Genomic DNA, 144,179 nt, shown 5'->3' on the forward strand with positions numbered 1-144,179 from the left:
GATGCAATGGAAGCAAAGTGATATACTGTACTGCTCTCAGGGCTCACACCAGAATCATTAACCCCCGTATTAAAAATTAAACACAGCAGCTAGCAGACGAATCTCTTACTGCAACAGGACCCTTGAAAATCTTTACTAAGCCACTCACCATTGAATTAGCTGCTGTCAACAAATTATTTTTATCTGTTTAACTCACGTCACATTTAAGTATTTAGCCTAAGGTTATCTTTGCACTACAGTAACATTTCAATTATTGGCTCATATTAAAGTTTTTGTCTGCCTGTCCAAGTTAATTTTTGTAAGCAACCCAAGCCTGAAATGAGCATGTAAAGACAGTTATCTTGAATGTGTGCAGAAAATGAATAAACACAAATGCGTCAGGCAGATGCAACCTAATAGATCACCATGAAGGCCAACAACATGGCTGGTGCACTAATTACTAAAATTGTTTTCAGCAGATATTATCTACGAATGATAGGAGACAGATCAAAAATGAAAGTTCAAAGCTGTTGCGGTGAATATAGTTATTACTGCCACCTCTGTTCACAGAAAAAAGTAAACATGAGAGAAAACAGGACTGGTAGGAGCAAGACTGGCAGGGTTCTGATGAAAACCAGGGGCTTGGCATTTTCGGAATGGAGGACGTTCAAGAGCTTATGTCTTTGTCTGTCTGAAAGACTTGCTTGGAATATGTGCTCAAGGTGCACCACCTCCATCGAAAAGTGACCAAATTCTCAGTCAATACAGAATCAAGCATTCAAACACAAATTCTACCCAAATATCGTCCGTGTACAATCTTTAGCAGCACATATAAAAGTGGTCTAAATCCAATCTGAAACGCTGCGACTCATTTGTTTTTTTGATGATCACATTTCTCTAAATGAAGACAGTAGAACTAAATCAATTTTAGCTGCAGTGTGAAGGTTGCCTAAGAACGTACAAAAGTAACAGGATACTAGGAATACAAACCTGAAAAAGTGACCATTGTCTGGAATTGAATAAAGGTGGAATGCATCAGGTTTACAACCATAGGCCATCAGGGTTTAGATACATTCAGAAACAGAAAAATAAATACAAGAGTAAAATATTCAATGAGATCAGCACAACTGAATTTACTTTTTCACCATACTCTACTCACATGCAGTAAATATCACTATAACAAAAGCCTCCTTGCAGATAACATGCAGAGGATGAGATGTTGTAGGTGTATGTCAGAGTGTAAGCCAGTTTTAAGATAACATGAACACAGACAGGATGGGATGTATCCTTGTACTTCCTTTTTGGTGTTCCCTGGATGACAGAGACCATTTTCTTTAAATACTTTGTAGAAAAAGTGCATGTTTAGTTGCTGACCTGTGTTTTCATCTGGGTGGGTGCCCTTCAATGTGTGCTGAGAAAACGCATGTCTCCATTCTGATTTTTATGGCAGACATTTATGCTAACTAGAATGTGGAGTGACTTTTTTTGTGAGTCATATGAATGCAAAGGACCTTTTGCACAAGACATACATGTTATCACATAAAATGAATAACGGTATTCAAATCTATGTGCATGTCTTGCCAGTAAGAATAATCAGCATTTTTTTGGAGTTCTAACTATAAATATCGATCTTATTATACTGGAAAAACAACCACAACAGGCTTCAATCAGGTAACAGTACATATAGCACATCCACTTTGTTCTACTCCATTACGATGATGACAAGTTTTGTTTGTTTATCTAAGTCAGTTACAGTCACTCTTGCTATTGATAAGACTCAGGCAGGGAACATGGGGTTCTGGTTTCATCACCGCTGAGCTGTTATAGTACACTTCCTTCACCGATCATGACAACATGTGTACCTCCCAGAGTGGAGATTGCCTGGCACATGGCACTGATCCGCGATGTCTCTCTCTCTTTCTCTCTCTAAAAGGGTATGTCTCTTCAATTTTATTATTCTTTTAATTCCTAGTAGAAGGGATTAGAGGGGAGTCAAAAACATCAAATCCATTAGTTTGAAATGTTTAAAAGGACGAGGAGCGAGATAGAGGCGACACTGAGAGCTGTTTAAGTGCAAACACGAAGCGAGTCATTTCCAGCCCGTACCAGCTTAACTCCCAGCCTGCTAATCTCCCCATTTCTGCCGAAATAAGGCACCCTGGAGTGTCGATTTCTGGGAAATTAAGCACTTTTTTGGCGCTATGTAAAGATCCAAATTCTGAGGTTTAGAGGATACTAGTGGGATGCCTGCTATGTGGACACACAACGGCTGACCTTGTCAAGCATGGATATCCAGGGCTCTCTGACAGTGATAACAGGAAGGAAAGACAATAAAACAAATTGAGCCAAGAGACAAAAACAGAACATAAACTAATATCAGTACCTTTAAAAGCCATAAATAACGCACCTTATGTTAAATAATCCATTCTTTGTTTCTTTACGGTTTGTTCACTAGCATCTGCTATCTCAGCAACAGAGGTAACTAAAGAATATGAGATGGTAGAGAAAGGATTTTGATCTATTGTCTTGGTCTATAAGGACTAATCACTTAAAGCTATAGAACTAAAATGACTGAAAATAACTAATATATGAAAATCAGTATAGAGCAATGTGTCATAGTTTAAATTGTTGAAGGTTTAACAAATGGGATCAAGTTTGAATTTTACATTCCACCAATACACAGGTTGAGGGTGCAGTCTGTAAGTCTATATAGTTAAATATACAAACATTAATAGATCCGCAAAAATAGATGTGATGGGTGTCAAGATATTTTATACCTCTTCATTCTGAGACACCCTGTCATAAAAAGATAGGCAGTAGAAAAACAATGTAGGTCTTCAAATAAGAGTAGCCAAGGGTTTCATTATGGTGGTGACCACTTCAAAGAACAGAGACATGTTTACATACATCTTGTGAACAAAAACTGCAATGACTAATAAAATGGAGCAGTTCTTCAATGGAGGTTTGTTTTGATCAATTTATGATAAAAGATGCCTGAACAAAACACTTCCCATCATTCCAATTGATGAAAAAACAATTATTAGCAATATAAACAGATGTTTTCTAGAAAAGGAACTAAACATAAGTGCCCTTTTTCTCTTAAAAGACTCTTTGGATGCAAACATTAAGGCATATCCATGAAATTAGCACCTTCATTCCTGGAAGTGAATTTAGCACCTTCAAAGTAATGGAGCAATACTGGACCAGGATGTCTGTGTTTCCACTACATTCTGAGACAGAAAATCTGATGAACTTTTATACACTTTTCCATTTTGTAAAGGTAAAAAAAAGTCACAGCAAAAACTTTATGTCATAAGCTGTTGTAGTGCAACTCCCACTTAAAATGAATCAATTCTTCAGATGACACCAGAATTAGAACCAAAGATGGTGGTGATTTTTAAAGTTTCACTAAAGCCTTAAGTCACCCTGAACAGCAGTGAGCAAACATGTTTAGCCCTGTTTGTTTTATCATAATTTTTAAAGTTTTCACCATGATAAAGATTTCCTTTGCTAAATCATTATAAACATTTGGAGCAAACATGGAACATCTATATGGATTCTCTGTCCTTCTTTAGCTCATGAAGGCGTTCTCGCTCCTTCTTCAGATGATGGATAGCCTCAATTATAGCAGACCTCTGAGGATCCTCAGGCTCCCCTTTCAGATAAAGCCTAAAGTGGTGTATGCTTTCAGAAAGCAGATTCTCTGGGTCATGTGTCTTTGAACCTGTTCGCAAAAGTCTCTCACAAGCCAATGCCAGGTTCTTGTGCCAGTTTACTGGGTGGTTCTTGAACTTGCTTACAATTTCATGGTACAGCTACAACAGACAGAGCAAAAAAAACAATCTTCAACATCACATTGACTCCATGAATACCTTGTACCTATAAGAATGAACTATATCTACAAGCTAGGAGGCATGGCTTTATTTTTCTTTGTATTAAAAATTTACAGGCAAAGAATGTAATAAATGGGAAGAAACTACAACTGAAACTTGGAGCTTATGACTCCCAGTTTGTTGTTATGTCGTTGTGGAAACACAACAGCTCTCAGTTTTGGGATGAGTGAAACTTCAGTATCATATCTCTTAAGTAAGAAATATACTATCAACCTGTTTCAGCAAAAATATTTTTTTATAGTTCTTGGTTTTTTTTTTTTACTTGTTTCAATTTTAAAAGGAGACTTTACTCACCATGTAGGATAGTTCATAAAGCTGCTCCAGACTTTTGCCTTGCTTGTTTTGTTTCTCAGCTAGGTCGAACAGGAAGAACGGCATTTTTATTCTGAAACAATTTAGCATACAGTTTGATTACTTCGAGCTATTTATCGAACAGTAAACACTTTAACAACCGAAACTTCAAGAGGGAGCTCACCTCGACTGCCACATCTCAGTGTTGACAACTTCCTCCCAGGATCCTGGTGGAAAAGTGCTATAGAGAAAAATAAGATTTTACAATAAGAATCAGATCAAAGTCAGACTCCTAGAAAAAAGAAATTATATATATATACGGGAAGCATATCGTATATCATTGAGGAGTTTCATTTAATACATAATACGTGCTCTGATTGGGTAGCTTCTCAGCCATCCGCCAATAGCGTCCCTTGTATGAAATCAACTTTGCAAACCAACTGAGGAAGTATGTACCATAAATTAATTTATTAATTAATAAAATAAGACCCATTGTCCGCAGAAATCCACAAACCACCGAATAATCTGTGATATATATTTAGATATGCTTACATTTAAAATCTGCGATGGAGTGAAGCCGCGAAAGTCGAAGCGCGATATAGTGAGGGATCACTGTATATCATCTTAGCTTAAAAGATGTTCTGACTCCAAATAGATATTTCACGATAGTGATCCAAAATGTGTACTGTAGAACATGTCTTATTCATGGTAAGCAGTCTTAATGTAAAATATTGTGACTGAATATCCTGTATAGTAATAAACAGAATACTTCATATAAAAGTTATCATTTGTACCTGTTGTGAGGTGTGGTCCAGTTGTAGAGGTGACGAGTAAGCTGGGCCCACTTCCCTGGATCAAACTGAGCTGTGGAAGGTATGATTCTGTCACACACACCCCAGGGCACCTGCATGAAGTCTTTCCGCCATGTCTGGTCCTCATCTGGCAGGCCAATGCAGATGAATATCCCTCGCCTAAAAGAAAAACATACACAAATTGCCATTATCCAATGCTTGAAATATAACAAGTCTTTAATAATATAGAAACTATTAAAAACTACAACTTACCAAAAAATCATAAAAATTGTCTATTTCTGTATAACAACAGCAGAAAAAATAGTTGGACAAATACATTTGTGAGCACTCTGATAAGACCATTGATACGTTGTTCATTACAAGGTATTCTTGAGTTTTAAGAACTTGCATTTCTCTTGAAAATAATATGCTCCAGTATTTATAGCAGTTAAAAAAGGTTAAAGACCTGCAAGACTACATTAACCCACTACTGTACCACCACACCCATGTTTTGAAAGCATTTAAATTCATCATGCACATATGATTTAGCCAATTGTAATGACAAGACACATCAGGGAAAATGGCAAGAGCTAATTACAGACATTACTAAAATCTTTAGGTCAATTAAATGGATAATGGGTAAATTAAAAATACTCACTGGATATTGGAGGAGAAGAAATTATGTAAGTTAAATGTTCTTTTTTGCTCAGTGGAAACCAAATTCCATCTGCTTCCAGGAAAATGAACATCAGAAAGGTGTGGACCAAGCTTTGGAACATACCAGTTATAAGTCATCAGCTAAAACAACACAACCACAACATTGGTAAATCAAGCAAAGAAAATGGAAATCAAGATTTAAGTGCTCAAAGAAAAATAAACTATTCTACAGTGTACACATAAAATAATACCCAAGAAATCAAAACCTTGAACTAGCAAAAGGACATAAGTAAAAAGTATATTAGTAAAAAAAACTCAGACATCTTAAGAATGAAAGGTGGAAATTCTTAGAAGTCTGATTAGGTTATAAAAACAAGCAAACTGTTTTGGGAATGCACCAATCTACTACTAAGACAAAGTCTAAAGCTAAAAGTGTTCCAATTTTTCCAGGAAATATAAAATTTTGCAGTAGGCTGCCACTGCTAAAAATTACATAAATAATGAAAAAAAACAACCATTTCCAACACGCTTTTCGTAAGTCATGCCATGAAAACTATGCATGCATGACGGTGTTCTGGTTGCTAGGCAGATTACCACTGCGCTCCTCTATACAATTAGCCTTCGCAATAAGCAATTAACAAGCAGTTAAATGATTCTTGCACTGGTGTTCTACCTTTCATGTTTTGATTTCTTTCTAGTCATTTAGTGCCTGGACAGTGGTGACTAAAAATCAAAAATGAAATTTTTAAAAATAATGGCAACACAGTATGTGTAGACATCATATATAAATAACAAAAACAAATAAATGTAATTAATTAATTTTTAGTGCTATTGTACAACCATACTTTAAAGTTAATGCTCACTGCCTACTTGAGGTGTTTTATAAGTCCACATAAACTCAATTTTATACAATAAACTACAGTATTTAAATATATCTGTTGTGTATATATTGTCTTGTGCACTGTATGATTACAACTGCCAACTTGATATCCAGATTTTCTAGTGATTCTTCTGCACTGATAAACCAATCAAGCAATTTATTTATTATTGTGCAGACCCTCAAACCAAGTGATCTACAGGTATTTAGCTAAACAGCAAGAATGTCTTTTGGACAACAAGAGAATATAAAAATTCCTGCACACAAGCTTCACACCCAACAAAACTTATACTGTATTTTCCAAACCTGCCATATCCTTTATAGGATTGTGGATGTACAAGCAGCAACAAGGTGAACCAACAGCAAAAAACTAATATCCAATTAAATATATACTTTCAGTAAGGATTGTCAACAATTTTTCTTTTACTTTATATTGACTTGTTTTAGACATTTAAATTACATTGTAACTGTGGTCAGACAGCTGCTCACAAATTCTGATTGTACGATTTTAAGTCATAGATAGCATACACAAGATTTAGAGAATGTTGCAAGTTACTTTTTTTTTTTTTTAAACAGAATCCTGTTATACATGATGTATGTTTTTAACAAGAAAGAAAAAAGACACTGTGACTTATTATTACAGTGTTTTTTTTTTTTAAACTGGCACGTTTGCTTACTTCGCCTCCACTTTTCAACAAGCAGTACAATTAGAAGTCACGTCTGCTGGGTTCACAATATGCTACCACCAAGCATTAGATTCATTCAAATAAGTTTGCAAAGCTGCTCACCTGCAAAGAATGAATGTCTTTTGAATATGCAGCTGCACTTAGCTCTGCTACTTAGTTTTGTGCATCAACATAGCTACAATTTAAAAATTCTATCCAGATAAAAGTAAGCTACTCATGCAATATGCCTCAGCAATGTCGGATTTGATTTCTAAGCTACATAAACATGAGCAACAAAATACTTTTTCAATGCAACAATTTGAAGTTGCAAGTTCACATTTCCCATTAAAAATAAAAGTGTACCAGTGTGCTATAATATGCAGAATGTGTTGTGTTATAATGCAACAGAATGGCTGTAATTTATTAGTTAATTTGTTCATCTATCTATAAGGGTCAGATTTAAATTCTTATGTCATTTTTATCTACTCAGAGATTTTTTTTTTAATTGAAAACTCCTTTTTGCATTTATTAGTATTTATTATATTTACTTGTTGTTTATTATTAATATTTTTGAGAAATAACTGCTAAAGTTTAATTTTATGTGTATCTTTAAGTACCTGGATTAGCAATCATTATAACCCTTAAGCAATTGATTTAAACATATGTCTGAATTACACACAAAAAAGTTTTGTAAGCACCAAAATATAATGTCAATGGGTCATTTGACCAAAACAGTGATCTTTTATACAAATAATATTTAAAAAATTCAAAGTATGAAAAATGAAGTTTACATATTATCAAACAGCATTGTATGTATGTGTGTGTACATATACATCAAATTTCATGTTTTTTTTTAAACTACAAACAAAATCTAGTAAATTACGTGAGACAATTGTTCATGCAGACTAGAAAACCTGGATGCTTGTGTTACACTCAACAAAATAACAAACATGACCACCAATAAAGTATAACTTAATAAGATAATTTATAAATGTTATATCATCTCAATAAGATAACCGATTAATCTCACAAATTAATTACATCATTAATCGAAAAATGTGTACTGTTTAAACACATATTGAAGACATCCCATAATTTACCAAATTACTCTTTTTGGGGTGCTTGTTCCTCATTTTAAGAGCTGAACTCCCATGGCTCTTCTGTATTTTATACCATGTGTTGACAACTACTATGTGCAGAAGAAGTAGGTGAAAATATTTCTGAAACCCTTGCTCAATACAAAATGAAAGCATTTAAAAGTTTAGAATAAAAACACAATTGAGGTCTAAGGAGGCATTTCAGCAGCACAGAAAAATGAAAGGTGTGGAACTGAGGACTAAAGACAGCTAAACATCAGCAAAGCTGAGCAAAGTACAGAGACATCAGTGAGCAACATATGCCTTTATCAAATCTATGCAAGAATTTTTTTCTCTGGTAGTAAAGTATTCCTTTAATGTATGAAAAGTATGTCCGTTTTTTTTCCTTTCTAATGGTTCTACTGATCTTATAGTTCGAGGTATAACTTTATTAATGAAAGGAAAATATATTTGGCAAAATCTTAATTTCATATAACCCTACATATTCCACAAACATAAAAAATATATGGTTATATTGTTTTCTTATTATGTCTTGCAATTACATTGCATGAACTTTTGAATTTAAATGTGTCTAATAAGAATACAGTGAAATGAATTTCATAGATGAGAACTGATTTAGTTTGTTCCTAGACCTTTTTTGTCTTAGTTTTTAATTTTCATACAACAGTTAAGTGTTAATGAAAGTCTTTCTTACAGAGCAAATGATAAAACAAATTAAATGATAATAATTCAACTTACTTTGTCAAACCTATTTTTTCTTTACATACCTTAGAAATATTTTAATGCAATACACTGGTAAACTTTCTATTCCAAAAAAACACATTTTTACATATACAGGAATGTGAGGAAGGGTTAATGTATGGACGCTACAGTAAAATGTACATGTAGTTGGGAAATACTTCAGAAGTATTTAGAGTTGTTAAAACACCTTAACACCTTAACATTTGCATCTTAAGTAGAAAGTTTACTAACAGAGTAATGTTAATTTCCTGATTTAAATGATTAGGCTTTGAAATATTTAACCATCTGTCATTAAACTGACTAATACTGGGGTTTTGAATAAAAGGGTGAGTAATTGAAACCAAACAGGACCAGTGACTTGGAGAATGCAATGGGGTCAATTAGAACTCTCGCCACTGGGTAGAGCTGGTACAATGCAGAGGGCGTCTGGCATGGTTATGGAGGGGAGTATGTCTGGGATAGAAGAGTATATTGTTAAGCCTGACTGAGGTGCTTTGGGCCTACCTCAAAAGAAAAAACACACGAGGAAAGAAGGTGCCAATTTGATAACCCCTGAGTAATACACACATTAGCACTGTGGGGATTACTTGGGGGGAAAAGTAATTCATTTGGAAATGCATTAAGGGAGACCTATGATGTCTGGTGTTTGTTCCTTGGGCAAGGGTACAAGTGATTATAGCAAAGAGAGCTTGGTTTTATGCATAACTCCCTGACCGTATACATGAAGGAATCAACACCTTGTGTAATATAAAATGCTTCCAAATCTAGTCAATCAGTAGTCAAATGTTCTATTCTTCCAATTAATTTAATGCACATATGGTAAATTGTGCCCTCACCTCCTGATCCACAAGAGCGAGGTCCGGTCTTAGGCCCTCACAGTAGTGCAGGTAACGCATCGAGTTACCCGGTAAGTCTCCACGGGTAAGGATGATGGAACCATTTGGAATGGAGGCTAGAATATTTCGTGCAAAGCTGTCCACTATGAAATTATCACTCTGGTCACAGAACCTAAAAGAGAGAAGATGAGGCAAAATAATGCTAGTCTCTCTTTCTCACTACAGCCAGGCTTTGCTTTTTAAAACAGCACATCACCATCAAACAATACTGTATAATCTGTAAAGAGGTTTAACACTTCTTCTCCATGTTCTTACCATTTTCTAGCAAGAAAGCTACTCATGCATCATCTGGCAATTGCATGCTTTATCTTCATACAAAATCACAATATGAAAGTTTTTTATTTAACAAATGGTGTATTCTATCGTCACTTGAAAATATAAACCAACAGTGCAACTAAGCTTGTCACCATGCAATGATGTGAAAAATGAATGAACAAGCATTTTTTTGATAGCACTATTTTATTATTATATTTTAAGGTATAGCAAGGTATTGAGTGTGTGTCACTGCATTCTAACTTGTACAGTGCATTGCTATTTCCATAATTTGAATATATACCATTACCAATACAAGCCATGGTTAATGTGCCTTTTAACCACCCAATAACAGAATTAAAAGTGTTTGGAGATGCAATATAGATTAGAACAGGAGAGTTGGTTGTTGCACATTTTTCCTTTTACTTGATAATAATCCATTCATTTTCTAAATCACCTTCATTAAGTACAAGTGAGCTGTAAAACTAAATTATGCAGTGACATAAAAGATAATTCATTCCTTAGTTTAAGCAAAATTGCAATGATTCTTCAGTTTTTTTATGAAGAGCCATACATGTATTTGTGTTTCCCTAAACATTTCCATAGACTTCCTATATTTCTATTCCACAAACATTAAACAGTAATTGGCTTTATAATCCTGTTGTAAAAGGAAGATGCTTCATTTGTGGCTAGTTACCTGTACAATTACATTTCTTTGCTCTTTTTGCAAAGACTGCAAAAAAACTGCAGCCACATTTTGATGACCTTGTAGGTTGTGGTCATGATTAGATTATGAATTTCATGATGGCGCCATAAGCTTTCCTATGTAACATTCTTGACACTGGCCTGTTAAAAGAGGGCATATACTTTTGTTGGTCCTACAAAAGCCCATTTTCTCACCATTGTAATAATAACTGAAACTATTACATACACACACAAGTTAAATCCTATTACAGCAAATATCGAAGTAACAAAATTTTCACAATAACAAATAATTTTTTTATGGGTCCGGACAAACGTTCATAGACCATCATGTTAAATGAATCTTGTATTAACAAAATGTAAATATCAGTATAATAAACATTTTTTCAGCCCAAAAAGGCCATAAAAGATAATAATTCGATGAAGAGACAGACAGTCTGATAGTTGCAAAATTTCCAGTCTCGGGCAGTCTAGAGCAGGCTTGAGAAACGTGTAGGCGCAACATCATACACATAGACAAATTCTAAATCAGTGTTCCACTGAGCATCCTTATCAGTAGTTATGATGTGTGCAGATATAGTACCATTTGAGTTTCACATTGCTTTTCAATGTTTTCTTTGAGATGAACAAAAACACTGAGAAACAGCACCAATTTATACTGAAAGAAAAATGAATAATCCTGGAAAATTTTGATTTCAAAATAAAGAAAAATGATATAGCGAAAGCTTTTTGTAATCGCACTTTCATCTTTGTTTCACACCTCGTTTTTTTCTATATCTTCATACCTGTACTTTCATAAAAAAAAATATAAAACGTTGCATCTAACATCTCATTTTCATTCTATATTCATACCTATATTTCTATTTAAAAAAACTATATCTAACATCTTGTTTTTATTATGCATCAATACCTACAGTGCATCCGGAAAGTATTCACAGCGCATCACTTTTTCCACATTTTGTTATGTTACAGCCTTATTCCAAAATGGATTAAATTCATTTTTTTCCTCAGAATTCTACATACAACACCCCATAATGACAACGTGAAAAAAGTTTACTTGAGGTTTTTGTAAATTTATTAAAAATAAAAAAATTGAGAAAGCACATGTACATAAGTATTCACAGCCTTTGCCAAGAAGCTCAAAATTGAGCTCAGGTGCATCCTGTATCCCCTGATCATCCTTGAGATGTTTCTGCAGCTTAACTGGAGTCCACCTGTGGTAAATTCAGGTGATTGGACATGATTTGGAAAGGTACACACCTGTCTATATAAGGTCCCACAGTTGACAGTTCATGTCAGAGCACAAACCAAGCATGAAGTCAAAGGAATTGTTTGTAGACATCCGAGATAGGATTGTCTCGAGGCACAAATCTGGGGAAGGTTACAGAAAAATTTCTGCTGCTTTGAAGGTCCCAATAAGCACAGTGGTCTCCATCATCCATAAGTGGAGGAAGTTCGAAACCACCAGGACTCTTCCTAGAGCTGGCCGGCCATCTAAACTGAGCGATCGGGGGACAAGGGCCTTAGTCAGGGAGGTGACCAAGAACCCGATGGTCACTCTGTCAGAGCTCCAGAGGTCCTCTGTGGAGAGAGGAGAACCATCTCTGCAGCAATTCACTAATCAGGCCTGTATGGCAGAGTGGCCAGCCAGAAGCCATTTCTTAGTAAAAGGCACATGGCAGCCCGTCTGGAGTTTGCCAAAAGGCACCTGAAGGACTCTCAGACCATGACAAACAAAATTCTCTGGTCTGATGAGACAAAGATTGAACTCTTTGGTGTGAATGCCAGGCATCATGTTTGGAGGAAACCAGGCACCGCTCATCACCAGGCCAATACCATCCCTACAGTGAAGCATGGTGGTGGTAGCGTTATACTGGGGGGATGTTTTTCAATGGCAGGAACAGGGAGACTAGTCAGGAAAAAGGGAAAGATGACTGCAGCAATGTACAGAGACATCCTGGATGAAAACCTGCTCCAGAGCGCTCTTGACCTCAGACTAGGGAGACGGTTCATCTTTCAGAAGGACAACGTGCCTAAGCACACAGCCAAGATATCAAAGGAGTGGCTTCAGGACAACACTGTGAACATCCTTGAATGGCCCAGCCAGAACCCAGACTTGAATCCAATTGAACACCTCTGGAGAGATCTTAAAATGGCTGTGCACCGACACTTCCCATCCAACCTGATGGAGCTTGAGAGGTGCTGCAAAGAGGAATGGGCTAAACTGCCAAAGTTAGGTGTGCCAAGCTTGTGGCATCATATTCAAAAAGACTTGAGGCTGTAATTGCTGCCAAAGGTGCATCGACAAAGTATTGAACAAAGGCTGTGTTACCTGTATTTCTAATTTTAAAAAAGTTACATCTAACATCTCATTTTCAAATGAAATATTTTTTGAAGTTTAAGAAGCGCTGTTTTTTTATATAGGTATTATCAAGCTTGGTTCATAGAGTTGCACGACATACAGAAGGCAAGTCCAGGTTTTCAAGGGTAATACAGGTACTTTTTTTACTGTATAGAGAAGACAGGTACAGTCTTAAGACTTCATTCAGAACAGGAGCTGTTAGGAGTTGTGGCATGGGCAATCATCCTGCTTTAGCTCCCATCTTCAGATTAGAAGAACACCACTGTAACTAATGTTAAAATGATTTTAGATGGAAGAAATTTAATTCTCACTTAGACGATCTGTTCAAAACTTTTTTAAAACCTGGCAGGACCTAATCAATAACATTTTAGAATAAGCATTTATATTGGGGGGAAAATTACTTCTTTCTCTCTTTACTGTTGTTGGCCTTCCTCTCTCATGGGTGGGGATTGATTTGATTTTAGTTTTGTTAGGTTTGACTTGATTGTAGAATGTTATATGCTTTTAATAAATTCAATTAAATAAAAAAAAAAAACACACACACACACTAGGGAGCTTTGCCCCCTGCTCGCTTCGCTCAGCAATCCCGGTGCCTGTGCTACGCACTAGCTCTTTGCAGTTCTGTCACTCACATATGTGGATGCGGTTGTACAATTTAAACAGATTGTTATTTTCATGGGAATTGTTAAATTTGCATAATAGGAATATTTTACATTACAGCAAGTAATTAACCATATTAAAAAGAGTAAAATGTAATAATTTGAAAGTAAATTATGTTTCATATTGTGTTAAGAGTTATTCGTTGATAATACGATTTTGTTCTGTTTGCCTTTGAAATTAACACGTAAATACATTTTAAACTTACACTTTTACTGTAAAACTTCAGTAAAACAATTATTTGAATTAAATTTTCATCAATATCACATTAAATTTTGATTCTGTGCTTGGGCTTTCATCATGACAATGCAAATTATAACAGCACATGATTGAATTTCGTTTCTTTCTCTCTATTTAATAAAATGACTTTTTCGAATGTTTGGCTCTGAGATTTGTTAATTGTCTTTGCCAAAGCTATTCTAACAGGAAACTGTTAATGTTTTTAATACAAATGGCATATCAAGATCTCCTTGTTGTGTAATGCTATCCATGGAAGATGTACTGCATTACCTTTCTTGGATACATCCTTCTTTCTACAGTAATTTATGCAGTGGAAGACCAGACAGTTTTAACGGTTGTAGTCATTCTTTGGAATATTGTAAATTGATGTTTATATCTTCCACACAATCACCACCAACTGTTTCAGCATAGTCTATTGATATGCATTTAACCAATCTGCAATGTAATCGATCAACATTTTTGGTGTTAATTAATCTGACTTCATCATTTCTCTACTGCTAGGATTGCCCGTGTACTCATTTTTTTTGTTGATAACTCTTTGTGATGAAATTCTTCAATAGGATTTGGACATAATACCTCTTCTTTAATTGGGAACTCAAAGTGAGGAAAATGTTAAAATTTATAAGAGGTATGAGAGCAGAAAATGTGTATCAAAAGCATTCACAAGAATGAGAGGTGAAATTACCGTCTGCATGGTTGAAAATGACTGAGAGGAAGGTGTGACTTGAAAAAATGTCATGGCCAAGGACTATTTTATACATACATACATACATACATACATACATACATACATACATACATATATATATATATATATATATATATATACATACATACATACATACATATTATATATATATACACACACACACACATTTTTAATGTTATTTTTAAGAAAATAACATTGACTAAAATCAAGCTGTAAAAAAAAAGAGAGTTAAAAAAGAAAACAGTAACAAAAAAGACAAAACCTAACAATTTAAGCTGAGCAGAATATGAGGGCTTATACTACTCCCTAAAAGTGAGTTATATTTTTATGACAAATTATTTTATCTCCAATTACGCAATTTCTATTATGATGTTGCAAACTACCTGCTTGTGTATTTCTTGAACTAAAATCTTATTAGCTTTCTCTCTACCTTCATAATAATGTCATGATTTCAAAATAAGTCAATGTCAATTTATTTATATAGCACATTTAATACAACATAGGAATGCTGTGGCCAAAGTGCTTTACAATAATAGAATAAAAGAAAACATACAAATAACATAAATAGAAATAAAATATTTGAACATAAATAAAATAAATAAATAGAAGTAATGTTACATAATCACAATGAGGAAACCATCAGTATTACTGAAGGTCATGGAATGCAAGAGAATAGAAATGAGTCTTTAATCTCATTTTGAACAGTTCAATTGTAGACAACTCCTTTATGTAATGAAGGAAAGAGTTCCACAGGCGAGGAGCAGCAGCTGCAAACGCTATGCCCCCCTTAGTTTTACATTTAGTACGAGGGACAACAAGAGACAACTGACCAGAAGATCTAAGCACTCTAGATGGCACGTGTAAAGCACACAATTTGGATAAATAGGCAGGTGCAAACCCACGTAAAGATTTAAAAACTAGCAACAAGATTTTAAAATTAATTCAAAAACTGACGGACAGCCAGTGTAATGAAGCTAATATTAGAGAAACAGAATCATACTTTCTTGCCCCAACCAGGAAGCAAGCGGCAGCATTCTGGACCAACTGTAACCTGCATATCAGGGATTTGCTAATCCCAGAATACAGCGAGTTGCAGTAATCAAGGTGAGAAAAGATGAAAGCATGAGTAGCTTTCTCAAGATTCCTAGAAGATAAAAAAAGGCTTGATCTTACCTAAGAGACAAAGCTGGAAAAAGCAACTCTTGACTACAGAATTAATCTGTTTCTCAAAAGAGAAGTTACTTTCAAAGATAACACCAAGATTGCGGACTTGAGGTTTGCAAACGACAGAGAAAGAGCCGAGTTGTTCACTTTCTTTTATTATCAAGAGAATAAATTCTGATGGTAGAGCCCATCATTTCCTGTAAGTGCCTGATTTGGAGATCTCACTTATTAACTTTGACACCTTTTTGGTCTCCAATTTATTTTTTATGGGAGAGATATGAAATAATAAATAACTTCAAACTTTCCCAAAATATTATGCAGAAACCTCTAAAGATGTGTTAGTCTCTAAAAGTTAATCGATTTGTTTGGAGATGTATTCTATAAAGTTCACATCTGCTAATGACTGGGGATTAAGACACCAGCTATGAAATAAGTGTGTAGGGCATATTGATTCAAGCTCCAAGATCAGAGGAGCATGATTGGAGATACCAATAGTATCATACTTTCCAGATCTGATGGTGGGGAATAAATTATTATAGAAATAATCAATTCTTGAGTAACTATGATGTACTGGTGAAAAGAAGGAATATTCTCTTGAATTTGGATTTAAGAATATCCATGGGTCTGATAAGTTATGGATTCATTACAAACTGTGTGATTGTCTTTGCTGTATTAGATATTATTGTCACTGTAGCTGATGATCTATCCAAGTCTGAATATAAAAGACAATTACAATTTCAGGCCATTATAATTTTGTTTGTGCTGACAATGGAAACTGATGTGAAAATATTTTGGATACAATTTATCATCATTCACATTAAGTGCAAAGATATTTATCAAAGTTACTTTAGATTTGAATAAATTACCCATCACAATTACACAGAAAACCTCAGGATCAGATACTATGTCTGATGCTATAAATGAGATATGACTTATGTATTAAGATTACCACACCTCTAATAATAATATAAAAAAAAAACAGGGAGTCTTTACCATGCTCAAGACACTTCTAACCTACTAACTAAGGACGACAAAAAAGACATTCAATAAGAAATAGTGTTCAGTTGTTTAATTCTACAAGGAGTCTTTACCGTGCTCAAGACACTTCTAACCTACTAACTAAGGACGACATTGTTCTTCTTGCATATGCCAAAAGATTACTTAATTTGAAAGAACCAGGGCAAACTAAATTGGGTAGAATAAAAAAATATACAGTAGTGAAGTAACAGAGAGATACATTTGAAATTACTACAGTATACTTCAGGCCTGTTCATTTATTTAATTATACAATACATAAAAAACTCTAGAGACAGATAACAATGTCCTCAATGAAGTATGCTGTACTTATCTGAAATACCCTAAAAAGAGAAAATGTGGCTCATTAGTTGTGATTTGAAAACTGGAGCTTTAGAGATGACAGACTTCCACAGAAAGCACATTTAAAACAAAAAAATAAACAAGAATTTTGGACAGAGAGGAGAAGATCAGAAGCAAAAAATATCAATTGTCATAAAGATTAAAAGCACAGAAAGGTATTCTCGGGGCATCTCTCCCAAACCTTTTCTTTGCCATGCACCTCTAGAAAGCATTTGATTTATGCTTTCAGCTCCTACAAAAGTAGTATCACATTTGAAGACAAAGACGTTTTTGAACCACAAACTGAACCATATACTGTACTGTGCATAAAGAAATTAAAAAAAAGCTTTTAAATCAGTGCCTAAAATTAAAAAATATGCATTTAAGTATTTATAAATTTAAATATATAATTTATAATCTAATTTTGTAAAAGTTTCCCCCGTGAAAGCTTTGACATTCGAATGATAATACAGGGTTAGAGTATCCTGCAAAGCACCAAGCACCGTGCAAAAATGACACAGATCAAAGAATTTGTGGGATTGGAGACCACCGTAAAGCAACATGTTCCGGCGCACCACTAAGCAATGAAACACAGTCGATGAGCTCTGTTCCCTGATAACACCTGTACTTCCGTTCAAAAACTGATGAGTCACACAGTTAAACTTGCTGCACTACTGCATTTACCCAAGGTAAAAATGTCAATCAAACCTTAAAATCAGTAATGCTTCAGATCAGGGTTAGCACAGAAATCAATACTAGACCTCACCCTTCTCTATAGATCATTGCAAGGTCCAAATTCCATTCTCCTAAAAAAACACTATAGCTGACAGAAAGGAACCCGTGAGAATGAACATGTCTGCAGCCCATTCACAGGTGACAATTGCACAGCAATGCCCAAATCTTTTCATATAAAAGAACAGGAGTACTAACTAATAAATGACACAGAAATGGCACACTGATTAAATCATGATAAAGTCAGAAAACGCACCTCACTCAGTTTTGATGAATCACGATGCAGCTTTTCTCCCCCTGAAATGCCACTTCGCACAGCAGGTTGGGAACCCCAGTCTTTAGGTATTTAGCAGAGTCTTGAGAAAGATAAAAATTCACGTAAGGGTGGAGTTACATGCTTCCTATTTTTATAAATAATGTTATTTAATTTTATTTAGAATTAAGACTGATTTTTGGGGCTTTTTATCATGAAATGTCTATTTTGTGGGGTTTTGAATCATTATTTATGTATCTGGGCAAAGTTAAACTTTTCTGTTAACATCTAATTATTTAAGCAACACACAGGGAATTGTCACATGATTACTCTCTGCGTTTCGATGACGTTAGCAGAGCTCTCACTACAAATATGTCCGCACCACCATGTAGCTTTAACCCTTGGTGGATAAAATACTTCTAAAACAATGTTCTACCATAGTTAGCTCTATTTCCATTTAGTCAGTTTCAGTTTTCGGTTAGTCCTTGTGTTTTGTCTTGCTACTTCTTATGATCAGAACAGTTTTGACCTGTGTGTGTTTCCATTTACTATTATGGATAATAAACATTAAAAAATATTAGACAGGTTCACCCTTCAAGGTTAAATTCACAGAATTCCAAACTTACAGCAGAGGAAACCACTGGTCAACAAAAGAAAATGCATTAAGCTGGCAACAAACTGTAAACTTTCTGCGCTACGCAGAAAAAAGGAAAATTTATATGTTTGGTTTTCAGTATTTCTAAGGTAAAAGTAGTATTAAACACAAGTAATGTAAAGACTCCTAAAAGTAATGTTAGATAGACACCTCCGTTTTTTCCCAAAAAAAGAGTACCAAGTGCACTCTGCCTTTACACAAAATATACAAATTTAACATTTTTCAGCAGGAATATTGTCCACAAGCAGCCAGCAATGTGCCAGTGCACTCTCCTTCTGGTCCGCTTACTGTTTTGGGCTAGTTAACGGTATGACAAGGCTCCTGGCCTACCATCAAGGGATCTCTGCAAGGGATTAAGTTGTTAGTATGATTCAATCCCCTACTGGGCAGCTCCGTTTAATCTGAATTGCAGCAGGGAGTCCACTCTCTTCACGCTATAGAGATGAAGGCTTGTCATAAACATCTTTAGAGCTGAAGACAGCTTCTTGTTATCATGGCTTGTCAGCACATAGTGATAGTTGCTGCCACCTCAAACAAACATAGTTCACAGCAGTAAGAGCTCTCAAAACATCAATGAAAACAGAGATACATTCAGCAGTTTATCACATTAAGCAGCTACCACAGGTTGTATTTGGAGATCTACTGCAGCTAAACAATGACACAATATGTCTGTTTGACCATGATGCATTACTGCAATAAACTAGAAAACATACCTCAAATCAGTCCTATTTCAGGATCTTCTGTTACTGGCCCTATCTGATAGCCAAAAATACCAATTACTTGAGTAATTTCCAAGAACTGCTTGCTACAGAGACTAGATTTAGTAGTTTCCTGATTTGCACATTTACACTAAAGTCATGGCCGAAATTATCGGCACCCCTGGAATTTTCCCAGAAAATGCACAATTTCTTCCAGAACATTGTTGCAATTACAAATGTTTTGATATACACATGTTTATTTCCCTTATGTGCATTGGAACAGCACAAAAAAAAACAGAAAAAAGCCAAATCTGACATGTCACACAGAACACCAAAAATGGGCCGGACAAAATTATTGGCACCCTTTCAAAATTGTTGGTAAATCGTTTTATTTCAAGCATAATGCTCGTTTGAACTCACCTGTGGCAAGAAACAGGTGTTGGCAATATAGCAATCACACCTGAAGCCAGTTTAAATGGAGAAAAGTTGACTCAACCTTTCTGTCGTGTGTCTGAGTGTGCCACACTAAGTATGGAGAACAGAAAGAAGAGCAGAGAATTGTCTGAGGACTTGAGAACAAAAATTGTGGAAAAATATTAACAATCTCAATGCTACAAGTCCATTTCCAGAGATCTTCATGTTACTTTGTCCACTGTGCACAACATAATCAAGAAGTTCACAACACATGGCACTGTAGCTAATCTCCCTGGATGTGGACGGATAAGAAAAATTGATAAAAGACTGCAACGAAGTATAGTCCGAATGGTGGATAAACAGCCCCAATCAACTTCAAAACATATTCAAGCTGTTCCGCAGACTCAGGGTACAACAGTGTCAGCTCAAACTATCCGTCGACATCTGAACAAAATGAAACGCTAAGGCAGGAGAGCCAGGAGGACCCCACTGCTGACACAGAAACATAAAAAAGCCAGACTGGAGTTTGCCAAAATGTACTTGAGGAAGCCAAAATCCTTCTGGGTGAATGTCTTGTGGACAGATGAGGCAAAGGTAGAGCTTTTTAGTAAAGCTCATCATTCTACTGTTTACAGAAAACGGAATGAGGCCTATGAAGAAAAGAACACAGTACCTACAGTCAAACATGGTGGAGGTTCTAAGATGTTTTGGGGATGTTTGGCTGCCTCTGGCACTAGATGCCTTGACTGTGTGCAAAACATCATGAAATCTGAAGACTACCAAAAGATATTGGGGTGCAATGTAGGGCCCAGCGTCAGAAAGCTGGGTCTATGTCAGAGGTCATGGGTGTTCCAGCAGGACAATGACCCCAAACATACTTCTAAAAGCACCCAGAAATGGTTGAAGACAAAGCGCTGGAGAGTTCTGAATTGGGCAGCAATGAGTCCAGATCTAAATCCAATTGAACACTTATGGAGAGATCTCAAAATTGCTGTTGGGAGAAGGCGCCCTTCAAATCTGCGAGACCTTGAGCAGTTTGCAAAAGAAGAGTGGTAGAAAATTCCATTTGAGAGGTGTAACAAGCTTGTTGATGGTTATAGGAAGCGCTTGATTTCAGTTATTTTTTCCAAAGAGCGTGCAACCAAATATTAAGTTGAGGGTGCCAATAATTTTGTCCAATTATGTCAGATTTGGCTTTTTTTCTGTTTTTTTGTGTTGTTCCAATGTACATAAAGGAAATAAACGTGTACATTAATACATTTGTAATTGCAACAATTTTCTGGGAGAAATGGTGCATTTTTTGGGAAAATTCCAGGGGTGCCGATAATTTCGGCCATGACTGTATACTTCGGCATTGGATAAAAAACTGGAATATGAGAGGGGCATAATAGTATAGATGTAAAACAGAAATTATTATTTTCCAAATAAATTTTTTTAGCATTTTCCACCATCATACGTATTCTATTTACTTAGTTAATTATAGTAGTTACTTAAATTTACATAGTCCATTAAGTTATGAAAGGCATGTAAGCATTACGTTTTTGCTCCTGATTCTACCTAATCTGAAAATGTCATCCAAACTGTATTTTACAGAAAAAAATCGACTGGCTAATTAAGTTTTCTCCACTAGATGACTGCAATCCAAAGAAATATCATCATATCAGTAAACTGGCTGTCAATTTAGTCCCCACTTTAAACTCCCTGTGCATCCCTAAACAAACCACTTAATTGCTCCAACTCTTACAGAAGATCACAACAAAAAGAAGAAAGATCATACCATTGTTGTGTACTTATAAAGCACATTAGGATGACTTTAAAATAAGAAGACGATATATAAAATAAAGATTTTTGTTGCAGACTACAAAATATATTTAAAGCATCATTGAACACAAGCCATTCAGAAGAAACTACATTTTATTCACGTCTAACCATACAGAAAGAAACAGAACCATCCCAATCCAAGTGGATAAAATAATATTTGTATTTATTGTGTGAGGTATTACTATTTAAAAAAGAAATGTACTTATTATGGGCGGCACGGTGGTGCAGTGGGTAGCACTGCTGCCTCACAGTTAGGAGACCCGGGTTCATTTCCTGGGTCCTCCCTGTGTGGAGTTTGCATGCTCTCCACGTGTCTGCATGGGTTACCTCCGGGTACTCCGGTTTCCTCCCACAGTCCACAAACATGCAGGTTAGGTGCATTGATGATGACCCTAGTGTGTGTGTGTGTGTGTGTGTGTGTGTGCCCTGCGGTGGGCTGGTGTCCTGCCCGGGGTTTGTTTCCTGCCTTGCGCTCTGTGTTGGCTGGGATTGGCTTCAGCAGACCCCCGTGACCCTGTAGTTAGGATACAGCGGGTTGGAAAATGGATGGATGGATGTACTTATTATAAATTATTTCTAATAACAATATAAACATTGTCAAACCCGTTTAATTAAATTCATAATCACAGGGTGTTAGGGCTTATCCCGTCAGCATCGGTCATAAATCGGAAACCAACCCTAAAGGAGGTGCCAGTCTGCCACATTGCCCTCTCATGATACATATATATATTTCTATTGGGTTTAATTTATAATCAGCAATTAATGTAATATACACATCTTTGGAATAGTGGAAAAAGTCCAACATAGATATGGTACATGAATACTGGAAACTCCACATAGATAGCCAAACAAGCAGAGAATCTGAAACCCTGAACTTCAAATTTGTGAGGTACTAGTGGTAACCACTGTACTATTACCTTTTTAATAATGAAAGAATTAAAGCAAGTTTTACTTTATTGAGTCCCTCAAAATGGCAATCATATAAAAGGAATAAACTCCTAATGTAATTTCTTTCTCAGTTTTCAGTATTTATAGCATACGCAAGTTAGATGGATAAAATCACAAACATTATGGTCATTCACAGTCCAGCTGCTAAACTACTATTGTATGTCACACAATGTGACAAAAATATTCAGTCCAAAATGCCTTTTCAAAGAATTAAATCTATCAAGGGTAATTTAAATATATTATTTAATCTCCAATGTGAACAATTAAAAATTAAATTAAGTATAAATCACTTGAAGCACATACGCAGTGTGGATGGAAGAATCCAAACAATTTACCTGAGCAGCTGTATAAAACTAACCCCCAAACCCACCCTTACTTGTTTACAAATTTGTCTTTAAAGAACTTAAATTAACACTTACAAAATACTTGCACATTTTCTCTCCTGTGGCGAGCTTCAGTGAGTATTGAGAACTAACAATAACTGTCTACATGATATATCCAGAAGTGCTGTCATAAAGCATACAGCAGAGAGAAAATCAGATTGAAGTATTCCTCTCCTGTCAGCACTGAGCTGCCGAAGAGCGTTCCCACTGTGACGATCTTATTTGACTTTCTAATAGCCGTCAGGCGGGCTGAATATGAACTGACAGGCCTGGTCAGGTTGCCTACCTGATCAAAGGATGACTCTGATGTTCTTCTAAGTACCTTGTTAGTGTAATCTGTTTGCTCTGATCACTTACCGTTAGCAATCATGCAGTAACAATTTAATTATTCCACAGCTCTGATTTTATTTAAAAGCTAATGAAAGTGTTAGGTGAATACCTAGAAAAGAATATTCTAATGTTTTTATTTAAATGCTTTTGATCCAATAATACAAGCATTTATTCTTATTCCAGTAAAGGGACGGGAATAAGAGAAGGCCAAACAGAGTCATTTGTAAGGAGAATGGCTTACTTCAAGGCACTAGTTAATTATTTTTATTAATAATGTGGTGTCCATACTATTAAAGATTATTTATGGACTTCGGTTCAAATTATAGATCTTTACCTCAGAAAAAAAAAATAAAATAAAATAAAAAATGTTTAAGTAATCTGGAATTGGAAAAACAGAAACAATACATTGTGCTTAGAACTGGACAGTAATAGCTGGCACAAACTGAGATAAAAATAAAAATGTAGAGAATAAAATCATTTATTATTATCACACAAGCCAAAAGGCTTGCTTAAAGACAGACCATCAAAGAAAAATACTAATTTGCTTGATATCTTCTAGGCTATACTGTACTTGTGATTCCCAATACACTAAATTATCTCCTCTTCTGGTCTCAATTCATTTTGGTTTGTTGATCAATTTTTAATACACAACCTAATTCACATGAATAGGGTACTCAGAACTTGAGGCGAAGTTCTTAATGCTGCTTCCTCGCAATAATGGCCTAACACTTTCTTCAAACATTTTATCAATCCATCCATTTTTAAAATCTCCTTTATTCAACAAATGATTCACTGGGAAACTCAGACTATTCTAGAAGCAATTTGCACAAGCAATGAACAAGTCCTTGGCAAAACACTACACTAATTTATCATAGGACACACTTATGCAAACATTTGTATCTACCCAAACTAGACAAGTTCAAAGTTGTCAGTCCAGAGCTGTCAAATTAACAACAGGCATTCAGATTATGTAAGGTGCCACAGGTAATAATTTATGTGCCACTACAATCTATATGCATAATTTTCTCTTTTCATTTTTATTTCAGAAACAAAGCAATTAATTTCCTTGCTGTTTGTCTGTTAATTACAAATGTGTTCTGAGAGTTTTAAATGTAACTGAGATAGAAATTTTGAGTAGGCAGTTATTCTCATTAATTGTGGTGTCAGAGAGTGGTGACATGTTGCATGTTGATAGGATATGTGAGTATAAATTTCACTGTACTTTATTCTGTACACATTACAATAATGACCCTATAAACCTATAAAAACAAAACAAAACCTAATGAAATGAAAAAAACAAAGTTAGTACAATAGTATATTCAGCAGAGAAAAATCAGAGCTCAGACCTCATACAACTACTTATAAAAAATAAACTCTTCGCATTTCAATAAAATAGTGTGTAAATAACCAAAGCCAGATCTATATAAATATTCTAGCAACACACAGTGGTGCATACCCAAAAAACAAGGTACTTTAACAAGATAAAAACTAAGCTGTAGGGAGCAATGAAGGCCAATTAATATTCAACATGTCACTGTGGTCTATTGTGGTGTATTTAATAAGCTTCACATTCACACTCATAATATGCTCATGAAATATTATTCTTATTTATTTCTACCTATTGTTGAGTTACAGTGCGTGCTTTTCTTTTTTATATTTTGTATATTACAAAGTCTTGTGTTTTGCTTTCACTATTATGTGATCATGAAAGTTCGTTTCCAGAGATTTCTAGCAAAAGGGGCAAAACTCCTAGTTAAATACAGATCGGTTTCCACTAAAATAATATTATTTTAAGTTGTAAAAAGTGTAACCATACTCCGACACTTCAGGACCCAAAAACCACTGAACTAATCAAACCTGAGATTTTTGAACTGCAAACTTCTCTAACTTTCCACCCACTTACTGCACATACAAAAGATTATAGCCCGTGCACTAAGATAGAGAGTTCCAAAGCACTGCAGCTGCATCCATCCTGTGGAATCCCAATGGGCTTTTTCCAACCAGAGTCTGATGTGGATTAAGTGCTGAATTATTTAATACAAGCTAAATATAAAATCATTTGTGTCAGGGTTAGATTTTGTTATTTTGATGAGATTGTAGTTTTGAGGACACAAAATTGGACGGAGAAGTGTGGGTGGTTTATGTTTCTAGTAAACAGCTGAGGTTGTAAAAAGTTTAGTTAGATTAAATTGTGAGGAGTTTAAGGGAAAGGAAAAATAAAACAAGATATTTTACCAATAGCATACATATATTTTCTCACAGATGAATACTAATCTTTTTGAAAAAAAGTTAGTGTTTATCTCTGATGACTAACTCTGAGACAGAGAATTATCAAAACAAATAGCTGTATTATGAAATACTGAGAAACTGGAAGTCTGGCACAAAACAACAAACAGAAATATGCACCTTAAGGAAGGCATCTTCCTTTAACACCTCATTTCCACTGTTCACTAATCCCAGTTCACAGCATTTACTCCCGAGTAAACTAACTGAAGAAAATTGAGACCTGAGACCTGTCTGTTTTCCAATTACTTCTTTTGGATGTTCTTACAGGAGAATGCAAGTTGTCAACATTACAAAGAAAACTAGTGTAATTATAATTTGGGTTTTTTTGTATTTTATTTTCTTATTGTTAAGAGGAAACACTGGCTAGGTTTGAATCAGTGGATGTCTTTTCTAAAATAAATAATATATTTATATATATATTTTTTATATATATATATATATATATATATATATATATATATATATATATATATATATATATATATATATGTTTATTGAGGCAGTATTGCCTCATGAAAAGTATAGAAGGAAAGTTTTGCCCGAAGAAGAAACTATTTCAACAATAGAAAAACTTGTTAAAAGAAGCTTTATCCAATATGTACTTCAGCAAATAATCAAACATGAAAAATAGAAAGACAAGAAACAAGAAAAAACGAAAAACTGGTCTTCCTTGTACCAAAATCCAAGTCAGTGAGGCATAAAGCAATGGGTCCACCACTGCTAATAAGGATGATGGCTCAGATAGCTAAAGCTGTACTTTCAATAGCACTGGATACTAAATATGAGATAAAGCCATGAAAGGTTTGTACCACAATAGTCAATCTGCCATACCTCCTAAGACAAAATGTTCTGAAGGAAAATAAATCATCCAAAGTAAAATAAGCATTTCTCTAAAATGAAAATGATATTAGTACTTATTAGCCATAAAAGATGCCTAGCCTCTTACTGTACCTGAAATTGAGGTGAGCATGGTGAACAATGAAGCCAAGGGTGAAGATCCAGGCTACACTCTTCCAAATTCTAAAGTTGCCAAAGAGTTTTTCCAGCTCCTTGCAAACAGAGGCTAAACCCAGCCCAGACAGAACACATAAAACTGCATCACTCTGCACCCAGAACCGTTCCACCTGAAATACGAACAACTAGGTCAGTGCTCAGGATTACTCATTTCAATACAGAGCCACTATGCAGAAAAGTAAGAAAAAGACATGGTTACACAAAAAAATAAGATCTTGACAAAATGCTACTAGTTGCACTTGTTTATAACAGAAACATTGATGCAGACATGTTTTGGATACATGTATTATTGTGATATGTAATCAATCTCAGCAGAAGAAAAATCTCTTCTGAATCACACCTTCACAGTGTGCAAGCTTCCAGGGGGAGGATATATATATTTTGGCATTTGGTACACTGTGTTAATCCCTGAGGGGAAACTGTCTTTTCAGATGAACTTTGGAGGTCAAAGTGCAGGGTCAGCCATTCTACAGTACCCCAGAACAATTTTCAGGTTAAGGGCCTTGGCTCAAGGACCCAACAGAGAAAGATACCTTATATATAAATCAATCTCCAAAAAGCAACATTTGCTATAAGTTGCTGCTGTATACACAAAGGTCAATGAATATGTAAACATAAAATGTTTATTGAAAATCCACCAAAGTAACTTTCTTTTTAATTGGTTTATTTTGATTATTCCTTCATTTGCATATATGTCACAGCAGATTACTACAATATAAAGCAGTCTGAATGAATACATGCTTTTTTAGCTAGTGTTTCCTGTAATGTAGTTACAATTAGGTGATCAACTACAATCATAAACATGAATGGATAATTTAAAAAATGTCTCTTTAGCGCCAGTGAATGACAGCTTGCTTTTTGTTGTCTGGGGAGGGGGAAGAACCAGCATTCAGATACCACAGAGGGAACAACTTGAGGATGGACCACCAGCTGTGAAAAATACACTGTAACATACACATGTGTACATGCAGCAGTAGGAGCCAAATATAGGGAACAATATTTTTTAAATTAGTGCTCAGTTTTGAGGCATCAGACTCTAATCAAATCAATAATCCATGGTATGAGCTCATGTAGGTCCTGGGTATATAATTCAATAAATCATTCATTATTCTGACCAAGAAAGTTCACTGTTGCAACATACTGGAAGAGTAAAGAACTGCAATAAATGGAAAAAATGCATATACTAAGTCATTAAGCTTGTTTAGTATGGATATAAACGAGCTTACAATCCACTTAAGAATAGCAATTGATCCAGACCTAAAAGAGTTTAAACATGTCTAATATTTACTTCTACAACACTCTAACTAGATGTAATATTTCTAATACTCACCACTGCAAGGAAAAGGGGTCTGCTTATGTCTAGGTTTGCTCTCCAGGCAAAAAACATGGAATACACAATGAACATTGAAGCTAGTATCCATGATACTAAGTAATAGCTGTATTTCCTAGATAAAAATAAAAAATAGAGTAATCAAACTGTAAAGCAGCACAAGCACTAAACAGGGCATTAGAGAGCAGCAACCTAGAGCCATAAAGAAATGATATTGAGATGTAACACTGATTATATTGGGAGGTGATGATGACAAGTACAGGACAGTAAACTCATACTGTAGGAATAAAAACACAACACAATTGTACACTAACAGTACATTATTAGTACTACAAGAAGCACATCAAAAGGACAAACAAGTAACAGACTATTAGTACTAAATGCATATGTAATGCAATGGAGAAAAATATTTTTAGGGGACACTAGGACAGTTTAGATGACAGAGCAACAATACCCTGTGCTTTAAGACACACTCAATATCAGTACTGGCTAGAGTATGATGCAAGTCAGAATTTATAAAACTTATTAATATTTAATAAGTACAGATCAAAGCACTAAGTTACAACTAACTATCTAAACAGCAATAACCTGGTATCAGTTCTCATCATATTATGGAATACAGTATATATAATATTCATCCATCCAGTTCATCCAGTTGCAAGACACTGAGGTGACTGTGCCTAACTTGACAGGTTTAGCAACAAAGTAGGAATCAAACCTTGTTATGGCATCACTCCACTGAAAGGTATAGTCATACCCACACCCACTCTGGGTTGATTTACAACTGCCAATTAACTTAATGTGTGCATCTTTGGGATGTGGGAAGAAAAACTACACAGACTCTTGAAAAATATCTCAAAATAACATTTAAAGTAACTAAGGTAGGAAATCTTATAAATAATTACTTACATTAAGATAAAAGAACAAAATTTAAAGTGATAAGGGATCTCCTTGTTTTGATAACTGATCTGTCTGGCTTTCCGGATCAGAACCAAAATAAAAACATTCAGATAAATTATGCCTTGAATTAATTGCAGCAAACTGACTCTGAACAATTCATTTATTGAAAATAAAACAAGTGGCCACAGGGGAAACTCGAGGACCAAGGTAAACCCAAAAATTAACATATTTGGTTGGCTAATCTAATAACTTTACTGTGGGGTGAGGAACCCTGTTTAGAGGTTTTGGATAAAGAAAGGTTGTGGCTATCACAATAACAGTCAATACAGCTGGACTGTTTTTCAGAGGCATTTTTTCTCCTCATTCAGATATAAACTGACTGATGTCTTTTGACACCAGAATGAAAGAAGGCTTCTACTCAGCACCTTACTGGGATCTGAAAGATGTTTAAATTGAATACTTTAGAAATAATAATAGCAGAGCTATAAAGTAAAACTGGTCTGTTACAAGTTGCACCTATGTGTTTCTTATCTCAGGCTGCCTCCAAACAATTGATACCTCATATTATTCACAATCTCCAATTATACAAGCAGTCCCAATCTAAAGTTTAAAAGTTAAGAAAATTACTCTAAATGGATGGTGATGCAATCAGCAAACACATGACTTTAGTCTTGACAATGGAACATAACACCTTCAACAATTGTAGGTTTACTTGTTAATTATTAAAAATCTGTGTAGGACTCAAAAATAAAAAGTTAAACAGGTTAGCGATACATCTTGGGTAATGAACAATGTTTAAGCAGTTATCTACATCTACCTGGGTACCTGTAATTTTGAACTTTTAAAAGCGCAGCCAGCTCACATCTGCTGTCGCCAGGTATTATTTAAAATGAGTAAATATTAGTCTGTTTCTAAATCATCTGAATAAAATTAAAAGTTCAAGAAGTGCTGGACAGGTGAATATGCACCGCAAAATCAGTGAGTAGCACCACTTAACTGCTCTGCAGATGATTATGTGTAGGAAAAAATAAGGACTAACCACAGAGAAAATCTGATTATTCAGACTGACTTGACTGTGGCAATAATCATGTATGCTTGGGATATGTCAAAGTGTATTTTAAGTATATCCGCAAAATTGACTTTCAGATTTTACAAAACAAAAACATTTTACTTTCTTTAGATTACACTGTGCTAAGAAAATAACATGATTTTTACCTATTGCTAGTTGGTATATTAGAAATGGAATTTTCTTGTACACGTTGTTCATTACATGCACCTACCAAACCTCCAAAATATATTTGGCTTACACAAATGTCCTTGTGTAAAGTGCATACATAGAGACAGCACTACTTTTCTCAAGCTAAGGTACCTTTTCTTTATACATACATTGTCACAAGCATTGCAGGGTCTCAGGGTTTCATACTATTTATGCCTTAGCTTTTCACTTTTTTGTCATTGTCAGCTTTAAAATTTCTTTGGATTGCTACTGCAGCTCCAGGTTGGAACACACAGATGCTTTTACCATGTTTACCTGAACATCTTAGATTTGTGTCAGTGTGATAAACTGTTCTACAAATGGCTTTGACTTATTTCTGAAGTCAAACCTTTATGCACAAAGGGTTACTTGTTATAATCAGTAGACATTCCCAATCAATACTGTAAAGGCAAAGCAGTTTGGACAGTAATGCATGAGGATATTACGCCAAACTGACAAGACATGCTCTGAGCGGCTTGGAATCATATACTGGTGAAACAGCATTTAATTCATCCATCACTGCTTTCACAAATATGTTAAGCTGCATTATTCAAGTGTTTGTCTACAACCAATCCAACAAAGGTATTTTGTTCTTTTAGTACTTCACATGCACACGTTTCTATAAATACAATTTTCTTATGTTTTTTTGCTGATTTTTTTTTCCTTCCACCAACAACTAGCTAATGTACTCTTATCCAAGATCCCTTAAGAGATAGGTAATGCTTCAGAGAACTGAAAATGCACAAGGAAATGTCAAAGGAGTTGAATTGTCCAGTTTAAGCAAAAACAGATTAAGGGGTGACATGACAGAAGTGTTTAACATTATGAAGTAAGCAAGCACAGTAGACACCAGGGGCCTCAAGCATAACGCTGTGCATAGAATTCGCACTATAACATGACGTAAGCACAAAAGTCGAAATGTGCTTATGCACAGAAAAATCTAGATGCAGGAATCTGTGCGTACTCCAACTTCCACGTTCTTCTGCTCCATAAACCCCGGTCAGCGTGAAAAGTAACGCTCGTGCACGCGCCTTCTGTCCTGCCCCCAACTCCTCCTAGAATTACGCCTCTATGAATATGCAAATCAATATAAATCACTCTTAAGCTCAGCCTTCTGTGAAAAGACAATGGAAAAAACAAGAGGGACAATAGAAGAATTTCAGCGAATACCAAGTGGAGGCAAAGGAAAAACGTACTATTTGTTGGTTTAAACAGTGGTATAAACAACAAAAGGAAGCTGATCGCCTGACATAGTCGCACAGTGCCCAAAATAAAGAAGTTGTCACATATCAAAGTCACCATGAAAAGGCGAGTTGTAGCCCACCGTCTGAGTGTCATATGAAAGCTTATTAGGGTACAGAGAAAAAAAGGCACACAGTAGGAAAAAAGCACGAAATGTCAACTTCAATCTCGAAATTTCCACTTTAATTACATAGTTTATTTTGTCATTAAAGTAGAACATCATAAACTTCATCTTAAAATCGTTTAATTAACCCGTTTCTCAAATCACATCGTAATTAAAGTAGCACGTTAAATGCTTTGTTTTGTATTTGATCTTTTGCTCTACGTGTGTGAATCACTACATGCTTCCGCTTTCTCTTTCTCCGACAGGACACAGAATCCATTACATTCGTGATATTACAGCTCTCTGAATAATTAAAATACTGAGATGTATACGTGATATCTTTTTCATGATGATAGGAGTTAAAGCATGTTATTAAACAGGGGAATACGGTGCGTGATCCTTCCAGTGTCGCATCAGCCCCAGAAAGAATACGGCACAAGGTAGGATCAATCCGTGAACTAGCTAGCACTGCAGAACTGTGTCCTCACATGTTTAATTATTAACAATACAGATTATGTAAATTAAGTTAAAGTTTTATCTATATAATATAATCAACATATTTTGCTGCATTTCATCTTAAAAATGATATCGCCATCATATGTAAATACGAGCTTTATAAAGTGGCGCAGGTTGTGCAATATTATAACTGTAGTGCAAGTTTACAGTAAGGTAATTGTACTTATAAGTACAAACAGTTCTACAAGGAGCACTTGATGGACTGATTGACTGTTTCTGAACCGCGAGGTCCGTACAGGAAAGGCTTTGAAATGTTTTGCCGTGGCTGAGGCAGGGTGGGCTTGATGCTGTATACCGATATTGCTCTTTCCAATCAGCTGCTGCTGTGATTCCTCACTCAGATACACTGATATAAATACTCTGAGTGGTGCAGTGAGAGTAATATGGAAAAAGATGATCCGCTGTGGCAACCTTTAATGGAAGCAGCTGAAAGAAGAAAAAAAAGGTGCAGTGAGAGTAACAACATTAAAGCAGTTATTGTATTTGGAATACTATGGCTATTCCCTGGACCATTATATTGTTACAGGTTAATTACAATCAGATGCATTACACTAATAAACAATATGCAGTTAGTTTCAGTGTATTTATAAAGCCACGGCAGAAATGTGGCTCTAAGAAATAAAGATAAACCACACAGGAACAGTAGCACTGCTTTGACGCTGGGTGCCGCCAGTCTGCAAAACCGAGCGGAGAACTTGCATATGACAAGGTATGAGGTACCGTGGAAATGTGCGTGGCTTTACGCCAAGTGTAGGTTTTATACATCGCGATTTGAACGTGGAAAAGTTCTTACGTAACATTTCTGTGCGTACGCACCGTTTATGCATGAGGCCCCTGCTGTTATTTAAAAATCTCTTCATCAGCAGGAACACAAGGGCAAAGAAGTAAGTTGATTAATGGTAAATTGAACACAAACATTAGGAACTATTCCTCCACACTGAGGAATTCAGGCATATGGAAAAGTTGCTAAGTATGTAGTTAAAAGCAACACTCTAGATTCTTTTCAATCTCTTCTCAAGTATAAAACGAAAACATTACAGTATGTGAACAGGAACAGGCAAATTATATTGAGCTAGAGTAGGTACAGACGAGGTATGCTGGGCTGAATGACTATTCCCATAAAAAAGCTCATGAGGATATTCTCATGTACATTTGGTGTATTATTACGTAAAATTACAGCAGAAATATATTAGAAATAGTTTGAAAGAAAGCAATAATTATATCATGACATAAAGCTTTTATCTACATTATGATAGCTCTCTAACACTCAAAATCTCTTCACATAAACTTCCTTGCACATTTCCAAGCATGTTCTTCCACACATCATCAGCAGCTTTCTGACACAGCAATATGCCTACGTCTCAAATATACAGCCATCATCAGCCCCACCCCCAAGGCCTTGCTTCAGGCAATCTCACGAGGAGATGAGATGAAAACGCTCCTAAACGGCTGTTAGACCCTTGAAAGGAAGCTGCTTTGATCCAGTCACTATCTGCGCATATTAAGCGTTCTGAATACATTTTTTTCAATAAGCAAGGGCAAGAGCTTTGGTGCCCCTGGAGATCATCCGCTTCAGTGGAGCTGCCTGCCCCCTGGCACTGCCTGCTTTTATCGGCACAGCCTCACAGACTCGCACAGCTTTAATGAATTAGCGGGCACTCTGATCCAAGTTCAAGCTCTCTAGAAAGGTTACAATTCATCAAATGAACACAATACATGAGAAAACTGCAGAGTATTATCTAGTTTGGCTGGGAAGTAACCAGAACTCTGCTGCTACAAAATGGTATGTGATAATTCTTTCTCAAATATTGTATGTTTCTGCAGTATGTTTAAAACTATGTCCTAAAATAGTGTTTATTTAGATGGTTTAAACTTAATGAATAGATCATACAAGTGTTATCTGTTGGATGAGTGGAGTCTATCCCAAGGAGTGCTAATCAGAATCCAAATGGGTAGCCTGACATGGCATTAGGTCTGCAATAAGTAAATACAAATATCTATTATGCAGAAGCTCATTGCCTGTCATAACAAGGATATTGGACATACAAAACAGGCAAAGGGCATTTGATGAAAAGTTTCGACAAAGCATATTTTTCCAGCAATTGTCTTACTTGGGTACACAACTTACCTCCTAAAGAAGGTCATAACCAATCCTGTGGCTGCCAGAGTTAGAACTGGCAGAGAAAGGTCCTTCACACAGTGATTCCATTGGGCTCTGAAAGACAAGAGGGAAACCAGTAAGTAAAGAAACCAAAAATATGTATCAACCTAAGATACATTTATAAAGATATAAATATTTACAATAATAAAGATAAAGATAATAATATTTGTAAAGATAACCTTTACTTAAAACCGATTAATTATGTAATACTTACTATTACAGCAAATACGAAATGCAACCATACCAGAGCAATTAGCTAATTTAAAAGGCCAGTAACAAGATGCAGAAGTTTAAACACCTCTGACAAATTACCATGAAACTATTCATCTGCTTTAAAAATCAGTAGTCCATCCTACCAAATTTAATTTACAAAGACATTTTTTCAGTGAGTCAGAATCCAATATGGTCCATCTTTCAATTTACATAAACATTAAGGAGGGTTCAAGACTAACTCCAGATAAACACAAATTCAAAATTCTAATTATAAGTTCTACTGACTTCAGTGCTTTAGAATCTACTTGTGTTGCAATGTTATGAGTTGGTATCTTCAAACTGCACTCATGTTCCAATTACTGGTACAAGGAACAAAAAAAAAAAAAAGATAAATAAAAAAACATTGACTAACCATAGAAAATCACCAATTACAACATTAAACAAACGAAAACGATACATGCATATCAAACAAAAGATGACATTTTCACTATTTAACATTAAAGTGTACCTTTTCTGGAAGGCATGCGTGCATGCAAAAGCAACCATTAAAACTGAAACATTGTAAATATAGAGAAGAGCCTTCTCTTTCTGGAGCTCCCTCTTCTAGGCTTAACAAATATTTCCTGGAATTAAAACGTTTTATAAAGAACTGCAGAACTGCTGCAATAAAAAAAAGAGCTAAAATAAAAGCATCTATTGCCAAGCACCCCTGTCTTAGTAAAAACACCTCAAAGCTTCAGTAAGGAGGAGAGTTGATTTATCAACCTGTGAGGGATTTCTCTCAACGCCTCCGGATATACAGGCTGGAATCACTGTCTGTGCCCACTTAACGCTTACAGCATCCATCTGTCAGCCAATGTACCTGATTCCTTATCTACCTGTCTGCCCAATTACATGCTGGTCCTTCAGTCTGCCATACCCTTCTGCATGTCTCTGGCCCTTTGAGGTTAAGTGAATGCTATTCATGGCAGTATGTGTGGCCCCCTTAGTGAGGCAATCTAAGAATTTCAGATGATGACATGCTGAATTAGGGATCCCAGTTTGCATTTCAACTCACAGTAGCAACACTGCAGTAAAACAGAAGTCATGGTCATGTATTTGTTGTTGGCCTGGAGAAGTTGATCCAAGTAAAAAAACTTGAAGCTCTACTGCACCATACTGCTCCAACAAATGTAATTAAATGGAAATCTTTTTTGAGAACAAACTTTGTTAGAAAATAGTATGAGTTGGTAACATAAACCCTGTCTTACATTAATAAATTAACTTCTTTGTTCTATAATACTTCCGGGTCATATATATTTCTTAAATTTTATACAATGATTAAACTGTCTGTTAAAACTACATTCACCTTTGCTTCTTGCTATGTCCAATTCTAATGCTCCACAAGCAGCTTGTATTTATCAGTACCTGCAATAATTTAAGAAGGTAATCTACTTGCGTATTAGCTCCTGAAATAGACCCATTAAACCCAGTGTGATATAAATGTGATCTTGAACACAGAGCATACTTGACCACAAAGGCAACAATAAAAACTCACAGAATAATTTTCATCATCTGTCCTTCTGTGTCTGTTTTTGCCTATAAAGAAAGAAAAAATATTTAAAAAGTATTAAAAATTAAATAAAGGATTATTGTGACAAGACTACCATAGAGGTGTAGCTATATCACAGAAAGTATTATCTTCTGAATCAATTACAAAGATAAAATCATATATGAACTGGAACTTCTCTCATATCCTAATGGGGATAAATACTAAAGCTCTTTGTGAAAATTTGTTATAGTTTATTATTTTCTGCCACACAAAAATAATTTAAATAAAAATTTAATTGGATATTACAAACTGGGGGCAAAAACTGCAATGAATAAGTCTAAACACCAGTAGAACGATAAATCTAAGGTTAGATTTTACTAAAGGGTAAAAAAACTGCAAAATGCATATATTGCAAATATAGAAAATGGCAAAAATTATAAATTAGCTATTAGAAAAAGATAAAAAAATAAATTTGAATTATTACCCTCTAAGCTGAGTGCAGTGCCTAATGCTTTATTGTGTGCCAATCAATACATCCCAAATTGCTCACAGGAGGTTGCTACAGAGTCAGGTGTGAATCAATAGCTTCCAAACAACCCTGAGAGAGTAGTGTATCATTGTTAGATCCACCCCATCCAATTGTGTGATACAGAGCTATACATGAATCAATACCAGGCATGCTGCTGTTAGTCGTCAGAGATTTGGGGTTAGATGTAAAACTGTGTCAATAAATCATTTTGTTCAAATTAATCTCTTTCGTTCATTACATCACCGCCATAAAAGACAATGCTGTGGGTTTCTGCACAGAGAAATGATTATTGTGTATTCTTGACCGCTTCAAATTAACCGCTGCACATACTACACCGTAAATGGAAATGGACACTACATGACTAAACAATCCAAAGACTCCATTACTTCATCTAACAAAGGAATTAAGACAGCTAGAAAAAGCAACCAATGCTGACTAAAAAAAAGAATCTCTGTCCTATAGGAACAGTTCCATCAATTAGAACCAGTTGATTCACCTTGAAGGAGAGGTATTACAGCTCTCTTACCAAACTAAATGTTCCATATTCAGACCTCAGTAAATGTGTCATGAATCCAGGAAATGAGGTCTGGTCTCCCCAGCTCCAGCGGGCCCTGTTCATGAACGATGACACTGCCAAGTAAATATATGGGAAAAGTCCAGCTAGGAAACATAACCCAAGCTCAACCATAAGACCAAATGAAAGTTCCTGTGAAAAAATAGCACACATACTCTGCATTTAACACAAAGCACAAGTTTTGGCTTCCTATCTTCTATATTTTATGAGGCTAGCTGTATTACAAATTGCACTTTATTTCAAACCGTTACTTACTATGACACAAACACTGCTATAACTTCATAAGAATTAAACAATTAAGCTGCAAAGATAAACCATATTAAATATTAGACTCAATAATTACTACTAAAAATTACTACTACTTTTTCAGCAAATCATAATGTATACTGTTATAAATTTCCCATTGCATTATCTTATACAGAAACTAACGGAAAAAAAATCACATAAAATGTCAACTCTCACCTTCATCATTAACAGCCTAATTAACACCCAGGGACAAATGACTATCACATAGATGACAATGGTATGTTGATTGCAGAGTGCTAGTCCACAGCAAAATGCACCTAGTCTGGAAAACTGAAAAGGTTAAAAGTACACATAATAAGTTAGGAAACAACTCTTATTTGAACTGCAAAACTACAGAAAGCAAGGATATTCATTCAGTCTAAAAACATTCTTAAATACAAAATTATTGGCTAATTAAACAGAAAGCCAAGCCAAAATGAAAAGATAATTGTAAATCATTATGTCACAGGAATCGAAAATATAAAACAGAGTATGTGTGAGCTTGTTTCATTACCTTTGCTCTTTGTTCCTGTGAGTTTGCAGTGTGGAAACAGGCAGTAAGAGAGAACAGCAGACCAATAAAGAGGTTGTTCAGAGAGAAAACCTCTGCCACCATAGACCACTGCCAGACCAGGTGAGACATGGCAAAACACCCTGCTACTAATATCCCACTTGGAGCAAAGTTTGTAAGCCTGAAACAGACAATACAAGAGGAAAATATTGACAGTTGACATGTCCATAAACCAAAACATTATGATATTCTGGCACAGTCTCCACCAAGGCTTGAACATCTAATAACAAATGAGATGATATGAATTTCCCTCAGCCAAAACTATGGCAGTACAAATCAGACAAGCAGCAACCAAATAGTAGAATGTGCCAATGCCGGGAGTATATTCTAAAACAAACACAAGTAAATAAAATACATATTTATCATAATATTATGAACAAAAGAACAAAACCACCTCAAATGCTAATGCAGTATACTGTTCATTAACAAGTTAAAAAGAAAAAAAGCATCAGTTTGACAATGTTCTCAATAAAAAGGGAAATCAAATATCATCTTGAAAATGTAGCAGAAGTCTTCTAAAACACAACCATAATTTAAAAATATTTACAGTAGGCTTAATTTTTCAAGAAGGTGATATGAAAAATAAATTATCAGGGAAGTGCATCAGTTAACTCCTCATACACTACAGTTATAGATTTCAACCCCATGCATACAACAGCAAGGCACTCACTTATCTACTATATATAAGCACTAATCTCTTTGTACTTCTTGCAAATGCAGCTTCTCCAAGAAGCAGCTGATGTACACACCCTCATAGGGCAAGTAAATAATGAAAATTGACTACTCAATTAAGCCTAACTGTGCATGGTCACCACTGATGCCATCAATTATTATATCAATGAAAGAATTCTTTGTAGCACCCTGGCTGCATTTAGCTCCAGTACGGCCGCTCTCTTGCGGTATAAGCTTCTATTTTTGCAATTTGTTTGACTCATACATATTTTAATTTTCATGTCAGCCTTTGCACCTGCAAAAACTGGATCACCAAAACTTGTTAAAATGCTCTTCTGGCTTGCTTCGTAATACATATGTTACGTATGTTGAGCTCTATTTCTATTAAGGTGCAAAATTGATAATATAATGAACGTGTTCTCAGGTCAGTGCTGATCTGTAAGTAAGTGTCAACTTTACACTAACTTGATATGCCAGTGCTGAAAGTGATAAAAAGCACCTAAAGTCTCTGTAACACATCTAAGACAAATAACTGATCAAACATTGCTTTCATTTTTACTCTTTGCTGGCTGCCAGGCCATTCTACTTACAAAGCATTAAAGGGTTGACTAGGGTGACAAAGAAATGTTTTATATCAATTACAATGAATGTGCACAATATTTAGTTAAAGATGAGGTTGAACAGTCATTCATGAACAGTATATGCATACTTGTAATAAATGATACAACACAGCATGGTGGACTGTACAATCCTTTTATAGGAAAATTAAGTTTACAACCAATTTGTTTGCAGAAAATGTGCATATATATTCTCCATAAAAAGGCAAGGTAAAGAAGCAGAGAGCAATGTAATTAAAGGAAAACAGTAAACAGTAAAGAAAAACAGTAAATGGGCACAAATAAAAATATGAAGACCGTATTTAAAAAAAAAAAAAAAAAGCAAGTAGAGGCAGTAAGAGATCATTCAACCAAATCCCACTCCAATAAATAAGACCTCATAAAAATAATCTGAGGAACCCATCTGCAGCAGCCATGGGTACAGTCAGAAAAAAAGTCCATCTCATTCACTGCTCAATCATACTGTGATGAATTAAATACAGTAACATTCAATTTAATCTTTCATAGTGCATCTCAGTTAACAAGCTCCGACTGCTGCACAAAATTACAAAGATGGTACAGTTAAAAAGTAAACCACAAAATAGAATAACTCACTAAAGCACAACACTAAACTCAACTAACATTAAAAGTCTGCATATCTATATTTTTTGAATATTTATAAAGCTATAAGGATGTAGTAATCAGCACAGCTGCCTGACAGAGACGGAGTTCTGAATTCGAATCCTAAGACAGGGAACTACATATATTCAAATTGCATGTTTGACCATGTGTGCATTGGTTATCCTTTGGTTTCTCATTTTGGCATGCAATTCACAGCTGATTTCCATCTTATGCCAAATGTAGCTGGGTAAGAATAACCCTCAACTGGATAAACTAGCCAGCTGGCAGTGGAGAAATAAAAAAAAAAAAATTCCATCAAACATACAATGCAGCGAAAATAAACATCTGTAGACTACGGTGATTAGGAAAAAACAGGTCAAAACTTTGTATGACCCTGACCATCTGTTTGCCCACCCTTTCTCTAGGCATTGTATAATATGTTACAGTGCAAGCAAATGTGAATTATTTTGCCAATATATACCAAAGTCTGACATTGGATGCTTCACAGGTGATGACACTTCAATTTCCACATCCTGTTCCAAGTTCAGAAGGAATTAATTAACCAAAATGGCAATGACACCAAATATCAGAGCACAAAAAAAGAGACGGACAAAGGGAAAGGTCTGAAAGAGCAGGTTTACAGCCAAGCAAAAAGAGTGCATTGATTATCGAACAAACAAAAGAACATCCTCACCAATAGCTTTATCAAAATAATAGGTCTTTGGCCTTAATTTAAATGCTGAGACCAAATATTCTGTGAAGAGCATTTAGCTAAAGACTCTGCAATGTACAGTAGTCATACTCAGCCTCAGTTTGTTAAGTAGGCCTGCATTTTGTAATTTATGTGTATAGTCTGGAGTGCAGACATTATTAGGTTCTATAAAGTGGGACTAAGTCATTTACAACTTTAAAGTATATGTCAAAAAAGGATTATAAAATCAGTTCTAAACTTAATTGGAAAGGACTGCAGTAAATTAGGAATTTTTGTTATATGGTCATACTTTCTAGTTCTAGCTATGATCTTTGAGTCATGTACTGAGTTAACTGCTAAGTAGTAGAAGTAACTAAGAAGTTGCCTTAATTTTGTAATATTTCTAAGCGAGAGAAAGATGGTCTACATAACATGGAAATACAACTGAATAATAGACCACTTTCAAAAATTACATCTAAAATCTAATGTAGATTCATTCAAACTGAACTCCAGATCCTTTGTATTGAAAATTTTCAGTATTGTTTTACCCTTTTTCTAATTATCATCAACTACAAAAACGTTTTTACTTAAAGATATAGGAGTTTTTCATTCATCCACAGTTCCATCTTACAAAGCCATTCAATTAAGACATAATTGAGAAAGTACCATATGGGTTTTATTGATAACTACAGCTTATTGTTGTCAATAAATGAATGAAGATGAATATTAGGTTTTATTTTCTGAATTTTATGTAAATATAAATGATAATACAATGAGGACGTATAGTCAGGCGTCTAAAAATAATTCTGAAGGCTGTCTTATAAAACAAATTAAATAACAAAAAATAAATAAAAATATTTGGTAGCATTTTCTGCATCGATGATGCAAGAACAAATCTTGTGTAATATAATGCTTCTTTAACCTGTTCAGATAGAAATGATTTACAGTTGCAATGATAAAGAATTTAATATTGTATGCATCAGCTTTTTTGACACTGCATAATTCAACTTTAAAATATGCAGACTTCAGAAGTTAGTTGGACAGTCAGATACTGTTCTTAGTTTGATTTATATCATAATTACCAAATCATTAACTAATATAATGTAAGTGTGAATCTCAGCAAAGACAGATTTAGGGAGTATCCTTGATGGCTTGGCATCCTACCCATATTTGGATCAATGATACTTTGTAATTCACTAAAACAGGTCCAGACATTGGATGGATGGATGAATTGATGAATGATTGTAAAGTATGACAAACTTTGACACATAGAAACTAGTTATTGGAAAAGTGAGTCGTAGCTTCTTCACCTAAAAGTGGGTGCTTCTAGACTTTTTAATATAAAAAAGAAGATTATGCTAAAAAAAATGTGTAGCATGGTGTATTCACCTTTTGATCAATGCACCACCTGCACAGAATGGAGTTTTGTGCAAATCCTGAATTGGTCACTTTGTGTGTGACATATTAGGAAACATTTATATTGCAGTCAAAATTGAATACTGTAATAATTAGTACAGCAAAGTACATCATGAAGTGATGGCTGGCAGGGTGCTAGACACTTCCAAGTAGTTTCCAATTTGAGATGGCTCGCTAGGAAGAATCAGTGACACAAATTAGACTTCTACAGGCAAATGTTTCCATCCTTTCTCTAGCACCAAGTGCACAGTTAATCAATACTAATCAGCTATTTTTGGGGGTGAGTGGTGTTGTACAATACAGCAACAATACTGAATGGCAAGGGAAAAAAAGATCTAAATGAGTGATAAAAAGGATCAGGGTCATATCAGTTAATTATGATTAAACACAAATAAAAAAAAATGAGGAAGAGATTCTCATTTAAAATAATCTTCCCCAATTTATGAGTTTCATTTAAATTTCTTTACATAACTGAAGAAAACTTCATGGAATCTGTAATGCACCAAAAACCAAGGAATAAAAAGCAAGCAAGAGAGCTGCTACTTACATGTGTGTATGTGTGTGTGCATTTGAGAAAGTGCAAGTGAGACACGGAGTGAGAGAGAAAGGAAGACAGAGGTAAAAAAGCCCTATACCCAGCATGCTGGCTCTGAAATTTGAGCAGTCCTGACAATTAGAAAAGTCAGTCTGTATGGCCTCTCCGCTCTATTGTGTGAAGTGGCTTAGAGTCTTCATCGGCCTATCAGCTAACTGACAGGCAGGGAGCTGCGCTATTGAAAGCCGCAGATACAAGCTGCAGGCCAAACTGCTGGCAGGTCCCATATGACCTTACAATCCCCTGCTGGTGACAGCTTCAAGCTCCATAGCAAATTAGGCGCTCTCACATTACAATCGCAGAAGACAGATTCCATTAACGGTATCTGAAATTGAGTAGAGAGCAGAGCTGTTATCAGACCTGACTCATAAGCACCGCTATTAATCACACGCATGATACCATTTATACGTTTCAAGCTCTGTGCCTGCCGCTGTGATATTCTACCACAAAAGGCCTGATGAGACTTAGGAAAGGGGAACAATGGAGCTTTCTGGGAAAGCACAGTAAATCAGGAGAGAGAGAGAGAGAGAGAGAGAGAGAGAGAGAGAGAGAGACTCTCTCTCTCGCTGACTTTGTCATCTTCTACTTCTGTTCATTCAGGAATGCACGGATGGGGGTTGGGAGGGGTTGAGATGTGATAAATAGGGTTTCATGGTGGGTACATTTGACTTTTTGTATCTCCTTTTAGGAAGGGAGACTGAACCTTAAGCTATCCTGACTAAGAAATCCTATCAGTATCCGGTAACTTTCCTGAAGAGGGGCGGGGGTTGGGGGTTGTTGAACAAGACAACTATTAAACCTGAAGTGTCAAGGAATATTACTGAAGCAGCCAGTGATAATGGAGAGTAGGCCAACAAAATAATATGAACCCCCAAGTACAACCTAAAAGAGCCACACCTCAGTTTACCTGAAACTTTGTCAAATAAAAATAAAAATGTACGGTTAGTACTTTAACTCAAATTTCAATATTTATCAGTTACAGGTGTATTTGCAAATGAGGGTCTACAATCTTCAGTTAAAAACAAACAAAAAATGCCTCAATGTTACAATTAATAAATCACAAGGAAAATTTTGGGACACTGCATGCAGTTCACAGGAATAATAAGATGGAAGATTTAAGCAGCTTTGAGAAAGGAATAGGAGAAATATGATGACATGACTGGATTAGGGGTTTTAATGCATGACAATGTCATGTGTATTAGTAAAACTAGCCACTAAAGCATTCTATCCAAGTGTGGTACCATGTTTAGACACTGATTATTGATTGAAATTGAACAACAGAAGTAGGAAAAACTTAATGCTTAAGAGATAAAATATTAGACAGTCGACTAAAAGCTGAATATAACATTGATGATGAAAGAAACATATGACAAATTCACAAGTTAGAATGCCTTGTCATGGATTGAGCATGCCATCCAACAACCTTACTCACTCTACTCATGTCAGTTATAAATAATAAAGTGTGTTGTTTATCCTAGTATATCCACAAACACTGAACACCAGTCTGAAGAATTATGGTTTCTGCCGATTCATTGTAATGGCAGGACCAGGGTAGGGGCAAACTTCATGGATAATTCCTGCATGGGGTCAATAATGCAATTTACTACTGCTAGTATCAGAAGTGCTTTTATGTTATATATGGGGACCCCTGATAAGTCTAATGTTAATATTGAGAATTACATATTTTGCTAATTTGGAAAAATATGCCCCATCAGCAAATGAGCTCTGAAACATTACAGTGGCTTCAGTTTAATCCAATGGTCATCAGACATCAATCAAATTGAATCTATAAAGAATGTCATTGGATACTATGCAACAATTAATGCCCAGTACCCCTCTGCCACACTTTCAGCGCATCTGTGAGTCCATGCCCTGCCAAATTCAGGCTGTTCTTAGTGCTCATGGGAGGTGCACTGGCTATTAGGTAATTGTACTTCATAAAGTGCCAACTCAGTATGTAACGTCTGTCCGTTACTGAAGCCAATTAACCCAATTCAGGATCACAGAGACTGGAGTCTATCCAAAATGGAATACCAGTTTATTATATTGTGCACTTACACATACACACCCACTTCCACTCATATGAGGACAATTAAGAATTACCAAAAACCAAACATACATGACTTTGGGATGTGGAAGAAATACTAGAGAACCTGGGAAAAAAAACATGGAAGCTGCAAAATGGTAATGTCATGGCCATACTACCATGTTGTCATTAAGTAATAAATGCTAAGCATAACTGCAACAAAAAAGGCAGTGAGGTATTGTTCTGCTTAGCTGTAAGGATGCTGGTGCCAAATGACAAATTTGTACAAATATACATTACATATATAAAAACAAAATAATAGATATTAAGAAATCAGATTAAGTATTAACCTAAACTGCATGACATATTTCTGTTATAGCTTGTATCAAAGACACTATATAAAACAGCTAATGTTGAAAAAAAAATCATCTTACAGTTGAGAATACAGCATTGCTGGTGGAACCATAAATATAATTCACCTGGGTTCTAGTTATTAGATTACCATATTTACTTTAGATAAATGTTAGAGGAGCATATATTAAGAGACAACACCCCCTAGCCTGAGACACTTTGCTATAAAATACATTACAGAAAACAAACAGAATAAACTGATGAATTAGCCTTATATTTTTCCTCATCCATCACATGCCCACTTTTTCTTATAATTTGACAATGTGCCACTTATTTTGCTCTTAAGATTGGAGGTCTTATCTAAAACAAATCCAATTAAAATATCAAACTGACCTTTAGATACACCAGTAAATATCACCCAAAAACAGTTCCATTAATATTTCCCAACATATATGGTAGCATTCATTAGTTTAACAAAAATAAACTGTAATATATTATTTCAATTTATGGCCAGGCTTTTTCAGTACATTTATTCATTCATTATGTATCTTCTTAGATTTTTCACTTTTGGTTTTCCAGTTTTCTACTACTCCTTAAAAAGGTTTGGTTGACTGGTGACTCCAAATTAGCCCTTTATAATTAAGTGTGTGTTGTGCTAGACAGAGAACCCATAAAGAGTTAATTCTAACCTTGCACATGATGCTGCTAAAATAAACAGTTAACCTAATTTGGAATTAGATGATTCAGAAAATAATATTTTAGCTGAGCTTTGAGAACTGTTTTAAAATTTTTCAAGTGGTTTATGCTTTTATTTTTATTTTAATAATAAGGAGAAAAAAAGAGCAAAGATGATTATTCTCTATTTCTGAAAATGGAATACAATTATTTGATACTCTTGAGTATTTCAGGAAGAAGTTAAAGAGAAGATTGTAATGTATTCCATGGAAAAAAATCCAGTATATATGTTTGTTCATTTATACAAAAGTACTCCAAAGATTCAACATTGGACATATTTCTTACACAATTTATATTATTCAGTCTTGGCCATCTGCAGATGCACTTACAAACTTATTAAAGAAAGAGGTCCTTCTATAATGAAAAAAACTCAACCACCACAAAATAAGCACATAACAAAAAAAATTAAAATTCAGCAAACAACTATGAATGAGGGTGGGACTGCTAATGAAGTTACATCATCTTAGCATGGCTAGATAACAAAAAATACAGTAAGTATACGGCAGAAGATAACATTATATAGTCTGAGGGCCCAGGGCAAAAAAGAGCCCAGGATCAGTCCAGTAATACAGCTGGACTTCCTCATCAGCTAAATGAAGCATTTTGCATCCCACAAACTGGAGTTACTCTGACAGCAGGCAACAGTGCAAACTGGTGCTCTGGCCACAATGGACTCATATACAACGTTAGGAGTTTGGTTCACATTAATGTGTTTGAAAAACTATGCCTGTATAAATGTTTTGTAAGAAGCTTTAATATGTATAGGTGGTGCAATCTAAATTTAGCACAGAATAAAAACAAGAGAGACTGGCATTTGGGGAACAATATTATTATCAGCCTAATCTCAAGTGTCTTAATTGCAACACCTGCTGTTTAAACTTCACTTGCATATTGACTTTAACTCATTTACCACTAGAGGTCATACAAGGTGTTTTTTAGTTTGTGTTATTCTTCCTAACTTCAGATCTAGTTTAGTAAGTTTATTTCTTTCAAAGAGGAGTACAGTATTTTAACTATTGCTTAATATTAACACAAGCATTGCCTGTCACAATCTAAAATGAAAATATTCAAGGACAGTGCCTCAGAAGACAATGAACAGTAACAGCAAAGTAAACATTTGTGGTAGATATAGTCAATTTCTTGATCTCTGCTAAAACTACTAAACATTGAAGTGATGTTCACGGAAGATTATATCCATTCCAAAAGGTTGCACTGTATAATTTTGTTATAAGGTCTACTTTCCTTCAGCACAGCCATTACCCATTTAATCAAGGCACCCTATCGTGTAACAATGAACAGGGAGAAACCTCCACATTTCTTCTACATGAAGACAGGCATTCACCAACCGTCACAGGTATATATAATTTTAATGATCTTTTAGCTATGGAACACTGAAAGTTAAATGTATAGTGTAACTTTCCAATTTATGGTCAATGTTTATTAATACTGTCAATCCTATTTTTATAAACCTAAATATATTATTATAATCTCACACACACCCACAGTGTTATCTTTTTGTTTTAGTTTGTATATCTGTATATACAAATAGAGTACTATATATTTCTCAGTCTATCTACAGTGTTTCTCAAATATAATAGACCTATTTCACATACTAGTGAAAGCTTTATCCACTGTTAGATACACATCTGTTAACTGCCAAAACCAAATATGACATAGAAAGACAGCATTAAACATGTGATCAGAAATTTTAACAAATTAACCTTATATGGGCAGTCAAATAACGGATTTGAAGTGTGACAGGATCAGTATAGATAAAGTACAAACCTTGGCTTTCAAATGTTATTTCTAAAAAAATAATCATATTCTTGAACATTCAGGAGGAAAAAAAAGAATTTGAAAAGATTTAAATTAATTAAAACTAGCGAGTCTTCAGCCATAACTAGACTCTTAAAAACTGCTCCTAAGTAAAATTGTTTCAAAAAACAGGCCACATCTTGTAAAGTTAGCAGTGTGAATGGACTGATTAAAGAGAGAAAGTCCTTGAAACAGCAACCAACATTTCCAAAAGCAGTGAGGACATGTATATACCTATTTGAGGAAGTTCATCTTATATTGTTATCTGAAAAGGAAAAATATCTTCAATGTTCCTTCATTTCATCACAGCAGGACTCCTTAGCTAAACATACCATCTAAAAATAAAGACTTTATTATAGGCGCCAACAAATAACTCTAAAGCAAAGCTTTAAAAAACACTGATCAACAGATGAAGATTAAAAGAATATTCCTTAAAATTTTCCTTTAGTACGCAGTCAAGACCATCATGAAAAACTGAGCCATGCAAACATAAACAACCCACATTTTATATAGCACATTTTTAGTAAACACTACCCCGAGGTGTTTAAACAATCCAGTTCATGGTACAGTTATTTAGATTTATTTTTTATAATACAAGCAGGTTCACTGAATTGCTCAGAGAGTCAGAGGCATTGACTTTATCAGAAGCCTTGTTATTTGAAGTAAAATCATTTAGTAAGTATGTCACTTTCAACCTACAATATATATGCCACCAATAATTTCTTAAATTTGTTAGTCTGCCCCTAATAAATGGATGACAGGGCAAGGAGGAAACTGTCCCAAAATAAAACTAAAGTAGGAGGCACAGCCTTAGTCTATATGATAGCACAACTCTACAAAAAATCTATCAATCAATATTACAGAAGTCCCATTGTGCTCAACATTTCAATTAAGACCGAAGACTCATTATTGTAAAAAAAACATAGTCTTATTAGACAGTTGAAAATATTTTGCATAGCTTCAATACTACCTTTTCATTAACTGTAGTAATTGGTTTTGATTTGCTTTTAGTGTCTGTGGTTGTACTTACAAAGCTTTGGAAAGACTGCATTGTCATACATTAAGGATCATTCTCAGACATCTACTCTCCAAATGAAACAGTCATCATTTGACTAAGAAATTAAATACTAAGAATGTAGCTGATCTAAAACAGCTGGAATTTGGATTTAAAGATAAGCTTTATATTTTTCCAGTCAAAATTATTTTTTTCACAGACATGGTATTTATGCATCTGCCATGCAAAATTGTGTTCTAAAGTTAAGCATTTTCTATAACTTTTAAAACATTCATAGACATTCCAGGCATGTTTTTAATGGAACCTTTTAGGTCACAAGTTCCATGTAAAACAAAAGCTTAAAACAACCCTGTCTTCACTCCAAAAGTGCAAGATACAATTTGAGAACAGAAAGCAAATAAGTGCAACCCTGCGTGTGTATGCAATGCATAAACAATATGTACTTACAAAAAAAATTCTCCTTTTTTTCCAGCTGCTGTATAACAACACAACAACTTCTGGTAGCAGTTTAAGAAGAGATGTTAATATTTTTGCACCAGATATATATGTATGTTTTTATCTATACTGGGTGATGTTTATTGGTTTATATTTTAACATTTATAATACATTTAGAGTTTATGTTACCCTTTTCTCATATTGTATTTGTAACTACAGAACACTGTGCTGGGTTTGTATGTTTAAGTGCCCTTAGTAAGAATAAACAATTACATTACCTAGGCAAGAATTCAGAATAGAAGCTCCACACTGTAGATTACAATGCAGATAAAAAAGTGCTAGTATATAGGCAGTTATGAAAGTACAAGTAATCTATAATGCATAATTTTCTACCATCTGAACAATATCAAATTACTCAGATAAAAAAAATATAAAATTTAACATAACAAAATGTTTAATTGAAAATAATGGCAATTCACAGAAAACAACAAGTGTATTTTCACTTTAAAGAACACAGAAAAAAATGTTACATATTTTTAATTGGTCATCTTAAATGAACATTTGTTTAAAAAGTACTGTCTGAAGATACTGTTAATGAATTCATCCGGCAGAGAACATAACTGATTCTTCATTCTGTAGAAATAAAATTGTTCAGATAGATCCTGAAGTAAATTACTTTTTCAGCTCTTCAGGGCTGGTTCTATCACTTCTTAAAGCAATTCAACCACAGATTTAGAATGACTTTATGATTTCTCTAATGATGGCAAAGAAAACATCAGTGCCATTGAGACAAAAATGGAGTATTTTAAATTATTTTAACATGAAAAATCATGATGACCCAATATTGAGCTCTCATCTTTCCCACTGAATTAAAATGTGCTATGCAAAAAAGAAACAATTTCATTAAAAAGTGAATAATTAAAACAAAGCACTTCATCATTTTAGCTTAGGCTGAAAGCAAGCGAAGCTGGATTAGGATTTGTAGCACATTAGAGAATCATGCAATATTGATTCCACACACTGGTTTCTAAGCTTTTGATTATTGATTTACTGTTGTGACAACATTTCTTCAATGAGATTTTCATTTGCTCTATTGATTTTTTGCAACCCTAACAGTGCCAGTATGCAGGGATATTTAACACAACCAATACCTATATCACAACTGGGTCAATAATAAGTAGACAGGCAAAACAAAGTGCAAAGTTCCAAACCCCGGAATTCAAGCACCTGCCAAGTATTTAACAGGGCTAGTCATGAACGAGTCGCTACTTAAATAAACTTGGACTGTTAAGCTCTAATCTGACTTGCAAGAGAGATGCATCTAGAAGAAAAGAGCTTATCTGTAGGACACTATGCTGGTACTGCAACAACAAAACTTTTTACATTTAAACAGCATACTCCTGTATTCAGTATGTTTTACAGAGCAAGACTCCCTGGAGCAATAGAATGAATATTACAACAATTTTGCGGCTCATCTGTGAGGTAATGTAGTTAAGATGTTTTTGGGCAGCGTTTAATTAAAATTTTTCTGCTCTCTTGAGGTAAATGTGTTGAACTGAATTAAGGTAACTGATGAGCCCATTTGCAGCCACCTCTACTCAAGACTGCCTTAGTCCTTCAGGCAGCACTGTGTTGACTGACACACAGCTTTGTCCTTTATTCATCCATTAATGAGAAGACGCCATGTTCATTAAGTAGTCTATCACACAGCATGGTGTATCCTAAGGCCAACTTTTGTCATGCTGCAGCTATAAGGACAAGTCCCTGCCTGAAATTGGACAGTGAGTGTTGCAAGAGAAGCAGGGACAAAAAGTGTGTCTGTCATCAAAATATTGGTATCAACAGATGCATACATGCAGAGTAAATATTTAAAACCCAAGTTCACTTTAAACAAAAAAAAAAAAATCTGTCTTATGGTGCATTAGGAAAAATATCAGTTATGGCAACAATGGATCAAGTTTAACTCATGTTAACACTGATTTTACAGTTGATTGAACAAATGGAGGCAATCTGACCAGACATCATTGTCACATAACTATATAGCATTTTTAAACCAGAAAAAAAGGTGCTGTATTTGCAGATAGTTCAAAGAGGCACATCTGTCCTTGTCAGAAAGGGCTTTAAAAATTACCGTCTAAGTCAACTTGAACTTCTGATATGGATTCCTTTAATTTATCTAGCTTTATCTAATTGGTTTCTTTTTGTGCTCAGAAGTATGTTTTACATACTTTCTTTTACTAAAAATGTATGTACTAAAAATGCTTAATTTAGTGTGACTGGAACAGAATCACCTACTAAACTGACACTGAGGCCTAAACTGAACATATTAGTTGCATCTGAACCCATATATATATATATATAAAATATGCTTACTCTAGAGCAGAGCTCCTCAACATGTTGTCTTGGCATACCATCCGTTAGAATTTAAGTGTTCTGAAGTACCATCAATTGAATTCAGTCTTAAATTATTAAGTACTGAACTGTTTTGAGATGCCACTGAATCAAAGGCAGATGGTTCTATATATATATATATATATATATATATATATATATATATATATATATATATATATATGTATATATATATATATAAAATCTCAATGAAATCACAAATAATTCTAGAACAAAAATCTAAAGGGATCTACAGGCCTTTTACTCCCTTATTAAAGTCTGCATTCAGAAGCCCACCAATAGAAAGACAAGGGCAAGACACCAGTAATCACTAATGAAAATATTATTGTTCATGCATATTGGCCAAGAATCATTTCACCTACAGTGACAAAGGTGTATTATGTTAGACTGATTGGGAATTAGCAGTTATGTGTTATCTGCAAAAGAGGTCTGACAATTGAAGTTGGATTTCTGAAGATGTCAATCTGAAGTGCAGGTGCATCGGTTACTAAAACACAATTATTTACTGCATCAAGAGGAGCCATTTCAAACATAATGTTAACACCTGTCAAACAAACACAAATTGCACATGCATACAAAACACAAGTTGCAGGTCAGAGGTCCTCAACAAGGAAAGAAAAAAACTTCACAGGAAACATACCAAATGCCATAAAGAATAGGCTCAAACAATTACCAAACCGAAATTAAAACAGCATCTTCGTGATCAGGTCGCAAAAGAAACGGTATTTCATGAAGTTCACAAAACTGGAAATTATGATAGAGGTGATATTTGTAAACCACTTTTACCCAAATCATATGTAGAAAAAAATATAAAAAAGTAATATGGTATGATGAATCACCTTTCAGTTTATTTCCTAAATCTGGACAGATTTATGCTTGGAGATTCCAAAGGATGCCTTCAATCCACAATGTTTATTGCCAGCTATTAAATATATAGCAGAGGTGATCCATAATGGAATGGTTAGACATCTCATAGGAATTATTATGTCCAATGATGCTCTGGTTGGATATTTGCTCTGGAGGATACTTATAAGAGAGGATGCAGCCTATGGTGTCAACATTGTTCCCCATGATGTTCCCTGATGCCATGATGATAATTCTCCCATACACACACCTAAAATTATTCAACAGTGGATTCATGAGTACTTGGATGTAAACAATACTGAATTTTTAAAGTAGATTCTGCAACAGTGAGCATGAAGTAGATCTGCACCAAACTGGAGGATTTCCATATATAGTATTACAATAGGGCAACATCACATTATACACAGTTCACGACATGTATGACAGCACTACAAGAAGGGCTGAAGCGGTTATGCATTCAAAAGGATGACTTCTATTCCTTATTAGGTGTTGATATGTTTTATTAAAATGCTACTGACATTTCTCCGTGATTCATTTTGTCTTGTGGAATAAGCTGTACAGAGATGACCAGAAGAGACTTGAATTTTATTTTGTACAATGCCAGAAAAGACTATGTTATACTTGCACTTTGACATCTCTCTTTACAGGAACTCACCAATTCCTGCTTCATTGCTCATACGGCTCTGCCCACTCCTCTTTGTAAAAATAAGAGATCCACTAAACCTGTAATATTTTCTGCAAGGGCAGGCACAACTGTGTATGTAGGGAAAGAAAGTCATAAAAAAAAAAAATCACTAGAAATGCACTGCATACTTCAAGCTGACTCTGTGTATCACTTAATTTTGAAAGTCTGCTTATAGGAAAAGCATCATGAGAATCTAATGGTAAACAATTGAAAAATGCTCGCAACCAAATTTGCCGGTACAATACATTACTTAACAAGTAACTTTGAGCAAGAATGGACTCATGCATACGGCCAAGGAAAGGTGTTTATGCCATCATCATTATAAGAGCCATTTGTTAATTAGTGTTTGCCTATATATTAGTGCATAATCAATAGAAGGTTCTATTATTACCCCAACAAGCTAAATTTAAAATGGAATATTCAAATTATTTCTAGTCATTCTGACTACAGACTAGTTTAATTTATGATCTACCTTGTAGTTGGTAAAGCATGAAGGGCAAACAGTTGCAAACCGTTCTTAAAGTATTGAGGCCCTAAAGTGAAACCTATGCAAGTTCGCCATAAAGAAGTAACAATGTTTAAGTATAGTTAATAACTGAAGTTTAACAAGAGAAATCTTAAGACTGTAATTAAAAACAGAGAAGAAATCTCTTTTTCCATTTTTGCTTTTATTGTGCAGGTGTAATAACTGTTTTTGAATTTATGCGATTTCTTCCTTTTCACTAAAACTTTTTTTTTTTTTTTAAATAAACTTTACTGGACTGAGAAATTTCTTTTGCGATGCATTTGACTCATGCTGGATCCAGCCTTGCCAACTCTGTAACAGGTCGACTTTGGGAACCTATTAAGGACACAGCTACAATAATTTTTCACTGATATCAAAGACATGGTCTAAACATGATTGCTTTTGATTATACATACTTCTTTTGTGAAGAATACAAGTGTACATACAAGCATACCTAGATTTTCAAATTTTCAGCTCATAACATTGCTTATTGTTTGGACTCTCTCCTGTTTGCTTATTGGCACAACGTATCTACAGAGGACTCCATATGCCCTTGTCCTTCATACAGTACTAGGAAACCTGGAAAGCATAAACTGCTATGGCAGATTCCTGTTTTATAGACTACAGCTAAGCATTTTAAACTGTTATACCATTAAAATTGGTAACCAAGCTCCCAAACCTGGGATTTACTGTCACTCTCAGCAAATATATTCTGGACTTCCTAACTGGTAGATGCCAATACATGTAGATTGGCAGTGTCATAACCTCCATACTGATACTCAACAAAGACATCCGAGAGTGTAGTGTGCTGAGCTCCCTGCTATACTCCCTGTGACTGTGTGGGCAAGCACAGCTCTAACTATATAATTAAATCTACCGATGACACCACCATCTAGGGACTAATTAACACTGATGAGGCAACATTTGCATTCTGACATAGATTAACTGTACATCAGTCTCTAATGTCAAAGTAACCAAACAGGTCAAAGATTTCAGGAAGCAGAAGATAGACCCTTCTTTCTAGCTACACCTGCAAGCATCCTTATGACAGGGTCAGCAGCTTTAAATATCCTGAAGTTAGCACCACTGCTGATCTTGCACCTCTCCAGAATGCTCCACACCACTTATACGTTTTCAGAAGACTAATTAAAGCCTGAATGTTTCCATCAATGGTCACCAATCACTATGGGTACACAGGAGAATCCACCATCACTGGCAGCTTAACATCCAGGTATGGCGATTGCTCTGCTAAGAACTGCAAGTAACTACAAAAGGGTGGAGAAGGCAACACGGAATGTTACTACCACACAGATGCCCTCTGTGCAGGACATTTATAACAAAGGTTTCCTTAGAAAGGCAAACAGTAATGTTGAAAAATTCAGTCTGTGTATATTATCTAATGTTACATTTAATGTATGTTGTGGCACAGGCACACTGCTTGTTGAGTCATACAACTACTACTGTTACAAATCTGTACAAGACATGCAAGTAAATATCTAATTGAACATCTGAGAACAAACTTGAACTTAAATATGTTTTGTCAGACATGAGGTTAACCTAAATACATACGAAAAGCATACTGATCTTGGTTTGCCAAGGTGCTTTTAATCTTCTACTTTATGCCATAACAAACCCCTCTTCACCAGGAGCTAAAGTGAACAACCCACTCCAACACTACCCTGCAACTCTTGACATATTCAGATTACAGTTGCTCAGACTGCCCACCTGAGGCATATCTGTGATGGTTTAAGATAATCTAAATTGGCATAAAACCTCTATTCCTCCTACATTAGTCTAAAACCGTAAGCACTGCTGACAGTAAGTGTCTAATCCAGCAAGTATTGTTGAAACACACTAAATTATTTACTCAGAGCTCAATTTCACATACTTGATGGTTCAGCACGCTCCTATGCCACCAAACTAATACTTGTCTCTTATCAATGGAGCATTATCATAACAGTGATAATATATAGTAAATACATACAAAAATTTATACACTATATATAGATATATATTTGTGCACACACAGACACCCACATGCATTTTATGCTCACTATGTGAATTTGACAGTGAAAACATAGATCAAATATCTAAAACCCATGTAAGCCTGTACTTAAAGGCTTAAAGGGTGTGAGTGTGAGTCCAGCCCATATACTTAAAAGGGGCAACCTGGCAATAAATGGTCTTTTAACTAGATTAAATGGAAAAAATCCATTTGTGGATTATGTGAGCAGTTGTCATCCAAAGCAACCTTGGTGCACGCCAATGTCTCACTGTATGTATTTATTGATCCAGTATTTCTAGGCAGAATCCCATGCAGGTTGGCCTGTTGTCAAGCTCCTCTAGCAAAGTGGTGATCTTTTGAACCTCACAATTAAGGAGTAAAATTGACCATACTTCCTACTATGGGTTTAAGAGTCAAATCAGGAAAACAAGTGCACTAGACCCCAGATAAATGTTATAATAAAATATTCAATGAAGCTATAACAAAAAGATCAAGCATTAAAAGAATCCATCCTGCTTCAACAGTAATATGCAAATTAAAATTTAGCAGTCTAACAGGAGTGGACCATGGGCCCTGTGGGTTTCATATTTATTCATTCTGACAAATTCAGTTTAAGTCTTTCATTGTAAATGCAAAGAAAAATGATTAAACTTTTTACACTTACACACTAGCCTGCCATTGGCTAGGCTGAAATGCAAGGATCTCAAAAGGACGACTAAGCTCTAAGCCACTCCTTATATTAATTCATTTTTCATACGCAGCCAAGAGTTAACAACTACTGGCTTTAATGCTTGAAAGTAAGAAAAACATATACTTTACCTTTTCATATAACATACTAAAAAACAAATTCAATGGAACCACTACAAATACATATTGCTTAATACCATGTACCAAATGCCACATGCTACCAAGTGATCTTCAGAATAACGGAACATTACATTTTCTCCCAAGCCATAACTTACAGCTGCAGAGTAATGCTCTCTTGTGGCCAGCCACCAACATGTGGGAGACCCAACTACAAGATTTGGCTACTGTCACGACATGGGATGTCTCCCTCAGTTGGCACCTATAAAAGTTACTGTACACTGATCTTCACCTGCAGCCACATTCGATTGTAAAAATTTTGGAAGTGTTCTGCTGAGGAAATTCAAAGATGCCTGTGAGGCAGACAATAATCTGGATGAAAGCAGATTAGAATAATTTTTTAAAATTGGATGGATGAGACAAATTCAAAAAGAAATATATGGTTTCATGAACACTGCAGCATTTCAGCAGCTTTGAAGAGCTCAATTCAAAAAGAAATAATGTGACAGTCTATCATGTATAGCAAAAAGCTAAGTGGTTAAAAGAAAAAAATGAATGCAACTATCCATATCTAGAAAAAGAATGGCAGTTGTCAAAAGAGATCCAGTTCAGATGTGTATGTATCCATAACAGATTTGAAATTATTTTTAAATAGTCAGCAATGGATGTGCAATTTAAAATGATATTAATGTTGACTCTTATTTATTGTACAGGCCATCAAGCATCAACATGTTGGGTTTCAAGGATATAACCGAATTTAACAGTAGGTTACATGATGCATTTACAGGTTACATTTACCTGCTGTGGTAAAAACAAATAATTTCTTTTTTATCAATGGTTAGAAACCGCTCATTATGTTCAAGCATCAAGAGCTATAAAACAAGGATTGCATAAAAATTTATATATATATATATATATATATATATATATATATATATATATATATATATATATAAATAAATATATATATATTAACATACGTAACACATAGCATCACCTTCATTCGCAACGTGTAAAGGAACTCCCCTAAACCAACAGGCCTGAAGCTACCTTTAATATTTCTATAATGTTTATAAATATGCAATTTTAATGCACAACTATTATCTTTAAAATCTCAAATACTATGTACATCTCCATTTTGAATATGCTAAATGATTAATTTAACACATTTTACTTTATTTAATTTAACTTCCCTGCTCAGTCAGTTATTAATGGATCACCAGACAATTCTTTGCTAAAAAGTATGAGCTAGCTGAAAAGCGTATGATAGCTAGATAGATAGCATCCGGAAAGTATTCACAGCACATCACATTTCCACATTTTATGTTACAGCCTTATTCCAAAATGGATTAAATTCATTTTTTTCCTCAGAATTCTACACACAACACCCCATAATGACAACGTGAAAAAAGTTTACTTGAGATTTTTACAAATCTATTAAAAATAAAAAAATTGAGAAAGCACATCGGAGTATTCACAGCCTTTGTCATGAAGCTCAAAATTGAGCTGAGGTGCATCCTGTTTCCCCTGATCATCCGTGAGATGTTTCTGCAGCTTAATTGGAATCCAGCTGTGGTAAATTCAGTTGATTGGACATGATTTTGAAAGGCACATACCTGTCTATATAAGGTCCCACAGTTGACAGTTCATGTCAGAGCCCAAACCAAGCATGAAGTTAAAGGAATTGTCTGTAGACCGTCCGAGACAGGATTGTCTCGAGGCACAAATCTGGGGAAGGTTACAGAAAAATTTCTGCTGCTTCGAAGGTCCCAATGAGCACAGTGGCCTCCATCGTCCGTAAGTGGAAGAAGTTCGAAACCACCAGGACTCTTTCTAGAGCTGGCCGGCCATCTAAACTGAGCGATCGGGGGAGAAGGGCCTTAGTCAGGGAGGTGACCAAGAACCCGATAGTCACTTTGTCAGAGCTCCAGAGGTCCTCTGTGGAGATAGGAGAACATTCCAGAAGGACAACCACCTCTGCAGCAATCCACCAATCAGGACTGTATGCTAGAGTGGCCAGACGGAAGCCACTCCTTAGTAAAAGGCACATGGCAGCCCGCCTGAAGTTTGCCAAAAGGCACCTGAAGGACTCTCAGACCATGAGAAACAAAATTCTCTGGTCTAATGAGACAAAGATTGAACTCTTTGGTGTGAATGCCAGGCGTCACATTTGAAGGAAACCAGGCTCCGCTCATCACCAGGCCAATACCATCCCTACAGTGAAGCTTGGTGGTGGCAGCATCATACTGTGGGGTTGTTTTCAACGGCAGGAACAGGGAGACTAGTCAGGATAAAGGGAAAGATAACTGCAGCAATGTACAGAGACATCCTGGATGAAAACCTGCTCCAGAGCGCTCTTGACCTCAGACTGGGGCGACGGTTCATCTTTCAGCAGGACAACGACCCTAAGCACACAGCCAAGATATCAAAGGAGTGGCTTCAGGACAACTCTGTGAATATCCTTGAGTGGCCCAGCCAGAGCCCAGACTTGAATCCCATTGAACAGCTCTGAAGAGATCTTAAAATGGCTGTGCACCGAAGCTTCCCATCCAACCTAATGGAGCTTGAGAGGTGCTGCAAAGAGGAATGGGTGAAACTGGCCAAGGATTGCTGTGACAAGCTTGTGGCATCATATTCAAAAAGACTTGAGGCTGTAATTGCTGACAAAGGTGCATTGACAAAGTATTGAGCAAAGGTTGTGAATACTTATGTACATGTGATTTCTCAGTTTTTTTTATTTTTAATAAATTTGCAAAAACCTCAAGTGAACTTTTTTTCACGTTCGTTGGTTGGTAGGTGTGTAGGTAGGTGTGTAGGTAGGTAGGTAGGTGGGTAGGTGGGTAGGTAATTTTATTAATTAATCCCAAGGGGAAATTCACTTACTCCAGCAGTAGCATACTGATAAAAAACAATATTAAAAAGTGATAAAAATGCAGGTAAAACAGACAATAACTTTGTATAATGTTAATGTTTACCACAGGGTGGAACTGAAGAGTTGCACAGTGTGAGGGAAGAACAATCCCCTCAGTCTGTCAGTGGAGCAGGACAGTGACAGCAGACTGTCACTGAAGCTGCTCCTCTGTCTGGAGATGATATTGTTCAGTGGATGCAGTGGATTCTCCATGATGAACAGGAGCCTGCTCTGCCAAGGATGTCAAACTGTCCAGCTTCATGCCTACACTAGAGCCTGCCTTCCTCACCAGTTCGTCCAGGCGTGAGGCGTCCTTCCTCTTTATGCTGCCTCCCCAGCTCACCACCGCGTAGAAGAGGGCACTCGCCACAACCGTCTGATAGAACATCTGCAGCATCTTATTGCAGATGTTGAAGGATGCCAGTCTTTTAAGGAAGTACAGTTGGCTCTGTCCTTTCTTGCACAGAGCATCAGAATTGGCAGTCCAGTCCAATTTATCATCCAGCTGCACTCCCAGGTATTTATAGGTCTGTACCCTCTGCATACAGTCACCTCTGATATTCATCGTATAAGCTAAGAGAACCTATAAATAAGGCCCATGCAGCTTGAGAAACTGTCAATTCATTATAAATACAGCACACAAGAATACAAGCCATAAATATTTTACTTAGTTTGTGTTGACTAATTTATAATTTTAAATATGCTCCATTTGGGAAACTTTGAATACAATGTGTAGTATAAAAAGATTGCATAGAATTTAAATTACTATATAGACAAAAATATACTAATAAATTTATTTTAATCTTTGAAAAGCAAATAACTAGTATGTTAATCAAATCATAGACCACAAAATCAAAAAAAAAAAAAGTTTACAGTATTTTACAAACTAAACATTAACAAAGGCACTATATGATTGACAGAAATAAAGACAGATCTTTATTTATCCATGAGGGTAAATTCACTTGCTTCGGAAGCAACACAAAACATAAAGTGCACATAGTCATGGTATAAAATTCTTAAAAGAAAGTGAAAACTAATACCGAAGTTTAATACCTGAACTATACACACAAAATAATTCATGCACATTTTACAGTACAGTGTTCCTCAAGAATATTGACTCGATGCAATGTGTCTGTTATACATGTCTAGTGTGAAGATGGGAATGATGAGAGGAGGCAGCATACAGTCTGATAATTAAAGACAAAGAATAATTGAATGGGCTGGTAGGTAACTCCTCTTTTCTGTTACTTTGCTTAGCAAGTTTCTGATCAGTTTATTCAGGCGTTTGGCATCTCCTGAGCTTGATTTTACTCCCGCAACAAACAACAGTGTAGAACAGCATTCACTGTGGTCTTGGAGAGCATACCAAGTAATTCTCTGTTAGCCATCCATTCCAGTTCAATGATCAAATGATGCACTAGGTATTGATAACATTACATTAAACAGTTCATCTTTATACAGCTTAGAGCTTGTTATTGTACAGTAATCCCTCGCTATATCGCGCTTCAACTTTCGCGGCTTCACTCTACTGCAGATTTTATATGCAAGCATATCTAAATATATAACGCGGATTTTTCGCTGCTTCGCAAGTTCTGCGGACAATGGGTCTTTTTACTTCCGGTACATGCTTCCTCAGTTGGTTTGCCCAGTTGATTTCATACAAGGGACGCTATTGGCGGATGGCTGAGAAGCTAACCAATCAGAGCAGGCAGTTAAGTTCCTGTGTGTTGACTGTCTCAGTGACGGAGCACCAAATTCGATTCTGCAGTGTTAACCAGGAAGTCTCGTCTCGCTCATTCAGCACCAACGTGTTTCGCTGTGTAAACAGTTAACTTTTGTGCTCTTTTGTGTTTATCTTTGTGCATAGTTAAGCCTTTCATTATGGCTCCAAAACGATCTGCTCCTGCTACTGCTTCAGGGGCCATGCCCAAGTGTCAACGGAAGAAGCTAACGAATGCCGAAAAGGTAAAAGTTTTGGATATGTTGAAGAAAGGGAAAAGCTACACCACTGTAGGATGCCATTACGGCATCAATGAGTCCACGATTCTTTTTATTTAAAAAGGAGGAAAAGAATATAAGATCTATGGCCGCAGTGTCCTTTTAACCAGGGCGCAAAACCAGTTTTAAGTGGACATAATAAGGCAGTAGTCCAGATGGAATCTGCTTTAGGGATTTGGATTGAAGACTGCCGTAAGAAGAACAAAGGTGGTGCTACACAGACGCCTGAAGAGGCTCCTTTAGATGAGCTGTAACGCTCTCCTTTGTTGTGCAGTAAAATTAAACTCATCGTTATCGGACAAGTCATCGTGTCATTGTTGGTGAGTAACCATAATTAATTTTCTACTTACAGTACTTAGTACATGTACATATGTTTATTGTCACTGTACACACATTTACAGTATACTATTTTTCTTGCATTGTACGTATTCATTGCTGGTGGCCTGTCTATTGTAATGTCTGTAACATATGTGATATCGGAGACGCTCGATATCTTTAAAATAATATTTAGGTTTTACTGTATATAAACAGTGTGTTTACATACATAATTTCAATGAATCGTACCTAATATCTAAGAGAATACAAAGGGTTTATGCTGTATAACTGTGCGGGGAATATTTATAAACAGTGTGGGAGAGTTTATAAGGGCTAAAAATATATAAAAATAACCATACAAACATATGGTTTCTACTTTGCGGATTTTCACCTATCGCGGGGGGTTCTGGAACGCAGCCCCCGCAATCGAGGAGGGATTACTGTATTCATTAATGTCCTGGAGAATTTTTTTTTTTTTAAACTAAGGATTGCTTATATTAAGTTTTCATTTTACTCTAACAAACCAGGACGAACTATAAAGAAACTCATTTAAAAAGGAATATACATGATTCCTCTATTTTACATTTTGCCTGTATTATACCAGTAATTTACAATTTAAATGCACCTTTTTCAGTCAGTTTAGAATTTAATGGTAAAAAGGAACGGAAACCATTATGGATATTCACAAGTTCAAAGCTTTATAGAAGAGTCATCAATCACCAAAATAGCTAGCCAAAGTTCTGGAATTATATGTGGAATTTCTACAAAAATAATGGCCCCTCTGAAGGACCAAGAGAAACAACATAGAAAGCAAAGTCTGGGACCAAGGCACAAATCAGAAAGAGTGTGTCTATTTAATTCTGGACATCAAGAGAATTTATGTATCACGCTAGTTTCTGAATTAAAAAGCAGTCCAGGACAACATCCACCCTTGACATTGCTAATTGTCAGTAAGCTTTTCAAAGACTATTGTGGCAGACGACCAGGGACCTTGCACCACCGGGACGCCTGGATCGGTGAAGGACTGGGAAAGGGGTAATATCTCCACTGGGCACAAGAGGGCAGCCCCCTTGATTTTCATCAAGGGCCCAACCAAGGGGCCTGCCTGGATGGTTCCTGAGCCCTGGAGGACAGCACTTCCAGCACACCAGGAAGTGCTGCCGGAAGACCATCACCGAGCACCTGGAGCACATCCAGGGCATGATAAAAGGGGCCGCCTCACTTCCTTCGAGGAGTCGGATGGAGGAAGACAGAACTTGCGAGAGAGGAGTGGAGGCGGCCAAAGACAGTGAAGACTGAGGAGTTGTGAGTGAACTGGTGGAACCAATTGTAAATAAACAAGTGTGTGTTTTGGACATTGGTGTCATGTGTGTCTGTGGCCGGGCTATCCGTTACACTATATATCTAAACTTTTGCTGTTTCCTATTATACATACTTCTATTGGTATTATCTATACTAATAAAGGGCAAAGCCCTCACTGACTCACTCACTCATCACCAACTCCATGGCAGGATTCTGGACAATATTATTTGCCAGACACAGACCAGATTTCAAGACCACGAAAACCTGATGTTTGTCACGATCCTCGAGCTCAGGGAATACAAGAAAAATTTCACGCATGCAGCCTTCTCCACTTTAACACAAGAGCCACGGAGCGCTTTTTGATCTGTCTCGGCTAAAAACAGAACTGACTGTAATGTATGCCATGGATGATTTTGCAGGAAAATCTCCCACTGATCTCCTTGACTTCCTTCATCAGAAAAATCTGAATGAGAGCATGGGGCAGCTGTTCATATTGGTATATTTGGCGGTGAGCATTCCTGCGTACACTGCTTCTGTCGAGCGGACATTTTCAGCCCTAAAGCGAATTCAAACTTATGCCAGAAATACCATAGGACGGGTTCACCTTTCAGCTTTAGCTTCGATGGCGATAGAAAGGGACGTTTTGATGGAACTTAAGCGCACGGATAATCCGTACGACAGAGTAATTGAACTGTTTTTGAGGACAGTTTTTGGTGAGTAAAATGTTGCGATTTTCCTAAATGATATTGCACGTTTATAAGTTATTATTGATGTTTTTTCTGTGTGTCATGGATGTGGCTGCAGTACAAAGGAAGTTGTTCATCCCTGGTTTGTCTATAAAATAAAGGCATTTATTGTGGCTACAGGAGTATTTTATATATATATATATAAAATAATATATAAATATATATATATACATATATATACATACACACCCCGATCTACATACTGTCAAATAAACGAAACACACGCCGTGGTGCAACACGAGAGGCTTCGCCTCTAGCGCTGACGTCCGAGGTTCGATTCCCGAGACGGGATGCAGTGAGTGTGTACGCCTGATGAGCCCAGAATTAGGGCGAAACATGTGTCACGTATTGTTTGCATTATTTGACAGTAAAACTATTTCAATCACACTTTGAATTACAAGCAAAGGGGAACTTTTGTCAATGCATGATTTCCTGGTACACCGATTACTTTGATCAGCGCATCCCTATTCATTTTACCCTCGCACCCCCTTGGTTAGAGAAGAAGTATGAAAAAATATGAGGTTAATGCAGAAAAAAAGACCACCAATTGAAGCTTTATGAATAATGGACACTTTATTCGCCATCAATAATTATTTTGGTAAAGCCATACTCAGTGTGATCCTCCTTTCGTGTTCTAATTTTTTCACGACTAGCCATGATTACATGAACGGTAAAAAAGTAAGAGCGAAGCGAGGGTGACATAGGAATGTAAGTTGAATTTACTCTTTAAATTTCTATGGTGAAGAAAAATTTATGCAATACTAACTAAATTTACCTTGCATTCCTACCAAACATATTTCTGTCGACTAAATAAAAATTACTTATATTTAAAATTTAAATAGAACAGATACGATACTTCATAATACCCACGCAGCACTACAGTAAGTGCACGTAAGAGCAGGAGTCATCCGTTTTTTTTTTCATTTTTCTTCCTCGATGGATTCTGGCACCCCCAGCAAAAGCGGCTCGCAACCCAAAGGAGATATAGATATAGATATAGATTATATAGATTTTCTAGTCTGTGAGTGGTTCACAGCTAATTTGAGGATCAGCCTCAAGAGCCATGGACCCAGAGATATACAATGTACTAGCGGGAGGATTAGCTTTAAACAGCTGCTCAAAGTACCAGCCCAGTGGGCCATAAATGCAGTGTCATCCGTAAGGACCATTCCTTCAGCAGCCCTGACTGCGACTTTCCAAGGAACACATTTCAGATGTACGCAATGCTTTGATTCCTCTGCAAGCAGGCTGTGTGTCATTAGACCATAGATGGTGTTCACTTGCTCACAGATTACTGTAACAAATGCCTCGTTACCTGCCCTCAGAGCCCTCACAACCATCCTTCTCAGTTCCCAGTACAGACTGGAGTTGGCATCATGCCGTGCACTGTGATCCCTCTTGGCGATATCCAAAGTGTCCTGCAAGATGAAACACCTCCTACTGGGAACACCAACACAATACTCAGCAACCTTCAGGGTCTTGTCACAGAAGGTCTCCCACATTACATTAGAATCGGCAGTCACACCCAAGTCCATAAGTTCCTCACACAAACTGCATACAAAGTCGTCAGAAACAGCCTGGTCTTGGAGTCTGGCCAGTCCAGCCTCATTTTCCTAGTAGGTATAAGCCTACTGGACCTAAGCTGGATCTTCAGATTTGCAACAAAAAGTCTGTGGTCAGAATTCACAAACTGGGCACCTCTGAAGACCCAGCAATCTTGTAAGAGCCTCCAGCGTCTGCCCATGAGGATGTGATCAATCTTCTTCCCCACACCACCAGTGTTGGAGTACCAAGTCAAAAGATGCAGCTCAGAGCGCTGGAACCAGGATCCAGCGATCTGCAGCCTCTGACCTTTTGCAAAGTCAAGGAACATAGAGCCACTTTTACCATGGTCACCAGACCCATGGGGACTGACACAATCCTCATAACCAGCCCTGTCAGTGCCAATGGTTGCATTGAAGTCACCCATGACCAGAGGAGTGTCTCCTCACGGGAAACACATCAACCACTGAGCAAAGTTGCAAATAAAATGTCTCCCTCTCAGAGACATCCCTCACTGCAGTCGGAACATACACTCAGACAACAGAGAGTGCCGTAATCAGAGTCTCATAATGCACTCGTTGAAAGAAGTGACATTGGACACCACCGGAAGGAGCCGATTCACTACAGCAACAGCTACTCCCATGACAGCCATCAGAGTAACCACACCAATAAAAGGTGTACACATCTACAGAGGTCTGATCAGTCCCAGGTCTGCACACCTTAAAGAGCACAGCCACTGTAATGCGAAGTTTACAAGTCTCATCCAACAGCAGAGGAAGATGATCATCATGATTGACAGACAAGACAATCAAGATGCCTACCTGGATGGGCTGCCTCAAATTGGAACCAGAGTGCGGCCGTGCAGCGGATGACATTACAGCACCACACCAGTTCTGATCCCCAACAAGCCTGACCTCAATGGCTCTCTAACGTTTCGACTCTTCCAGGAATGCGGGTTCAACATATCCTTTTCATAATGTGAGCGCAGCAAAGCTATTCCTGCAGTGTGCAGAAAGGAGCCCTCTCTGAGTTTTAGGAAGTTTTTTTATTTTTACAGTGGTTGCAGTGCCAATTCCATCAGCAACTTCCATGATTTCCCTGCAAATTGGAGGACCACTAGCAGGGCCTGATGCAGTTACCCAGGACAGAAGCTTTAGAAAGCTTTAGATTCATCAAAAATTTCAGTCTCCAGTTTTCAACAGTTTCAACAATTTAGGGTCCCCTGATACCAAAAACATTGATATGTCAATGATGTGTGTGTGTCTGCATGTCACAGTTTCTTGAGGACAGTCTAGAGCAGGGGTGCCCAATGCGTCGATCGCAATCGACCAGTAGGTCGCAAAGGTAGTGCAGGTAGATCGCGTTGCATTAAAAAAAAATGTTTTTAAACGTTAGTCTATCATATATCCTCCCTATGACATTTGCCACTTGATTGACATACAAGGCGGCCAGTCTGAGATCTCTTCTTTTCTAACACACTGGTCATCCCGCAATCACGATCAAATGCGCGAGCTACTGCAAAACTCTGGCTGTGATCTAGTTAGCTTTCCAATTTATATCGACTAAAGAAGAGATTTCAAAAAAATTGTTTGGGGAGGGTATGGGCTGGATGTGGAATTGGAAGAGGATTTTTTTCTCACAATGTCACAATCGAAGTGCGTTTATCTGATCTGTCAATCTATGATTGCTATTCCAAAGAAGTAAAATGTGTAAAGGAATATTGGAACGTTTCATAAAAACTACAAAACTGACGTCCTTCCAAAAAGCGATCTGAGAAAGTGAAAGGAGAGGGAACTATAATCGCAATTAATCGGACAGCCGTCATTTTTCATTCAGCTGACTTCAAAAGCTCCTTGACTGCATTATTTGGCTCTACTTATTTATGCGAATCAGCCTTTTCCCACATGACGATTATTAAATCCAAATACTGTAATGACCATAAATGTATTGAATTGTTATTGTGCCATAAAGGTTATTCAGTTATGCAAGGTACATCATCATACATTTTATGTATAAAGTATACTCAGCATTTGGGAACAGTGTGATCGCTAAACGTGCACGAGCATGGAAAACAGACATGACGTGAATGATGCGACAAGTCAGATACTGAATGAAATGAGAATTGCACTTTTCTTTTCAGTTAAAAACAAGTTTTAATTCTCACTTAACACATTAACATTAATTGTAGTTGGCAAGAAAAACTGCAAATTCCTCCCTTAATATCATTGTCACCTTAAAAATGTTCTCGTACGTGCAGCACGATTAACAGCAAAATGCAGCACTGCACTTTCAATAAATTTGTAAGAGGAAAGAGCATTATCCTGCCCTATGTGGCTCCTAAACAACCACAAAATAAGTAAAATCATGCATCCTGTCACTCCGTGTAAGAGCCATTTTCCTAGTTATATAAGACTAGCAGAATACCCGCGGTTCGCAGCGAAGAAGTAGTGTGTCAAAGAAGGTATGAAAAAGAAAAGGAAAAATTTTAAAAATAACGTAACTTGATTGTTAATGTAATTGTTTTGTCATTGATATGAGTGTTGTTCTCATGTCTATATCTATATATATATATATATATATATATATATCTATATATATATATATATATATATATATATATATACACATACATACAGTGGTGTGAAAAACTATTTGCCCCTTCCTGATTTCTTATTCTTTTGCATGTTTGTCACACAAAATGTTTCTGATCATCAAACACATTTAACCATTAGTCAAATATAACACAAGTAAACACAAAATGCAGTTTTTAAATGATGGTTTTTATTATTTAGGGAGAAAAAATCCAAACCTACATGGCCCTGTGTGAAAAGTAATTGCCCCTGAACCTAATAACTGGTTGGGCCACCCTTAGCAGCAATAACTGCAATCAAGCGTTATGCGATAACTTGCAATGAGTCTTTACAGCCTGGAGGAATTTTGGCCCACTCATCTTTGCAGAATTGTTGTAATTCAGCTTTTGAGGGTTTGATGCCATAGCATCTCAATTGGATTCAGGTCAGGACTTTGACTAGGCCACTCCAAAGTCTTCATTTTGTTTTTCCTCAGCCATTCAGAGGTGGATTTGCTGGTGTGTTTTGGGTCATTGTCCTGTTGCAGCACCCAAGATCGCTTCAGCTTGAGTTGACGAACAGATGGCCGGACATTCTCCTTCAGGATTTTTTGGTAGACAGTAGAATTCATGGTTCCATCTATCACAGCAAGCCTTACAGGTCCAGAAACAGCAAAACAACCCCAGACCATCACACTACCACCACCATATTTTACTGTTGGTATGATGTTCTTTTCTGAAATGCTGTGTTCCTTTTACGCCAGATGTAACGGGACATTTGCCTTCCAAAAAGTTCAACTTTTGTCTCATCAGCCAACAAGGTATTTTCCCAAAAGTCTTGGCAATCATTGACATGTTTCTTAGCAAAATTAAGACGAGCCCTAATGTTCTTTTGCTTAACAGTGGTTTCGCCTTGGAAATCTGCCATGCAGGCCGTTTTGCCCAGTCTCTTTCTTATGGTGGAGTCGTGAACACTGACCTTAATTGAGGCAGGTGAGGCCTGCAGTTCTTTAGACGTTGTCCTGGGGTCTTTGTGACCTCTCAGATGAGTCGCTCTGCGCCTTGGGGTAATTTTGGTCGGCCGGCCACTCCTGGGAAGGTTCACCACTGTTCCATGTTTTTGCCATTTGTGGATAATGGCTCTCACTGTGGATCGCTGGAGTCCCAAAGCTTTAGAAATGGCTTTATAACCTTTACCAGACTGATAGATCTCAATTACTTCTGTTCTCATTTGTTCCTGAATTTCTTTGGATCTTGGCATGATGTCTAGCTTTTGAGGTGCTTTTGGTCTGCTTCTCTGTGTCAGGCAGCTCCTATTTAAGTGATTTCTTGATTGAAACAGGTGTGGCAGTAATCAGGCCTGGGGGTGGCTATGGAAATTGAACTCAGGTGTGATACACCACAGTTAGGTTATTTTTTAACAAGGGGGCAATTACTTTTTCACACAGGGCCATGTAGGTTTGGATTTTTTCTCCCTAAATAATAAAAACCATCATTTAAAAAATGCATTTTGTGTTCACTTGTGTTAAATTTGACTAATGGTTAAATGTGTTTGATGATCAGAAACATTTTGTGTGACAAACATGCAAAAGAATAAGAAATCAGGAAGGGGGCAAATAGTTTTTCACACCACTGTATATATATAGCAAAATACCCGCGCTTGGCAGCGGAGAAGTAGTGTGTTAAAGAAGGAAAGAAAAACAAAAGGAAACATTTTGAAAATAACGTAACATGATTGCCAATGTAATTTGTTACTGTTATGAGTGTCGCTGTGATATATATATATATAACAAAATACCAGCGCTTCGCAGCGATGTCGTGTGTTAAAGAAGTTATGAAAAAGAAAAGGAAACATTTTAAAAATAATGTAACATGATTGTCAAAGTAATTGTTTTGTGTATTTGGCGGCAGCATAACAAAGTTGTTTTCGTCTAGCTGCATCAGAAAATGTACCACGACGTCTGACACGCCTCCTTTTTACTGTTTTCTCACAGCTTGGATTGCTGCTGTCATAATGGGTTTGAGTCTATATATATATATATATATATACACATACATATATACATACACTAGCAGAATACCCGCGCTTCGCAGCGGAGAAGTAGTGTGTTAAAGAAGTTATGAAAAAGAAAAGCAAACATTTTAAAAATAACGTAAGATGATTGTTAATGTAATTGTTTTGTCATTGATATGAGTGTTGTTGTCATATCTATCTATTTATAATATATATATATATATATATATATATAGTAAAATACCTGCATTGGCAGCAGAGAAGTAAAAGAAAAGGAAACATTTTGAAAATAACGTAACCTGATTGTCAATGTAATTGTTTTGTCACTGTTGTGAGTGATGAGTGTTGTTGTCATATATATATATATTTACACACACACACATAAACATATACATATACATATATATATATATATATATATATATATATATATATATATATATATACATATCTATACATATACACATATATACATACATATATATCTACATATATACACACACATATATACACACATATACATACATACACACACATATATACACACAAATACATATATATATATATATATATACATATATACACACACACATATATAAACATATATATACATATACATACATATCTACATATATACACACACAGCTATTTCAGATCAGTGCAATACGCTGTTTGTTAAAACGGTTGACTCCCGCTCTTACATGCAATAACAAATCAAATCATTCAGTTGTCTTTGCTCATATGTCAGTTTAGAGCTGGACGCCTGGCATCTTTTTTTGGCCACAGGTTCGTTTCTGTTTGCTGTGAGGTTCTGTGTTGTGGAGATTCTCAGGATGGATTGCAGGTGCTCATCAGTGAGGCGACTCCTGTGTGCTGTTTTGTTAGTCTTTATCACTGAGAAGAGCTTCTCACACAGATATGTGCTACCAAACATGCACAAGGTTCGAGCCGCATGTAGACGGACTTTTTGTTCATCAAAGTCACCAAAGCGCCGGTAAACTCAGTGCGCAGTGCGCCAGTTTATCAGCAAAGTGCGATTTGGGAACACCGTAGTGACGACTTGGTTTAACAGTACTTGGCAACAGGGAAAGTGGGGCAAGGTGAACTGGTGCATTTGTGTCTCCCATAAAAGCAGCTTCACTTGAAATCACTTTGTGATTGTGCACGGGTTAAAACGTCCGCTGAAGTGTCAGATTCTTATTTAATTATGCTGTTTTCTGTATCTTCTGAATTGCATTCAGGTTACCCTGATGCAAGGCAGCTGAAGCGCTGCATTATGGGATCTGTAGTTTATTGTGTTACCAGCACTTCATATACCCGGCTTTAATAACAATAATACAGTATATAAAATGATCTCGGGCCAGATATAATTACACGCCGGGCCGGATGTGGCCCGGGGCCCTTGAGTTTGACACATATGGACTAAATAGAACTTGAAAAGATATATTTTTTCAAATGTGATCGCGCAATTCAGATAGAGTTGACACGCACTACAGCCTGCATGCCTCAATGAGTCATCCTCCCCTCGCTCTTACTTTTTTACCGTTCATCTAATGAATACACTGAGTATGGCTTTACCAAAACAATCATTGATGGCGAATAAAGTATCCATTATTCGAGTATGTAGAGCGGGATATATATATATACATATATATATATACCCGCGTATCGCAGCGAGAAGTAGTGTGTTAAAAAGGTAGAAAAGAAAAGGGAACATTTTAAAAATAACGTAACATGACTGTCAATATACAGTATTTGTTTTGTGAGTGTTACTGAGTGTTGCTGTCATCAAGGATTTGATTATCATTATTTCTTTCAATCAGGTTCGTATTTGTAGGATGTGTTGTGTTCAAGTTACATTCCGTGTTTGTCAATCGCTGTAAAGATGACAGGTTTCATTCATCGATTCGCTTCTTACTGCATCAATAAACAGCTCGCCTTCTTCTTTATCTGAGACCTGACACACTGCATGCACGGGTTTTTTACACTGTCTTCCTTTAGCGGACATTGACTTTTTCCACCGTGTGCTTTGTTTCCGCAGTAGCTGGATTTATGAATATGCTTATCAGACGCTTCATATTTTTGCTGCCTTTTCAATTGTGTAATTCGGTTTTGTTCAGCTCTTTGGAACTGTTGCCTTTTATCTGTGCACTGCGCCAGTTCACGTGAGCCTCGGTGTACATGCATCGAAGGTTCCCAGCTGTGCTGGTGCCATCTCGTGCTATGTCCGTGGCTGTATTTAATGTTACCTTAGTCCTGGCACTTAAAACTTTCTCTCGCAGTTTCGCTGAGTTTGTGTCAAACACCACCCTGACCATCTCATCTTCCTCTCCATAAGCACAGTCCTTCACCCGTGAATATTTACCCGTGGCAGTTTGCTATTGGATTGCCGCTGACGGACGGCCTTATATGGGCAGGCACTAAATTACAAACGCCAGCGCAGCCTGTCTATGAACTTAATTTAAAGTGTAGGTTTACATCGTGCTTTGTTTCAGTAGCAGAACTCATGAATATGGTTGTATATGTCACTCGCTCGCTTCTTATTGTTTCGCTGCCTTCTCAATTATATAATGCATGTTTTCTTAAGCGCTTTTTTGAGCTTTTACTGGTTTTCTATGTACTGCGTGATTACGTGGGAGGCGGGATGATGTCACACGAAACTCCGCCACGGCGTTGAAGCTCATCTCCATTACAGTAAATGGAGAAAAACTGCTTCCAGTTATGACCATTACGCGTAGAATTTCGATATAAAACCTGCCCAACTTTTGTAAGGAAGCTGTAAGGAATGAACCTGCCAAATTTCAGCCTTCCACCCACACGGGAAGTTGGAGAATTAGTGATGAGTCAGTGAGTGAGTCAGTGAGTGAGTCAGTGAGTGAGTGAGGGCTTTGCCTTTTATTAGTATAGATATATACACATACATATATACATATACTGTATACACATATATATCTTCATATCTATATACATATCTACATATAGACATATCTACATATACATATATATATATATATATATATATATATATATATATACATACATACCTATCTACATCATATATACACACCCATACATACATACACACACAAATTATATATAGGTGTGTGTATGTATGTATGTATGTATGTATGAGGTATGTGTGTGTGTGTGTGTGTGTATGTATATATATATATATATATATATATATATATATATATAAAATGTACATAGGTGTGTGTGTGTGTGTGTATATATATATATACACATACATACAAACATACACACAGGTGTATATATATGTGTATATATATGTATGTGTCTATATGTGTGTGTATAGCTTTGGTCACTGAGTGCAAGGGAAAAATAATAAAATATAGTCTATAAGTTATTAAATACAAACCGGATTCCAAAACAGTTGGGACACTAAACAAATTGTGAATAAAAACTGAATGCAATGATGTGGAGATGGCAAATGTCAATATTTTATTTGTAATAGAACGTAGATGACAGATCAAATGTTTAATCCGAGTAAATGTATCATTTTAAAGGAAAAATATGTTGATTCAAATTTTCACGGTGTCAACAAATCCCAAAAAAGTTGGGACAAGTAGCAATAAGAGGCTGGAAAAAGTAAATTTGAGCATAACAAAGAGCTGGAAGACCAATAAACACTAATTAGGTCAATTGGCAACATGATTGGGTATAAAAAGAGCATCTCAGAGTGGCAGTGTCTCTCAGAAGCCAAGATGGGTAGAGGATCACCAATTCCCACAATGTTGCGCAGAAAGATAGTGGAACAATATCAGAAAGGTGTTACCCAGCGAGAAATTGCAAAGACTTTGCATCTATCATCATCAACTGTGCATAACATCATCCGAAGATTCAGAGAATCTGGAACAATCTCTGTGCGTAAGGGTCAAGGCCGTAAAACCATACTGGATGCCCGTGATCTCCGGGCCCTTAAACGACACTGCACCACAAACAGGAATGCTACTGTAAAGGAAATCACAGAATGGGCTCCGGAATACTTCCAGAAACCATTGTCAGTGAACACAATCCACCGTGCCATCCGCCGTTGCCAGCTGAAACTCTACAGTGCAAAGAAGAAGCCATTTCTAAGCAAGATCCACAAGCTCAGGCGTTGTCACTGGGCCAGGGATCATTTAAAATGGAGTGTGGCAAAATGGAAGACTGTTCTGTAGTCAGACGAGTCACGATTCAAAGTTCTTTTTGGAAATCTGGGACGCCATGTCATCCGGACCAAAGAGGACAAGGACAACCCAAGTTGTTATCAACGCTCAGTTCAGAAGCCTGCATCTCTGATGGTATGGGGTTGCATGAGTGCGTGTGGCATGGGCAGCTTGCATGTCTGGAAAGGCACCATCAATGCAGAAAAATATATTCAGGTTCTAGAACAACATATGCTCCCATCCAGACGTCATCTCTTTCAGGGAAGACCCTGCATTTATTAACAAGATAATGCCAGACCACATTCTGCATCAATCACAACATCATGGCTGCGTAGGAGAAGGATCCGGGTACTGAAATGGCCAGTCTGCAGTCCAGATCTTTCACCTATAGAGAACATTTGGCGCATCATAAAGAGGAAGGTGCGACAAAGAAGGCCCAAGACGATTGAACAGTTAGAGGCCTGTATTAGACAAGAATGGGAGAGCATTCCTATTTCTAAACTTGAGAAACTGGTCTCCTTGGTCCCCAGACATCTGTTGAGTGTTGTAAGAAGAAGGGGAGATGCCACACATTGGTGAAAATGGCCTTGTCCCAACTTTTTTTGGGATTTGTTGACACCATGAAATTCTGAATCAACATATTTTTCCCTTAAAATAATATATTTTCTCAGTTTAAACTTTTATTCCGTGATTTATGTTCTATTCTGAATAAAATATTAGAAGTTGGCACCTCCACATCATTGCATTCTGTTTTTATTCACGATTTGTATAGTGTTCCAACTTTTTTGGAATCCGGTTTGTAGTAGAGAGATGTGTTTGCTGACGATATGATCGCCTTTTGGGGACAGTCGTGGTGGGTCTTGTGTAGACTGGTGAGACGTCCCTGCCATTAATCGACTGTGATGGCACTGTCAGTCCTCCACTCGTGTGCGTGTCTTCATAATCCGAGCTGACGACCTCATAATCGTATACGTTGAAAAGAAAGTGCGAATCGCCTTAATATTAGTTTGCAGCGGTGTAGAAAAGGGGTCCCGTGTTTGCACTTGTCTGGGCGATAGCTCAGGGGGAGGATGAAAAAAATTAAAAGTGCTCACTTTGACTTAAGGCAGAAACGCAGTCAGCGTCTCAAAGGAGGGCACAGCTATGCGCGCGCGCCGGCTGCTCGACTTTCACTGGGCAGGAGACCCCAGTTTTTGCAGACACGTTCACGATATCAAAAGTCTCAGCGCTCTTTGGAGGTCATTCATATATATATATATATATATATATATACATACACACTGCTCACAAAAATTAAAGGAACACTTTAAAGAAACACATTAGATACATCAGATCTTAATATGAAGTTGGATATCTATACAAATAACGACAGGGCAATGTCTTAGGAACAAAAGGATGCCAAGTCTTTTAATGGAAATAAAAGTTTTCTGCCTACAGAGGGCTCAATTGTGTAGACACCCTAAAATCAGAGTGAAATGAAGATGTGGCAGGCTAGTCCATTTTTTCAAAAACTTAATTTCTGCTACTCAAAATGCTTTTCAGTATCTTGTGTGGCCCCCACGAGCTTGTATGCATGCTTGACAACGCGGGGCATGCTCCTAATGAGACGACGGATGGCGTCTTGTGGCATTTCCTCCAAGATCTGTATGAGGGCATCCCTGAGCTGTTGTACAGTCTGAGGAGCAACCTGGCGCGCCTAATGGACCGAAACATAATGTCCCACAGATGTTCTATTGGGTTTAAGTCAGGGGATCGTGAAGGCCATTCAATTGTTTCAATTCCTTCATCCTCCAGGTACTGCCTGCATACTCTTGCTACATGAGGCCGGCATTGTCGTGCATTAGGAGGAAACCAGGACCTACTGCACCAGCGTAGGGTCTGACAATGGGTCCAAGGATTTCATCCTGATACCTAATGGCAGTCAAGGTGTCTTTGTCTAGCTTGTAGAAGTCTGTGCATCCCTCCATGGATATGCCTCCCCAGACCATCACTGACCCACCACCAAACTGGTCATGCCGAATGATGTTACAGACAGCATAACATTCTCCATGGCTTCTGCAGACCCTTCAACGTCTGTCACATGTGCTCAGGGTGAACCTGCTCTCATCTGTGAAAAACACAGGGTGCTATTGGTGGACCTGACAATTCTGGTATTCTATGGTAAATGCCGATCGAGCTCCACTGCGCTGGATTGTGAGCACAGAGCCCACTAGAGGACGTTGGGCCCTCAGACCACCCTCAAGAAGTCTGTTTCTGATTGTTTGGTCAGAGACATTCACACCAGTGGCCTGCTGGAGGTCATTTTGTAGAGCTCTGGAAATGCTCATCCTGTTTGTCCTTGTCCAAAGGAGCAGATACCAGTCCTGCTGATGGGTTAAGGACCTTCTATGGTTCTGTCCAGCTCTCCTAGACTAACTGCCTGTCTCCTAGAATCTCCTCCATGCCCTTGAGACAGTGCTGGGAGACACTGCAAACCTTCTGGCAATGACACACATTGATGTGCCATCCTGGAGAAGTTGGATTTCCTGTGCAACCTCTGTAGGGTCCAGGTTTCGCCTCATGCTACCAGTAGTTACACTGACCATAGCGAAATGCAAAACTAGTGAAAAAAACAGTCAGAAAGGATGAGGAGGGAAAAATGTCAGTGGCTTCCACCTGTTAAACCATTCCTGTTTTGGGGTCATCTCATTGTTGCCCCTCTAGTGCACCTGTTGTTAATTTCATTAACAGCAAAGCAGCTGAAACTGATTAACAACCCCCTGTGCTACTTAACTGACCAAATCAATATCCCAGAAGTTTCATTGACTTGATGCTATACTCTGATTAAAAAGTGTTCCTTTAATTATATATATATATATATATATATATATATCAAAATACCTCGCCGCAGCGAGAAGTAGTGTGTTAAAGTAATGAAAAGAAAAGGAAACATTTTAATAATAACGTAACATGATTGACATTGTCATGAGTGTTGCTGTCATATATATGCCTGCCTAAATAAGTCACCTCGCTTCGCTCTTACTTTTTTACCGTTCATTTAATCAATGGCTGGTGGCGGAAAAATTATAAAATGGAAGAAGGAATACACTGAGTATAGCTTTAACAAAACAATTATTGATGGCGAATCGATTATTCATAAAGCTTGAATTGGTGATCTGTTTTTCTGTGTTAACCTTATATTTTTTCATACTTCTTCTCAAACTAAGGTGGTGCGAGGGTAAAATGAATAGGGATGCGCTGATCAAAGTAATCGGTGTACCAGGAAATCATGCATTGACAAAAGTTCCCCTTTGCTTGTAATTCAAAGTGTGATTAAATGCATTATTTTTTAACGCATTATGAAGCACATGCATCAAAGCTTCTCAGCTGTGCTTGTGCTAAGAAAAGGAAAGATTTTAAAAATAACGTAACACAATTGGCAATGTAACCTTTTGTAAGCAGTGCCTGGAGGATTCAGTGTGGAGAAACTCTAGAGACAGCGTGTGTATTAACTTGTGGATTTTTCTGTGAGTATTTGGTGGCAGTGTGACAAAGTTGCTTCGAAAGATGGTGTTAGCCGCGGAGCTCAGCTGAGAGCGAAATTAGGTAAATGAGAGGGGAGATGATGACGTGACTCCCCCACCCGCCTTAACTGTCAATCCCCCACAAACACAGTCTCTCGGAATTTGCATAAGCACACCCCTTCACGTGCAATTTGAACTTAGTTACAAAGTGATCAAAACTCTCGTTTATATCCTGCGTCCTCTCATTAAACTTGTATCCCGCATTACCTGTGGGCATGAGAAACACCAGCGGCAGCCTGTCTATGAACTTAATTTAAAGTTTAGGTTTACACCTTGCTTTCTTTCCGAAGTAGCAGCACTCATGAATATGGTAGTATATGTCACTCGCTCGCTTCTTATTGTTTCGCTGCCTTCTCAATTATATAATGCATGTTTTCTTCAGTGCTTTTTGGAGGTCTTCCTGGTTTTCTACGCACTGCGTTGACAGTCAGTTCACGTGATTACGTGGGAGGCGTGATGATGTCACACGAAACTCCGCCCCTCACGGCTTTCGAGCTCAACTCTATTGCAGTAAATGGAGAAAAATACCTTACAGTTATGACCATTACACGTAGAATTTTGAAATGAAACCTGCCCAACTTTTGTAAGTAAGCTGTAAGGAATGAGCCTGCCAAATTTCAGCCTTCTACCCACACGGGAACTTGGAGAATTAGTGATGAGTCAGTGAGTCAGTCAGTCAGTCAGTCAGTGAGGGCTTTGCCTTTTATTAGTATAGATTCATAAATATTTTACTAGAAGACAAAGCATAATCTATGGGAGGTTCCTATAACCCCCATAAGTTGAATGAAATTGGTGTATTCTACCTACTTCTATCTGCTTCAATTAAACATTAATCTTCAGTTAGTGACCAGCCTTGCTATGTGTAAGGTGTAGAGGGCATATGGTTTTAAATCGTGCCTACAGGCCTTTTGAATGTGTGAAGTAACTCGTAAAATAGCACTTATTTAAGTGCAAAGCCGTACATTTAAAGCGTACAGAAGAAGAAACTAAGATTTCTTAAGTATAGAAGAAGTTAAGAATCTTTAAGCATAGAAGAAGAAGTAAAGAACTTTTAAGTATAGAAATAACTAAAGTTTCTCAAGAAAAGCGAAGTTTAGAAAAGATACATTTTTCTTTTTTTTGCCTTTTATTCTACATGTAACTACTTTTTTCTTTATTCTTGTGTGAATTATTTGATTTTAACTTTCACTAAATATTTTTAAAACAAACTTTTGGACTGAGAGATTTCTTTCAGCACGCATTCGGCGGCTAAACTCCGTGTTCAGATTTTGTTTTGGCTTTACACGAGTCGCATGATCATTACGAAAGCATGCCCAGGCCCAGAATGTTAAGTGCGGTGTGAGTTCAGGCTAGCAGGGGAGTAAGGAGGTGGAAAATCGAGCTTGAGCACAGTACGAAACAAACGTGCCTAGTGTGAGTACACCCTTAGATCCCATCACAGAAGGTTAAAAATGACAAATGTTAAAACATAAGCATGTGGGGTATCATTTTTGACAATTTGAATTATGAGTTATTAGATAATTAAGTGATTAGGAATATGACGTTATTTTTCATCCTTTACTAAGGATTTAGCCCCCTATCAGGGGGTGAAAAATGTCAAATTTCTATTACAACCAAAAATATTTAGACCTAAATATTTTAAATTAAATATTTGAATATTTCAAAGATTTTATGCAATTATTCATGATCATTATACAATTTAATTGAAAATCAGAAATATTACACAGTCCAGCGCCACTATGGTATATGGGTCCTAAAATTCATCAGTGCCTAGCAGAGCTGTAGCAAATTAAGTAATGTAAAACAGACTTCATTTCCATCATTTCTTTCCCTGAATAAAGCAACCCAGCAACATTCAAAGAGATATGCATGATTTTAACAGCAAGCTTCCTCATTTCCCAGAACCAAATTAGTAATACATTTAACTATAAAATAACACTTGTAATAAATAGCCCAATAAGAACAGGTTTTCTGTTTATAAAGTCTAAATTAAATTGAGTTGATGAGGGTATAAAAAGTATTTTTGCATGACCACTTTGATACCTGCAAGAACTACTGCATGAATGCACAAATCATTTTGAAAATTTGTGCACCAAATCTGAGAGGGCAAAGTGCAATATTTCAGTGTGAAATACTGTTCCATCATCTGTAAAGACAACAGTGACACATTGGTGCTTTTCACCATTGCAGATATTAATTTATTCAAACAGTTTTACAGGTGTGTGATGGATGGCCGGCCATTTATCCCGGCCAATACCCCCAAGCCGCCAGGTGGAGCCCTCCTTGCAGCGTGGAGGTCCCCAGAAGACATTGGAGTTTTTATGCAAAGCCCTGCTGGATGCCGTGGGGGCCACAGGAGGGAGCTGCAGGGAGGACCGAGGGCTTGCCCTGTGACCCGGAGGTTCGTCACAGGAAGAGCGACGGACTTCCGGGTTGAAGAAAGGGACTATTTACCCTGACCCGGAAGGAATAAGGACTTGTGGACTATTGGGCAGAAAAACTTCCGGGTCAGGAGGTATAAAAGGATTGTGGGAGCTCCCAGACAACGAGCTGAGCTGGGTGGAAGGGTGGCAACGTGTCTGGGAGCTGGAGGATTGGTTTATTGTTTATTATTGAGTATTTGTGAATTATATGAGTATTGTGGAGAAGAGTGTGCTTTGTGCACTGTGGGAGAAAAATAAAGTCAACATTTGGACTTTTACCTGGTGTCTGGAGATGTGGACAGGGGTTCAAGGGAGCGAGAGCGCCCCCTATCGTTCACAGGTGATAGATAGAAAGGCCTGCCAAGAAACTAGAAGCTTCATGCTTATAGCAACAAAAATTGAGATTTTATAAACCCACCTCATCTACAATATGGAAAAAAATAAAATGTGTTTGGGGGAAATTAAAATTAAAAACACTAAAATTTAAATAACTGTCTCTTCTAATTCAGTCATCAGTACAGGCAATGGTTGAAAGTAATGTATACTGGTAACAGTCAAGAATAAAGGGCAATTATAAAGAAAATAATAAAAAAAACTGAGTTAAATCATTAGCACATAATTTGGTTAAACACAAAGCTGTGCAATGCTCTGCACTCTACCAGCAGATATTCCTGTTTAGTAGCAGGAGTTATAGAATATACAAGACTGTATCAATTCTTCACACATTTAATTTTACCAACTGAAAACATGTTTAAAAAGACATACAAGCTGACTCTGAATTATCAAAGGGATTTTTTGAAAACCGGCTGATCTAGTTACTTTAAAAAAAAAAAAAATCTTGGTGATTATACACCTAAAACTTGCGCAAATACGCTGTACTTAAATGTCAGGAAACCACACTATAGTTTTAAGAAAATGATTAAGATACCTCAATAACATTTACTGCCAAAGTTAACAGAAATAATTCTGAAAAATCAGTATTTTATAAAATAAATAAGGGGGCGTACTCTACAAAGAACTTAAAATATGAACTGATTAACAGTCATCTGCACGTCCCTAGTGTGATATAAATTTGAATTCTAAACTGGAGAAAAAGTAATAACTAAGTCTGACACTTTCACCTACCTGTAAGTTGCAAAGCACAGGGCAGCACTCGACATTGCACCCAGCAGGCTATTAAGCAAGTTGACACAATATGCTGGAGAATTCAAGAAAGTTAGTTTAGAAGCCAGGTAAGCAAGTAAAGTGAACAGAGGGTACCCTGGAGGGTGGGCCACCTGTAAAAGTTAAGTAAGATACAGTATTAATTTTAGCCATGGTAATCATGATCATTTAAGTGAAAATACTAATACACTATCAAACTTTCATGTTGAGCCTGCTTAAATTTAACAGACGAAAAATAATAAACTTTTTTTAAATACAGTAACTTTAACAATCCATTCTTTTCCATTTTCCCAACACACTTATCCAGGACAGGGACACAGGGCAGAACTTAATAATAAGCACTATAAATAAGTAAATGAAAACTATTAACAACATACTTAGAGTAAAACTAAAGGCAACAACATATCAAAAAATTGTAAGGTTGACAAAGATAATACAGTGGTGTGAAAAACTATTTGCCCTCTTCCTGATTTCTTATTCTTTTGCATGTTTGTCACACAAAATGTTTCTGATCATCAAACACATTTAACCATTAGTCAAATATAACACAAGTAAACACAAAATGCAGTTTTTAAATGATGGTTTTATTATTTAGGGAGAAAAAATCCAAACCTACATGGCCCTGTGTGAAAAATAATTGCCCCCTTGTTAAAAATAACCTAACTGTGGTGTATCACACCTGAGTTCAATTTCCGTAGCCACCCCCAGGCCTGATTACTGACACACCTGTTTCAATCAAGAAATCACTTAAATAGGAGCTGCCTGACACAGAGAAGTAGACCAAAAGCACCTCAAAAGCTAGACATCATGCCAAGATCCAAAGAAATTCAGGAACACATGAGAACAGAAGTAATTGAGATCTATCAGTCTGGTAAAGGTTATAAAGCCATTTCTAAAGCTTTGGGACTCCAGCGAACCACAGTGAGAGCCATTATCCACAAATGGCAAAAATATGGAACAGTGGTGAACCTTCCCAGGAGTGGCCGGCCGACCAAAATTACCCCAAGAGCGCAGAGACGACTCATCCGAGAGGTCATAAAAGACCCAAGGACAACGTCTAAAGAACTGCAGGCCTCACTTGCCTCAATTAAGGTCAGTGTTCATGAATCCACTATAAGAAAGAGACTGGGCAAAAACGGCCTGCATAGCAGATTTCCAAGACGCAAACCACTGTTAAGCAAAAAGAACATTAGGGCTCGTCTCAATTTTGCTAAGAAACATTTCAATGATTGCCAAGACTTTTGGGAAAATACCTTGTGGACTGATGAGACAAAAGTTCAACTTTTTGGAAGGCAAATGTCCCATTACATCTGGCGTAAAAGGAACACAGCATTTCAGAAAAAGAACATCATACCAACAGTAAAATATGATGGTGGTGGTAGTGTGATGGTCTGGGGTTGTTTTGCTGCTTCAGGACCTGGAAGGCTTGCTGTGATAGATGGAACCATGAATTCTACTGTCTACCAAAAAATCCTGAAGGAGAATGTCCGGCCATCTGTTCGTCAACTCAAGCTGATGCGATCTTGGGTGCTGCAACAGGACAATGACCCAAAACACACCAGCAAATCCACCTCTGAATGGCTGAAGAAAAACAAAATGAAGACTTTGGAGTGGCCTAGTCAAAGTCCTGACCTGAATCCAACTGAGATGCTATGGCATGACCTTAAAAAGGCGGTTTATGCTAGAAAACCCTCAAATAAAGCTGAATTACAACAATTCTGCAAAGATCAGTGGGCCAAAATTCACCCAGAGTGCTGTAAAAGACTCATTGCAAGTTATCGCAAACACTTGATTGCAGTTATTGCTGCCTGGGTGGCCCAATCAGTTATTAGTTTCAGGGGGCAATTACTTCTTCACACAGGGCCATGTAGGTTTGGAATTTTTTTTCTCCCTAAATAATAAAACCATCATTTAAAAACTGCATTTTGTGTTTACTTGTGTTATATTTGACTAATGGTTAAATGTGTTTGATGATCAGAAACATTTTGTGTGACAAACATGCAAAAGAATAAGAAATCAGGAAGGGGGCAAATAGTTTTTCACACCACTGTATTTATCGGTCCATTTTAAATAAACCAAATTATTACAATTCGATGTTGTAAGGAGATTATAGTTTGGCATCAGACACAAGACAGGAACCAATCAGGGCTACAGAACACAAGTACACAGAAGGGCAGCAAAAAAGAACGATCAGTGTTTTAATTTTAATGGAGTTCTGGTATACTCACAAAATATTTTCAGCTGCAACCTCTCTCTCTCTCTCTCTCACACACAAAGCCCTGTTGTACCAACTCTCACAATCCAGTCAATGTCAATATCCTAAATCAATATTATTTACACTCACTCATAAGAGAACTCCATGGCTGCAGATTTTTATTTTAATCAATTTCACAATCAATTCATCGTTATACATTTTAATTGATCTTATTGTTTAATTATCTTGCCTACAAATATTTGTTTAAAATTCATACTTTTTGTATTCTTTGCCACATATTTAAATGAATACATTTTACCATTTTTTTTTAATTTAGCTATTTCTGTACCAGTGCAGATACAGTTGTAAAACAAAACTGAATACTAAAGAGGAACAATAATTTAAGTACCATTTTCACTTCTTTGAAGTGCAGAAAAATGAATATGGCACAGAAATAAGTGCTCCCCTTTAGCATTCAAGGCTATTTGTATCTGCATCTCCACTAATCAATGCCCATCTCCAGCATTTAGATACAATAAAGGGTGCAAACCCTATAGAACAGGGTAAATTACAAACAATAACTGCAAAGAAAACTTTTAATGTTAAAGTTTTGGCAAAAATATAAATGTTTCAGAATTTCTTAGAGCAAGATAAAAAAGCAATAGCTGACTAAACAATGGGATCAGTTAAAAGTGTGAATGATACACTGATTGTGAAACTGGTGGGAATAAAAACTTGTAGCCACACGGGTCCCCTAGGACTGAACATGGGAACCACACTGTTCTAAATGAATGTTTCATATGACAGCAGAATGTATCCACCTGACTTTAACTGTATATGAGTATTCAGTGCTGGTATACTCTTTAAATTAAAAATCAATTACTTCAACATTATTCTTAAAATTACATACTAAACTTTCTGTTCAGCAAGTGTGTGCAGGATGCTATATGTCATCATTGCTAGTGATGTCTGTAACAAAAAAGATGTTTATGCAGAGAGGAGAGACCAAGTCCAAGGAAATGAAATGTACACTGCCAGTTTAACTGCTCACTTGAATACTTCACTAAAGAATTGTACAAATGGGCGCATTTACCTCTGGTTTTCTTCAGCTGTTCTGGAGAAACGAAAGATAAACACAGTCTTCTTCATGCAATTGACTATTCTGAAATTACATCAAGTGTGTCATAGCACACTACAACACATATCTGCTGGTATTTAGTTTAATTTGGTATGGTATATCATTTTAAAAATGGATATACCAGCAGACATCGAGCAACACCAAGACTTATTCAGACATTTTATCAATCTTTCTCATAATGGAAATTGACTAGAAATTGGTTTACAAGACTACTACTACTCTTAAAGGCAGTAAGTACAGAAAGAGAAGAGTGTTAAATTCATCACATTTTAATCTATATCTCAAAAGGAAGCTACATTTGATAACTACAGTGAGATGTGAACACCAAGCAGATAAGCATAAAGACTGGTGGGCCACACTGACTGCTTCCATAACTGTTGGATTACTGGCATAGTGACATAGACACAGTCTCCTAAAAGGATCACAACGGCGTAATAAACTTTATTAAATAATAAAACTTATTAGAACTGTTAACCCGATTTAGTTCATTCTTCCCAGCTTATACACACAAAAAAGGCAGGCTATAATAAGCCTTATACCATACATAAGGCAAAAGCCTACAAAAGCCGTAGCTTCACCATTGACTTTAATTGGATTTAAGAAACTGGTTGCAAATTATAGCATTCTGTACTTCTAACTTGGTATAAAAAAAAAAAAAAAGTGTATAAAAAAAACCTGTAGCCTCAAAGTAAATTAAGCATGGGCAAAAGCAGATTAATTAAACTTCCTTAATGCCTATAAGAGTTAATGAGCGAATTGATTAAACAATACGGCTAATACTTACCCCAAGCTCGCAGGCAGCAGTGATCAGCTCTCCTGTGGAAAAAAAGAAGAGCGAAATTAATGTAAACCCAATAATTACTATTAAGAGATGAGTCCCCTCCAAAGTTTTCCCAATCCAAATACTTGCACTGGGGTTTTGCATTAATTTGCCTGGATCAAAACCTGCAAATCTTCCCAGCGTGACATTTCCTAAGCGGCTCACATGCCGCCTTCATCTTGCCTTTCCTTGTTCCCCAGACCCCCGCTATTGTGGCCCTCCTGTATGCCTGCCTCCCAAAACTGCCAGATGAGACAGACCTTCCCTCCAGACCACAATGCAGCAGTACAGTTAGACCATAAGCACCAGACAGAGACACTATGAAGCACCAAAGCAAGACAACTGGGTTTGGCAGGACTTGACGTATCAGGAAAGTTCACAGTAAACTGGAAATCTGCAAATCCTGTGGGACACTCAGCAGCTACTCCCCTGCTTAATGATTTTGACATATACCAACCTGGGACAAATGATAATATTCTCACTTATAAAGAAAAGTCAACTGCACTGATAATTGAGGAGAGCTCGCTTCAAATTAAGTGTTATCAATGTACAAATACCGTAGCTTATTTATGAAGTGAAATGCATTCCCTGGCTTTAAAAATGTAATACTATGTGGACATCAACTAAAATTAATATTTGCTGCATTCCTCAGATAGATACTTCTAAACAATACAAAATGTACAATACCATTTACGGTCTAGTCCTCAATTCTAAGAATCAAGTCCACATCCTTGAAACAGACAGAGAAGTTTGAAAATGAATGAATGAATGATGCAGATAAGATGAAATGTAATGAATAAATGATTAAGAAATAAATTGTTTGACTGAGATAAAATCTAAATCTTAATGTTTAAGGGTTTTTATGTAATTATAGCTTTAGTCTTTTTTTCAAACATCAAGGGGAAAGAATACTTTGTTGTTTCGCCTATATTACCTTTTTTTTTTTTTTTAATAGCAATCACAATTTTAAATGAGTCACATTAAATATTATAACCCGTCAACATAAGCATACACAATACAAATGAGTAAATCTATGCCTCAAAACAGGCAAATTCATGTTATGGTGGGACTTGAATGATAATGCTGCAGTAGTCAACAAGTCATTTTAACATTTTAACCTGATCTGATACACACTGCTCAAAACATATGTGATAATAATACAGTACATCTTATCACAGATACTTTAATTCCATACAGTAGATAAAACAATTAACATAGTAGATTGCTTAAATCAAGATAGCACTAACATCTATCCAGCCACAATAGCCTTTAACAAGTGGAAGGGTTATAAGGGTACCCAAATTTCAGACATCATTATGATACTAAGTATTGACGTTTTTGATACTATTTTCGATACCCAATACAGTATATAACTCAATAAAAAAAACAGATTTAAACAAATTAATATTTTGTACACATTATAATCTTAACATTGTTGAAAACAAATAATAGAACTTTTAGTCATTAAATACAAATACTTCAAGCAGTGCAATCATTTGTAAAAAGTATGAGTTCAGTTCTGTAAACAATAAAAAGTAAAGAAGTTTAAATCCAGTCAGCCCTTTTTTTTTTTTACATTGATGAAAAAAATACTGAAGTAGTACAATAAAATGTTACAAATACAACTAACTTTTCAATCTTTTGTAAACAGTATATATAGGAAAATATTAAAACATATATTAAATAAACATTCAAGTAATAAAGAGCATTCATGTGAACTTTTGTAAACAATAGTTAATAAAAGTAACACATAGATGACTAACACATTTAAAGGCTTTGTATAAATACAAACAGTGCACACTGCATTTTGTGATAAACTACAATGTCTTTGTAACTTTCACATTCTTTGCAAGAAACACTAGCATGTCAATGTCCCCTTCCATGAAGCCACTGCATTCTTTGTTGGATTTCAAATAAGCACTGATGTACTAAATACACACTCTGAGCACACAGAGGAAGTAGCCTCACTGTTTATGCAGAAGTTGGCAGGTTGGGATAAAATAGGCAAAGTCTGAGAAAAGCAAAGTATAGCACGGTATGAGTAAAGGACATGCTGTGTTTCTGAAACATTATTATAGGGAATTACTTTAATAGGTGATGCTATATTTAAGCAATATTGTAGCTTATAACATTGCCAATAATTAGGAAGTGAAAAGGGCAGCTGTCAGTTCATCAGACCAGCCGAGATCACTGAAGGGTCATTTGTTCCAATTCAGAAGCATATACTTTACGATCCTATCCAGATAAAATGCTATCAGCTTGTTCCAACATTTTGTATGCAGTCCCCTAAATTAACAATTAGGAACCATACTACTTACATTTATCTAAGCAAAAGATGCTTTCTGTAGTTATAACTTAGAGCAGGGGTTCTTAACCTGAGGTCCATGGACCCCTAGGAGGTCTGTGAGGGTCAGATAAAAATTAACATTTCTAATCACTATACAGCCCGGTATAGAGCTATGCGCTATTACATACCTTTGTGAATCAGGGTTTTCAGCACTTTTTTTTCATTAAAATGAAAAGTCAAAATAGATTGGATGTCATACATGATATGCTTGTCACCACTCCAAAGTTTCATATTATTGTTCAAGGCAAACAAGAACAACCTTCTCGTTCAAATAAAGCATATAACAAGAGAGTAAATGTAGTAGTACAAGTAATGATAGTGCTGTAGAAAACGTAGTAGTAGTAGATCTGCTTTAATTTGCACAAGAGGACTGTATTTTATAATTATGAGTGGTCATTACTTTTTGCATAAAAAGGACTGCTTTTTAGATTATTTACTTAAAAGTTTAACAATACTTTGTGTATGTCATATGTATGAGACAATCAAATCTCGATAAATAAAGTACATTATATTCATTGCATGCAAAGTTATGTTTATGAGAGTATTTCTGTGGAAGGGGGTCCATAGCCTTCATCAGATTCTTAAAAGGGTCTGTGACTCTAAAAAGGTTAACAACACTTACTTACATGTTCAGTCACAATTTCGAATTATTGCGTTTTTACTTCTGATATAGCTTACACTTGCTTGCTTACACTCTTTAACATTAACTACTTTAACCTTAAGATTTTCAGTAAACAATAAAATGGAACCATAAAGGTGGCCAAGCTTGGGACTACTAACTTGATACCACTAGCACGTGTGCATCACTCATTAATTATAATTCAGCTGTTTAAATTAAGTATTACAAAGGCATAAAAAAACAACTTCAACACTGCTGATCACAAAACAATGTCGATTTTCTCAGAAAAGTAAATCATCATATAGTATACGGAGAGAAACTGAGAAATTTGACACCAGAAGAACAAATATCTTTTGTTAAATAAAATTATCAAAAAGCATCAGCCTCAGTTTGTGATATGCGCTAGATCACACTGTGAAAGAAAAATTCAACTTAAAAAAAAATGGTAGTATGTTTACAATGATTAATAAATTAATTGTTGGGAGGTTTTGAAGTAACTTTACCAAATACATTATTACTTGGTTGAAGGGACTTTGCCCTCGCCAATGCAAAGTACTGATGTTACTTCTCAAATTACTATTGCCAATTTATTAGCAAAAAATAATTCAGTAAAACATAGATGTAATGAAATGCCCTCTATTCAATGAGGGAGAATATAACACAAAAAAATGACCTGCTTTAAGTAACAGTTCACTTAATATGCCTGTTAAAGTATTAACTTCAATTAGTGAAATTTTAAGTAATTGTGGTTACTGGATAGATAGATGAGCTCTCTTTTGTCCCACTTTTAGATTTAGGCTCATATTCAAGCTTACCCTATATATATATATATATATATATATATATATATATATATATATATATATATATATACACACACTAATAAAAGGCAAAGCCCTCACTAACTGACTCATCACTAATTCTCCAAGTTCTCGTGTAGGTAGAAGGCTGCAATTTGGCAGGCTCATTCCTTACAGCTTCCTTACAAAAGTTGGGCAGGTTTCATTTCAAATTCTACGCCAGTAATGGTCATAACTGGAAGCTATTTTTCTCCATCGAAAGCAGTGGGGGCGGAATTTCGTGTGACATCATCACGCCTCCCACGTAATCACGTGAACTGACTGTCAACGCAGTGCGTAGAAAACAAGGAAGAGCTCCAAAAAGCGCTGAAGAAAACATGCATTATATAATCGAGAAGGCAGCTTAAACAATAAAAGCGGCGAAAGTGACATATACAACCATATTCATGAGTGCTGCTACTTGAAACAAAGCAAGGTGTAAACCTAAAGTTTAAATTAAGTTCATAGACAGGCTGCGCTGGCGTTGTCATGCCCACGGGTAATGTGGGATACAAGTTTAATGAGAGGACGAGGATATAAATGAGAGTTTTGATCACTTTGTAACTAAGTTAAAATTGCACGCGAAGGGGTGTAATTTGGACAGGGGTAGTTTTTTTTTTTTTTAAAACAAGCATAGACCTCAAAAGCTAGACATCATGCCAAGATCCAAAGAAATTCAGGAACACATGAGAACAGAAGTAATTGAGATCTATCAGTCTGGTAAAGGTTATAAAGCCATTTCTAAAGCTTTGGGACTCCAGCGAACCACAGTGAGAGCCATTATCCACAAATGGCAAAATATGGAACAGTGGTGAACCTTCCAGGAGTGGCGGCCGACCAAAATTACCCAAGAGCGCAGAGACGACTCATCCGAGAGGTCATAAAAGACCCAAGGACAACGTCTAAAGAACTGCAGGCCTCACTTGCCTCAATTAAGGTCAGTGTTCATGAATCCACTATAAGAAAGAGACTGGGCAAAAACGGCCTGCATAGCAGATTTCCAAGACGCAAACCACTGTTAAGCAAAAAGAACATTAGGGCTCGTCTCAATTTTGCTAAGAAACATTTCAATGATTGCCAAGACTTTTGGGAAAATACCTTGTGGACTGATGAGACAAAAGTTCAACTTTTGAAGGCAAATGTCCCATTACATCTGGCTAAAAGGAACACAGCATTTCAGAAAAAGAACATCATACCAACAGTAAAATATGATGGTGGTGGTAGTGTGATGGTCTGGGGTTGTTTTGCTGCTTCAGGACCTGGAAGGCTTGCTGTGATAGATGGAACCATGAATTCTACTGTCTACCAAAAATCCTGAAGGAGAATGTCCGCCATCTGTTCGTTAACTCAAGCTGATGCATCTTGGGTGCTGCAACAGGACAATGACCCAAAACACACCAGCAAATCCACCTCTGAATGGCTGAAGAAAACAAAATGAAGACTTTGGAGTGGCCTAGTCAAAGTCCTGACCTGAATCCAACTGAGATGCTATGGCATGACCTTAAAAAGGCGGTTTATGCTAGAAAACCCTCAAATAAAGCTGAATTACAACAATTCTGCAAAGATCAGTGGGCCAAAATTCACCCAGAGTGCTGTAAAAGACTCATTGCAAGTTATCGCAAACACTTGATTGCAGTTATTGCTGCCTGGGTGGCCCAATCAGTTATTAGTTTCAGGGGGCAATTACTTCTTCACACAGGGCCATGTAGGTTTGGAATTTTTTTTCTCCCTAAATAATAAAAACCATCATTTAAAAACTGCATTTTGTGTTTACTTGTGTTATATTTGACTAATGGTTAAATGTGTTTGATGATCAGAAACATTTTGTGTGACAAACATGCAAAAGAATAAGAAATCAGGAAGGGGGCAAATAGTTTTTCACACCACTGTATTTATCGGTCCATTTTAAATAAACCAAATTATTACAATTCGATGTTGTAAGGAGATTATAGTTTGGCATCAGACACAAGACAGGAACCAATCAGGGCTACAGAACACAAGTACACAGAAGGGCAGCAAAAAAGAACGATCAGTGTTTTAATTTTAATGGAGTTCTGGTATACTCACAAAATATTTTCAGCTGCAACCTCTCTCTCTCTCTCTCTCACACACAAAGCCCTGTTGTACCAACTCTCACAATCCAGTCAATGTCAATATCCTAAATCAATATTATTTACACTCACTCATAAGAGAACTCCATGGCTGCAGATTTTTATTTTAATCAATTTCACAATCAATTCATCGTTATACATTTTAATTGATCTTATTGTTTAATTATCTTGCCTACAAATATTTGTTTAAAATTCATACTTTTGTATTCTTTGCCACATATTTAAATGAATACATTTTACCATTTTTTAATTTAGCTATTTCTGTACCAGTGCAGATACAGTTGTAAAATAAAACTGAATACTAAAGAGGAACAATAATTTAAGTACCATTTTCACTTCTTTGAAGTGCAGAAAATGAATATGGCACAGAAATAAGTGCTCCCCTTTAGCATTCAAGGCTATTTGTATCTGCATCTCCACTAATCAATGCCCATCTCCAGCATTTAGATACAATAAAGGGTGCAAACCCTATAGAACAGGGTAAATTACAAACAATAACTGCAAAGAAAACTTTTAATGTTAAAGTTTTGGCAAAAATATAAATGTTTCAGAATTTCTTAGAGCAAGATAAAAAAGCAATAGCTGACTAAACAATGGGATCAGTTAAAAGTGTGAATGATACACTGATTGTGAAACTGGTGGGAATAAAAACTTGTAGCCACACGGGTCCCCTAGGACTGAACATGGGAACCACACTGTTCTAAATGAATGTTTCATATGACAGCAGAATGTATCCACCTGACTTTAACTGTATATGAGTATTCAGTGCTGGTATACTCTTTAAATTAAAAATCAATTACTTCAACATTATTCTTAAAATTACATACTAAACTTTCTGTTCAGCAAGTGTGTGCAGGATGCTATATGTCATCATTGCTAGTGATGTCTGTAACAAAAAAGATGTTTATGCAGAGAGGAGAGACCAAGTCCAAGGAAATGAAATGTACACTGCCAGTTTAACTGCTCACTTGAATACTTCACTAAAGAATTGTACAAATGTAGCATTTACCTCTGGTTTTCTTCAGCTGTTCTGGAGAAACGAAAGATAAACACAGTCTTCTTCATGCAATTGACTATTCTGAAATTACATCAAGTGTGTCATAGCACACTACAACACATATCTGCTGGTATTTAGTTTAATTTGGTATGGTATATCATTTTTAAAAATGGATATACCAGCAGACATCGAGCAACACCAAGACTTATTCAGACATTTTATCAATCTTTCTCATAATGGAAATTGACTAGAAATTGGTTTACAAGACTACTACTACTCTTAAAGGCAGTAAGTACAGAAAGAGAAGAGTGTTAAATTCATCACATTTTAATCTATATCTCAAAAGGAAGCTACATTTGATAACTACAGTGAGATGTGAACACCAAGCAGATAAGCATAAAGACTGGTGGGCCACACTGACTGCTTCCATAACTGTTGGATTACTGGCATAGTGACATAGACACAGTCTCCCTAAAAGGATCACAACGGCGTAATAAACTTTATTAAATAATAAAACTTATTAGAACTGTTAACCCGATTTAGTTCATTCTTCCCAGCTTATACACACAAAAAAGGCAGGCTATAATAAGCCTTATACCATACATAAGGCAAAGCCTACAAAAGCCGTAGCTTCACCATTGACTTTAATTGGATTTAAGAAACTGGTTGCAAATTATAGCATTCTGTACTTCTAACTTGGTATAAAAAAAAAAAAGTGTATAAAAAAAACCTGTAGCCTCAAAGTAAATTAAGCATGGGCAAAAGCAGATTAATTAAACTTCCTTAATGCCTATAAGAGTTAATGAGCGAATTGATTAAACAATACGGCTAATACTTACCCCAAGCTCGCAGGCAGCAGTGATCAGCTCTCCTGTGGAAAAAAAGAAGAGCGAAATTAATGTAAACCCAATAATTACTATTAAGAGATGAGTCCCCTCCAAAGTTTTCCCAATCCAAATACTTGCACTGGGGTTTTGCATTAATTTGCCTGGATCAAAACCTGCAAATCTTCCCAGCGTGACATTTCCTAAGCGGCTCACATGCCGCCTTCATCTTGCCTTTCCTTGTTCCCCAGACCCCCGCTATTGTGGCCTCCTGTATGCCTGCCTCCCAAAACTGCCAGATGAGACAGACCTTCCCTCCAGACCACAATGCAGCAGTACAGTTAGACCATAAGCACCAGACAGAGACACTATGAAGCACCAAAGCAAGACAACTGGGTTTGGCAGGACTTGACGTATCAGGAAAGTTCACAGTAAACTGGAAATCTGCAAATCCTGTGGGACACTCAGCAGCTACTCCCCTGCTTAATGATTTTGACATATACCAACCTGGGACAAATGATAATATTCTCACTTATAAAGAAAAGTCAACTGCACTGATAATTGAGGAGAGCTCGCTTCAAATTAAGTGTTATCAATGTACAAATACCGTAGCTTATTTATGAAGTGAAATGCATTCCCTGGCTTTAAAAATGTAATACTATGTGGACATCAACTAAAATTAATATTTGCTGCATTCCTCAGATAGATACTTCTAAACAATACAAAATGTACAATACCATTTACGGTCTAGTCCTCAATTCTAAGAATCAAGTCCACATCCTTGAAACAGACAGAGAAGTTTGAAAATGAATGAATGAATGATGCAGATAAGATGAAATGTAATGAATAAATGATTAAGAAATAAATTGTTTGACTGAGATAAAATCTAAATCTTAATGTTTAAGGGTTTTTATGTAATTATAGCTTTAGTCTTTTTTTCAAACATCAAGGGGAAAGAATACTTTGTTGTTTCGCTTATATTACCTTTTTTTAATAGCAATCACAATTTTAAATGAGTCACATTAAATATTATAACCCCAACATAAGCATACACAATACAAATGAGTAAATCTATGCCTCAAAACAGGCAAATTCATGTTATGGTGGGACTTGAATGATAATGCTGCAGTAGTCAACAAGTCATTTTAACATTTTAACCTGATCTGATACACACTGCTCAAAACATATGTGATAATAATACAGTACATCTTATCACAGATACTTTAATTCCATACAGTAGATAAAACAATTAACATAGTAGATTGCTTAAATCAAGATAGCACTAACATCTATCCAGCCACAATAGCCTTTAACAAGTGGAAGGGTTATAAGGGTACCCAAATTTCAGACATCATTATGATACTAAGTATTGACGTTTTTGATACTATTTTCGATACCCAATACAGTATATAACTCAATAAAAACAGATTTAAACAAATTAATATTTTGTACACATTATAATCTTAACATTGTTGAAAACAAATAATAGAACTTTTAGTCATTAAATACAAATACTTCAAGCAGTGCAATCATTTGTAAAAAGTATGAGTTCAGTTCTGTAAACAATAAAAAGTAAAGAAGTTTAAATCCAGTCAGCCCTTTTTTTTTTTTACATTGATGAAAAAAATACTGAAGTAGTACAATAAAATGTTACAAATACAACTAACTTTTCAATCTTTTGTAAACAGTATATATAGGAAAATATTAAAACATATATTAAATAAACATTCAAGTAATAAAGAGCATTCATGTGAACTTTTGTAAACAATAGTTAATAAAAGTAACACATAGATGACTAACACATTTAAAGGCTTTGTATAAATACAAACAGTGCACACTGCATTTTGTGATAAACTACAATGTCTTTGTAACTTTCACATTCTTTGCAAGAAACACTAGCATGTCAATGTCCCCTTCCATGAAGCCACTGCATTCTTTGTTGGATTTCAAATAAGCACTGATGTACTAAATACACACTCTGAGCACACAGAGGAAGTAGCCTCACTGTTTATGCAGAAGTTGGCAGGTTGGGATAAAATAGGCAAAGTCTGAGAAAAGCAAAGTATAGCACGGTATGAGTAAAGGACATGCTGTGTTTCTGAAACATTATTATAGGGAATTACTTTAATAGGTGATGCTATATTTAAGCAATATTGTAGCTTATAACATTGCCAATAATTAGGAAGTGAAAAGGGCAGCTGTCAGTTCATCAGACCAGCCGAGATCACTGAAGGGTCATTTGTTCCAATTCAGAAGCATATACTTTACGATCCTATCCAGATAAAATGCTATCAGCTTGTTCCAACATTTTGTATGCAGTCCCCTAAATTAACAATTAGGAACCATACTACTTACATTTATCTAAGCAAAAGATGCTTTCTGTAGTTATAACTTAGAGCAGGGGTTCTTAACCTGAGGTCCATGGACCCCTAGGAGGTCTGTGAGGGTCAGATAAAAATTAACATTTCTAATCACTATACAGCCCGGTATAGAGCTATGCGCATTACATACCTTGTGAATCAGGGTTTTCAGCACTTTTTTTTCATTAAAATGAAAAGTCAAAATAGATTGGATGTCATACATGATATGCTTGTCACCACTCCAAAGTTTCATATTATTGTTCAAGGCAAACAAGAACAACCTTCTCGTTCAAATAAAGCATATAACAAGAGAGTAAATGTAGTAGTACAAGTAATGATAGTGCTGTAGAAAACGTAGTAGTAGTAGATCTGCTTTAATTTGCACAAGAGGACTGTATTTTATAATTATGAGTGGTCATTACTTTTTGCATAAAAAGGACTGCTTTTTAGATTATTTACTTAAAAGTTTAACAATACTTTGTGTATGTCATATGTATGAGACAATCAAATCTCGATAAATAAAGTACATTATATTCATTGCATGCAAAGTTATGTTTATGAGAGTATTTCTGTGGAAGGGGGTCCATAGCCTTCATCAGATTCTTAAAAGGGTCTGTGACTCTAAAAAGGTTAACAACACTTACTTACATGTTCAGTCACAATTTCGAATTATTATGTTTTTACTTCTGATATAGCTTACACTTGCTTGCTTACACTCTTTAACATTAACTACTTTAACCTTAAGATTTTCAGTAAACAATAAAATGGAACCATAAAGGTGCAAGCTTGGGACTACTAACTTGATACCACTAGCACGTGTGCATCACTCATTAATTATAATTCAGCTGTTTAAATTAAGTATTACAAAGGCATAAAAAAACAACTTCAACACTGCTGATCACAAAACAATGTCGATTTTCTCAGAAAAGTAAATCATCATATAGTATACGGAGAGAAACTGAGAAATTTGACACCAGAAGAACAAATATCTTTGTTAAATAAAATTATCAAAAGCATCAGCCTCAGTTTGTGATATGCTAGATCACACTGTGAAAGAAAAATTCAACTTAAAAAAAAATGGTAGTATGTTTACAATGATTAATAAATTAATTGTTGGGAGGTTTTGAAGTAACTTTACCAAATACATTATTACTTGGTTGAAGGGACTTTGCCCTCGCCAATGCAAAGTACTGATGTTACTTCTCAAATTACTATTGCCAATTTATTAGCAAAAAATAATTCAGTAAAACATAGATGTAATGAAATGCCCTCTATTCAATGAGGAGAATATAACACAAAAATGACCTGCTTTAAGTAACAGTTCACTTAATATGCCTGTTAAAGTATTAACTTCAATTAGTGAAATTTTAAGTAATTGTGGTTACTGGATAGATAGATGAGCCTCTTTTGTCCCACTTTTAGATTTAGGCTCATATTCAAGCTTACCATATATATATATATATATATATATATATATATATATATATATATATATATATATATACACACACTAATAAAAGGCAAAGCCCTCACTCACTGACTCATCACTAATTCTCCAAGTTCCCGTGTAGGTAGAAGGCTGAAATTTGGCAGGCTCATTCCTTACAGCTTCCTTACAAAAGTTGGGCAGGTTTCATTTCGAAATTCTACGCCAGTAATGGTCATAACTGGAAGCTATTTTTCTCCATCGAAAGCAGTGGGGGCGGAATTTCGTGTGACATCATCACGCCTCCCACGTAATCACGTGAACTGACTGTCAACGCGAGTGCGTAGAAAACAAGGAAGAGCTCCAAAAAGCGCTGAAGAAAACATGCATTATATAATCGAGAAGGCAGCTTAAACAATAAAAGCGAAGCGAAAGTGACATATACAACCATATTCATGAGTGCTGCTACTGAAACAAAGCAAGGTGTAAACCTAAAGTTTAAATTAAGTTCATAGACAGGCTGCCGCTGGCGTTTGTCATGCCCACGGGTAATGTGGGATACAAGTTTAATGAGAGGACGCAGGATATAAATGAGAGTTTTGATCACTTTGTAACTAAGTTAAAATTGCACGTGAAGGGGTGTGCTTATGCAAATTCCGAGAGACTGTGTTTGTGGGGGATTGACAGTTAAGGCAGGTGGGGGAGTCACGTCATCATCTTCCCTCCCATTCACCTCATTTTGCTCTGAGCTGAGCTCCGCAGCTAACGCACGCAGTGTTATGGAAGCGACTTTGTGACGCTGCCACCAAATATTCACAGAAAAATCCACAAGTTAATACACACGCTGTCTCTACAGTTTCTCCACACTGAATCCGCCAGGCACTACTTACAAAAGGTTACATTGACAATCGTGTTGCATTATTTTTAAAATCTTTCCTTTTCTTAGCGCAAGCACAGCTGAGAAGCTTCGATGCATATGCTCCATAACGTGTTAAAAATTCACGCATTTAATCACACTTTGCAATACAAGCAAAGGGGAACTTCTGTCAATGCATGATTTCATGGTACACCGATTACATTGATCAACGCTTCCCGATTCATTTTAGCCTCGCACCCCCTTGGTTTGAGAAGAAGTATGAAAAAATATGAGGTTAACACAGAAAAACAGATCATTAATTGAAGCTTTATGAATAATCGATTCGCCATCAATAATTGTTTTGGTAAAGTCATACTCAGTGTATTCCTTAGATAAACGGTAAAAAAGTAAGAGCGAGGGGAGGGTGACTTATTGAGGCACGCAGGCAAAACCACAATAGCACGCGGGCTCGATGTAGTGCGGCCAACTCGATCTGAATTGCGGATCACATTCAAAAATATATCTTTTCAAGTTCTATTTAGTCCATATGTGTCAAACTCAAGGCCCTCGGGACACATCCGGCCCGGTGTGTAATTATATCCGCCTCGTAGATCATTTTATATATTATTGTTATTAATGGCCCGGGGATATGAAGCGCTGGTAACACAATAAACTACAGATCCCATAATGCAGCGCTTCAGCTGCCTAGCCAAACACTTACCACGTTAATCAAGTCTAGCTTATGATGCTGCAAGTTATTGCGAAGCTAGCCCACACAATGCCAAAGAGAAAAGGTGATTCTGAAAATAGAGCTTTTAAAAAATGATGGGAGGCCGAGTATATGTTCACTGACATTGCTGGTAAACCCGTGTGTCTCATTTGTGGAGTTAATGTGGCTGTAATTACAGAATTTAATCTAAGACGGCACTATGAGACAAAACATCAGGATAACCTGAAAGACCTGAATGCAATGCAGAAGATACAGAAAGCAGAAGAGTTAAAGAAGAATCTGACACTTCAGCAGACGTTTTTACCCATGCAAAATCACAAAGTGATTTCAAGTGAAGCTACTTTTATGGGAGACACAAATGCACCATTGCAACTTGCCCCACTTTCCCTGTTGCCAAGTAATGTTGAACCAAGTCAGCACTACGGTGTTCCCAAATACGCACTTTGCTGATAAACTGAGCGCACTGCACACTGAGTTCGCACGGCGCTTTGGTGACTTTGAAGAACAAAAAAAGAATTTTGAGTTGTTTCGCAACACATTTGCTGTCGATGTGGAAACTGCACCTGTGCAGATTCAGATGGAGGTGATTGAGCTGCAGTGTAATGGCACACTGAAGGCAAAGTACGATACTGCAGGGCCCGCACATTTTATTCACTCCATTCTTGCAGAAATGCTCCAGCTCCGTCTACATGCGGCTCGAACCTTGTGCATGTTTGGTAGCACATACCTGTGTGAGAAGCTCTTCTCAGTCATGAAGACTAACAAAACAGCACACAGGAGTCGCCTCACTGATGAGCACCTGCAGTCCATCCTGAGAATCTCCACAACACAGAACCTCACACCAAACATAAATGAACTTGTTGCCAAAAGATGCCAGGCGTCCAGCTCTGATAAAATAACATAAGAGCAAAGACAACTGAATGATTTGATTTGTTATTGCTGAAAAGAACACATTTTATTTATATTTCCAGGTTTTGTTATGCAGCATGTTCATATTTGAATTTGTATAATTTTGACAGGATATATTTTTATGGAGAGCAAAATCTTTTGGGATATTTAAAATCTAAGTTTATTTTTTATATAAAATTACATAAGAGTAAAGAAATTTGAATGTTTGTTTTAACGTTTACTTTATTTCTAACTTGTATAATTTAGACAGGATATATTTTTATGGAGAGCAAAATATTATAAGTTGTTTAAGGTTTGAGTTGATTTATTCACAAATAATATTCCTGTCTGTTTTTACCATTCCTACCAAAGATATTTCTGTCGACTAAATAAAAATTCCTTCTAATTAAAATTTAAATAGAACTTGAACAAATACGATAGTTCATAATATCCACGCAGACTTGCACGTAAGAGCGGGAGTTATCCGTTTTAACAAGCAGCGTATTGCACTGATACGAAATAGCTGTGTGTGTAGATATGTATGTATATGTATATATATGTTTATATATGTGTGTGTGTATGTATGTATATATATATATGTATTTGTGTGTATATATGTAGATATATATATGTATGTATATATGTGTGTGTATATTTATGTGTATATGTATAGATATGTATATTGTAAAGGACCGAGAGAGACAGTAGCAAGGGTTGGGGTTTTTCCGGCCCCGTATATTGTACAGACAAAAAAAAACAGGTCAAAATTATAAACTAAACAGTTCATAATGCGCGACGCCGACTCCTGGCGCCAGCGCCATTTTATTGGGGAGGAGCCGGAAGTGGAGGAATGTCGGAAGGACCGCAAGGAGGATGGGAAGGATGACGCCAGGGCAAGATGGCGGAGGAAGGGCGGAAGTATCGCGACTGCGTCATCCATGCCTATGGTGCAGGACGGCCTTTTTCCTATGAGGAAGCAGAGGGAGAAAGTTAATACCCCACCATTCCCTGGCGCAGTGGTTTCCCAGGTGCTGTCGAATCAATCCTGCCTCCTACTGCGCGCGCGTGACACCTATCCCCCTTAGCCCAGGACCGCCAGGTCGGGCGGACCTAACCGAGAGGTCGTGGAATACGAGAGAGGGCATCGGCATTGGCCTGAAGGGTGCCCCCCGATAAGTGACAGTGAACTTATACGGCTGTAAGTCCAGGAACCACCTGGTGACCCGCGGATTCGACTCTTTGTGCAGGGACATCCACTGAAGTGCAGCGTGATCAGTCACCAGAGCGAATTCGCGACCCAGCAGGTAGTACCGAGGTGGGTCACTGCCCACTTAATGGCCAAGGCCTCCCTCTCCACTGCCGCTGCACCGGTCTCCCGTCCATCAGTTTCCGCTAAGGTACATCACAGGGTGCTCGACACCATCGACGCTTTGGCTCGCACGGCACCCAGGCCTGTGTCCGGCCGGTCTGGAGAATAAACGGAGCCCAAAATCGGGCGCCCGTAACACAGGTGCCGACGCTAGGGCCTTCTTTAGGTCACTGAACGCTGTTCTGCTTTGTCGGTCCACACCACGTATAGGGGAGCGCCCTTTTGTCAGGTCAGTCAAGGGTGCTGCTCTTGTGACCCACTTAATGGCCAAGGCCTCCCTCTCCACTGCCGCGTACCGGGTCTCCCGGTCCATCAGTTTCCGCTAAGGTACATCACAGGGTGCTCGACACCATCGACGCTTTGGCTCAGCACGGCACCCAGGCCTGTGTCCGCGCCGGTCTGGAGAATAAACGGAGCCCAAAATCGGCGCCCGTAATACAGGTGCCGACGCTAGGGCCTTCTTTAGGTCACTGAACGCTGTTCTGCTTTGTCGGTCCACACCACGATAGGGAGCCTTTTGTCAGGTCAGTCAAGGGTGCTGCTCTTCGAGAAACGGGAACAAACCGGCGGTAGTAACCGCAAGCCCCAAGAAAGCCTGCACCTGTTTCTTGGTACTCGGACGGGGCCATTCTAAGATGTCTTTAACTTTGGAGCTCTGTGGCCGCACCTGTCCTTGTCCCACGAGGTAGCCTAAATATTTGGCCTCCTTTAATCCAAAAACACTTCCGGGGTTTATGCGGAGGCCGGCTTTAGCCAGTGTTCGGAGGACAGCTGCACCTGCAGTAGATGCTCCTCCCAGGTGCCGGAATAGATGACAACGCCATCCAGGTAGGCGGCGCTATAGGACTGGTGGGCTTCAGCACTCTATCTACCAGACGCTGAAGGTCGCCGGGCCCCGTGCAGCCCAAATGGGAGGACCTTGTACTGCCAGTGCCCGCTAGGGGTGCTAAAGGCCGTTTTCTCCTTTGCGGATGCCGTTAAAGGAATTTGCCAATACCCTTTGTCATGTCAAGGGTAGTCAGATATCGAGCCGCACTCCAGCCGCCAAGGAGGTCGCCAATGCGGGCATGGGGTAGGCATCGAACTTGAGATCTGATTCAGACGCCTAAAGTCATTACAGAACCTCCAGGAGCCGCCTGGCTTGGAGACGAGGACAATAGGGCTGGACCAGGGACTATGGCTCTCTTCAATTATGTCCATGTCCAACATACGCTTCACCTCCAGTTCGACCTCTGCGCTGCTTTGCCTCCGGAGTCGGTAGGGCCTCTCCCGGACGATTACCCCGGCCCGTGACTATATCGCGGCTCAATCAGCGTCCGCCGGGTGACTCGCCACTACCTCGGGATGGCTCGGAGTGTTTGGGCTAACTCCTGCCGCTGCTTGGGGTCAGCTCTTCACGAGGTTAAGGGCAGTTGTGCTTGTAAAGGGAGAGTGACCTACGGGAGCTGGGAGCTCCTCTCTATCTCCAGGGCTTTAACAGGTTGACATGATAGATCCTTCACCGGTCGACGCATTGGGCTGTTTACCAAATAGTCGACGAGTCCTTTCTCTCCTTAACCTCGTAAGGCCCTTGCCAGTGAGCGAGCAGCTTCGAAAGTGGGAGGTCGGGACGAGCACCATAACTCGTCCCCGGGCGAACTCCCTGAGGACGGAGTTGCGGTTGTAACACCGGCCTGCGCTGCTTGCGCACGCAGTCACGTGCTCTTTAGGAGGGGCCTGATCTTTGTGAGTCGGTCGCGCAGTGCGCCGCACTCCAAAATATTAGAGGAGGGAAGAGCCTCGCCTCCCAGCCTTCTTTAGGATGTCGAGGATTCCCGGGGTTGTCGCCCGTATAGTAATTCAAAAGGGGAGAAGCCGTAGAGGCCTGGGGTACCTCCCGTAGGCAAAAGCACGAGCGGGAGGAGCTGGTCCCAGTTCCTGCCGCCCGCTGACTACCTTGGCGGAGCATCTGCTTAAGCGCCTGATTAAATCGCTCACCAACCCGCCAGTTTGCGGGTGATAGACTGACGCTTTCAGGTGCTTTATCTGCAGTAATTTGGCCACCTCCTTGAACGTATCCGAAGTGAAGGGCGCACTCTGGTCCGTGAGGACCTCCTTGGGTATGCCCACGCGCGAAAACAAGTTAACCAGTTCCCGTATGATGCTTTTAGTATTAGCGAGCGCAGGGGAACCGCCTCTGGGTACCGGGTGGCATAGTCCACCATGACTAGGATATACTTGTGGCCACGGGTTGAGGGCTCCAGGGTCCCACCAAATCGACCCCTATCCTTTCAAAGGGGATGTCCACGAGGGGAATAGGGACTAGAGGAGCACGGTCCCTCCTAGGAATCTGGCGGGTCTGGCACCGACAGGATTGACAGAACCGCCGGACCTCCTCATTGATCCCAGGCCAGTAAAAGCGGAGCTTAATCCTCTCCAGTGTTTTTCGCCCCGAGGTGGGCCTAGGAGGTGAGCATGTGCCAACTCGCATATCTCCCGCCGGAAGGTACGCTGAATTAGCAACAACTTCGCACCTCGCCTCATGGGTAGCCACCGGTACAACAGATCATTCTCAAGGACAAAGAAGGGTTCCGCGGTGTGGATCCGTCCGCTGTCGAGCTGTTAGGCAGAACAATCGCATTCCGGCAAAGCGCAGGGAGTCATCATTCCACTGCTCCTCTTAAAGGAGGCCGGCGTGGACCGAAATTGATGGTCCAGGCCGAGAGGGTCTTGGGGCCTGGGCCCGGGAAGAGTTCCCTGGCTAGTCCCTTCTCCGCGGAATCTTCCGGTCAAGGTCCGTAGCCACGAAAGGTCCCCGAGACACCAGCCATAGGGCCTGCCCTTGTGCACGGCGTGGAGGCCGCGGAGGGGTGCCTTTTCCCTCATGACAAGATCCAACGAGGCCCCGGAGCGCGTAATGGCTTACCGCTGATTCTTTTAGACCAGTCTTGTCCCAGGATCACTGGGAAGGGGGTCAGGTAACACAGCGACGCCATTTGATTGGTTCCCCTTCCAGGTAAGATAGCAGTGAGCGGAACGATATGACCTAGTCCCCCATGTACACAGGTAACCAACAAATGCTGCTTTAACCACTGTTGCGGTAAGACAAACGGCGAGCAACAATGGTAATGTTGCTGCCGGAATCAAACAAAGCCACCACGGCGCGCTCCATTTAGCAACACCACTCCCGTATTCGACTCGCCAAGGGATGCGGCGGGTACAATACCTCTCCGTGATGTCCAGCTGCAGTCCATAGGCTCCGGGCGTGTGATGGGGCAGTTTGGCAGCAGGTGGCCGGTCTCGCCACACTTGAAACAGCGCGCGGACCCGCCTCTCTTGGCTCTGGCTGGCGCTTCTGCAGCGCTGGCCGAGGGGCTCGGGTGGCCGCCTGCCCCTGCCGGTTCCCGCGAGCAGGCTTTTCTGACCCCCCAAGTCGGAGGACCGCCAACTGACGCTCCAGGACGTCGAGGAGGCCCGACATGTTTGATAGGCGTGCCCCGACCTGCTGGGCGAGGGAACTGGGCATTGCATTGACCAGGCCTTCACAGGCCACCCGCCGACCACTTTCCGCCTGCCGGGCTCTCTGGCCGTAGCCAGCGCCCATCTTGCCCCAGAACTCAACGCCTGGGCGCGAAGGGCTTTTCGGGTCAAAGACCCAGTTCCGCCATTCGCCGCCTGCTGGCCCGGCTAATGCCGAAGGGCCAATATTTCGGGCTTGAGGAGGTCGTAATTAGCGCCTCCTCCTCAGGGAGGTCATAATAGGCCCGCAGCTGGTCCTTCAGGTATGGCGCCAAGATGGACGCCACTGACCGCTGCCACTGCTCCGGGTGGCCGCCCTCTCAAACATGCCCAGGTAGGCATCGCCTCCCTCCGGGGGCCCATCGGTACCATAGGAGGAGGCGGCTGCCTGGGCGGGTCTGGTCTCGCCCGTTGGGCTTCCACTAACCTGGCCTTCGTGGCCTCCAGCTCCCGGTTGGTAGCGGCTTTCGCTTGCTGCAGGGCCTGGAGCTGGGCGTTCATTCCCTGCAGCACGGTGTTCAGGTCCTGTCCCTCCGTCATTCCGGGATTTCTGTATCCTGCCGACTACGCCACTTGTAAAGGACCGAGAGAGACAGTAGCAAGGGTTGGGGTTTTTCCGGCCCCGTATATTGTACAGACAAAAAAAAACAGGTCAAAATTATAAACAAACAGTTCATATCGCGCGCCACTCCTGGCGCGCGCCATTTTATTGGGGAGGAGCCGGAAGTGGAGGAATGTCGGGAAGGACCGCAAGGGAGGATGGGAAGGATGACGCCAGGGCAAGATGGCGGAGGAAGGGCGGAAGTATCGCGACTGCGGTCATCCATGCCTATGGTGCAGGACGGTCTTTTTCCTATGAGGAAGCAGAGGGAGAAAGTTAATACCCCACCATTCCCTGGCGCAGTGGTTTCCCAGTTGCTGTCGAATCAATCCGCGGCCTCCTACTCGCGCGTGCGTGACAATATATATATGTTTATGTGTGTGTGTGTGTGTGTAAATATATATATATATATATATATATATATGGCAGCAACACTCATCACTCACAACAGTGACAAAACAATTACATTGACAATCATGTTACGTTATTTTCAAAATGTTTCCTTTTCTTTTCATTGCTTCTTTAACACACTATTCTCGCCATAAGCTGGTATTTTGCTAGTATATATATATATATATATACATATATATATACAGTACATACATATACATATATATATATACATACATATACATATATATATACATACATATACATATACATATATATATATATATATACATATACATATATATATATATATATATATATATATAGGAGAACAACACTCATATCAATGACAAAACAATTACATTAACAATCATGTTACGTTATTTTACGTATTGTACCTTCTTTAACACACTACTTCTCCGCTGCGAAGCGCGGGTATTCTGCTAGTACTTACATAAATTAACATATTATGTAATTTTGTTTAGCTCTAAATTTACTATCACTAATGAATTTGAAATGGTCATTGACAGTTTTTCTTCTCTTTCTACAGGTTCAGTTGCTGGAACAGAGGAAAATAATAGTCACTAACATTTTCCAGGCTAAGTCATCTGCAATGAAATATAATTTTTTAGAGGTATGGATTTAACAAACAAAAAAGGCCGTTCTACGCATAATATGGGAACCAACCCTGGATTAGGTGCCAAGAATCGCCAATAAATCTAACATGCAAATGCTTGGGATATAAAAGGGAAACCCGAGTACTCAAAAGATCATTCAAGCGTGTTTTGAAAAACTTTAGGTGAGCACTTGTGCAGGCCATGATTTCATCTTGCTTTTCTGACACCATTTCTGCCCAGTATTTTTCTGATGATAAAATTAGGAAAACTTTCATTATCCAAAACAAAATATAAGCCAAAATAGAGAAGTTCTAAGTGGGCTTGGAAAATGACAGTATGATACCTCTTGAATACAATACAATATTTGCTTACTAGTTTTTCATCACTTAACCTCTTAAATGTATGCTGCACTGAATTTCTTGTGCCAGTAGTTTGTCTGTGGATACCCAACACATTTAAGTTATTGAATACGTTCAACACCTTACTGAGTTTGTAAAAGGACAAACAAAGTTACAGACCAAATAATCTGAAGTATTGAGTTTGTGAAACCCTTCAAAAAGAGCACGTAGACTCACCTCACCCTCTTACTGATGTAGTAATGTGTAAAGAACTTGTGTATGATTTCTGTTGTAGTACATTCATAACTATAATGCTGAAATATTCTTTTAATACAGGATACACACCATGAGATAACATTTTAAGTAAATCCAGTTCTATAAGGTGTAGAAGAAGCATATTAACAGGATAAAAACGTAAAATGAAAAACTGTTTACAATTTTGTTTGCTTATTTTACATTAATTCTTTATTTTACTTTAAAAATCTCACTAATCAATGATTAGTACTGTAAAACTGAATATTTATGTAATTTTCACAATAGCTATAAAAAATAAAAAATAATATTTATTTAGAAAACAAAGAGTGGTTGTTTGAGTTATACACAGCACATATAAAAGCTGCTATAAAGGCAACACCAAGATAACATTTTATATCTTTAAAATTGATTGTTGTAATTTAATGGATGCATAATGTAACACAGCTCACTATGAACATTTCTTAGTACAGCACTACCAATATTACTAAAATAAAATGACTGATATGTATACACGTGTATAAATATCTATTTTACACATATAAACATATTCATATTTATTTTTTCATTCACTGAGAAAAAAAATTTAAGTCAGCCAAAAAAGAAAGTCATCCAACAGAAGCAAATAATGTATTTCTCCCCTTGTGATGGAAACTTAATTAAAATGAGATCTCATTTATTAAAGTATGTCTCCACCAAGGGCAGCAAAGACAGTAAACTGAGCACATCGGTCTTTAGTTTTAGGCTCATTAGCTTTCTGTCACTTCCTGAATCCAGGTTTTGAGGCACAACTGTGCACGCTAACCACTAAACAATATATGTAACCATAGTGTAGGGATGACCAAGGGAAAAACAAAAATTACGAAACATATATAAACACAAAAGTAAAACCCACAGTTAAGCAACAGTATACCAGTCATCCCTTTCTACTCAGAGGAACAGCTGGTCCTCTTGCCCACTATCCACTATACATTTGTACAAGTACCAAGCAGCTTTCTCCTCTTCTTTTCTCTCTCTCGACCTTTGACACTAGCTCCTTCCCAGCCAAACCCTGGCTCACATTCACCTTCCAATCCATGGTCCGTCAGTTGCTAGCAGTGAGCAGCCTTTACACTCTACAGTGGGGTTACCTATTTAATTACCTGACCAATATTTCAAGTCATCCTGGAACAGCTAGTGCTTGCATCACTACCAGATATGAGTTTTGCCTCATCTAAATACAATGCTGTAGGCCTCTGTTGATACCATATGGGGACACTCTGCTCTCACCTAAGAGTTTGAGAGAACTCACCTGGCCTTCAGCCCCACTCTCCATAGGGTGCTGTTTTACATTCTGTAAATCTTTACTATAATTTTAAAACTTAAATTAGGTTTTTGCATAAAGTTGCATCCATAATCTTAAAATTTAATTGCATGTCTTCATGAAAAGAGGACATCACAACTAAGGATAAATGTGAGAATACTCCTGCAAAGTACAAGAGGTTCATAAAAATCAGTTTGTCATATTAGTTAACAAAGCTGGTCGATGTATTAATGCATCGATCACACTACAAATGTATGCAACATGAATCCTAGCATTTTATGCTCTGAATATGTACAAAGACCCCAAAAGCTTTACTCTATGCAACACCTCCCACTAGAAAATGTTGTAAGAGAAATTTAAAGAACTAGAAATCAATCACTTCAGCACTGATATATCACTATCACGAATGCAAGAATGAGAGTATTAAAAAAAAGCCAGGTCACATAATTGTCAGTGTGTTATAAACAGGATAAAACAGCTCATAGATTCCCTCAAATAGCTTTGCATGCTATTCAAGAAAAACATTTAAATGTGAACTTACTGCAACCATAAGCACACAATCAAGAATATCTGGTTAACCAGAAGTACAAAGTAGTTGACCCCCTGCGCGTGCACAAACACACACACCTAATCCAAATTCTTTAAAGTCTTGCTAATTATTTAAAAGCAAATGTTTGTTGCATAACAGTATGTAGGGTGAAGCTAAACATGCATCTCATTTCTCTGTTCAGAATCTGTTCCTTCCCTGTAGCCACCATTTCTCCAATACAGGTAAAAGTGTCTAACCATCTCAGGGAGGGTGAAGAGACGGCAGCACTACACACACCTTTATTTTCATCACTTGCACTTACAACCTTTTTCTTTCAGTCACAGCTTAAAGTTCATGACCATAGAGATGGGGGATGTACACTGACTAGTAAATCAAATGTTTCATCCAAGGACTTAGCTCTGACCTCTGCCACAATGCCCAGAAAACTGTGGTCAATGCATTGACCTCTACCTTCTTGACCAAGAGGTCCTTCAAACTTCTACACTTGAGACAGTTGCTCACCACTTACGGTACACAAACTGAAATTGCTAGTCTTTTCAAAACAGCAGCTATAATCTCACACTTGGAGGTGCAATTCTCACCCCAAATGAACCACAAATCAAATCATTCCAGTGTACACCAAAGTCTGAATATCCCCAGAAGATAACTGAGAGGAGATACATCTCTTATTAAGTTCTCTCACAGTATTAAAATCTTAAAAAAAGACATTCACATTCGTTACCTGTGACAGTTTATCTTGTAATTTTACTTATATATTTCACAAGTTACCCTTCTCTTGGCTTTGCTGTACTTATCTACCAGTACCTTGTTCTGTGACTATCAAAGCACACTTGTACATCTGTTTTAAAACTGCATTTTAAAACTCCAAACGGTGACCAGTCTGAACTAGGGCTGTTAGATCAAATAAATGCTTTACCAATATAATTTAGTTTTATTTAAAAAAAAAAAGGTCTTATTTGAAGGCAAAATCTGACATTCGATTCAGGAGCTCTGCTGAACAGCCAATTGGATTAAATGTTTATATTACTTGGTCAACTCAAAAAACGATCACAAAACCATAATCTTAATCATAGAGTAAATGGGCATACTGCATAACATCACATGATATATAATGCAAAGCATCAACCTTCTTAATGGATCAGAGTGTTGGAGACCTGCAACTAGGCTAGGCAATATGGGTGGTCAGGAAAGAATGGTAGTTTGTTTGACACACACTAACTTTGGCATCCAGTTAGTACAAATACGCTATGCAAAGCTGCAGTATTTAAATGATCTGTTTTTGTGCTTCACTTCCATGATCAGCCTTTTCGTAACTTTAAATGGCAACTTTGTTATCTTCAACAGTAAGGCCACTTCATAATTTTTTTTCCCATTGCTCTGTACTTTGACCTATGAGTTTTCTCAGAGCAATATTTTTAAACGCTCCTCCTGTGCCTTATCATTTTGCATCAGATTCTGTACCATTCACTCTTATACCTGAGAACACTGACTGTTGTTTAATGATAAGGCCTTCTCATTAAAATAAATGAAAAATTACAGTGCTAATTCTGATTCTTTTTTTATTACTATGCTTTAAAAGTCCAACTTTAAGGAGCCCCATTAACCAACACGCCATGTCCCACAATTAGTCTATGTCTTAGGTGGCTGATGGCTTCACAAATAAAGCCTAAAACAATGAGATGTAATTAAAGTTATTCAGGTCACCTTTAATAATTAAAAAAAAATCCCACATCTGTTAAGGAGAACAAAAAGTACACAGATTGTGCAGGCCCTGACTTGGTACTATGATGATCCCACAAATCACATAGGAGCTGCTTTCCCTGGCTTTATTCTAAATGGCACAATACAAATGGTACCCTGCCTCTTCCTGTTGGACAACTCTAAAATAATAAATAAATAAAAAAATTCCATCTTCGACATGACTACCTCTTGCCTGCTCTTTTACTTTGCTTGCTACTCTCACCCTGTCACATATATATATATCTCTATTATAAAAGAAAATCCTGAGACAAGACTATTTCCAAGAGGTTTTTTCAAGTCCCACGAGACAAGACTTTGGCCATGAGATTTTTTCAAGTCACACCCTCCTTGCAACCATATTCAACCACACACACGGTACTCTCACCTCTCATTCGTGTGAATGCTTCTGAAAGACACAGTTCCTGCTCTCTCAGCTCTTATACATTTTTACATTTTCCTCATTTTAAGATCCCATGTAAAGAAGACTTATTATCTCCAAATCTTATTGAAGAATTTCATCCCAAAGGGTTATCAACCGAAGAAATGAGTACACAGGAAATCCTAGCATATAGGAACAATGCAGTCAATCGAATTAATGCAAAATATGGCAAATTGCTGAAATGCGTATCAATAGACTGTGCTGAAACAGTTGGTGGTGATCGTGTGGAAGATCTACAATCGTTAACACCATACATTCTTCCACCACCTGAAATAATGTTGAAAGAAGAATGTATCCAAGAATGGTAACGTAGTACATCTTCCACGGATATCATTAGACACCAAAGGAGATCTTGATATGCCATTCATATTAAAACGCTAACAGTTTCCCGTTAGAATACAGTACACACATACACACACATATGTATACATAAAGTGCCCTCCACTATTATTAGCACCCCTTATAAAAAATGAGTAAGATGGGTTAGAAAAAAATCAGTGTTTGTTGAAGAACCGTCATCTTGCACTGAAAAATGAGAAACATTTGACTTTTAAATGAAACAAGTTCATTCAAAGAAAAACAAAGCCCTCACCAAGAAACAAATATTTGTAACAAAAACACATGTGCCACATTTGTTGACACCCTTGGAAATTAATGTGAAACGATGTAACTGAAGCATGTTTCCCATTGAAATTGCATATTGTTAAGTTGATTGGAGTGGACAAGAACTATCCAGCTGAAATCAATAACGTCCTGATTAGCTAGGATACTAATGTGAGGAGACACAGAACCAGATTTCCTTAGGCAACCATCATCATGGCAAAGAAAAGAGAACACTCAATACAAATGAGGGAGTAGTGTGTTGCCCTTCATAACTCTGGGAATGGTTAATAAAAAATAGCTACTCACATGAAAATGCCCATTTCTACAGTTAGGGCAATAATAAAAATGTGGTCATCAACTGGAACTGTGCCACACTTGCCTGGAGAGGACCAAAGTTTATTTACCCCCACTTACAGTGAGAAGGATGGTAAGAGAGGCAATAATATCTTCAAGACTCACGGTTAAGGTATTGCAAAAAAAAATGTCAAATCCTGTGGTTATCAAGTCTCCAGAACCACCATCAGATGGCATCTCCATGACAACAGATTATTTGGAATGTATGCCAGAAAGAAACCCTTTCTGTCAGTTATCCACAAACATGAGCACCTGGAGTTTATAAAACGTTACTACAACTTTGACTAGAACTGTGTATTATAGTCTGATGAAACAAAAACTTTTTGAAAATAAACACACAAAGTGGGTTTGTTGTAAAAAGAACGATGACTATACTGAAAGGAACCTTGTCCCAACTGTGAAATATGGTGGAGGTTATGTCTTGCTTGCACTCAGTGTCTTGTGTGCCCTTAGTGAATTATAAATATAGATGCTAGTAGAACAGTAATATACACACAACTAATATTCCTCCAAATTCTGAGGAATGAAGATTAACAATATTTCAGAAAAAGCAAGCATTCATAAATTGTTCTCTAATTTTGAACTCCATTGTATTTTTTTAAACAAAATATCTCATCATTATTTCAGCAGTATTGATAAAGATGCTCAAACTTTAAAAATAATATAGAGAAATTCCATCCATTATCCAACCCGCTATATCCTAACCACAGGGTCACGGGGGTCTGCCGGAGCTAATCCCAGCCAACACAGGGTGCAAGGCAGGAAACAAACCCTGAGCAGGGTGCCAGCCCATCGCAGTATAGAGAAATTAAATTGTGTAATCATTTCCACCATGGAAATCTACAGAAATGCAGCCTCCTTGTGCATAGTGAGCACATTCTCAGCTTTATCACTGCATCCAATGCATTAAATGAGAACCAAGGGCAAATGATTTGAACATCTTTAGAGAGCTATATCTTATATAAACATCACAAACCTGTGGCGAAGTCTGGACTTAGCAACTGAGGTGGGGCAACATCATGCCAAGATCAAAAGTGCTCATGGAGGCTCTCAGAATAAGATACATTGCGGTCTATTGTCTGGGTAGGGTTTTAAAGCCATTTCACAGGAGTCTGTAGTCAACCTCTTCACTGTCCAACAGATCAGCAACAAATAGAGAAAATTTCAGAACACTGGCAATCCATTCTGGCCAGGTTGTCCCAAAAAATACAGTCCAAAAGCCTACTACAAGATGCTGCAGGAAGTCTGCAGGAACCCTTGAGAAACATCAATCGACCAAGAGGGCAACTGTTGTCTGAATTGGGGTCAAAATGCATTAGCCAAAACCTAGGCTATTTGGGCACAACTGTTATGTTTTTTTATTATAAACATTTTGGAGAAGACATGGAAATAGGAATGTCAATGTACTGAATACTCATGACAATAACCTTGACTTGTCTAGTTGAAGAAAATTCATATGAACACATGGAAAAAATCTATATCCCATACAGAATGTGCCACTGCTAAAGACTGAATTTAAGGACAATGAGCAGAGCGTTAGCAGCACAAACTAAGCATTGCGAAACCATGGAACAAAATGCTGTGGGCTTTTTTTTTAGCAGACATTCAGTATTCTTAAAGTCAAAGTTATTTTCTTCCCAATTGGGACATGTATTCATTTACCCTCAAAATTTGTGATATGTATCCAAAAAAAAACAAAAACATATATTCTGGCAGGGTAAAATGGTACTTTATGGGGCATTAGAGCAACAGTGAAAAAAATCTTTAAAACAAACTGAATATGCCCACTTCCCAAGTATTGGTTCACAACTTGACATTTTACACACACAGAACTTTAAAAATGTACAAATAAACAATGTAAGTCTTCTGATACAACAAAACTGAAAGCAACCTGAGGGTTTTGAACTTATTATACTAAGCAGAATGTCTCGCCTCGTAATGTCAACCAGACCAGGGCACTGTGCTAAGAGATCCACACAAAGTGTGTTCAATTATTCATCTATTAGACTATGAAAATAAAATATGGTCAAACTTGCCTCATTACTTTTCAGTGCAATCCCTCTTGACTTCACACTTGGCCCACTTTGAAACAAAAGGATTCATCTTCGTCCTCCAGCTAACCAACTACCACCTGCTTGAAATCATTACCATTTGGAAAATCACTGTCCACATAGGAATTTCTTCAGATTTCAAAAGAGAAAATAATCAGTGGAAGCCGAGTCAGAACTCTATGATAGCACATTCCCTGATAGCAGCCTTAAATGTTTGGGATTTGAAGTAACAACACACCTGCTGACACTTTCCCACAACATTTCAGGGTGATGGCCTCATGTAATGACATTGTGGAATCCTATCTTTCTCCTGTAATGGATGACTTGTGTGGCATGAATTCCAACAGTAAAATACCCTTTCTATCCCAGAAACCTGTAACCATGATTTTTTTTTCAGCTGAATGCTCAAAACAAAATTTCTTGGGAGTCAGGGACTCCTTCTGCTTCTACTGCATGGACTCCGGAGTGGTTTCAGGGTTATGGTGGTGATCCCAAATGTCATCCCCAGCATTAATTCATGAGAAATGTCTGTGTGATTTTCTCTAAGAAGATCCAAGTTCTTGTGACTTAATTCCTGGTGACATGCTTTCTTATCTGGTGTCAGAATTCAGGGAACCCTTCAGAAATTGAGCTTTCACATCTAATGAAAATGGATTACTATAGAAGCTGTACCAGCTGAAATGCCTCATTCATAGGCTATAACATTAACCTTAACACAATGATCTTCCTTAATCATGGCCTCCAATTTTGGCACCATTTCTGTGAAGATGCCTCCACAGAATGCCCTATGTGGGGGTCATCTTCAATCAACCTCTGACACCATTTAAATGGCTTGGCCCTAAACTTCACCTTACATCACCATACCCTGCATTCAACCACTCATGGATTTCCTTTGGCTTCTTCCTATCCTTTGTAAGGAATTTAATGACTGGACAATGCTACCAACCTGTAGGTTTCTTCATAGATTTGCTGGAAGATTTGCTTGCCATCCTCTTTCTTTAAGTGTTTGCAATGAAATGACCTCAGACTACATGTATGGCAAGCCAAGCCATGTCTTGTTCTCCAGTGACAAGTTCAACAAATAAATAGATGGTACCGGGGTGGATAAATTATTGAACATCTCTGGTAATCCCAGGCAGTACACCTCTGTCCACCCTGGTTTAAAACCGATTACCCCTGGAGAACATTATCAATAGACCCGCCCTAGATTGCCTGCGAAACTTATCTTAACGGGTTTCTAGTTGGATTGATCATTCTATAACAGCAAGAACGGGGAAGCTCTTTGTACAAGGCATTTAGACTTGGCCACTTAATCATATGTGCCCTAAGCAGTGATACGTCACTCAAACCAGAACAGCAAGACAGAGACAGATCTAAGACAACACATCGCAACACTCCAAAAGTAAACACGTTAACTCTTTTTCTAGCAATACAGTCAACTCTGTAATCCTTTAAGATCATTCAAATTCACCAGCCCGGCGTATGACTGGAGAAGCAGGTACGGTTTACCAGACACTACTTCACAGCCAATGTGGTGCTACACTGAAAAGTGACAATTAACGGTGCCCGCTGACTAGACGTTAGTCACACGCGGCCTTGAGGCCACTGAGCGGCTGCCCCTTTGAGCCTCGTGGTGCCACAATACTCGTACCTGAGTCTCCGCCCGGCACTGAACGCTGCGTACAGCGCAGGTAGAGGGCAGACACGCCGGCAAAACAGGCGAGGGTGAGCTGCCACGCTTCACAGGAATCCTTCGGTTTGCCCATTATAAAGAAATCCCCACTGGTCCCATTTTAGCGACGCTGTAGTTCAGAACGCGGCATCGCCGCCTCGGCAACGCGACACAAACTTGCCCGCTTCCTGGTGCGACCATTTCACTACATTGATGACAGGAATGTTTACCACTATATGTTTAAAACGACAAAACAATACATGCCTCGGCAAAACAGTAATAATATCTGATGGCAATCATTTGAAAAATTACATAAATACGAACACAGTTTAATGACAATATTTTACTCAGTCACCCTCTTTTTAACTTCAAATTGGTATAGTCCTAAATTTGAAGGCTGGTCGATTTCTCCCGCTTGAAGACTCTTAGTCGGCTCTCTGCTGGCATCTATTGATAGGTCCAAGGCAGTGCAGCGACACTAGCGTACGTTAACTCCTTTTGAAAATCCTGTTTCCTTTATAGGACTGGCGTCGGCCCGCCCTCCATAACTCAGGACTGGTTTATTTCAGTTGGAGAGTGTTCTGTTTTGTTTGTGTGTGTTTTTAACCCGTCCATTGTTTTCTAAACAATAATTTATACTCGTGATATAGACTGTGCTGGTCTCGTCTGCAAACATCACAGGGCCTTATGTCTAATGTACGCTTAAGTACGTTCCCAACTACTTGGCAACTACAGGTATAGTACTATTCAGGTTAGGGTCACACCACTTTGAACACTGACCAGGAAGGCTGCTGTGTGTAGTATGTTTTATGTTTTCCTTGTGTGGATTTTCTTCTACAGTTGCAGTTTCCATCCACATACCAACCTTAGTGCACTCGGTTTGCAGCTCTTAAACGTGTGTGGGACTGTCCAGTGCATTTGAGTTTTAAAACTAAATGTACAATTATAATAAAATAGTATTTTATATAATTTTCAACAGTAGTAGGAAGGGTAGTAGTATACAGTAGTACACCTTGTTGAACTGTGGTAAATGATATGACGCATATATTGTGTGCTATATAAAGAGATGAGAGAGAGGTGAGGTCACCCTGGCTTGCAGCATCACATGTCCATTACATGGCGTTTAAATTCACCAAGAGACACTAAAATATCTCATATAAAACCAAGACATTCCAGGGATAACACTGCACACCTGCATTTTGACAGTTTTATTATGAAACATTTTTGGACTTTTTTTTTCATAGAAGAAGGCTTGGTTCCTGTGTTCTGTCTGTTAGCTATAGAGATATGCTCCATCATTGCAGAAGAAGAGTAGCTGTAGAGAATGGATGACTGCATCAGGGTTCACAGCACTACCTTCAGAAATAATTTACTATTCACTGAGTGGATATGGTTGATGCATCACAGCTCCAGGTTGCTATAGTTGAACCCTGAGTCACTGTCTATGTAAGGTTTCCCTGGGCACTCCAATCTTCCTCCGTCATCCTTCAGATTTACATGTTTGATCGACAGGTGACTTTGACTTGGCTCCATGTGTGCCTTGTAATAAACTGGCATCCTGTCTCCTATCTTGCACACACTTCTATGACTGGCACCATGCAGGCACCACACAATGTTGACTGAAGAGGTGGGTCAAAAAATGGATTGATCGGTTTAATGAATAGAAATACTGAATCTTTGGATGGCTAGACTGTTTTGTAATCTGTTGTGCTTGTTGTAATGTTCATTCTAATAAACGTTAAATGAATTACTATCTTCTTTGAGAAATCATGGGATCTTTAGAATGCTAATGTTGAATCCTTCCATTTTCTGTACCCATGAATTCTTAGACAGCCTACTGCACACACTTTATCGTTTCTATGTAACTTACCAGCATTTTGGATATGATACTTGCCAGGGGACCTACTACAAACTGAACAATTTAAATGGCACTGAAAGGTCACAAGGCTACCCACTGAGCTGCTATAGTCATCAACAACATCATTTATTTCTGTAGCACATTTTCATAAAAAGGACATACAGTAGCTAGAAATGTTTACAAGATTACAAAGAAAAAATAACAAGGAAAACAAATCAGAAATATATTTAAAAACAAATAATTAAAACATCACATGCCAAAAATATAAAATAACAATAAATTAGTATGTATTTACCTAACATAGATATGCAACCATCCATCCATCCATTTTCTAACCCGCCGAATCCGAATACAGGGTCACGGGGGTCTGCTGGAGCCAATCCCAGCCAACACAGGGCACAAGGCAGGAACCAATCCAGGGCAGGGTGCCAACCCATCGCAGCATAGATATGCAAGAAATAAAAATTTCATTTATCAAATCTCTAAAGATTTGATTTCAAGTCTCTAAATAGAAGTTTGGTGATATGGTCAGCTGGCCAGTGACAACAGAATAAAAAAAATAAAAAATAAAAAAAAAAAAACCTTCAGATAAGCTGGAGAAAAAAAATCTGCTGGGGTTCCAAGGCCAAAAGACCACCAATCTCCCAATGGGCATTCTATGGTCCATGATTGTGTCCCAATTGCAGAATACTCATGCCGAGTATCACTCCATGTCATTCTCTGCTTGTCCAGCCTCCCACTTTAGACACACATGGCCTTAGGCTATCTTAGCAGCATTGGACACAAGAGTTATCAGCTGTAGAAGTTACACTTGTTTATACAGAGACACTTTAGTGTTTGCCTAAAATTCTCATCTATGGGATATGGTAGAAAACCAACAGCCACATGGGCAAAACTCGCACTCTCCATAAAGACAATGTCTATCTGTGGTATGAACCCAAAACTGCCAAGTTGTGTGACAGCAGCACTATTTCTGAAAACACCTGACAACGTGAAACACTAGCGTTCAGCTAGTACTGAACTAACACTCTGTCCAACAGTAATCACAAATTGTATTATGAAACTAAGCTATAAAAACAGCAAAAAGTAATAAAGAACTATCAAAAAATGTGGTATTCAATGTGGCAACCTCTGCCAATTTATTACATCATTATTCTTATAAATGTGCCCTGTTTGTTTAAAAAGATGGAAAATCACCTTCCAGACGCAATTGGAAAGGAGGATGTCCAATTATATTTCTTATCTCCCAAAAATACAGAAGAAGCTGAGAGCAGAACGCAGACTGCTGCGTTCAAGGAGCAAATAATTCAGGCTGCACACTTGCAAGACACCAGGGGATGTCTCCATCTACTGGTTAATAGCTATATCTACAATCAAAAGTATTTTGAGCTATCAAATTCAAGTATGGACATCTTTCATGGGAAGTATTTGCAGTCCCACAAGGCGGCAGTTGTCCTTTGTACTTTAACGCTATTCGCAAGCACAGATGCAAGCAACTGAATGGGGGTTTACGGGTTAGGAATGACCCTTCTTTCTTTCTTTCTTTCTTTCTTTCTTTCTTTCTTTCTTTCTTTCTTTCTTTCTTTCTTTCTTGATAGATAGATAGATAGATAGATAGATAGATAGATAGATAGATAGATAGATAGATAGATATTGTAACCTACCAGTGCTGTTATTGGGTGATTGACCTTTTCACAATGGACATTGTGAGCTGAAGACAAGACTCATGACCAACAGATCCCATGAAGTTTTAGTTTGGTGTTTATGACGTACGTTTAGTATCCTTGAAGTAACTATTTAACAATATTTTAGCAAAAAAGCACATTTCCATCATACGACGGAATAATTGATGTGTCTGTTATGCGATACAAGTATCATGAGAATTTTTTTCTCTTTTGTCCCATAAACGTTTTTCACATTGCTTATCGATGTGTAGCATTGGTTACTATTGACTTTTATCTTATTAACTTGATTTACCTCCATTCTAAAGCATCAGATTTTTTCTCAGCACCTGCTATACAATATATGGGGTAACTAACATATAAAGAAAATATCATTTTTAGGTTGAGTATTCATTTAAGAAAAATCTTTGTGCCAATAAGTGAAAGACTGAGATGCAGTTCACACTGGGTACAAGATTTTACACAAGTAGATGCCAAGTACAAATCGTTGGTCACTGTGGGTCGGCATCACCACTGGCTCATTGCTCCTGTAGTGGGCAGTATTGTTAAATCAATATTCAATACGCCGCTGTGGTCCGTGTAGGTAATTAGCTTTACACTCGTATACAAAACCTGCTTATGTAATATTGTACTTTCATATGAAGTATATGCAGTATATATACAGTGGTGCTTGAAAGTTTGTGAACCCTTTAGAATTTTCTATATTTCTGCATAAATATGACCTAAAACATCATCAGATTTTCATTCAAGTCCTAAAAGTAGATAAAGAGAAACCAGCTAAACAAATGAGACAAAAATGTTATACTTGGTCATTTATTTATTGAGGAAAATGATCGGATATTACATATTTGTGAGTGGCGAAAGTATGTTAACCTCTAGGATTAGCAGTTAGTTTGAAGGTGAAATTCGAGTTTGGTGTTTTCAATCAATGGGATGACAATCAGGTGTGAGTGGGCACCCTGTGTTGTTTAAAGAACAGGGATCTATCAAAGTCTGCTCTTCACAACACGTTTGTGGAAGTGTATCATGGCATGAACAAAGGAGATTTCTGAGGACCTCAGAAAAAGAGTTGTTGATGCTCATCAGGCTGGAAAAGGTTACAAAACCATCTTTAAAGAGTTTGGACTCCACCAATCCACAGTCAGATAGATTGTGTACAAATGGAGGAAATTCAAGACCACTGTTACCCTCCCCAGGAGTGGTCGACCAACAAAGATCACTCCAAGAGCAAGGCGTGTAATAGTCGGCAAGGTCACAAAGAACCCCAGGGTAACTTCTAAGAAACTAAAAGGCCTCTCTCACATTGGCTAATGTTCATGTTCATGAGTCCACCATCAGGAGAACACTGAACAACAATGGTGTGCATGGCAGGGTTGCAAGAAGAAAGCCACTTCTCTCCAAAAAAAAATTGCTGCTCGTCTGCAGTTTGCTAAAGATCACGTTGACAAACCAGAAGGCTATTGGAAGAATGTTTTGTGGACGGATGAGACCAAAATAGAACTTTTTGGTTTAAATGAAAAGTGTTAATGTTTGGAGAAAGGAAAATACTGCATTCCAGCATTAGAATCTTATCCCATCTGTGAAACATGGTGGTGGTAGTATCATGGTTTGGGCCTGTTTTGCTGCAGCTGGGCCATGATGGCTTGCCTTCATTGATGGAACAATGAATTCTAAATTATATCAGAGAATTCTAAAGGAAAATGTCAGGACATCTGTCCATGAACTGAATCTCAAGAGAAGGTGGGTCATGCAGCAAGACAATGACCCTAAGCAGACAAGTCGTTCTACCAAAGAATGGTTAAAGAAGAATAAAGTTAATGTTTTGGAATGGCCAAGTCAAAGTCCTGACTTTAATCCAATTGAAATGTTGTGGGAAGACCTGAAGCGAGCAGTTAATGTGAGGAAACCCACCAACATCCCAGAGTTGAAGCTGTTCTGTACGGAGTAATGGGCTAAAATTCCTTCAAGCCGGTGTCCAGGAATGATCAAAAGTTACCGGAAACGTTTAGTTGCAGTTATTGCTGTAAAGTGGGGGTCACACCAGATACTGAAGGCAAAGGTTCACATACTTTTGCCACTCACAAATACGTAATATTCGATCATTTTCCTTAATAAATAAATGACCAAGTATAACATTTTTGTCTCATTTATTTAACTGGTTTCTCTTTATCTACTTTTAGGACTTGAGTGAAAATCTGATGATGTTTTAGGTCATATTTATGCAGAAATATAGAAAATTCTAAAGGGTTCACAAACTTTCAAGCGCCACTGTAGTTTATACTTAATTTACTATGTTACATTGTTTTTCCTTTTAATATTTGATATGTTATACAGTTTTGCGTTTTGCTTTCACTATTATGCTCTATCGGTTTATAAAACTGTTTTTCTTGGACTAACACTGACAGTTTTTTTGTTCCCAGAGATTTTTAGAAAAATTGGCTAAGCTCCTGGTTAAATACTGATTGATTTATTGTATCTCAATATTACCCTAAAGTTATTTAAAAAAAAACAATTCCCCTCCCTAAGACCTGCAAAGTTCCACAATGCTGAACCCTGGACATGCTGTAGCATTACAACCACTGTCCTGGGACTGTTGAATTACAGTCTCTGTAACTTTCCACCCTCCAAACCACCACCTGTTTGGACAGAACCAGGAGAAGATAACGGCTAGGGCTGTGAAAGTGTGTCAGCTAACTGTTGCCTTCATCTCTCAACTTTCTTTGAGTTTTTCCTGGCAGATCCTCATGTAGATTGTATGCTGAATTATTTTTTAATACAAGCTCAGAAGAAGCTTATTATTTGTGTTGTGATTGTTGTTTGTTGCCATTGTGGTTTTTGTGGTAGAACTGTAAGCAAAACTAGCTTTTTACTGTAGACTTCCCCGGGTTCAAATTCCTGCCCAGGGAGTCTGTATGTTCTAATTATATTTTCCTAGAATATTTTCAGGTACTCCAGTATGTCTTTAGGTTTGGTCCATCCATCCATCCATCCTCTTCCGCTTATCCGAGGTCGGGTCGCGGGGGCAGCAGCTTAAGCAGAGAGGCCCAGACTTCCCTCTCCCCGGCCACTTCTTCCAGCTCTTCCGGGAGAATCCCATGCTTCCCAGGCCAGCCGGGAGACATAGTCCCTCCAGCGTGTCCTGGGTCTTCCCCGGGCCTCCTCCCGTTGGACGTGCCCGAACACCTCACCAGGGAGGCGTCCAGGAGGCATCCTGATCAGATGCCCGAGCCACCTCATCTGACTCCTCTCGATGCGGAGGAGCAGCGGCTCTACTCTGAGCCCCTCCCGGATGACTGAGCTTCTCACCCTATCTTTAAGGGAAAGCCCAGACACCCTGCGGAGGAAACTCATTTCAGCTGCTTGTATTCGCAATCTCGTTCTTTGGTCACTACCCATAGCTCATGACCATAGGTGAGGGTAGGAGCGTAGATCGACTGGTAAATTGAGAGCTTTGCCTTACGGCTCAGCTCCTTTTTCACCACGACAGACCGATGCAGAGCCCGCATCACTGCGGATGCCGCACCGATCCGCCTGTCGATCTCACGCTCCATTCTTCCCTCACTCGTGAACAAGACCCCGAGATACTTGAACTCCTCCACTTGGGGCAGGATCTCTCCCCCAACCCTGAGAGGGCACTCCACCCTTTTCCGGCTGAGGACCATGCTCTCGGATTTGGAGGTGCTGATTCTCATCCCAGCCGCTTCACACTCAGCTGCGAACCGATCCAGAGAGAGCTGAAGATCACGGCCTGATGAAGCAAACAGGACAACATCATCTGCAAAAAGCAGTGACCCAATCCTGAGTCCACCAAACCGACCCCTTCAACACCCTGGCTGCGCTTAGAAATTCTGTCCATAAAAGTTATGAACAGAATCGGTGACAAAGGGCAGCCCTGGCGGAGTCCAACTCTCACTGGAAACGGGCTCGACTTACTGCCGCAATGCGGACCAAGCTCTGACACCGGTTGTACAGAGACCGAACAGCTCTTATCAGGGGTCGGTACCCCATACTCCCGGAGCACCCCCCACAGGATTCCCCGAGGGACACGGTCGAATGCCTTTTCCAAGTCCACAAAACACATGTAGACCGGTCGGGCAAACTCCCATGCACCCTCCAGGACTCTGCTAAGGGTGAAGAGCTGGTCCACTGTTCCGCGACCAGGACGGAAACCACACTGTTCCTCCTGAATCCGAGGTTGACTATCCGACGGACCCTCCTCTCCAGAACCCCGAATAGACTTTTCCAGGGAGGCTGAGGAGTGTGATCCTCTATAGTTGGAACACACCCTCCGTCCCCTTTTAAAGAGGGGACCACCACCCCGGTCTGCCAATCCAGAGGCACTGTCCCGATGTCCATGCGATGTTGCAGAGACGTGTCAACCAAGACAGTCCTACAACATCCAGAGCCTTAAGGAACTCCGGCGATCTCATCCACCTCCGGGGCCCTGCCACCAAGGAGTTTTTGACCACCTCGGTGACTTCAGTCCCAGAGATGGGAGAGCCCACCTCAGAGTCCCCAGGCTCTGCTTCCTCATTGGAAGGCATGTTAGTGGGATTGAGGAGGTCTTTGAAGTACTCCTCCCACCGACCCATAACGCCCGAAGTCGAGGTCAGCAGCGCACCATCCCCACCATATACGGTGTTGACACTGCACTGCTTCCCTCCTGAGACGCCGGACGGTGGACCAGAATCTCCTCGCCGTCCAAAGTCGTTCTCCATGGCCTCCAAACTCCTCCCATGCCCGAAGTTTTGCCTCAGCAACAACCGGCCGCTGCTCCGCTTGGCCTGCCGGTACCTATCAGCTGCCTCCAGAGACCCACAGGACAAAAAAGTCCTATAGGACTCTTCTTCAGCTTGACGGCATCCTCACCGCCGTGTCCACCAACGGGTTCGGGATTGCCGCCACGACAGGCACCGACCACCTTGCGCCACAGCTCCGTCAGCCGCCTCAACAATAGAGGCACGGAACATGGCCCATTCGACTCAATGTCCCCACCTCCCTCGGGGCGGGTTGAAGTTCTGCCGGAGGTGGGAGTTGAAGCTACTTCTGACAGGGGACTCTGCCAGCCGTTCCCAGCAGACCCTCACAACACGCTTGGGCCTACCAGGTCTGACCGCATCTTCCCCACCATCGGCCAACTCACCACCAGGTGGTGATCAGTTGACAGCTCCGCCTCTCTTCACCCGAGTGTCCAAGACATATGGCCGCAAGTCCGGCGACACACCACAAAGTCGATCATCGACCTGAGGCCTAGGGTGTCCTGGTGCCAAGTGCACATATGAACACCCTTATGCTTGAACATGGTGTTCGTTATGGACAATCCGTGGCGAGCACAGAAGTCCAATAACAAAACACCGCCGGGTTCAGATCGGGGCCATTCCTCCCAATCACGCCCTTCCAGGTCTCACTGTCATTGCCCACGGAGCATTGAAGTCTCCCAGCAAAACGAGGGAATCCCCAGAAGGTATGCCCTCTAGCAACCCTCCAGAGACTCCAAAAGGGTGGATACTCCAAACTGCTGTTCGGCGATATGCACAAACAACAGTCAGGACCCTTCCCCACCCGGCGGAGGGAGGCCACCCTCTCGCCCACGGGTAAACCCCAATGCACAGGCTCCAAGTCGGGGCAATAAGTATGCCCACACCTGCTCGGCCTCTCACCGGGGCAACTCCAGAGTGGTAGAGAGTCCAGCCCCTCTCAAGGAGATTGGTTCCAGAGTCCAAGCTGTGCGCCGAGGTGAGTCCGACTATATCTAGCCGAACCTCTCGACCTCGCAAGACTAGCTCAGGCTCCTTCCCTTCAGAGAGGTGACATTCCACGCCCCAAGAGCCAGTTTCTGTAGCCGAGGATCAGACCGCCAAGGTCCCGCCGCCACCACCCAACTCACACTGCACCCAACCTCCTTGGCCCCTCCCATAGGTGGTGAGCCCATGGGGAGGAGGACCCACGTTACCTCTTCGAGCTGTGCCCGGCCGAGCCCCATGGGTGCAGGCCCGCCACCAGGCTGCCATCAGCCCCACCTCCAGGCCTGGCTCCAGAGGGGGGCCCCGGTGACCCGCGTCCGGGCAAGGGAAAACATTGTCCAAAGTTTTTGCTCTTCATTGGAGGTTTGTTGAACCGCTCTTTGTCTCATCCTCACCTAGGACCAGTTTGCCTTGGTGGTTCTACCAGGCATAAAGCCCCGGACAACATAGCTCCTAGGATCATTGGGACACGCAAACCCCTCCACCACGATAAGGTGATGGTTCAAGGAGGAGCTTTAGGTTTGGTTGTTTGGGTAATTTTTAAATTGGTGCCATATGTGCTACACAATGGCCTGGTGTCATGAACTTGGGGTTCCTAAGCACAAAATGTCCCAAAAATACAAATCCAGAAGAGGAAGTCAAAAACAGAGCATACAGTCAAAAATCAAGTAAGTTCACAGGAAAACGCAGCGATATCACAAGAGAAACTCATTAACACCAGCACATTCTATGAACTGCAAAGGACTGATGGTTTTCTCAGCCTTTATTGGGCTGAGGGCAGCCCCTTGACAGTGATTGGCAGATGGCCCGGCCTCCTGGAGAACCACCCACAAGACACATGGAACATAACAGAGGATACATAGACACTAAATAGTATACAGCAAATGCATTTAAATAAAACATATAGTAATTCAAAAACAAACCTGTAAAATCTTGGCACCTGGCATCCAGTCCAGGGCTGGGCCCTGCCTTGGGTGCAAAAATGGCATCTTATTATTATAACTTTAGATTTGACTAATAGCTTTATCCAAGGTGACCTATAGAGTAAAGGTGCTAATAAACACATAAATGTGTCGACTTAACAGAACATTCCACATTCTCAGAATCCAGTACAGCACATTTTCAGACATAATGATAATTTGATACTCAGTAGGTGAAGAAGAACAATGTGATTACAAAATTGACTGTGCCATCACTGCAATTGCTTCCGTTCAATATCTCGTTTACATCAAAAATGGATACAAAACTTACAGAGCATTGTGACGGATGTGAATGGCAGTGCTGTGTCCATCTACCATTTCTTGTGCTTTCAACTCGGTGACCCCCGGTCACCCCCCTTCTAAATGTCATTGTACCAACAAAAGATCTCAGATTCTAGTAATTTAGAGACTCTGAATGCAGACAGTGCAGTCTTTGTATTTAGGCCAAAAGTGGTACTGCCATCTTCCAGCAGATGGTAGTGTTGTGCAAAAATTAAGTAATTAGTTATCTCACCTCAGTAATTTAACTTCTTCTTAAAATGTTTATAGCAAGCCCAACATAATCATTATAATCAAGTTTTTCCATTTTCCCATGATATGCTCAAAGTTTCGCTTTGGAGTATGTAAGATGTTGTTTCTGCCTGGTGCTGCTGGTCTGTTAGCTGGTTGCTTGGGCAGACCTTTGCTCTGTCAGTGTGTGTTTTCAGCTCCACCTTTTGGGGTTTGAGGGCTAAAACCCTTTACATGACCCATTGGTCACCATTTAAATAGTGCAAGGATTTAAACATTGCGTGAATTACTTACTGTATGTACAATATGATCTAGCACTAAACTAAGAATAAATTATCTAAAGGCAATTCCTTAAGCAAACAGATCCAAATGCTATAGAGCAGAAAAAAATAGCAATATCCATCCATCCATCATCCAACCTGCTATATCCTAACTACTAGGTCACGGGGGTCTGCTGGAGCCAATCTCAGCCAACACAGGGTGCAAGGCAGGAAACAAACCCCAGGGCAGGGCACCAGCCCACCGCAGAAAAATAGCAATATCTAAAATGAAAATACAGCATAACTCACACTTTCCATGAAACTCACTCAATGAACCACACAGAAATGGCCTTTATAGGCTGGGGAGTGGTTCTGTGGCAGTGATGCAAGGGGTGGTCCTGCCTCTTGGAGTTCCACCCACAGAACACAAACAACATAATGAAGTTTAAAGAAACACTACATAAATAATTCTAAACATAACAAAAACAGTAAGACAATAAATATAGCGACTAATTGATGAGCAAATAGAATAATATCGACAGAAATATTCAAAATAAATAATCCATATCGAAAGATTAACAAAAAAGACAAAGGAAAAGAATATAAACATAAAACAGACACTAACCCAAGCTAAAACATAACAGCTGTATTCCCTGCCTACAGAATCACACCAGCAGCTCCACCTAACTCAGCTCACTTGGGGTCAGAGGCAACACTATCTCCCATTACTTTCCCCAACTCCATGAGCTGATCCAAACCAGGATCATCCCCAAGAAGGCCAGGCCAATGGATTAAAACAGTAAAGAGCATCTTGTGGTGCTGGTCTTTAAGTATAGGATGGTCCAGATCTAATTATGCAATTTTCATTACGCTATAACTTATTAAATTTATTACATAGAAAATCACCCAAAAAATCCCAGACAATCGAGAAGTATGCGAACTGACGACATGAAGAATCGTCTTTGCGCCGGAACTGGAATCGTCCCTGTATAAATCAAAGTCACCCAGACAATCTGAATCTGCATAATTAGATCTGGACCACCCTGTACTTGATCCTCTCCTTCACTCACACTCTCACACACACACACACACATTGCACAGATTCTCAGGATGGACCCAATATGAGCTATAGCTCAGCTGGACTTGCTAGGGTACATATAAACCTTTCATTGGGCATTCTGCTGACTGACCAATAGCCCCTGTGCTCATTTGATTTTCCTTACTGCCCTCATTCTTCTGTACAGCCTGTGAACTATTTAGCACATCCTACAATGTCTTTGTATTGTTCAAGGCACTATATAAAGTAAAAAGAAGCACAGAAGAGGAAATATTTGCCAGTTGCATTTTAGGATGACTGACTCTCCCTCTGTATACCAAAGAATGTGAGTCCTTCTTACACATACCCAAGTTAATACATGCCACACTACTTCAAATATTAAATGTCCATTTTCTGTCATGGTTTCTAATCACTGATGCCCAGAAGCGGAGGCGCCATTGTAGGAAGTAGCGTGTCTGAGGCTGGTAAAGGGGAGGCGGGGGTGGGGAGGTAAGCATTGCTTTTAGTCAGCCCCTCTTAATCCCAGCACCCTTCGCCCATTTCTAATCAGTCTTAAAGCATCCATCGGCTCCCCCTTTCCCGACCCCATCTCCTCTCGTTCAGCTGTGATGTCATCACTAATCCAAAAGGCCCGTTTATCTGTGCGGCTGCTGAGCGAGAGATAGAGATTCATGCTTTGCCACGGAGGGGGATGGGGGGGCGGGTGGCAAGACAAAGCTCGGGAAGTCCCGCACCGTGGAGACATTTTAACAAGAACACGGCTTTAACTTTCCCTGGTTCGTGTTTTTTTAAATCCTGATTAGTGAGCAAGTGGAAGGATAGGCTGGAGAGAAGGGAGGTGATGCTTTCAGAGAGTTGGACTTCTGTCACTGCAAAGAAAAAACTGAGATAATATGTAAAGGAATAACAGCATCCATTAAACGGCCTGCTCTCGCTATTTGCCAAACACACTGCGGGCCTCCCCTACTTCTGCATAACAATTGCGGCACACCATTCGATGGGGACAAGAAACTGGACAGGTTACAATGGCCACTCACAATATTGTCCTCATGGTAGTGAGGACAAATGGGAAAGGAAAGTATCAGCTCAGAGAGAGATCTCCAACAATATGAAAAAACGCAGTCCATGAAGAAGGAGGATGTTCTGCATGAAGTGATGGCCATGCTGATAGAACTCCTCAGGCCTCTGTATGTACAGTAACTGTCTGTAACCAGGCAGATTCTTTTGTGTACATGTGATGACCCCATTATGACTTCTTTTATTTTCACAGAACCAGACTCCCTCAGCAGGGTTCATGTAATTGGGCAGGTAGAGTTGATTCAAGGTCTAGAGAGTCTATAATCTGACAGATACCATGAGACTCCCCTCTCGCGTTTGGTGGGAAGACATAACTGACAGCACTAGACTGCATCATTGCTCTGGTATATAAGTAGAAAAACATCTTTGAAACCAATGGGCTCCCTCATTAGACATCCCATAACTGGACAGACACCTCATAAAATCCTCTCAAGGGTTGCAGACAGGTTCCCTGAAATCTAACTATAGATATCATTAGATCTCATTATTGTGGGTTCTCTATCATTAAGACTCCTCAGAAATGAATAGAGGTCATTTTCTGCACTGGACCCCCTCAGTATGTTCCTTCAGTACTTGTAAATGAGACAGACTTGGTCACTCTGGTCCCTGTACCCTGGTAGACACCTGTGACACCACAGGACCCCTGTAAATAGTGTAATATCACTGTCTCTGTGTAGAAATTTGCTCAGAAGTGTTGAACCTTGAGGACAAATCTGCAAAATGTGGGTACTTAAGACACACTCACAAACTTCACATCACAAAAAGCAATAGAAGAAATCCCCCTTATCCCACCACCCCAAGGATGGGACAGCCTGCAAACTGCAAACAGTGTGCTTTTGGTGTGAAACATCAGGCTTCCAGCCTCCTCGTAGCCTTTACTGACAGAATATTACATACAATAAAGGATTTTTGATGGTGGTAGACTCACTTACTGGGGCACCTATTGATGGACACATACTCCTGACACAATTTGGCTCAATAAAAATGGCCTTGCAACTGGGCAGACACTACTTACTACAGTGGACACTTTCATCCCTGGCACTCATCAATATGGTTCCTGATAATGGGCAGACATCAATGGACATTATTTACCAAATTGGACTCTTTTGTTGTAGCCCCTGTACCTTTTCAAATAGCATGGGTACTCCTGGGCTCCTTCACCTAGATGCCTGCAACTGGGCAAATACCACCAGCACTGCTGGACTTTATCATTAAAACTCCCATAACATGACAAGACATACAGCTCTTGTGATTAGGCAGACACACCTGACACAACTAAATCCTTCAGTATGAGCCCTGTGATTGGACAGGCAATGAAGATGGGGTGATTCCTGATTCGAGGCTTCTTTAAGAGGACAGACACTGCTGGTCTCCCTCACTCAGACCCACTGTAACTGAGCAGATACTGTATTATCACTACATTGGGCTCAAAAATGATAACTCCAAAGCCTTTATAGATGCCACTGACAGACACTTTCACAACTTCTAGGCCACAGTGACTGGGCAGATATCACAACACTCCTCCAACCATGGACTCAGTAACTAGGTTGATGTCTCTGATGGCGTTATACTCCTTCACTGGGATCCTTTAGAAATGGTAGACACTACTGGACCCCCACCAATGGACTCACTGACCCATGAAGACACTGATGTGTACAGTAAGATCCTTCACAAGGTTCTCTATAACTTGACAGGCATGTGTAGGCACAACTGGACTGTCTTAAATAGACCCCTGTAATTAAATAAACGTTCATGACTGCAGTGGCCTCCCTCACTGCTGAGCCTGTAATTGGACATGCATTACCGAATGCATCATTCTAGACAAACACCTCTGCCACCAATGGGATCATCACCAAGATTCACTGTACCTGGGCAAACATTGGTGACTACTGTTGGGAGCATGATGTGAACTACTGTAAATGGACAGATGCCCACAGCACCAGTGGACTTCCTGTGAAGTGGACTGCTCTCCAGTTGAGATCCAGGATCTCCGCTTTTCCTGCACTCTCCGCCATATGATGGGCAGCAATTCTAATCTGCCCTCAAATTCTGCAGAAAATCCATGAAAAGCTCATGTAAAGCCAAAATTGCAGAGATAAATTCCAGCCCCAAATTTAATGTCATTGTGACATTTAGTCCACTGTCAGTCCCCCATGCACCATATGCACTGACCAGGAGCAGAAGATATACATTTTAGTTCATTTCTTCATGGCTTTTATATTTTAAAACACTTGTTTAGATAACTACTTCCGTGGTTTTGTCCAATTTGATATTTGACAGTAATTCCAGACACCTCTCTACACGCCCATGTAGGCGCACAAGTGCCAGAGCAATGGCGCAGACACAGCCGTCTACAATAAATTTTCCATTAATCAGCATGAGCAGGACTGCCAGCCACTTGAATGTACTGCAGGTCACTCTGGGCATAAAGCAGGAGACCTCTCTGGTTGAAATGAGGACCCAGCATAGTAGGTCTACTCTAGACACACAAAAAGAAACACATTTACACACACTCAGAGACAATTACAAGAAGGCTCAAGTTACACTGAAACACAAATGCATAACAAGTGAATATTGCTTATAATGATATACACAATGTCATGCGTGTGCCCTTGGGGGTCTTCTTCCTGGCTCTGTTGAGGTGCAGAGTACCTCCCGCTACAAGAGGGGGCACTGACACTAGCATTGTCTTCTTTCATAATCCCACAATTCTGACAGGCAGTCCCAGCATGACACCTAGCACCTGCCTTCAGCCCCAAGATGGCTCCGCCTCTTCCAGTCTGGATACAATAAAAATGGGCTGCCCAGAGGATGGCGGCTCATTCTGGAACCAAATGGCAAAGGAGACTGAGCCTCCTTTTACACAGCATGTTGTTTACTCTCACAAGTTGGCTGTAGTGGCTGTTATTTCACTGTTGCTTGTGAGCACAAAACCACTAAACATATTTTTTATTTTTCGATTCATTGGGGTATCCTAGCTGGTGCCCAAACTATTCTTGCTGTCTCACTTACAATCAGACCACCGATCACAACATCTAAAGGAACAGAGCCTCCCAGGTACAAGAACATACAAATATGCACAAACACAAAGGCTGAAGATCTCATACGTGTGAACACAAATGTATCCTTAGGCTTCTGTAACAGGGCAGACATCACTGACAATGACATACTCCTTCACCTAAAGCCTTGTAGTCTGCAGACACTACAGGACTGCATCACTATGGCTCCCGTACATGGGCAGACACTAGTGGTGCCACTTGGTTCCTTCACCACATTCTGTGTACACAGGACAGACGTTACTGACCAAAATGGACCTTCACTGGGGTCCCTGTAACTTGATACTGCTGGACTCCTTTACCCAGGCTCCAGCAATTGGGCAAATGCCACTGATGCTGCTGGGCTTTACCAATAAGATGGCTGTGATAGGCTGGCATGACATCTTAATTCACTTCTAGGTGTTTTTTTTACATTTTAGAACAACCATTCTCTGAATGAAACAAGCACCCAGCACAGGTGCACACACTACAATGAGAAATACATGTACACACACTCAATATGAAAGGGTACTTCTGAAAGGCAGAACAGGCAGTGTGGTGTAGTGGTTTAAGGCTTTTCATTTCAAACCATGAGATTGTGGGTTCAAATCCCACTACTGACACTGTGTGACCATGAGCAAGTCCACTCGATCTACTGAAATCCAAAAGAAATGTAACCAATTGTATCATAAATGTTTTAAGTCACCTTGGATAAAGGTGGCAACCAAATAAGTAAATGTAGACATAAGAAAACAATTCCCAAAAAACTATAGCAAGACACATATACAACTATAAACATATCAAAAAAATATGCACATATAAATGAATTCAAAAATATGCACTCAAAAAATGAAAATCATAGATTGCAGACAGACACACACACAGACCACAAAACACAACGGGCAGGTTCAGATCTGACAACCGCAAGACCACAGATCCACACATTACACGCACAAGCAGCATTTCAACATGGGCCCTAGTAAATAAGGCATGGAGCGGTAATGTAAACAACCCTCATTGCTTGTCTTCCCTCTCCTCACATTTTAAGAATAAGGAAACAGGTCTTCTGTACAATACTGGTATCCAGTCTGGGGTTGGTTCTTTCCCTGCACACATCACCAGAGGGATAGATTGAGACTACATAGATCTTATCATTTATTAATGGCATGGGATATTACGACACGTTACTATAACCAAAACTCACAAATAATCATTTAGATAATCCATAGTTCTTTTTCTCCCAACACTTGGTTGCTTCTTTTGAGTGATCAAGATCTTCACAATTTTCTGCTTCAATATACTCTTTGATACCCAGTTGGCTCTTGCACTTCCATATTAAATGCCTGACCCCATGTCTTGGACCCTAAGTTGTCAGAACAGTTGCTGGTTTTGAATGTAATAACAAGTACCTGACCATTTAATTGTTGTCGCATCACATGACTCATTCTTCTTTATTTCTGTAGATGATGTAAAGAACACTTTTAAATGAGGTAATGACCGCAAGGCAGCTGATCTGGATGGAACTTCAAAGCATACGTCTTCAGTGACATCTTTAATATATCACTGAGAGACTCGGTGGTACTCACCGGTGAAAGGAAAGCAATTAGCCCTGGGCCTAAGAAAACAGAAGTGAACTGCCTGAATAACTACAGGCTGGTGGCACTCACTCCAATCCTGATGAGGTGCTTTGAGAGATTAGTGATAGAACAAATGAAAAAGAACATTCCAGATAATAATGATCGCCTCCCGTGTGCATATTGCCACAAACAACCCACAGAGGATGCCATATCCCATGTACTTCATACCATCCTGGCACATCTGGATATTAACAATAAAATACCAGAGTCCTGTTTATAAACTACAGCTCAGCATTTAACGCTGTTGTACCATAAAAGCTAACCATCAAAATCCTCAGTTTAAGACCCTCTGTAACTGGATATTGTATTTCCTAACCAACAGACAGGCAGAATGGTGGCACAGTGGGTAGCACTGCTGCCTCGCAGTAAGGAGACCTGGGTTTGCTTCCCGGGTCCTCCCTGCGTGGAGTTGCATGTTCTCCCCGTGTCTGCATGGGTTTCCTCTGGGTACTCCGGAGTCCAAAGACATGCAGGTTAGGTGTATTGGCGATCCTAAATTGACCCTTGGTGTGTGTGTGTCCTGCAGTGGGCTGGCGCCCTGCCTGGGGTTTGTTCCTGCCTTGCATTGCGCCCTGTGTTGGCTGGGATTGGCTACAGCAGACCCCCCGTGACCCTGTGTTAGGATATAGCGGGTTGGAAAATGACTGACTGACTGACTAACCAACAGACCTCAGGATATGTGGAGTGGCAGCAGCACATCCTTCATGCTGACCCTCAGCACATGTACTTCACACAGTATTTTGCTGAGCCTCTGCTGTACCCTTCATTCAGTTCTGATCCTGTGGCCAGGTAAAGCTCCATCTCCATCATTAAATTTGCTGATGATGCCACCACTATAGGCCTGATCACCAATAATAATGAGAAGGCTTAGAGAGATGAGGCCTGTCTGTTGACTGAATGGCAATAAGACAACAATCTCACGTTTAATGTTAGCAGAACCAAGGAGTTGGTTGTAGACTTCATGAAGCAAAATGCAGACTACATTTCTGTCTGTATCTGAGGGGATACTGCTAAAAGAGTAAGCAGCTTTAAATTTCTCGAGTGACTATCACTGATGAACTGAAGTGGGCTCAGCAAAAAGGATCACCAGACTCTCTACATCCTCAGATCTCTGAGAGCAACTTGTGTTTCTCCATCTGTTCTCAGATACTTCTACAGATGTACATTAGTCCATCATCACTGGGTACATCACATTCTGTAATGGACACTACTTGGCTCAAGACTATAGACCAGTGTGAAAGGTGGGAAAAGTGGCACAAAATATTACAGGCATTCAGATGCCTTCTGTTCAAGACAGGACACATGCAACTCAAAATGCCAAAGAAAGGCAAACAGTATCGTTAGAGACCTCAGCCATCCTGTTCCGATGCTTTTCTCACGCCTTCCTTCTGGCAAACTGTACAGGCCAGTGGTACTCACACCTGTAGATTCAGGTACAGTTTTACTTAAAACAAAAAAGACAGCTTTCTGATCCCACAAACAAGAAAACAAGGTGGCTTGACTCAGCATTTAAGTAACCACCCCCAAACAAAAATAGCAAAGAATTGCAGCTCTGTCCTCCTTGAACACCTGGGGCCTCATATATGAATAGTGTATACGCAAAAAACTGTTGCATACACATGTTTCTTCTCACACTTAGAAATGTATAAAAACTAAACTTGGTGTAAAGCCATGCACATTTTAACGGTAGTTCCCTACTTTGCATACTCACGTTTCTGCTCAGTTTTGCAAAATGGCAGCACCCAGCGTCAAAGCAGTGCTCCTGTTTCTGTATAATTTACCTTTTCATATTTGTATTAATGACGTGGGATTTATCAAATACACCAAAATTAACTGCATATCATTTACAAATTCAATTCACTTGATTGTAATCATTCTGTAACAATATAATAGTGCATGGATAGGCTAAACTGTTCCAATTACCATAGCTGCTTTAGCGCTGTTAGAATACATCTCAAATGTAAGAATTAGAAGAGAGCGTGCATTTGTTGATCATGATAATGACTGGCTTCTAAGTCGTTTTCAATTTCCAAGAGCTGTCCTCTTGGAGCTGTGTGCTGAACTGGTGCCAGCTTTACAAAGGCAGACTTTGAGGAATTTGTGCTCTACCTGCTCCTTTGCAAGTTCTGTCCACTCTCAGGTTTTTAGCCAAAGGAGCTTTTCAATGTGAAATTGCTGACCGATCGGGTATTTCACAAACATCACCGAGTTGTGCCATGCCAGCTGTATAGGATGGTATTATCTGCTTGTCATCCAGATACATAAGATTTCCTTACACTGTGTTTGAACTGCGAAACTTCAAAGCGCTTCGCAACGTCATTCAGTTTTCCAAATGTAATCGCAGCTGTCACCTGCACGCACATTGCTACAACGGCACTGGACAATCACCAAAAGAATGAGCTGGCATTACATCATATATTGCTGGAGTTGCAGGTGCTTTTCCAAGTAGTGTGGCAAAAGGCAAGCAGTTCTTTTAAAGATAATGAGTCACCTCAAATAGCCATGTAAAGAGCGGAGAATCAATCCGTTGTGGCACTAGGTACCATCGCTACACTATAAAGGCACCTTCTAAGAATGAATTTGCTTATGTAAATAGAAATTATTTCCACTCTATTAATGTGCTGCTCTATAGTGCACAGAAAGTGTGTTGCAGTGTGCAAGCATGTACCTGAAGAGATGCACAATTATGAAACTGACCCTGATCCACCAAATGATCAGTCAACTCAGACAGTGTTACAACTTCAGTTGAATGCAATTAGCAGAATGTAAAAACAGTAATCAGATGTAGTGTTTATTTTTTAACCAATTCATTAAAACTGTGGTCAGTATCACATAGTACAGCCCTTACTGCATATTCCTTAGTTCATTGGCCACACCTCTTACAGCATCCACTATTGCATTTTGTGACTACTTAACAGTCTGTCAGCACAGAGCCAGATGGCCTCCCATTGGTTTCCAAGACAGAGGTGTGTGTGTGTGCATCCAGTTCCCGAAGACGGGCTCGGCACAGCAGCACCATCATGTCATCAGCACAGGGGTCAGCTTTTGTAACATTGTCTGAAACAGAATAAATAGACGATGGGCTGCGACTCATCAACTGTGATATCTGACCACTTCTTTTTTATTCTGGTCACTGTGCAACTTTCTGAACTTGAACTTTCGAGTGTTTCTGCCACGCTTTTGTTGCTTATACTACTGCATAAGAGAACAAATAATACATTTTCCTTGCCTCCACTTTGTATTTTCTGAAATTCTTCTCTTTTTCACGTGCCTTTGCCTATTGTCTTTTAACCAAACACTAAAATATGCCAAATTCTGGGAGGAGTAGAGGTGGTGCAGCAGGCCCGTGCATGTGAGTTACATTTCACACTTACTGGGATTTATGGAGCTGAAGAGCATGGAAGCTGGCTTACGTATGGTTTTGTGCATCTGGATTTTCTTGTGCATACGCACATTTCCGCTTTTGTCTGTATGCCATATTTTAGTGTGAATTCTATGCACAGCGTTATACATGACACCCCAGGTCAGTATCTTGACGCCACCTTCCAAGAGTGGCTCTGTTTTATGGCATTGGTCTTGGAAGTTGCATAGCCTTCTCTTTACATTGTGGCTGGGGCTAGGCATCCTCCTTGAGCAGCATTTTGGGTACTGTTAGCAGCAGCGCCCCTCTTGTCCCAGTAGTGGAACTGCTTACCTCTTCAGAGCCCAGAAAATGGCCCCCGGGCACACATGCATGATATATATAAATACAGTATATAATAGTTGAAAATAAATATTGTATGTAAGTATAACTGTATATGTTACATGCTGTGTATCCTTTTTGTGTGTGTGTGTGTGTGTGTGTCTTTTGCTGGTATTTTGTATTGTCAACTACTTCTTAGGAGACATGCAAGTCATGATTTCATTGTACTTGACATGGTGTCTCCCTGGCTGTAATGGATGGAATCAGTAAAGTTATGTTTATGTTATAAATGATATCCCTTCACCCTAAAAACTGCTTGGCATAATCTCTGTAACTTTGCTGATTGAGTCAAAAAAATGAAACCCAACCTAATTCAGTTCTCACAAAATATCATTTCACGCCAGCTGACCCTGCAGAAGACCAACCTCATGGGTCTGGACGTTTGTACAAATTGCTGTCACTTGCATGTCTACGTGCGTGTGTGTGTGTATGTGATGAGGTGCCTCATGGAGCCCTCACCCCACTTTGCAAACAGCAAAATTAAACTTCTATCCAATGGAACTAAGTTAACTTATTTAATGCAAAAAAGTCAATTCAGATTTTAATTTGAGGTGCTAGAGGATGCAGACATACTGTACATGAAGACCACATGATATAGCAATACGCTGTTGTGGTAACTGTAAAAATATCGTTATTTTACAATATATGAAAGCTCATGAAGCAGGTTGTGCTTAACATGCACCATGTTATAAAATCACAGTTAGCATGTGGAAGTCAGCACATCCACTCACTCATGAGTCCGGTGAAGGATCAGGCATGGTCAGCAGTCCAGAGCAGGGCAGACTCATGCTGATCCGGTTAAGCGTGACAGATTTCAATAACATGTACATTGGTAGGAGTTGTGGGAGAAAGCCTAGGTGTGGAGAATTTGTAAACCCCATCCAGGCAGTAAAAAGCCACAAAGCCTGCTTAGCTGTGAGGGTTGAGCTATAACATCTGCACCCACACATAGTAATGAGCACCAAAATGGCAGAGACAGAGACCACACAGAATGACCAGTTCAACCCTTAAACTGGGGGGTCAAACTCAGATCTTGTGGGGCCTCAGTGGCTGCAGGTTTTCTTAAATAGTAACCAGATGCTGCTGCTATCAGAACATCACATTTTTGCATCCATTGTAATTGGTTTGATCTTAGGATTCAGAACTCTTAAAAGGTTTTAAAGTAAGTCAACTGATGACCAGCTACCACAGGTGTCTCCACCTCAGCTCGTGGAAGGCCGCCATTTTCCTTCCAACTAATACCTTGCTGCTCATGAATGACATTGAAGTCCATTTAATTATCAGCTGTGAATCTGTAGCCACAGTGGCTCCCAGAATCTGAGTCTGACACCCCTTCATTAACAGAACGGGCATAGCTATTGCTTTGGTGAGACAAGACAACGACATAAACCTAGCGTGTATAAGCAAAATGGTATCAAAAAGACATTTACTCACCTACACACAGGGTAACTCGGAGCTCACGGTGAACCTGCAAATATGTGACAAACTGCATGCAGCCTTCTCTGCTTGGGGTTGTTGTCTTACTGAAAAGGAAGTCTTGGTCCAAGAAGTAGGATTCTCGTAGACCACATCAGGTTTTCCTCCAGGATTTCTCTATTTTGGTACATTCATTTTCCCCTTCACAAGTACAAGCCTTCCACGGCCTGCTGCACAGAAGCATCCTCACAGCCTGTTGCTACCACCATTATGTTTTGTCAGTGGTGGGGTTTTGATAATGAGCCAAGTTTGGCTTGCGATCTCTTCTGTCTGCCTTCTCTTCTGCTACTATCAACGCTAGGGTGAGTTTCTTTCAGCGGCCGAGACAGGCGCATGTCACTCCCCTTTCAAGGTCACTGCATTGGCTCCCTGTATTGGTTCATATTAAGTTCAAATCGTTGATGCTTGAGTACAGAGTAGTCAATATGGGTGAGCCCCTATGTATATGGAGACACTTGTGAGGTCCTCTGCTCCTTCTCACCCACTCAGGTCTGCTTACTCAGTCCAGACTCTTTTCATGGGTAGCTCCTAGCTGGTTTAACGAGCTACTCACCTCCATTTCAACTGCTGATTCATTGTAGTTAAGAACCATTTGAAGATTCTCTTGTCTGATGAATTTCTGTCCAAATGATAACAGCTTTGATAGTTCTTGTAACCACTGAAGTGTAACTAGCCTGTATGTTGTTCTGAGCTCTTCACTTGTGATGATTAATTTTGTAAGCTTGCCCTGTAACAACTCCTCCCAAAGTCTCCCAGACTGACATTTACCTGATTATTTTCACCTCTTTTGTAAGCTACTTTGGATAAAAGCATCTGTTAAGTAAATAAATGCAAATGTCTGATGGGCAAAAAGCCCAAGTTTGGTCTCATTAACCACAGAACCTCCTTCCAGCTGATTTCAGACTTTCCCACGTGACTTCTGGGAAACTCCAGTTGAGCTGTCCAGTGCGTTTGTTTCCATTGCCACTCTCCTCTAAAGCTGTGACTGGTGAGGCACTCGGGCGACAGTTGTTGTCTGCACAGTCTCTTCAATCTTGTAGCTTGTAACTCTATTAGAGTTATCAGAGGTCTCTTGTGGCGCTTTTCCACTGCATAGTACGGCACGACACGGTTCAGTTCAGCTCACTTTTTGGGGGTTTTCCACTGCGAACAGTACCTCGTCCTTTTTTTTAGTACCACCTCAGCCGAGGTTCCAAGCGCGCCGAACCATTACCAAAACGTGACGTGTAAACTCTGCTGGTCACTGATTGGCCGGAGAAAATCGTCATTACTGCGTCACTGGCTATTCTTTTCTTTAAAGGTACACACACGCGGAAGTTTGTGTCCCGTCTCTCCATCGCTGGACGCAGTTTGTTGCATAGGTGGATGAATGTTTCTTCAGACATTAAAGTTCTCCAGCCACTGAGTGTTTGTAAAACCGGGAACAATCACATCCCACCACTCTGAAGCACGGTTAAATGTCCAAACAGATGGTCTGTTGCGACTTTTTGCAAAATGTGGAAGATCTGTAATATACAGAATCAGCATTTTAATGTTACACTGGCAGTTAAGTTCATTTTATGCTTTGCAACAGTGATAAAAGTTAGCTAGTGATGTGCTTTTTTTAGATGCTTACCCTTGTTGTTGTAAAAGTTCCACGGTGTCACGGCAGTAGAGGCGGCGCAACTATAACGACACGTGAATAATCCCGCCCACTCTAAAGCGGTACTAAACTGCAGTCGAAACGCAAAACCGAGCCGAACTGAGCCGAACCAAGGTGAGCTGTACTGAACCGTGCTGTGCCGTACTATGCAGTGGAAAAGCGCCTTCGCTGGCTTTCCTCACAAGTTGTCTTCTTCTTCTTCCATGAGTGTCCCAATTCTGAGGATTTCCTGCTCTAGTTAGATTTCCATCTGTACCGCATGATTTCCATTTCTTAATGGCTGATTTGACTGGACTCCAAAGGATGTTCCATGACTTGGTGATTTTCTTGTCTTCATCCCTTGACTTGTGCTTTCCACACAGTGGCCTGCAGTGTTTCCTTTGTCTTCATTGTGTAGGATAGGCCCCTTCCATATGCAGGTGTATTGACACTAAAATCGAGACCCCCTTGACTCCATTGAACTAATTCTAGGACTTCTAAAACCAATGGATTGCTGTAGTGATGATTTGGTTGCGTTTTATTGAAAGGAGTGAAATATAAATGTGATCAATTATTTTGTGTTTTATATTTGTAATTGATTTTAAACCACACTGAGGAGAGATCCGTTCTCACTTTGACGTTAAAAAGTAATTTTCTGTTGATCAGTGCCAAAAAGCCAAATTAAATCCTCTATGGTCAATGTTGTATAACAGTAGAATGTGAAAACTTCCAAGGAGGTGAATATTTTCATAAGCACTGTAGACCACTACCCCGTCACAATGAGCACGATGTGCACGTCCGTGTGAGAGAATGCAATATGTTTCAACAGGGATCACTAAGAGTTCCATCATGGACACAAGTCTCATATCTTACTGTGTCGTGTGAACCCACTTAGTACTTTGCACTGCTATCACAATAAGCTGGTTGATCCATCAGAACGTTTCTTTCTATCTGCCCTCTGCTCACTCTCAGGACATCCTGGGGACAGAGAAGTGATCTTCAATCAAAGTGGCTTCAATTTTCTACTATTTTACATCTTGTGGCTATTTCTAATAAATCTGCCAATATATTTATTAACAGAAAGTGAGCGCAGTTGAGCCGTATCAGAAGGACTCATAAGATTAGGCCAGAAAATTGAAGATGACAGACGTCCCAAAAGGCTTTACAGGGAGTCACTGGCTTCCTTTTATGGCTATGGTGGCATTTCTTCTATAAAATAGTATTTGCCAATTTTATTTTATGGCTTCACTCTCAGGTGTATGTAAGTAATGGGTTTCTACTTTTTCTATGATTGCTTTGTAGCTCGGCACTCCTGGGGGCAAAACCAACACAAATGTGCTACCTACCATTCACTAATTGAGCATTAAAGAGACTGAGCCTGACAAGTAGAGGAGACGCAGGAGCGAAGCGACCTCCTCCTGCACCCTGTGCCAGAGCAATCAGTTCACTCACTCACACTGATCAAGATTTAATTAACACAACACTCGGCAATTACTCTATAATTAAAGTAATTTGGCCCCTCATTGTGTTGAGACGTCAAAGCAAAGCTGCTGAAGCAGAGAGGGAGACAGAGAAGGGGGGGTGTGATGATACAGAGACGGGGCAGAGGAGAAGAAATGAAGACATAACAGAGAAGAAAATTGGATACACAGAAGCAACGGGAATAGATGACAAACAAGGGGGAAGAAAAGGAAGGGGCGGACAAAGAGACGGAGATGGCTTAGGAGAATCAACAGACTAAAAGGGGCAGTGCAGACTCAACTCACAGCTCTTGAACAAGCTCTGAATCCTTCTGTGTGGAGTTTGTTCTTTCCCTGTAAGCAGTCCAGGTTTTTCTGACAATCCAAAGAGCTGTCATCACACTGATGGTCCCCTTGCACTGACACATGGGATTGTGTATCTTGTATTGTGTCTTGCCTACTACTCTTGAGGCAGTCTGGAGTTTGCAGTGTCACTGAGCTGTACACAGGCCACTACAAAGATGGCATCTCTATACAGCTCTTCTTATTTTTTAGTTACTTCATGAGCATTAGGATTTGAGGCCTTGAATCACCTTAAGAAGACATGTTTGGCCTCTAGGACACTAGCATCCCTGAGAAGCCCTTAAGGGGACAGGTCTTTAAAAGAGCTTTGGGGCTGCTTTTCTTTCTTAAATGGGCCATATAGTCTCTTCTTGGCCACACTTTAATCATATGCTTTGTGGTACATGGCAGGCTGTTCATCCCGGCCAATACCCCCAGGCCTCCAGATGGAGCCCTCCTTGCAGCATAGAGGTGCCCTGAATGCCAGCAGGGAATTATGGACAATGGACTTTTAATGCACAGCCCTGCTGGATACAATGAGGGCTGCCAGGAGTCGCTGCAGGGAGGCCCTGAGACTATTTGCCTTACGCCCAGGAAGTACGTCATAGTCATGTGGACAAAGGGAACGATGTGCTTCCTGGGTGAAGAAAAGAAGGATTTTTATCTGACCCGGAAGTGTTCCAGGTCACATGGACAGAGAGGGTGAAACGCTTCCGGGTCAAGGAGTATAAAGGACTGTTTGAAATCCCAGATGGACGAGCTGAGTTGGGAGGCAGGGTGGCTAAGCGTCTGGGAGTTTGGAGGATTGTTATTGGTTATTGTTTATTTAATTAGTAGAGAATTGTGGAAGGGAGCGTGCTTTGTGCACATTATTATTATAATAAATCAGTTATTATTGGACTTTTACCTGGTGTCTGACGTGTGGTCTGAGGGTTCAAGGGGGCGAGAAAGCCTTGATCTGTCACAGCTTCCTTCTACTGTCTTGAAGGTGTTGGGCCAGCTTCCTGACAGTCCGCCATGATGTCCAGACACAGCTCCCCTTCACGGCCCCTTTCTCTCCACAGAGGTGTACTTTGAGTACTTCTCTGCCCAGTGATATTTTGGCAGTGGTCACACCCTTGCAGTCCAACATCTCCCACAAAGTCTTAAAAATGTATTTTGTAGGCTGATTGGTGCCCCTAAACCTGCTCAGTGTTTGCCAACATGCATCTTGTGATGGACTGAGCACCCTATCCAGGGTTTGTTCCTGTTTTGCATGAAAACTGGCTTTTCAGAAAATGGATGGAATTTATTTTATCAGTTTACAAACTTTCTGCAAGAAAATCACATCAGTTGTAAACAACCTGCTTAGTTCAGTTCAGGGTCACAGGGAACAAAATATCAGAAAGTGAGTAAGTAATGCAAACCTGCAAGGAGAAATTGAAATAAATGTCAAGAACGGTTGGAAAAAGAAGGAGGGCTGAGAATAAATGACCATGCAGAGAGAGAGAGAGAAAGAAAGAAAGAAAGAAAGAAAGAAAGAAAGAAAGAAAGAAAGAAAGAAAGAAAGAAAGAAAGAAAGAAAGAGAGGTGTAGCATCTTCAAAAAACATGAGATACTGAAGATGTTCATAAAGACGAAATAAAGGACAATAAAAACAGGAATATTAGGAAAATAGAAATGTAGAAACAGAGCGGTATGAAAACCTGTGCTGAGACAAGAGAGATGAATATACCACCCCCTGGGCCTTGGAATGCCAGGCTGCTGTGGACTGATGACCCTGTGCTTGGCCTATTTATCGCTAGATTTCACTACCAATAAGATGGCACCAGTGGTGATCAGCAAGGCAATGCTGGAATCCTGCCAGTATAAAGACAGGCATGAAGGTCTCGGTAGCAGATCCTGCATACACGTTGACTAAAGGATTTGGGTTGTAGTATTCCTAGCAGCCTGTAGGAGACAACATTCTCTGGTGGTTACAGTAGTCTGGGAGCAACACGTGATCCTGAATGCAACTATCCAACTGAGTTTACAGTATATGTCTGTGCCCACCTGGTGGGAGAATGGTGTGGAGGAGAGAATCCAGAAGAGGCTGTTTGTAAGCAGTGAAAGGGTAGGTTGCTATGAAGTTCTTGTTTTCTGTTTCTGGTTGGCATGGTGGTGAGTGTGATTTTTCAGCATCCACATCATGAAAACACTCAACTACATATGAAGATCTCTCCTGCATACAAATCAGACAGCCAGCATGAAGGCTGCCTGAGTTACATCCTTCCATGGATGTCTGCTAACTGCTCCTACTCAGCACAAACCTCACCTGAACTGCTTCTTCAAAATAGCTTTAGCTCACCTCAGCATGCGTCGCTCCTTCTCTAGATCTTGGCTCCTGTAGACTTCTCCCACCAACTACTCTCGCCAGCCTTGGGGTCTTTCCCGACCATATTTAGCAGTCTGAATCTCATCAGTGCACAGAGTGTCTGCCTACTGAGTATTGCTCAAGTCTTACCATTCCACTTCTCCCAGTCCCACCTCCATCACTGGACCCTCAGTGGTCTTCCTATTTAAAGTATGGACACATTTTATTGAATTTCAAATGCTTCTGGCAGAGTCGTGATGGAGCTCCAGTGTAATGAACTCAAGACCCCTTGACTGGCTCACTTGCACTGGTTTCCTGTGTAATATTGTGTTGTCTTCAAAGCTGTGCCACCATTTTATTAATCTGGCAGTGCTCCAGTATACCACTTGCTGTTTTCTGCCTCATAGT

General features: G+C 38.7%; 1 protein-coding gene across 2 annotated transcripts; it reads right to left on the reverse strand.

The window, feature by feature from the left end:
* Positions 1-1,087: 1,087 nt before the first annotated feature.
* On the reverse strand, positions 1,088-115,129 carry tmem260 (transmembrane protein 260). 2 transcript variants are annotated; one of them, XM_039741425.1, is made up of 16 exons: positions 114,938-115,129; positions 92,937-92,968; positions 80,994-81,145; positions 38,017-38,194; positions 37,680-37,793; positions 37,170-37,349; positions 36,121-36,161; positions 34,338-34,424; positions 28,194-28,308; positions 26,801-26,973; positions 9,828-9,999; positions 5,613-5,752; positions 4,958-5,134; positions 4,348-4,404; positions 4,167-4,257; positions 1,088-3,794 (listed from the first exon to the last, which is right to left on the reverse strand). In XM_039741425.1, exons 1-16 carry the CDS (start codon positions 115,050-115,052, stop codon positions 3,528-3,530), a joined length of 2,091 nt encoding a protein of 696 aa, XP_039597359.1. In that variant the 5' UTR covers positions 115,053-115,129; the 3' UTR covers positions 1,088-3,527. The 2 variants fall into 2 exon arrangements, with proteins under 2 accessions (XP_039597359.1, XP_039597360.1); XM_039741426.1 differs by lacking the exon at positions 37,170-37,349.
* Between the last annotated feature and the right edge of the window lie 29,050 nt (positions 115,130-144,179).

The sequence above is a fragment of the Polypterus senegalus genome, chromosome 18 (assembly GCF_016835505.1).
Source record: "Polypterus senegalus isolate Bchr_013 chromosome 18, ASM1683550v1, whole genome shotgun sequence".
In the NCBI taxonomy this organism is placed as follows: domain Eukaryota; kingdom Metazoa; phylum Chordata; class Cladistia; order Polypteriformes; family Polypteridae; genus Polypterus; species Polypterus senegalus.

What these genes read in the sequence shown, in the direction of transcription:
- tmem260 (XM_039741425.1), bottom strand. Translation starts at nt 115,052, where the DNA reads ATGGGCAAACCGAAGGATTCCTGTGAAGCGTGGCAGCTCACCCTCGCC. An exon ending in GTTATGACCTTCTTTAGGAG is followed by an intron (nt 28,309 to 34,337) that starts GTAAGTTGTGTA and finishes ATTTTTATCTAG; the next exon opens with GAAATACAGCTATTACTTAG. An exon ending in TTTATGAACTATCCTACATG is followed by an intron (nt 3,795 to 4,166) that starts GTGAGTAAAGTC and finishes TGTCTGTTGTAG; the next exon opens with CTGTACCATGAAATTGTAAG.